The sequence below is a fragment of the Abramis brama genome (genome assembly GCF_963993115.1).
Source record: "Abramis brama genome assembly, chromosome: 20".
Classification (NCBI taxonomy): domain Eukaryota; kingdom Metazoa; phylum Chordata; class Actinopteri; order Cypriniformes; family Leuciscidae; genus Abramis; species Abramis brama.
This window is the reverse complement of record NC_139982.1, coordinates 13,130,616-13,243,944: the sequence shown is the minus strand read 5'-3', so window position 1 is coordinate 13,243,944 and position 113,329 is coordinate 13,130,616. Positions and strand designations below refer to the sequence as shown.

General features: G+C 37.9%; 4 protein-coding genes and 1 long non-coding RNA gene across 8 annotated transcripts; 3 read left to right on the top strand and 2 right to left on the bottom strand.

Moving 5' to 3' along the window:
- The first annotated feature begins 3,725 nt into the window (after nt 1-3,725).
- Nucleotides 3,726-57,438, top strand: rassf7a (Ras association domain family member 7a). Of its 3 annotated transcripts, none has more exons than XM_084095376.1 (6): nt 3,726-3,857; nt 50,048-50,206; nt 50,626-51,488; nt 52,616-52,784; nt 54,394-54,480; nt 56,915-57,437. In XM_084095376.1, exons 2-6 carry the CDS (start codon nt 50,104-50,106, stop codon nt 56,944-56,946), a joined length of 1,254 nt encoding a protein of 417 aa, XP_083951502.1. In that variant the 5' UTR covers nt 3,726-3,857; nt 50,048-50,103; the 3' UTR covers nt 56,947-57,437. The 3 variants fall into 3 exon arrangements, with proteins under 3 accessions (XP_083951502.1, XP_083951503.1, XP_083951501.1); XM_084095377.1 differs by lacking the exon at nt 3,726-3,857 and adding an exon at nt 24,011-24,145 and having other exon boundaries at nt 56,915-57,438; XM_084095375.1 differs by lacking the exon at nt 3,726-3,857 and adding an exon at nt 32,809-32,986 and having other exon boundaries at nt 56,915-57,436.
- Nucleotides 57,439-59,633: 2,195 nt separating this feature from the next.
- LOC311071132 lies at nt 59,634-60,882 on the bottom strand. The gene is made up of 2 exons (XR_014603766.1): nt 60,700-60,882; nt 59,634-60,276 (listed from the first exon to the last, which is right to left on the bottom strand). It is a non-coding gene; the product is annotated as an uncharacterized lncRNA (long non-coding RNA).
- A 4,798-nt stretch (nt 60,883-65,680) lies between these two features.
- phrf1 (PHD and ring finger domains 1) lies at nt 65,681-86,607 on the top strand. The gene is made up of 18 exons (XM_084095895.1): nt 65,681-65,777; nt 66,315-66,453; nt 66,987-67,115; nt 70,147-70,334; nt 71,610-71,693; nt 72,144-72,274; nt 73,794-73,885; nt 73,987-74,144; nt 74,482-74,614; nt 76,406-76,524; nt 76,745-76,938; nt 77,036-77,158; nt 77,303-77,448; nt 79,957-83,088; nt 83,221-83,297; nt 84,675-84,794; nt 84,901-85,029; nt 85,229-86,607. Exons 2-18 carry the CDS (start codon nt 66,360-66,362, stop codon nt 85,385-85,387), a joined length of 5,208 nt encoding a protein of 1,735 aa, XP_083952021.1. The 5' UTR covers nt 65,681-65,777; nt 66,315-66,359; the 3' UTR covers nt 85,388-86,607.
- Nucleotides 86,551-93,016, bottom strand: irf7 (interferon regulatory factor 7). Of its 2 annotated transcripts, none has more exons than XM_084095897.1 (9): nt 92,902-93,016; nt 91,866-92,022; nt 91,393-91,561; nt 91,214-91,314; nt 90,585-90,633; nt 89,406-89,540; nt 88,727-89,116; nt 87,528-87,643; nt 86,551-87,444 (listed from the first exon to the last, which is right to left on the bottom strand). In XM_084095897.1, the coding sequence occupies exons 1-9, from the start codon at nt 92,907-92,909 to the stop codon at nt 87,298-87,300; spliced, it is 1,272 nt and encodes a 423-aa protein (XP_083952023.1). In that variant the 5' UTR covers nt 92,910-93,016; the 3' UTR covers nt 86,551-87,297. The 2 variants fall into 2 exon arrangements, with proteins under 2 accessions (XP_083952023.1, XP_083952022.1); XM_084095896.1 differs by having other exon boundaries at nt 91,866-92,025; nt 92,902-92,997.
- Nucleotides 93,017-97,845: 4,829 nt separating this feature from the next.
- LOC311070525 (achaete-scute homolog 1b-like) lies at nt 97,846-99,523 on the top strand. Its single transcript, XM_084094434.1, has one exon. The coding sequence runs from the start codon at nt 98,032-98,034 to the stop codon at nt 98,575-98,577; it is 546 nt and encodes a 181-aa protein (XP_083950560.1). The 5' UTR covers nt 97,846-98,031; the 3' UTR covers nt 98,578-99,523.
- Nucleotides 99,524-113,329: the final 13,806 nt, after the last annotated feature.

Sequence of the window (113,329 nt, the reverse complement as noted above, 5' to 3'; positions counted from 1 at the left end):
ACCAAAAACTTTCAAGCTGGCTATGATTAAACCGCTTGTTAAAAAAACGCAACTTGATCCTGCAGAATTAGTCAATTACAGGCCGATCTCGAATCTACCTTTTCTGTCAAAGATACTAGAAAAGGCGGTATCCTCACAACTATGTTCCTTTTTAGAAAGAATTGCATTAGCATGATTTAAATCATACTTATCTGACCGTTATCAGTTTGTAGCAGTAAATGAAGAGATGTCTTATCGATCACAAGTTCAGTATGGTGTACCACAAGGCTCAGTACTAGGACCGTTGCTTTTCACTCTGTACATGCTACCCTTGGGAGATATCATTAGGAAGCATGGCATTAGTTTTCACTGTTATGCTGATGATACTCAGCTCTGTATTTATTCACACCCTGACGAAACTTACCAATTCACAAAATTAACGGAATGCATAGGTGATATAAAAAATTGTATGACTAGTAATTTCCTACTACTTAACTACTTAAGATATTCTAATTATTGGACAAAAACTTCCTCATGTAATAATCTAGAATACTGTCTAACACTTGATGGCTGCTCTGTCAAGTCTTCGCCGTCGGTTAGGAACCTGAGGATGCTCTTTGATACCAATCTTTCATTTGAAAGTCACGTGTCTAGTATCTGTAAAACCGCAGTTTTTCACCTTAAAAATATATCTAAATTACGTCATAAGCTCTCAATGAAAAATACAGAACAATTAGTTAATGTGTTCATGACATCAAGGCTAGATTATTGTAATGCTATTATGGGTGGTTGCCCTGCACGCTTAATAAACAAACTACAGCTGGTCCAAAACGCAGCAGCTCGAGTTCTTACCAGAACCAAGAAGTACGACCATATTAGCCCGGTTCTGTCAACACTGCACTGGCTCCCTATTAAACATTGTATAACTTTTAAAATATTGCTGATTACTTACAAAGCACTAAATGGTTTAGCTCCGCAGTACTTGAGCGAGGTCTTAACACATCTAACACATCTCTTAACACTCACGTCTATTGCGATCTCCAAATTCCTGCTAGTTGATAATACCTAGAATCAAAATCTACTGCTGGCAGTAGATCGTTTTCCTATTTAACACCAAAACTTTGGAACAATCTTCCTAACATTGTCCGGGAAGCAGACACACTCTGTCAGTTCAAATCTAGGCTAAAAACACATCTCTTTGACCTAGCTACACATAACACATAATAGACTTCATGTTAGGCTGCATAGTTTAGGTCAGCCGGAACCGGGAACACTTCCCATAAATCCTGATGTACTTGTTACATCATAAGAAGGATGGCGTCTACGCTAATATTAGTCTCTCTGTTTATCCGAGGTTTACCGAGGTCCACCAGATCCATGCCGTATCCAGATCAGATGGTGGACCTGCGCCTGGACCCATCCATGACGCATCCCTGAGGTGCCAGCCTCATCAGCCCTGTGAAGGCCTCATAGACACAACAGCCATCGGCACTGATCCTTAACAATTCATCTCCATACCGGCATGATGACTCCGATCTTCAACCAGATGGAACTGGATAAATATTCTGAATGTTCTGATCCAATATGACTTTCCAATCTGACTTCTGACCTGTAATGCTGCCTGAATCATAATTATACACTGTTCGTTGGCCAGAGGAGAACTGGCCCCCGACTGAGCCTGGTTTCTCCCAAGGTTTTTTTCTCCATTCTGTCACTGATGGAGTTTTGGTTCCTGCCACTGTTGCCTTGGCTTTTGGCTTGCTTAGTTGGGGACAATTAATATTCAACATTATTATTGATCTGCCTTAAGGTGGACGATGATGCAATCTTCTTCTAGAAACAAACTTTGTTGTATTATTTTCATGTAATCACTGTGAAGCTGCTTTGATACAATCTGTATTGTAAAAAACGCTATATAAATAAAGGTGACTTGACTTGACTTTCAGAACCACTGTAAAAATATGCTGAAGTTGTCACATACATTGCTGAATCATTAGGGGGCGCCATTTCCATTATGATAAATGCTTGTTTTTCTCTGCTTTATTTTAGATGTATTCCATGTTAGATTGACAGGAGAGAGTCTTGGTCCATATTCGTCAACTGATATTATGTGAACGCTAATACAGAGAAATAATACTGTAAGTGTCCCATTGTGGATGTTAATGTCAGACGAATCATGCTTCTCATGAAGACTATGCTTTCCTGTCGTGGATCTCCAGCAGCGCAGCATCCCCATCTGTCAGATTCTTAACATGTCTGGTCTTGCAGGTACAGTGTGCAGAGCAGACGCAGGTGCAAGACTGTTATTCCATATGTCTCTGAAATATTTTCCACTGATGATAAGTTGTTCTGAGAAGCAACATATAGTTAACCTGTCAATAATTTCAACATGGTCTAAGTTTTTTAAGCATTTTGTACAGTATTTTTATTAATTTTTTAAACATGGTTTTTCATTGTACATCCAGATATATATCGTAATGATAAAATAACTAAATAAAATAAACATAAAATGGCTAAAATACAGTAAGAAATTTGTTGGAGGGTTAGAGCTAAACATCAAAAGCTGATTGTTAAAAAAAAGGCAAATGAAGAATGAAATTGGTAATTTTTTCAGTTTCTCTACTCATCTCATTTTGAGTCCAGCATAGTGTGACAAAATGCATAAATATGGATCTATGACAAAACGTGGCAGATTTTCATTTCAGTGAATATACACCTACAATAAACAACAAATATTACAATACAATTTGTTGCATTTACAACTATTTCGACTAAAAAAACAATTGTAGAGTGGGGGAAAAACAATTAGTGGCTTTTTCTTTTTTTCTTTTTTTTTCTTTTTTTATATATGCTTTATTTGAACATTCAGTTTACAGTGTGGAACAACATAATTTGAACACAACAATAAGTATTACAAATATCAGAAGTATAAAGAATAGTAAAAGAAAACACATTCACCAAATGTAAAATCTACATAGGAAAATAATTAGATTTTTTATAAAGCAGGCATTTGAATTTGCTTTTAAAAAAAAAATCCCATAATAACAGTTTTGGGATTCATTGAGAGATTTTGCAAGATATTGCTTGAGATAAACAAACTAACATCTTTCCAAAGTTGCAGAGTATAACTACACGACCAAAACAAATGAAGAGGAGTTTCAGTGTCATTCTGACAGAAAAAAATAATAAAAAAAATGTAAGAATTTTTTGACAGGGTAAATATTATGAATGAATAAAAAATATATTTATTTGACTTTGTTTGTGAGGAAAAACCTTTGTTGTATGGACCATATATTTTATGATCAAAATGGACCAATTTAAATGATCAAAAAGTCCATTCCAATATGAGATTGCTGGAGGGCCAGAGACAATGTTCTCAAGGAATATAACTCTTACTTTATAATTTCTTCCTTTTTTCCCCCCAGTGTAACATATCTCACCAATAGGTGTGTTGACAGGTTCAGGAGCAGGTAAAGAACCTAAAGAGAGAGTTTTATTTTTGAAAAGCATGAGTATGCCATATGCAATAGCATCCATAACTGTGGCAAACTCTTTGGGAGTTACTGGTATATTATATTCCGAAAGAAACTCTGCATACCTAAAAAGTAGTCCTTCGTTATTAAAGAGCTGTTTAACATGAAATAGAGCTTCTTATTGCTATGCACGATATCGACGCGACGCACGTACAAACCTTTTTGATTGGTCGACTGGCGGCGACGTCACGATTCCATCACTCACAGCACAGACTGGTTGGGAGAGTTGTGAGTTTGTGTGTGGCGTCGTGTTCAGAGCCGTGTTGTTTGATAAGTGTACACACACACACAGTGTCCTTCAGCAGTATTGGACGAAAAAGTGCGGGAAAATGCATTGTGTCAGTGGTAAGTATATATATATGCACAGCACATTCTTAATTTGGTATAATCTATGAATGAAGTTTGTGAGTTGGAAGCAAAATGTCTTTACAAAACAAACCTCCTACAGTTAAACTTTCCAGACGCTTCTGGTTGTCATGAGTCGCATGTCCATATTGTTAAAATGATGAATTGCACCTGCTAGGAAACTGAACATCCTCTACATCCACTTCATACATCCACTAAACTCAACTTGACACCTGCTGGGTAAAAAATACTGCAAAAAGAAAGAAAAAACGAGGCTCGGTCAGTTCTGAGAAAAGATGCAGTATTTGTTTGTATCTAATGCAGTGACATTTGATTTTAATTTATTTGTTTAGGAAATTGAATTACACGTTCGTGGATTTATCTGGACTAGTAGTGTAAACTGCTCATCATCCACTTAATGCATTAAAAATGGAATATACAGCAGACTAAGTGTAAATGCTTGTAACCAGTGCTGAGGTACGCAAGAGAGGAATATTACTGTAACTGAACATGTTCTTTATGTGCATGCAGAAAACCCATCACTGTCATGGAGCTTATTTGTGGTAATGATAGCAGTGCCTTGTTGTAGTAGTGATGTGATGCTTTGTGTCATGTCAGTTGTGCAGTCATTACTTGTATGTGACAAGTGAGTCATGAGGAAATTATATCTTTGATATGATTAACACACACACAAGATGTCTCTCTAGTCATCATTTTGAAGGCACATAACCAGACTGATGCTACTAATCTTATATCTGTAATACCCCTTTTATTAGATGCATTTGGTTGCGGAATAAGTTTATGATGGGTGACAAATTCAATAAAATATGATATTTTGACAATGCTAACTATAATTGAAAACTTTTCGTTTTGCATGAAGCTTCACCCACACCGATAGATGTCAGTAGAGAGTTCAAGATAACTGTGATATAATATTACTCAAGGTAATGGTTCCAAATGATCTATTTTGAGTTGTCAATTTAGAAAGTAAAATGGGTATTAATTTTTTTTTTTTAATACAATTTGGTGTACAAAAAAAAAGTAAAGTTTTGTCAGTCTGATCAAATTATGAGCCAAAGCTAGCCTGGGTTTCCCCATGCTGCCTTGCGCGCAGCGCGATTTTATTCACGCTGCTAGGCAGCCTGGATTCCATGGACCAGATTTTCGCCTCATTGAGGGGACCAATCACAGAACGGGGAGGGAGCAGCAAGACGATGACGACGTCTATGCGACACACCGAAGCAGTTTGTTTATATCTATGGATCCAACATGGCAGCAGTGTCCATATATACCTTCTACCCTCATGTTTGTCTTGCACAAACGGCAATAGTCGCTGAACACCATCGTGTACACATAAATCTCTGACCCATCGTCTTCTTCCTTGCCGAATATTTGTCGCTCTACATACGTCATCTGGTATAATTGAAACGATTGGCTATGAGCTACGTACAGGCGCATTTGATAGACATTCGTAGCGCCCAATAAACGGCTCTGGGCATTCGTAAACCACGTCTCAAATACGAGAAAATGAACATGTGGTTCCCAGACCACGTCTCAATGAGACAAGGTCTGACGTTAGCCAGGCTAAGCCAAAGCCAGAGATGTAAAAAATCATGGTTATAAATTTCAAGTCTGACGTTTCGGGCCTTTACGGCCCTTCGGGTAGTCTGAGGAAGGGCCGTAAAGGCCCGAAACGTCACACTTGAAATAAATTTTGTGAATGGGAGCTCTCCGGTGTGCGGATCTTTACTTTGTAATTTTGCATTCCCTATGAGATCCAGCACCCGCACCTGACTGGGATGTGCGTGATTTTATTGCTCCTTATAATTCATTGTTATAATTATAATTCGCTGTGAGTTTGATTGACAGGTCTGACCGATCATAATGCTGAATCTGCATTTTGTCTGACAAACAAACCACACAGGAGAGTTAGTAGATTAATGTTTGTGGACTTGAACTTATAGTGTGTATTGACATCTTTTCGCCGTTGAAACAATGTTCATTCATGTTTATTATGTGCCATAACTAGTAGGAAGTGATGATCGGCTCACGTGCCGCTTGAACTGATGCGCTACAGCGATCTGTCACGTCACAAAACAGTATTGTTTGAATTTCTTAAAAAATTACAAAATTTGAAAGCTGAGACTAGTTTCATATCAAAAGTAACCAGCTCTGTTTTGTCTGTCAGCGCATTGTTACGGACCTCTTTGCTCTGCAATGTAGCCTATTTTTCACTGTGTGACAGCGAAATGGCTTGTCGGACGTAGCAACAGTAACTAAGGGTGGTTTTTGTTAGGCTAAAAATGGCTGCTTAGTTTGAGTGCACTGCATTGTGGGATATAGCATTCTGTTGAAGTGTGTTGTATTTTACAGATGTAGTAGGTCATCCGTGTAGTCTGTGTATACAGGAAACTCACTTACTGTGTAGAGTATTCATATATACTGCAGAAATACTGCAACAAGTATATCGAACATATTTGTTTCATAATTTCTTCACGTTAGACCAAACATTTATTCTGGCGGGTTGTAATGAAGACCTTTGAGTTTCTGTGTGTTGTAATGAAATGTAATGTTATTATTATTTAAAGAAGTACAATCTACGGTGCAATAGTTATGTATTTATTTTCTTATAATTTTTTTTCAAGTTAAACCGAACTTTTATTTTGACGGGTAGTAGGGATGTTAACCGATGACCGTTTGACCGATGGTTGACCGTATCAACGTTAACCGATCAAAGTTGTCGGTAGTCGGTTAAAAAAAAAGTGATCTCTAAAGTAGGCTATTATAGACAGCGGACTAAACGCTACTACAGTTAGCCATCTCATTCCAAGATCTTTTTGTGTGAAGTGAACAAATCCCTCACACTCAATTTTTCATAACTCGCCTGTTTGTACTTAATAAACCAATAAAAACATTTGGCGCGAGGTCACACCGTTTGGGTTCGCGTGCTCACAAGGTTTGCGAAAAGTAAAGGCTACGGGCTGAAATACTCGAGGTTAGAGCCAGGGCAGACGACAGGATGAAGCGTGCAAAGAAGTGTGTGGGACCATTTCACCAAAAAGAATGACACAGATGTAAGTTGCAACTTGTGTGATACAGTGCTTAAATACAGTAGTAACACATCATCTATGATGTATCACCTTACAACGCGACACCCGCAAGCCTCTTCGGGTGAGAAAGGTAGCCAAAGCGGGAGGCAGAGCGGCAGAGAGATGCGACAGAGTTGCGAAATTGCAGGCACGATATTGCACAATATTGGGAAAATATTACGATATTGGGGAAAAATTACATTGCGATATTTTTTTCCCAACGATATATATTGCGATATTGCGAGCCATGATCAATCCAGGCTAAAGTCAATATTACCATTCCATGATATTAATAATTTCACTAATAAGCAAGCTTCATTACAAGTGACAAAAAGGTCACTTAATATTTTATTCCAAAATTAGAACATATTTCTGTCATAATTCGGTGAACGTTCTACCCAATCCAACATGGCGGCGGTCTTAACAGATGTTTGTTTGTTCATTATTTCCTCAAAATAAGTAAAAAAAAACATTGACTTAAATCTTATTAAATCTTATTCTCTCTCTCTCTCTCTCTCTCTCTCTCTCTCTCTTCGGTGCTGATGCAGTGACGCGTTCATGTAAACGGCACCTAAAAGCTGTCACAAAGAACCAGCAAAAGTAATGATTATGAATATGTAAAATATTGCGATGAGTCATTTTAATTGTCTAAACAAGTGTGTTCTGTGTCGGCTGCAAAGATGAAGTCTGACTCGCAATCTTCGCAGTAGTGAACGCGCCGGAGAGAAATACACATTTCATACGGATAAAATCGTTTCATTTTGTTTTGAATGGTTCTGTTTAAAAGTAGAGATTTCTGTAGATAATAGATATATTTCTATTTTTTTTAGGTGTGTGAGGCGAGTAAGCTACCTTATACATTGAGTTTCGGTTCATGGATGATAGCTTAACGTTAGCTCCAGTTCAGGCGCTGGCGCCTCCGTGTCGTGATATCTATCTGCTATAGCCTATATAAAAGAGGTGTCGGGAAGGAGACCCAAACTTGTGACCTCTGAGAAGGACTGTACTTAGGGTTGATACAAAATCCTCAATCTCCCCAGGTTGTCCGGTCAGAACAATAATGAGAACGAATTTTACACTCTCATGCCACTCTTTAATGAAACAGTTTGACATAGACGATGTGAGTTTTGTTCATGGTTTCTAAAATAAAACAGAAAATAAAAATGGACTCATGAAATTGTAACATTAATTGCAATTGAGGTATGAAAGAAGATTTCTAAATCACTACAATGAATAGAATATAACAATAAACAATATATCTCAAAAGTGCAAAATACTATACAACTGGTACATATAATACTGTCTTGAATTGCACAAACATAAATGATTAAACTGCCTGGTTGGCTGGAAACCACCCAAACTCAGCGCTATAACATTTGGCTGAGAAGGGGTTAAATCGCGCCACATCCGAAACATGCAGAGAGCGCATGCTGGTGTCACGTGATCAGAGTTAAAGCCTAAAACACGGTGAAATCGCTCTAAACACCATCAAAGATATGGGAAAGTATGAAACTATCATGTAGCCTAAATCTGATTTGGTTATTTAGCTCCAGGAAAGCACACATCGATAGGCAAAGTAAAGTGTAAGGAATCGTACACATACGACTAGGGTTGCGCGATATGCTCCATTTTCATATCGTCCTATCGTCAGCCTGTGAGATCGGCGATACACGATATTATCGTGAGGGGGCGGGGCTTACTTATTTGATTATTAACTTGCTTATTTACTCATCAATTTGCTTGTTTTATTACTTCGTTTTAAATGAGAATCTTTTTTCTATTTTGCTAGCAAAGGTGGAGTGTTTATTAATAGGCTAAATCAGGTTATTTCCTGGTATAGTGAGGTAAAAAAAAGATCCTAATCATTCTTTTATCTGACTCGGAGTATTTCAACATGTCAGCGGGAAATTTACGGACACACATTATCCTCTCATGCCGTTACAGATCTGCAGCATTTTGACTGTTTGACGAGATGTGAACACGTTTTAATTTCTTGATTCAAGAAAGAGTCGGAGTCTGCGATATATGTCCTCCTACCAGTGCTCTCTCTGTCTGGATGCACTTCACATGCGCACCGCACTTCAATAACGCAGGTGTTTTAAATGCCAGGAGAAATCAGAGGCAAAAATCTAAAAGTCGATCGGTTATACGCCGACTTAAACTTATGACTTGACTCTGATAAAGGAAAACGGGTTAATCCGTTTACATGACCACATGCATTGTCAGTTTATTCAGCATAATCGAGTTAATAACGTGCATGTAAACGCGCTCAATCCCTGAAAACGAAAGCAGAAACGGACTGAGCTTTCACTGCATTAACAGCACGTTCTCTCAGAGTCGACGGTGGATAACGGTAGGCTACAGCAACTATCTTAATTTACTGGCTGAATATTTCTCTTGTGGACTTACATTATTGACAGTGAAAAAATTAGAAGAATATTTCTTGTTAAACAAGTTTGAAGTTGCTTGTGATTTTCACAGATGGCAGAGTTTCACAGATGCTTCGTGAACTAAAGACTTTTATTAGGCCTAGGCGGCCTATATCATTTTATTGATATTATTATTATAATTAATATTTTGTAATTGTATTGTTTTTAGTGTTATTCGTGTCATTAAATATTTTGTTAATGTGCTATGGAAACAAAACGAACAACGATGCCGCGTCTTCATCTAGGCTCTGTATAAAAATTATGCGTCTGTTAAAGCACTCTTGACAATTTGTGAATGGATCACCTTGCAATGAAATTTCGTTGTGGGATGTAGTTGTTTGTCTGTTTTAAAAACATTTTCTTTGAGGAGTCCTCATACGCGCGTGATATGGCGCAAGTGTGGTTATGTGGTGATGTCGTTATGAATTTAGGCAAGGCAAATATAATTGTAGTTCCTAATTAATTTAATAACTATACTAGCTTCATAATAATAATAATGATTTAATACATTAATGGAAAAACGAGCCAATTATCGTATTGATATCGTCAAAGGCATCTGCCATCGGCGATATCTCTGTCTATCGTCGATACACGATACTATCGTCTATCGGCACAACCCTACATACGACATTAATCTAAGCAAGGAACAGACAACAATATTTACATAGACTCACATTCTCATGGACGCATGAAGCAGAACTGAAGAATAAAGATATTTTCCCTAGATATACCAGATCAGGAATGGAGCGAGTGTCTCCGATGAAAGTTACATGCATACTGACAACAGTTCGGAGTTGCGCTAGTGGAGACTGTCTGATTGGTGGAGAAAAATAAGGGGGATTGCTGATTGGCCTAACTGTTGCTGGGCACGTGTAAAGTGGAAAGTGACACTACAATAAACTAGATAATAACTTATAATAACACAAACGCAAGATAAAGTCAGAACCTTATTAACAGCCGCCCCCAACTTTGGGCAGCAAAGTTGAACACGAGTCAGTCAGGAATGTCTCGAGGAAGTGCAGGCAGCTTGATGAGCTTGGCGACAGGTCTGGTGTAGGATTTGTCTTTGATCTGAATCTGAGCAATACGAATCCTGCCATCAGCTCCAGGGAAAACGTCTGTGACTTTGCCAACAAGCCACAAGGCACACGGAAGCTGCTGGTCAACTACAAGAACAATGTCATCAATACGGATGTCCTCTTTGGTCTTGTTGCCATTTGGAGCGGCTCTGGAGAGATGGTAAGTAGTTCCTGATAAAATGGATCCAAAACTGATCCGCTAAAACCTGGCAGTGTCGCCATCTGCGGCGACTGAGGAGCTCTGTACCTGAGTAAACAACCTGCAGAGTAGATGGGTCCAGCCGCCCCATCAGCAGCACATTTGGAGTGATTGGATCTGGGTCTGCCACATCAGAAGAAGTGTAACCAAGCGGTTTGGAGTTGATAATGCTCTCCACTTCTGTAAGGATGGTTCTGAGGACCTTCTCGGTGACCGTTTGTGATCCCAGTATGGCATGCAGCACTGACTTGATGGTGCGGATTTCTCGCTCCCAGGAACCCCCAAAATGAGGGGCACTAGGTGGGTTGAAGCGGAAATGGATTTGCTGGCTAGCGAGTTGTGATTGCAGAGCGGGGGCAAGGGAGTTGAAGGCCTCTTGAAGTTCTGAGCTGCCACCTTTAAAGTTTGTACCTTGATCGGACAGCAATTCGTGAGGCTTTCCCCGTCTAGAGATGAAACGGCGTAGACTCATGAGGAACGAGTCAGTGTCCATGCTGGCCAGCAGATCTAGGTACACTGCATGTGTGGTGAGGCATTTGAATATTATGCCCCATCGCTTCTCATTGCGCCTCCCTATTTTAATGAGGAAAGGACCAAAACAGTCCATGCCAGTTGAGTAGAAAGCTGGATGGTGTAACCTTAGACTGGAAGGCGGGAGGTCGGCCATTTTGGGAATAATGGGTTGGCTACGCCACTTGCGGCACTCTGGACAGTGGTGTTGCTGCTTGCGGACAGCCTCTCTGCCTCGCAAGATCCAGAACCTTCTGCGCAGCTCAGCGAAGACTCTTTCAGGGCCTGGATGTGCAAGCTTGCTGTCGTAATCAGCAATGATCAACTTTGTGATGGGATGATGAGGGTCTAAGACAAAGGGATGCAAAGTGTCTGAGCTGAGGGATTCACAGTGTCTTAGTCGGCCCCCGACACGGATTAACTGAGTCTCTGGATCGTATTCTGGGGACAAAGTGATAAGCCTACTGCTGGATGGAATGGGCTTTTGGGAGGAGATGAGAGCAAACTCCTCTGGAAAACAGTCACTTTGCACTTGTCTGAAGAGAGAGAGTTCAGCTTGTCTGAAAGACTCAGCTGTGGGTTTAGGGTCTGTGGCCGCCCCGTGACATGCTCGAACTGTGGCTTCCAGTAGCTCCTGGAAGCTGTTAAACTGGCTAGTGTCAGGTAAAGATGGATGAGGGGAAGTAGAAATGACACCACAAAACTTGGCTTTGCGCAGCTCTGCTGAATCATCAGGGCATGTAATGTCTGGACAGGAAGACCAGGTTGACTCACTTTCATGAAGGAAGGCAGGCCCAGATCTCCAGCGGCTGTGACTCTGGATCTGTGAGAGGGTCAGTCCGCGAGTTATATCGTCAGCAGGATTCTCACTGGAGTGGACATAGCGCCATGAGCTGCTCTCAGTTAATTCCTGGATATCCGCAACTCTGGCACCGACGAACACCTTGTAGCGGCAGGAAGGAGACAGCAACCAAGCCAACACGGTGGTGGAGTCGGTCCAGTAGGTGACGGAGGAGATGGAGACTGTGAGCTCTCGTTTCAGGACTGCACCAAGCTGGGCTCCGAGGTGGGCAGCGCAGAGTTCCAGCCTCGGGATGGACTGCTGGCGGACTGGAGCAACACGGGAACGGGCCGCTAGGAACGCTACCTGGACATCATCATCGGCGCTGACAGTACGCAGGTAGGCGACCGATCCATAGGCCCTCTCTGAAGCATCTGAGAAAATGTGGATGCTCTGGGAGGCCGCTGGGAGGTCGGTATCTGAGTGGACATAACAACGATTAACAGTAACGTTAGGAAGTAATGGAAGTTCACTCACCCACGCCTGCCACAGCTGGAGCAGATCCTCGGGAAGATGAGGATCGTCCCAGTCCCGTTTCTTTCCCCAGAGGCTCTGCACCAGGATTTTGGCCCGAGTGGTGTAGGGAATGAGCAGCCCTAGAGGGTCATATTGTTGAGCTAGGACTCGGTAAATGTTGCGCATTGTGGGTTCAGATTGCTTTGTGTGGCGAAGGCGATAGGTGAGAGTATCTGTTCTGCAGTGCCAGTGCAGCCCGAGGGTCCGTTCTGGGGGATCTGCACCCTCCATTGATAGCCATAGATCTCTGCTCTCGGATTTGAGTTCAGGTGGCAGATGACTGATGATGTCTGGAACGTTGATGGCCCATTGACGCAGCTCAAAGCCACCTGATTGGAGCAGAGTCTGAAGTTTGCGGATGAGCTGCTTTGCTTCTGAAATGGATGGGAAGCTTTGAAGAAGATTGTCTACATAAAAACAGTTCTCCACTGAAAGCCGAGTATCTTCATCAAGGCTGCTGTGATCAATGACGTGCTTTTGGAGGGCAAAGGTCGCGCAGCAGGGACTGCAGGTGGTGCCGAAAGGGAGCACCTGCCACTGGTAGATGTCAGGCTTGTTGCTGCGGTTCATGTCCCTCCAGAGGAAGCGGAGGAAGGGCTGATCATCAGACAGGAGGCGGACCTGATGAAACATGCCCTTAATGTCGCTGCTCACCGCAGTAGGATATTGCCGGAAACGGAGCAGGACACCGAGGAGACTGGAACCTAGGGTTGGTCCTGGAAGTAGATGTTCATTCAGGCTGGTGTTTTGGAAGGTGAATGAGCAGTTGAAGACAATGCGGCCTTTGCCATTGTGATGGACCATGTGATGTGGGATATACCATGATTGCCTGCTCTGGTCTTCAGGTGATGTGAGCCTCTTGATGTAACCCGAATCCACCAGTTTCTTGATTTCTTGGCTGTATGATGCAGCCTTGACTGGGTCTTTGGCGAGACGACTCTCTGTGCCTCGTAGGTGACTCAGGACAGCTTCCTTTGGGGCACTGAGAGGAGGAAGACCTTCCTTCCAGAGCAGTGGGGTGGCATATCTCTGCACGTTGTCAATGTTAACTCTGACTGTATTCTCCTCTAGCAGTTTGATGGCCGCCTTATCCTGTTTTGACCTGGTGATGAGCTTTTCGCTACGATAGGGAAGAATGTCCATCTCCCATAATCTGGACACGTGACTGAGAAGGTCAGTAGAGGAAGTGGGAGTGTTAATAAGGAGACACTGGGGGGTGGAGGTCTGGTGCAGCAGGACCTTGCAGAGTCCAGCCGAGACGAGTTTTCAATGCTGCGGGGCCCCCTGGTGGACCTAGGTGCACAGGCTCAACTGGAGAGAGAAGATGGGGGTAGTCTGAACCAATGAGGAGAAGTGGCTGCGCTTGGCTGATTGAATGTAGCGGGAGGCCTCTGAGATGACGATACGTTTTCCGTAGGGCCTCGACAGGATGAGAATGCTTGGAAAGGCCAAGCTCTGCTGCAGTGAAGGCTTCGTGGATGCAAAATTGTTTCTGAGGATATGGAGAATGACACTGACTTTCCTGAAACAGTCTTCACCTCTTGACGGATAGTTCTGAGCGCCAAGTCCTCACTCTGTCCCTTGAGATGCAGCTTTTGAGCGGCACTGTGAAGCAAGATGGTGCGTTCAGAGCCATCGTCGAGGATGGCATAAGTCTCTAGTCTGTGTTTGCCATTGTGGAGAAGAACTTTGACCATCTTCAGCAATACACAGCTACTCCTGAGGTCTGGATCGAGGTAGTAGGTAGCTGGTTGTCCAGTCGCTGCAGTTGGATGGGCTGATTTGGTTGCGGGAGTGTTGACCTCATGCAGTATATCAAGGTGTGTCTGATTACACTGCTGACACTTAGCCTTGAGATAGCATTGAGCAGCAAGGTGATTTCTGCCACATCTCCAGCAGCGCTTGCCAGTTTTGATCCATGACGCTCTCTGATCAGTGGAAAACTTCTTAAACTCTGGACACTGATTGAAGTAATGTTGAATGTCATCACAAAAGGGGCAATACTTCTTAGGTTTCTCAAGTTTAGCGCTGACGTGAGGTCGAACTTGTGACAGAGACTAAGGTGACTTAGGAGAAGGATCAGAGCCGAGCAAAACTGTGGTAGGGCGTGCACTGGACTTCTGCAACTTGGGCTTGAAGCCCTTCTGGTGTTCGTCTCGTGGAGACCGTGAATGGTAAGGTTGATAGTCCTCATCCTGAACACGGACCTCGTATTCAAGCCAATTATAGAAGTGCACCAAGGTAGGTATCGGAGTACGGATGGGGTCTATGTAACGCTTGAATTGTGCTCTGAGTTCATGCGGCAACTTAGACAGAAGTCGTGAGGTGTGTGACCCGCAATCCAGCTCAGTCTTGCCCTCCTTGCCCAGTTGATCTAACATACCGACCAGAGCTCTGACTTTGAGGCCGAAGAGGCGAAAACTTCTACTGTCCCCACTTCTGATTGGAGGCTCGGCCAGGACTTCATTGATGCGCTGCAGGGCTAGTTTGTGAGGTTGCCCATACATTTCAGTCAGTGAGGCCATTGTCTTCGAGTAGGGAGTTGGACTATTACTGTAGGAGTCTGCAATGAGGAGCGCGTCTTCGAACTTGAGGTGATCAACTAGTATTTGGTATTTGAACCGCTCAGTTGCATCTCTGGGCAAGAGGTTGTCAAGTGCTATCTTGAGGCGGGCATATTGACGTGGATCATCATGTGTGAAACATGGAATGTCCGGCTTTGGCCCTCTGTATGTCGCCTCCACAGAATATGTATTGTGAGGGAGAGTATACGGCTCTACATACGCTGGAGTGGACTGAATCCCTGCCTCATATGAAGGTAAATATGACACCGGAGGCGGCGGAGGAGGTAGCGGCACATCAGCTGGAGGTGGAGGCGGTAGAGGCTCGCTCCAGGGAGGAATTGGTACAGCGTCAGGCCAGGGCGGAAGATCATCCACTACTGCTTGAAGATTGCGATTAGGAGTGGATGTTCTCTCAGGAAGATGATAAGGCATATATGTGGTGGCGCTGTCCTCAAACTGAGCAGAATGCCCTGGATCGAGGTGTTGAGGCTGAGGCGCTGATCTCAGGGAGAGAGAATTGAAGAGGATTTGCATATCTCGCCTGAGCTGGTTGTTCTCGTCTTTCATCTCCTGCAAAGCTGACATGACTGCTTCGGAGCTGAGGTTCTGAGACGCAGGTCCAACTGGATCTGGAGTGATGACTGGAGCAGGAGGTTGAAAAGCTGCTCCCTCGTTGGAGTGGCCATGGAGTGTGAGAGAAGAAAGACGACGTGGCGGGATATTCACCAAGAAGTCATCGAGGTAGCGAGGCCGACGGATATCACGGCGCGGACGAGTGTGATCCATTGTAGAGCTGAGGAAACTGAAGATCCGGCTCGAAGGACCATATAAAAGAGGTGTCGTGAAGGAGACCCAAACTTGTGACCTCTGAGAAGGACTGTACTTAGGGTTGATACAAAATCCTCAATCTCCCCAGGTTGTCCGGTCAGAACAATAATGAGAACGAATTTTACACTCTCATGCCACTCTTTAATGAAACAGTTTGACATAGACGATGTGAGTTTTGTTCATGGTTTCTAAAATAAAACAGAAAATAAAAATGGACTCATGAAATATAAGTATTCATACACAATTGTAACATTAATTGCAATTGAGGTATGAAAGAAGATTTCTAAATCACTACAATGAATAGAATATAACAATAAACAATATATCTCAAAAGTGCAAAATACTATACAACTGGTACATATAATACTGTCTTGAATTGCACAAACATAAATGATTAAACTGCCTGGTTGGCTGGAAACCACCCAAACTCAGCGCTATAACATTTGGCTGAGAAGGGGTTAAATCGCGCCACATCCGAAACATGCAGAGAGCGCATGCTGGTGTCACGTGATCAGAGTTAAAGCCTACGATGCGCACAGCCAAAACACGGTGAAATCGCTCTAAACACCATCAAAGATATGGGAAAGTATGAAACTATCATGTAGCCTAAATCTGATTTGGTTATTTAGCTCCAGGAAAGCACACATCGATAGGCAAAGTAAAGTGTAAGGAATCGTACACATATGACATTAATCTAAGCAAGGAACAGACAACAATATTTACATAGACTCACATTCTCATGGACGCATGAAGCAGAACTGAAGAATAAAGATATTTTCCCTAGATATACCAGATCAGGAATGGAGCGAGTGTCTCCGATGAAAGTTACATGCATACTGACAACAGTTCGGAGTTGCGCTAGTGGAGACTGTCTGATTGGTGGAGAAAAATAAGGGGGATTGCTGATTGGCCTAACTGTTACTGTGTAAAGTGGAAAGTGACACTACAATAAACTAGATAATAACTTATAATAACACAAACGCAAGATAAAGTCAGAACCTTATTAACAGCCTATATTACTTTTTATTTATTAAATCGAGAAAATTGGATAATGAAACACTGATTAAAATTAACCCTTTCACGCATAGTGGTCACTACAGTGGACAGCTATTAAAAAAGCATTTTCTTGAATTTGCATGGGTTTTTATGGCAAAGTTGCACATCAGCCTCTTCATTGAACCCTGGTGCATCATCCTATAAATTGCAACCAAGTGGCAAGCCGTTGTGTTTCGATTTTTTCCCCCTCCAAACCAAGATGGCCAAGGGTCAGTCAGACATGCCAAGTTGCTCCGGAATATCCACCCATTCCTTCTATCCTAGGAGACTCTTGTAGGTAAAAAAAATATTGCAGCATCAAGCAATATCTAATGAGTCATATCACAGTAAAATTTTCCAAGTTTTGATTTTAGATTGAGAGAAAACTCTGATTAATCACATGTCCACTGTAGTGGACGTCATGCATCAATTGCTATATTTCAGCTACAATTCATAATTATAATGTGAATATTGTTTTTGAAATTTAAAACTTAAAAACTTAATCTGCAGTGACTTTTTTTACTGTAAATAAATGTACTTGTATTATTAGAATGTAATTTTCATTGACATCAAAAAAAGTCATGTGATTACATAATGTATGACACTTGTAATGCATTACTTGTTAGATCAAAAAGTAATCTGATTACGTAATGCATGTTATTGTAATGCGTTTTTTTACTCATAACATCAAAAAGTAATCTGATTACGTAATGCATGTTACTTGTAATGCGTTTCTTTACTCATAACATCAAAAAGTAATCTGATTACGTAATGCATGTTACTTGTAATGCGTTTCCTTACTCATAACATCAAAAAGTAATCTGATTACGTAATGTGCGTTATTGTAATGCGTTTCTTTACTCATAACATCAAAAAGTAATCTGATTACGTAATGCATGTTACTTGTAATGCGTTTCTTTACTCGTTACATCAAAAAGTAATCTGATTAGGTAATGCACATTACTTGTAGTTAATTACTTGTTAGATCAAAAAGTAATCTGATTAGGTAATGCATGTTACTTGTAACACATTACTTGTAACATCAAAAAAGTAATCTGAATGCGTTATGCATGTTACTTGTAATGCGTTATCCCCAACACTGATCATTTCAGATGAGATTGAAAAAACGTATCGCTAGGTTTTCTCAGAGAAGGGCTATGATAGAAATGTGCATGTCCAACTTGAACATAATCAGAATTATCAGCTAATAAGGGTAAATCTCCATACTCTGGTGCACTGGAGGGAGCATCTGAGTGGTTTCCACAGTTGTACCTTGACAGACTGTAGAAAATTCTGATGGAATCACGTCCTCATGTTCTGATATCAAAGATATGCGATGTGCAACTTGTATGAAGTTGTATGAAGCCTTTGCAATATTTTGCATTTATATTTTTTGTATATATTTTATAGATTTCACATGATTTTATATAATTGTATTGATTAGTTTGTTAAATTCACATACTTTATGTGTTTGATTATTGTCTTATATTTAATATAGTATATCTTAAGTTTAAACCAACTGCATGGTGTCCACTCAAGTGGACATCTGAAGATCTCTTTGAAAAATGTGTAAAAAAATAAAATAAAAATCAATTCTTGTTTTTCATGCCCTAAGAGCAATAAAAACACATAGGAAAAAAATCCTGACTGAGGTTATCATAATTCATGCATGAAAGGGTTAAGATACAATTAATACAAAACGAAATTCGTTTTAAAGAAAGGCTTTGTGCTTTCTGTTTGAGGTCTCTGTGAAAGTTTTAAAGCAGTCTTTTAGTGCCGCTTTGAGCGGTCGCGTCCGTTATGGATAACTGTCACGTAACATTGTTTTTTCCTCATAAATGCGAACACGAAAAATAAAAGACAATAGACTTTTTTAAAAAGACAACCATCCACAACTTTATAACACTCCAGTCAAAGTACCTCTTTTTGGTCAACATCCTCCTTTTTGTAGACGAAATAGTCCCAAATAGCTGATTTTGACTTTCTTTTTAGTACGAAATCATCATTCTCTTAATAGGCCTACACCATGGGTGCTACTACACTTCACATCGCATGTTCCGGCGATGTGACTATTGCTAATGCGCACAGCATATTTTAAACTAATCGGTTAACCGGTTTCAACCGGCTAATGAGGCTCGGTGGTCGGTCAAGAAAATTTTTAGTTTTCGCCATCCCTAACGGGTAGTCATGAAAACCTTTGAATTTCTGTGTGTATATGATTTGCAATAGTTTTATCAAGTGAAATGCTGGTGAGTGACTCTCAGATCAGCTCCGCAGATGAAGTTCACGTGTTCATGTCCTCATGTAGTGAGAAGGCAGACGCTGAAAACACGAGCGTCACGCGTCCTTCAGTGTGTGGCTGCATCCAAAACCGCATACTCTCTTGAGTAGGTACTGCTGTGTGTAGTATAGATGTAATCTGGACGTACTGCATTCGCCATGTTGTCATTATCATGTGACCTACCAGCTTCAGTTGCGTTGCTTCACTGCCATTCATTAATCCTCTCCTGTGGCCTCATGGGATAGTAAAGTGTCCATTGTATGCACACTTCAGAATCTCACCGGAAATAGTAGGTCATCCGGGTACTTTTTGCCTACACTTTTATGAGTACTGTGAATTTGGACATGCTTCTTTTGTCACATACTGTTTTTCACCTATCATATCGTAGTGAAGAGAGGCCCTGTCCCAAACGCCACACTTCATGTGCACTTGCAGTCTTGTGGACTTAAAATGGCTGCTGCGTGTGTCTGTTAAAGGCCCCCTGAAATCAAAATGTACGTTTTTTTAGCTTTTAGTATGAATATGTATGCCTTAAGGTTATGAATAAGCTGGTTTGTTCCAACACAATGACAGAAATCGCATTTAGGAGATATAAGCATTCAGGACTTACAGTCTCTCACTTCCGCTAAAATGGATCATGGATTTGTATGACATCACGCAGACTTCAGTTTCTCATCACATCTTCTATCCAATCAAATGCTCTCTAGAATCTAAAGCTCCGCCCCCTACGCTATAAACACCACCTGGCCAAAGCGACCGTTGACACGTCAGGATCAGTATGGGTTGGAGATGTTGTTCGGTTGCTCAAATGCTCCAGTTTTATTCTGTCTTCCAACTGTACGTTGTTTAAGAATGAAATGTCTAGAATTTATTCACACCTCTACTATTGAATCCAGCGTATCATCAGCGCTCGGATTCGCTTCGATGGAGCTGTTTCAAGTGCGACTCGCAGTCTGTGAGGTAAACTAAACGCTATTGGCTGTTTGAAAAGGGGGAGGAGCCATTGAATATGTCCGGCCTTAACTTCCTGTTTCAGTGGATATTACATCAACGCATCAAACAAAGCTGTGCGCTCCAAGACACTTCAGTGGGCCTTTAAGTTTAGAAGAACATAGGGTGTCCCATTTGTCATTTTAGTTTTCATAAGGGTGTTCGCGAGCGCCACCTTTGCGCCCTCGATGCACCGACCTCGACCGCACTGAGACTAGCTCAGACTTCTTCCCGACAGTCACAGCAGCAAACATTCATTTTCATTCCTTGAACCGTTTCTAGTCCCTGTAAAAAAGTCCTCCAACTTCTGCATGTTATTAAAGGACCAAATGAGCGTCTCATCACAGCATAAGTTCACTTAATTAAAAATGGAGATTTAACTGTCCTGAGTTTCCTTTAAAACTCATAAGGCATGTAAACTCTAGCTGCTCTAATTGCCCTGATTATCTCAATAAAATCTTATTTGCAAATATAATGTGTGCATTGATGGCTATGAATTTTATTATTTAAGTGATTTCTTCCTGTTGCATCAATAGCCACTTGTAATGGCATACAAACCTTTATTTATATAGCACTTTATACTATACAGATTGTTTCAAAGCAGCTTTACAGTGATAACAGGAAAATTAATCGATGCAAACAGAAATCATTTCGGCATTGTCATTTTCCAGTCAAAATATAATTTCAAAAAAGTTCAGTAACATAGTCATAAAGCTCAAGCATCGCTCCATTTCCGGGGGGAAGGGAAGAGCGTTTACTTGCCTCTGACACCTCATTCGCCTCGCTCATTCAAACCTATGATTCAAACAGATAGAGCAAGTCAAGTCAAGTCACCTTTATTTATATAGCGTTTTTTACAATACAGATTGTATCAAAGCAGCTTTACAGTGATAACATGAAAAAAATACAACAAAGTTTGTTTCTAGAAGAAAATCGCGTCATTGTCCACCTTAAGTAAGGCAGATCAATAATATTATTGAATATTAAATGTCCCCAACTAAGCAAGCCAAAAGCCAAGGCAACAGTAGCTAAGTTTCCATCCACTTGTCAATCGAATTATCTGAAGTTCGGTAAAAAAAACTCATGCGAATAAAGCTGGTGAAAGTGTGTTTCCATCCAAAACCTGTGCATAATGACGTCACATGCTGTTTTGCGATCAAATTGGTATATCGAATTGATTTGAGACATTTTAAGTTGTTTCCATTCATTTTCGCACTGAATCGCACAACATTTGCGAACAAAGTTTTGCTAGACAAAATGCAATTCATTATTTATTCTGCAAATAACGTTTCCATCAGCGTTTATCGCATAAGCCGTATATCGATCAAGATAAAATCCGATGAGACTGAACGTATTTCATTTGAGTCGATATTCATGAAATTCAATCGAATTTTACTGTTTCCATAAGGCATTTTTCATTCGATATCACTTAATTCGTATAAAAACGTGTGGATGGAAACATAGCTAGTGGCAAGGAACCAAAACTCCATCAGGTGACAGAATGGAGAAAAGAGAGTCTAGTTGACACAATCTCTGCTGACACTTCAGGGATGCGTTGCGGTCGTGTCTAGGCGCAGGTCCTCCATCTGATCTGGATACGGCCCGGATAACTCGAGCTGCTGCATTTTGAACTAGCTGTAGTTTGTTTATTAAGCGTGCAGGGCAACCACCCAGTAGAGCATTACAATAATATAGCCTTGATGTCATAAACACATTAACTAATTGTTTCAATGAGAGCATATGGCGTAATTTAGATATATTTTTAAGATGGAAGAATGTGGTTTTACAGATACTAGACACGTGACTTTCAAATGAAAGATTGGTATCAAAGAGCACACCCAGGTTCCTAACCGACGACGGAGACTTGACAGAGCAGCCATCAAGTGTTAGACAGTATTCTAGGTTATTACGTGTAGAGGTTTTTTGCCCAGAGATAGCCAGTGGAATAGACAGACAGATAAACATCATCACACACTAAATAACGATAAAGCAGTCATACCATTTGTCCTATGAGTGGCAACTACTAACAAGCCCAAATACACAACTGCATTCTGTAAATAGCCCCCCCCCCCCAACTCTGGACAGAGCCAGACATGGAGAACATGCAGACTTCAGACTTCAATAGCAGACTTTTTAAAGTCCCCCCTGTGGTGAAAATCAAGCTTTTAATGTTGTTTATATGTCTATGTGGTATTTTTAATATGCTTTAAGACAAACCATGTGCAATTTTTTTTCAAAGAACAAATGTTTAAATATGTCATTTTGGTGATCAAAGATGAGTTTTAAGGGATAAAATTATTGACTACAAGGGGGACTCCATATTGTGATATTATTCATTGTACAGCCCTACTTTTGATTTATTCATCTAAAAATGGGTAAAATCCATGACATTTCGCTTTATACAGTAAATCATTTGTGACTGGATTCCGTCCACATTTTCTGCATTGCAGAAATCATAGGACTCATATGGTATTTTTGGTATTTGAAACACATATCGTAAATGAATTTGAAACTGGTATACACCCCAGCACTACTACATTGCTACTAGACTATTGGCAATGGGAAATAGATCTTTTTTGCCCACAAAATGTTGCTAATGTGACCACAATTTTATTGAATGCTCTTTATGTAATTTGTTGTATTTCTGCAGTCATAATATATCTGTTGCAATAGCATTCCTCGCACGCCCTCCTCCCCAAACGTGATTTACCATGTTCTTTCTGGATGGAGTGGGCCAGTTTTTGGCGGACATGGGAATCAAATAGTGTCTGTCTCTCCTCCTGCGAAACCTCTTCAGTTCACAGTGACTCATCTGTCCAGCTGCTAGATGGATCGAGAACAAAAAGAGCTTATGTACCATCTGGAGATAGCGCATACTTCTTCACATCTCACACACATAGGCTTAACTATTCCTCATGAGTTATGCCTCCTTTTTAAGTTCCCATGAGAGAAATATGTTGGGAATTACAACTTAAAGTTCCTGAAACACAATCTTTGATTGCTGCATTGTTTTTCTGATTATGTTAAATATTATCATGATCGAAACAGGGCAGTTGAGCTATCACTTTATGAACAGGTTTAATAGTAATTGAGCTTTACCAGTCTGAATCTATCTGTCCTGTTCTGCTTGAAATCTTCAAGGTTGTGTCTGTGTCTGCGTTATTTGCATTTTTGTCTCAGTAAGATCAATTAAAGAAAAAATGGATCCCTTTTTGCAAACTGACAATTTACCCCAGAGATGAACTATTGTTCACTGGAGTTTTATGGACCGTAATATTGCTCTATGATTACATCAGAGTCACCGCAATGTTTGTAGGGCACTTATGAACATTATGAACCTCATGATATAACATCATGAACTCATTCGAAACACAATTGAACAGAAATTGTTTTATAGTTTGAGGGAGCGTTGTTATTCCTTCATGATTCTGTTTTTAACCTCTTTATCAAAGTTTGGTTTAACAGTTATTGCATTCAATGGAAAAAGAATGTTTTGACAGATTCTCAGTGATTGTTAAAGGTCACTGGTTTTGCTTGGCTGAAGGAATGGCCCCTAAACAAGCATGAAGTTGGTGCCTCACCATGGTGGGATCGCTCGCCGTTTGATTTCTTTTGTGGCTCTTCCAAGCGTCCATTCCTCCCCCAAATGCCCTGACAACTCCTGCCCACCCCAACCCCACTCATGTTTTGTGTGCTGCTCAAACACTGGTCATGTGACTTTTGTCCCAACACAATCGCAGTGCCTCGCCATTGGCCGGTGGCTTTGAAAGAGCATCAGTCTCCATGGTGACGGAATGGCGGCACCACTTCAGATTGTCTCCAGGCCCCTCCTAACGTTTCACACGGACGCTCACGTACCACATCAGGTGGCCTCAACTGTCTCGCAGTCTCAGACGAGTCTTGCACTTTCTAAAGACAGCATTATAGGTGAGTAACCAGTTTTCATGGGCATGTAGGCATATAGGGCTTAATTTTTCAATGTCTTGAAGTTTCATGCAAACTTGTGGGGTGTAAACATATGTTAGATTTGCAAGAGTTCGAAAAAATAAGCTTGATTTTAGCTGCGCTGTTCCATTTAAGAGATGTTTTATCACACAAAAGTGCTGGCTTTTCTAATTACGCAGATCTTTTGTTCTTGGTCATGGTAATTAGTAAGTTTTTTGTGTTACCATGGTAATGTAATTTAGTCAAATGTTCTTCAGGGAGAGGAGGTGAATTCAGGAAACACTTGTCAGAAAATGCTTCTTGATGGTGCTTCTCTGTAAAGTTTTCTTGTTGTATAGCCTTGAATGAGATATTACGGTAGTTTAGTATTTTTATGTTTTTTTCTTTCCTTATTGGAGGTCCTGTTGTTGCCTCCAAAATGTATGAATGTCATTGCATTAGATAAAACAAATGAAACCAAGTGGCATCTGTAAACAAATGTGGCAAGAACAGTCTCACAACAATTTTGTACAAGTTTGATTTACCCAATTCCATATGATCTCATTTGTACGGTTTGGTATGATCTGCTCTTTTCGGCGTGGATTTAGGAGATTCATACTTAGTTTTTTTTCCCTTACAAATCATAAATTTTATGTTCATAAAGTGCATGGTCCCAATGTCATTTGTAAAGAATATGATTTTAAAAATGTATGTGGAGGCACTTTTGAATCCGATGGTGTTTGTGTCATCCTGTCCCGTCATACTGAACACTAGTATATCTGTTGTATATATTAAAACCAACAAACTTCTCATTGTGAAGTGTTGTGTTTTAATATGACTCGTGTATCAACACTTTTGGGCACACAGTTTATGTGCAATGTATTATAATCATTCTTTTGTAAATTGATGACTGAGGATGTAAGTACTTGTTGAATGACATGGCATCATTTCTAAATTCAATCCTGAAATTCCTGTTGACCTGTTGCCCTCAGGAATGATTCCTTGTCTGGAATCCACCCAAAATACTGTCATTTACACAAACCGGCCTTTATTATCATCTCTCTGCCACCTAGAGCGTTCCAGAAGCCCAACAAAGCTTCATTCATACTGAAGATGTGCTGGCTACAATTCAATAACATCTGTTGGAAATGTTTTGAAATTTGTATGACATTTAGGTTTTTGGATCTACAAATGAATTCACAAGACTAATTTCTAAGAAATTGAACAAAAACATCTTTATATGTGTCTGTAGCTCTTAGATGGTGATGAAGGATGAAAGTGAAATGTTTTGAAAGCGTCATTGTTCTCTGTGTTTGGATATCTGTCAGACAGAGCTGGGGGGCTTTGAAAGACGAGTCCTTTTGTTTCTTGTGCCCCATGACCCCTCAGGCACATGACAGGTGATTTTGTTCGTACCCCTCTTCCTGAGCTTTTGAAAGCCTTTCTGACAGAAAAGAAAAACAACCGGCCCACCCAAAACCGCACCTCCAAATTTTGTACCTCTCGCTGGAGACGTGACCTTGAAGTCCTTAAAGCTGTCTTACAGTCCTAAAGAACTTCAGATGCTCACATAGTAGTTGTCTTTAACAAGACAAACATTACTGTTGTCATTGCTCTTACTTGTGGTCAGGGATTTGCTGGTCTTAGCTGGTTTAGTTGGTGTCCCAGCATGGCCAAGCTGGTGTTATCTGGTGTTTATCTGGTTGGCCAGCTGGTCTCCAAACCTTACAAATACCCAAAACCCCTCTAAACCCAGCAAACAGACTAGCTTGGCCCAGGCTTGCACACCAGCGAACTATGGAAACCTAGATCTATTTTTATTTTTAGCATTCTTCGATGAGTAGAATGCTAAAAATGAATAGATGAAAGAACATTTATTTGAAATAGAAATCTTTTGTTACATTATAAATGTCTTTAATGTCACGTTTGATCAATTTAATGCACCCTTACTTAATAAAATGATTAATTTCTTTCTAAAAACAACAACAAACTAAAAATGTAATGACCCATATGAATGGTAGTGCATAGCAAAATTAGATATATGGATGATATTCAGATGAGATCTAACTGATACACTAAAAATGTTTTCTCATTTTTACAGAAAAAACTGGCAGCTGTGGTTGCCAGAATAATTAAGTAAAAATACAGTAAAAACTTAGTTTAAAGTCCCCCTGTAGTCAATAATTTTATGCCTTAAAACTTATTTTTGATCACCAAAATGACATATTTAAAAGTTTGTTCCTTGAAAAAAATGTCTTCATGCCTTAAAATAGTTTGAATATAACTCTACACCCTTGCCTCATTTAGTATACACGGTTCTATGAATATGCAAATGAGCCCCGCCTCCACTCACTCACACCAGCTCAGAGATCCACTTGTTGACGATATGTTGATCTGATTGGTTACAAGGTAGTTTGTGACGTCAGAAACACCAGCGATTTCAAACCGTGCTTTTCAGACTGTCTTTGGTTCACTGCAGTTTTAAGGAGAAAATACTCAGCAATGGTGTTGACTTATGAATTTACACATAGTTTGTCTTAAAGTATATTAAAAACACCACATAGACATATAAACAATATTTAAAGCTTGATTTTTTTTTTTTTTTTACCACAGGGGCACTTTGAAACAACTGTAATTTACAACAACAAAAAGAATATTTTAAACTAGTAAGTCCACTAGCCCTTTTCTGCTGAATTAGCAAGGCCATGTTTTAACATCACCATAATAACTGGTGGTAAAGAGAAATCCACATGATGAATCAAAGTTCATCACAAGTAGCTTTTCCACAAGCTGATGGAAATACTATGTAGAAAGTGCATGCAGTGTAATGCACACAGCCACAAAACAAATAACACAATAAACAATAATTTAACAAAAGATGTAACATAAAATCCTAATGCACATAACCGATAACAAAAAACTAAGTAGAAATATATTTATTAAAATTAAAAAACATAAAATGTGAAGTTTCAAACAGGGATAATTCTGGTTGATAATGTAAGTATTTCCTTTTATGGCAGATTAACAGTAAATGGCCAATAGTAAAATTCTTTACAATTGTCTATATAAATTTACTAAAAAAACTAAACAAGTAAACGTCCACAAGTAAATTCATACATCACAACATTGTAATGTGCAGAATGAAAATGAATATTCATCTTGAGATTTGCCAATGACTTTTTAAATATTATATTTAAGTATAGAAGCAAAGGTAATTTAAATGTAAAAAAATAAGCATTCACAATCATATCTGGAAAAAAATCTCCCATTTTGACCGATATTGTACAGATATATTGTGCATGCCTAAAACTATCAAAGACCCGTTAGAAGTCCATTTAGATTCTGGTTTACCTTTCAGATGCAACTTTGGTCTCATGTAAAATATCTGCCAAGATACAGTAAGTCAGGAGAAAAAGTTTTTAAGGCAGAAAAATCGTCAGCAATTAAATGAGCAGCAGGTGAACATAATCACGTTTATTCTTTTCAATCTCACTGTGAATCTGACAAAATAATCAGCAAATCATCAGGGTTTTGTAACTGTATCAACTGTAACTACAGTTTTTCAGCTTTGGTTTGAGGAAGTAAACTAAATAGTGGGATGAAAGTTTTTGAATTTGTATTATCTGGGTATTATAGACATTTGTGGTTCTGAGTGTTTTAGTGCAAGCTTAACTTCTGTTGAAAGATGAATATTTCTTCAAACTCTTAGATGTTGTTGAATATAATTTGCTTTGAGTGTGCGTTTAAAATAGACCTGAAACTCAAGCCGTTTTGAATTGTCTTCAGCCTAAGGAGAAAGGAGAACACTTTTATTGTTGACAATGTGATTTGGGGCTTTTCTTTACTGAGTTATTGGAGTTTAACTGCAAAATGAGAAGTGTACGTTGCACTGCACACAAATCCCAGCAAATGACAAAGAACTATGTCATCATGCGGTGACCGTAATGACAGAGTTGGGCTATATTTAACCGCGCTCTCCTATAAACAACAGTCATGCAGTGCTACCTTGGTTTGTTTCTGCTTTCACTTCATCCTGCACTCGATGCCAAAGCTAAGCATCGCATTTTGTGGAGAAGCTTTATGCATGTGTATAAATCACAAGATTGCATTTTTAAAGCATCATATGTTGCCTCCTGACTGAAAGGTTGTTCCAAACCATTTTAGATTTTGCTTTTCTTTGCTTCAAAAGAAGTAAAAAGTTTAATAACAAAGTTCATTTCAAAAAAAATGTTTTTTACTTTTTTTTACTTTTTCAAAGTATTGTTGTGCATGTGATGGACTTGATGATGGTGAGATCAGATCTCTGTGTGGTGCTGTTGTCAGACTCCTTGTTTATACAAAAATCTTATTATAATTACAACTAATGGCAAAAGGAATGTTTGAAAATGTAAACCGTTATTTCCTACTGACACACCACAGCAAAATATATAAATAACTGGCTTAAAACTATTTTAACGTGCCTTTTGCACAGTATTGTGTGTGTGTATATGTATACACTCATGTATTTATTATGTATATATATTGGTGAATTCAGGTTGATTGGGCCACATTTTCCAAGTCTCAATTTTCCAAGACGCATTTTTTTTTCCATCTCAATGGCAAAAAGTTTCCCAATCACCCTGAATTCACCCTGAATTATATATATATATATATAGATGTTTTTCTTCGTTCCTTCTTCTTTCTTCATTATGTGAAAGAAAAAGACAGAAGACCGTACACCACAACACCGCTCATACCATTTAAAACCAAAACCTGTTCACACAATGTTGGCATGCCTGTTCCAATTATGGGCTGCTTTTTTTCTTTTCTTTTTTTGTAGCCTTCTGTCAAGGTCAGATTGTTTTGGTCAAAATGTTTCACTTCTGTCTTGAAGAATGCTTTGTCAGTTAATTGTAATAAGAAAGACACATGTAATGCAAGGTTCATAGCCTTTCCAAAGCCATTGCATATGTGCAGTTAAAGGGAATAGTTTACGCAAACAAGAAAATCTCACCATTATGTTGTTCCAAACCCGTATGACTTTCTTTCCTCCATGAAACACGAAAACAGTTTGGTTTTTCGGGTGTACTAAGGCATGTTCATCCAGATGGTCTTGACAGAAACAAAAAAAACACATGAAATTGGATTTTTTTTTTTCACAACTGATTCAGTTCACATATGGAAGTAGTTTGAAATGCGATTCCAATCAGATTTTTACAGATGTGACTCAATCTGGACACTCTGGCTGTTAAACTGTCTTTTGCAGCACTCTTAACGGAACACACAACGATAACGTCAAAGCTGGTGATAGAAATGCCAGAAGTGTTCACACAGTGTTCAAATGGTATGTCTGGATACACAAATCTTTTTTGATCACTTGCTATTAATAGTGTGGACAGTCTGCCTGAAAAGATCTGATTTGAGAAAAAAAAAAGCCTAATTCCCTTAATCATAGTGTAAAGCGTTGTATTTAGTGTGCACTGTTATGGGTGGTTAATATAGTATGCAGTGGCCTGTTTTGAGCACAGCACACCTGTCCATGTTTTGTCCACTGATCTAAAGAGACTCTAGAGTGTTTCTGTCATTGGATTCTTCAAAGTGCACCTGTGCTTTGAAAACATCTCCTGGACGAATGATGAAATCTGTTTGAGGGAAACTACTGGGTCACATCTGTTCACGTTTTATGTTGAAACAAGCTTAACCGCTGAGTGCGCTTTTCTTTATGATGGAATATTTATTCTTTTACAATGCAACAAACGGCTTTGTTTGCGAATGGAAATGCAATGACAAGATGGATTAGGCAAGGAAGTAGTCGCGTTCCTATTCAGGCCAATCCTTTTGCAGTTGAGTTGTGTTTCCTCATAAAGTAGGTCATGTGGTTATCTCAGGCATGCTTGTCCATAATATCAAATGATAAACAAACAAACTGTACTCTTGAGAAGTTGGTTTAAAATGATGAACTTTAGATACCAGTTTTATTCTACAGTTGGACCCCCTCATAGAGTTTGTGAACACATGACCAGACAAATACTGCTTGCTTGCTGTATCTCTACAACATTCTCGTTATTGGACGTTTATGCTTGTCAAATTATTTAATCTTGGGAAGAAAAAACATGGCTTTGAATAGTGCTGTTGCATTGGCAATGATATTCAAAGTGACTCTACATCCACACCAATAGGTGGCAATAGAGAGTCCAAGACAGCAAAATATTAAAAAAGTTATTTGGTGCACATTTAATTCACACATTTTGAAATGGGGTTGTAACCTGAAACTGAGGGAATGTTAAGTAACTCTGACAGGACGGCTCCAGAAAGCGTGGGGGGTCTGAGACGCCGCGGGGGGGGGGGATGGGCCGAGATTACAGGTTTGAGAAGTTGCCCTCAGGAATGCTTCAAAAGTGTCAGTGGAACGTAAAACAGATAAAACCAAGAGTTATAATCACCCTTAATCCCTTAATGTTGTCCACTAAACCTGCCTCGTTCACACTTTACTAAATTAGAAGAGGTTTTATTGATCGTATAGTGCCAGTGAACTCCACGTGTTGAGCATAGACAGCTGTTATGTGATAAAGCATTGTATGATTGTTATTGTTATCACAGTGCAGAAGGAATGTATTGCTCTTGATGGCATACAAAGTGAGAGGACGCATTAATAATTGACTGCTGGTTTTGTTGCGTGTCGTTATGTGGACAAATAAGGCCAAAGGCTCATTACATTGTCATTGTGAAATTGCTGTATAGGGCTATAGATACCAGATGTTTACATCTACAGTATTTAACTGCTCGATGTATCTGTGGTTGAATTTCGTGCAGGTCACGTTTCCCAACTTCAGAAGAAAAACAATTATACTGTTTTTGCCTGAATAAAATTAAGCTGATTTAGTCAAGTCTCAAGGCACTTTTATTTATATAGCCTAGTGCTTTTTACAATACAGATTGTTTCAAAGCAGCTTTACAGAGATAACAGGAAAATGATGCAACAAAGTTTGTTTCTAGAAGAAAATAGCGTCACAGTCCAGCTTAAGTAAGTTCAGTGATGGTTAATTTTTGTTTATTATATATATTATATAATTTTATATATATATATATATATATATATATATATATATATATATAGCCGCTCTGGAGAAAAACTTGATGTCATTGTCCAGCTCAGTTCAGTTCTCATATAATGGTATCAATGCAGGCAGATCAATAATATTGTTGAATATTAAATTAAATGTCCCCAACTAAGCAAGCCAAAAGCCAAAGGCGACAGTGGCAAAGAGGATATGCATGTATAGCCTTTTTTTTTTTTCTGACAGTAAATCACATTGGCAAAATTCTCATTACCACAATACATAAATATTGTATATTATGTGGAAGCTTTTATTCATCATGCAAGTACTTGTACTACCTTAAATTGTATAACCAAATATTAAAGAAATAAAGAAATAAATGTCTTTAAAAAATATATATAATGCATAAATAAATAAATATTTTTTATTGTTCACACATTTTAGCCCTTAATTTCTTTATTTTTATTAATTAATAAATGTATTCATTAATATCTTTTATCAATTTTATTTATTTATTCATCCATTTATTTTATTAATTTATTTAATGATAGAAAAATAAAGATAATTTATTTAAAGATTTAAAGAAAAAAAGATAGAAAAAAGAAAAAAAAAAACAGTAAGATTCATTACTGTATTTATAATAATGAGAAACTAACAAGATCATTATTGATAATGAAAATCATAAACTTGAAAGTAAAACATTTGGACACATTACAGTAATGAAAAATGATCAGGAAAATGAGCTGAATTTTCACAAACGTCTTAATGGTCCTATAAATTGGCGTAATTTTTTTTAATGCAAAAAAAATTATTTCATTTATTTGTTTTTGGGTTGTAATATGACACAGACATCTTTTCAATAGATTCACCCACATAACCATAGTGATTTGTGATTGAGCTGTTTGTCCACTTTTGTTGTATGGTTTCAATGGGAAGCTGAAGGTCCGGTTTCAGTGTATCGTATGTGTGTGTTTAAGCTCTCATCTACAACAGTGCGTATCATTATCTATTGAAAAGAAACATCACAAATGAGATCTCCTGTCTCCACTGATTCTCCAGACAGCAGTGAGATTAAATGCAGTCTTTTTTTATTTCTCCTGAGGTATTTTAGAAATAAAAACAGAAACCTCCATGAAGTCTTCTGAACTGTGAGCGATACAGCTTTCCTCTGGGTACCAAAAGTGACAGAAATCTGTTTGAATAAGCTGAACATGTGACTTCCGTCGCAAGCATCTGGTTACGCTCACACACAGATAGAAGCTGTGTGAAAAAACACCTCCAAATGCTCACTCATGCAAGTTTTGCTCATTGCACGTTGTTAGTTCATGTGATTTAATGCAATACTTAATGTTACCAACATTTCATACAAATAGTGTATTGATAATAATTAATACGTTTTTTTTTTTTTTTTCTGTTTGGGTTATGTTTGTGTTAGCAATTATTATTAGCTCTAAAAAACTAACTGGGGTCTAAGTCAAATATATCCTCATTAAGTGAACTAAATGGATGGGCGTGGGTGTGAAAGACGTCAATAGTGAGGGGACAGAAACTCAAGACAAGACACTCCTCCTACCTGGAGACGGGGGCGGAGCTTAGAGAGAGAGAGCGAGAGCGAGAGAGACAGAGAGAGAGAGAGAGAGCGCTGCAGATGTGAGTGGGAAGTGCTGTCAGACTCTTGAGGAGTGTTAAAGACCCGAACACACACACAAACACACACACCCCACCTGCACGTCTCTCTCAAAGGAGGACATTTCTGCTTTCATGTGGAAGTAGCCGGCAAAGCCAGGAGGAATTCTGTATTTATGAGGTAAGAAAACTGTCCTCCGCTTGTTTGTTTGCAGTTGTAAATCAACCTGTTGTTCCTGAGCCGCTGCTGTGACGTCTGTGAGATCTCTGGCTCGAGGATTATTTTACATCAAGCCTTGTTCAGAGGGAAACTTGCTCTTTAATAGCTCAGGAGACATCAACTCTTTTTCAGACGTTTTTCCTAAAATATACACAAATGAGAACTATAAAATGAATGTGGTTGTAGCCTAGCTCATTTCATTTGGTTTTGGATGAATCGTGGCAAATCTGAGCACTGTTTGAGACATTGTTGAGATCTATTCTGAAACCCTATAGGAGACACATCTGAGATTATTGGAGTCTTTCTTTGAAGAAAAATCTGAGCAAAAGTCTCACATTGTTCTCCATTTTAATCGTATTTCTTTATTCTCATTTCATAGAGTTGGGTTGTTAAAAAATATCTCCTTAGTGTTTTTTTAAACATATTTTGGAGAAATAAAAATTTCGACTACATTAAGTGTATAAAGGAACTATTTGAGTTTATAATCCAATTCTTAACGTTTAATAGCAAACTTTGGTAAAAAAAAGTCTTTGAGACTGTTGAGATCTCTTCTGAAACTGCAGAGACACAAGTGAGACTATTGGAGTCTTTTTCTGAAGAAAAATATGAGCAGTTCATTTAAGCAAAAGCGTGGATAACAGAAAATTAGATTTGAGAAGTATCAGATGAGATGTTTGATGTTGAATTGCAAACTTTGCTATCTTGGAAAATCTGAGCACAGTTTGAGATCTCTTCTGAAACTCCAGAAGGGAGACCTTTTAAATATGTTTACTATCTTTTCCCAAACATCTCTCAATGAAAAATGAGACATAACACCTAACATGACGAATAACTGATGATATAGCGTGGAGCCTGGATTTAATTATGTTCCCGAGTGTTCAGAGCTACATTAATCATGCTTCTTTAACAAGGCGCTTCTCACTAAGTCCTTTATGAACTTGCTGTTTGCTTTTAATCTAACCGGATTCCCCTGTCGATCTGTGTTTAACCGCATTCGCTCTGCTAATGACCAGACTGCGTGCTTTAAAGTCCAGCACAGACACAAAATCTGGTTAGTATATCATTAGGAGTCGTGTAATATCATTATCCTATTCACTCAACAAAACCTTCTCAATCATTTTTCGATGTATGCATGACTTGGCCACTCAGAACACCCTAGCAACTGCATAGCAACGCATCCAGTCAGATATTGCAGATGCCGCACCTGTGGTGTATGTGTTCACGTGAAACATTTCATGACTAATCAACTTAAATCTTGTGACGTAGAGTCGAAGGCAGCAGGTCATGTTTTGAAATGCCCAGCTCAGCTCTTTGTTAAAGTGTCAGTTCAGCACTTGTTCGTGTTAAGCTGTTTAGGTGATGCTGATGTGCTCCGTTTAGACTAGGCTACCTCATGTTACTGATGAGGAACAGCAGGTCCGAGTGCACAGCTGGACATTAGAGATGTGTGGCCATTGATCGAGAGCGAGATGGGACATGGGAAGCGTTGTACAGGAGAGTGAGTTTCAGTAATGGTTGTAGTCAAGTCGAGGCACCTTTATTTACATAGTGCTTTATACCATTGTTTCAAAGCGGCTTTACAGTAATAAACAGGATGACCGGTGACGCAAACAGAATTCAATTCTGCTGTAAACAGCTCGAAAAAGACAATTGTAAACGGTCATTATTCAGCTGAGGCCAGTTCAGTGTTGATTCAGTTCTGTTCAATAACTGTAAAGATCATCAATAATTGAATATCTTCAGTTCAGCTATAAAGCATTTCTGGCGAAAACTTGAGAGTCCAGCTCAGTTCTCATCCGATAGTGTCAGTGCAGTCAAATCAGCAATATTGTTGAATATTAAGTGTGGTTGTAGTTAATTAAGTGGTAATTGGTGGTTGAAGCTTATTTAAAAAATTGTGTCAAAGTTCAAAAGTGTTCAATATTTGTATTTAAAAGGTCAAGTCTTTGTGTACCTACTTAACTATATTTTGGGGACATATTTGTACCCAGAAGTGACCAAAACCTGACAAAATCTCCCTTTAGGGACATCCTCATTTGTAAATCTGGAATAAAAATAAAGTAATTAAAGGCTTATACTATAATATATATATAGTGCTTAATGAGAATTTGGGGAAAATGTGCTCATCTTGATCTTAAATAATTTCATTTTCTGTATCATGCAATTTTTTTCAGGTAAAATGTGACCAGGGCAAGCTCTTTTTTTAGTTTTTCACTCAAATCCCCATGGTAGTAGGAAACACATCATGGTCTTTTACTGGAAAGTGATGAACAGTGTGAGTTTCATTGACCCCTGTGGTGACCACTAAGCATCATTGGCTTTCTCTGGATCAATGTTGACTAACACATGTGAGCTTTCATTAGGGTTTGTGAAAGCTTTTGTATTTTAAGATGGACAGTTTCACCTTACATGCAAATCATTCACTTGCTTTGTAAGTATTCAGTGAAAACCTTCTCCTTGTTTCTCTCTATCGTTATCTGGATATTTCTAGTTCTCTGCAACTTACTCTTTCATGACGTGTAAGCTTCTGTCTTTCACACTCCATTGACAATCTCAGAAAGGTGTAAAAATATGTTCAAAAGTGTGAAGATTCCCAGATAACACAATAAAAAGCCTTTGGTCGCTCTCAAGGTCAGGTTAGCTTCTAGCCAAATCAAACCCATGCACTTAAATGTACTGTGTTAAGACCCAGATGATAAATGTTAGAAACATTTTCCTAATATTCCAGTTTAGAAATGGTATCAGAAACTTTAAAACACGGACAGTTTTCTTAATGCAAGTAGAGCATTGGCATAACATTTATAAAGATATTCTCCATTTCAATTAACATTTTAGTGTTTAACATTTACATTAAAATGCAATGTTCAATGGTGAATTGTGTTGCTGAATATGTACAAAATAATGCTTTGTCTAGGCAATACCATCCACAGTTATTTTGGGAAGCGGAAACTAGCAACAATTTTCTGTTGTTTCAGCATGAAAATGGTTTACAAAGCACAAAGTCACTCCAAAGAGTTATTCTCGATCAGTCCGACACTTTTATTTAACAGAATCCATTTTCCAAGAACTACAACGAACGGCTCATTTGGACTATAACACGATATTTCCAGGCTTTATGAAGTCATAATGTTCCTCATTTAAATAATGCCTCAACTTATTTGTTTGACCTTCCTAAGGCTGACGAACTTAGAATGGGTAAAATTATTAATAATCCCCAAAGAAGCCGTGGTTTACAGTGAATTTATAACAGCTAAGGGGCGTTGTTATCACGACGCGGAGCATTATTTTAAACACTGTTCCTGAACATAATAATCCTGATGTTTAACATCGTACCTATAATGTACAAGGAAACATACCACTCTCAAAAATCCTAAAATCCGTGCATGAAACTATTTCTGAATGCTCCTCTTGTTTGTTAACATTGTCAGGGTCTGAAACAGGTTTGAAATTGCCACCATCCTTTATATTTGCACTAGAGCAGAACTCGCGGTTATTGTGGGGCGGGACATTTCCCGAACACACGCTAAGCACTGCCAATCACAACACACTGGGCCAGCTAACCAATCACAGCACATTTCGTATTTCGGAAGGAGGGGCTTCATCGAAACCGGAACTAAAAGACACGTTTGGGACAGAAATATTGTAAAATATGTGAAAAATATATGTAAAACACACATTTTTTTTTTAACAATCAAGCATGAAAGTATTTTCTACTACACCCCAAAAACAAAATCAAGACTTCATAAAAGCACTTAATAGGACCCCTTTGAAACTTATTCTAGGAGACCAAAAACAAGACTTGGTAAAAAGGAATGATATTTATCATATTTAGGTTGTTGTTTCTGAAATTATTACTTAACACCATTTGTTGTAACGTTCCATAAGTGCAATCTATGAAATACTAATCATCTAGGTTGTATCCTTATTATTTAAACGTTAGAGACAATTATTGTATGATTATTATTGGGTGTTTTTTTGTGGGGGTTTTTACATACTTGGTTGGTGTAATGTTTCTAAAATCCTTTCAATCAACCTCGATTGAGTTAACATTCTTGGAGTGTTTATTTTTAATGCTCCAAAAATATTCTGAATGTAAAATACTACTTCATCTAGGCTGTCATTCACATTATTTGAATGTTCCTAACGTGTCAGGACCATTATCCTAACCATTATTGTGGGAACTTTCTAATCTAGTCAAGTAAATCATTTTCTAGTAAAACTTTGTAGTACTGTACGTTTCCACTGGCCAGTTTTTTGTTATAGTTTGACATAACATTCCAGAAAATGTTTTAATTGTAAAAACCTTAATTGTATTAACATTTTAAGCATTCTAGCTACAATGCTTTATAATGTTCCAGATGTGTGTTGTTGAATATGTCCTTACTACAAGAGCAGGTGCAGTTATTCTGCTTTTCTTGTGGTTATTGAACAGTGTGAAAGAAAGATGAACCTTTCTTCAATTTGCAAGCAATTGCATTGCTTGCAACTCCAATGCAAACAATTTATGGAAGAGACTGTAGATGTCGACCTTCCCTTCACATTGTGGTATGAGCATTCCTAGAAAGAATTAAAATGACACAATCATAATCATCATAAACATAAACATTTAAATGCTTGAATGCTCCACCTCCGAGAGTGGACCGCTTTACTCGGTGGAGAAAGTGAAAGGTGTTTGGGTTTGGCGTTTACTCATATGGCAGCTCCTGTCTGATGCAAGCAAGATGGAAAAGCAAAGCAACCACAAACACTGAGTGCTTACTCAACACACACTAACAACATACTCAAAGCATATAACTATCATCTGAAAATCTGCAAGGACTCACACATTTTTGTCATTTAAGTTAAATTAAAAGTCAAAGACATGGCGCACATATTCTGTATAGTTATATGAATGTATTTCTTAATATAAACAACATACACTGCTTTGAATACACATCTTCTATGATGAATACGTTTTTTCATTAAATTTCTGAAGGAAAATGTATTGTGATACTTTTGGGCGTTCCATAAAAAAATGTCAGGGTGGTACAAACTTGGCACATTTAGGCTATTTTAAACTAGAATTTGAAAATAATTTTATTCATCTTGGTATTTTGTAAATGTTGAATATTAGATATTCTCAGATTTGGTTGTCTGGATCTTCTCTACAATTTGAAACTTTTTCGAGTTATTTGAAACTTTGTTGAATTTTCTCTCAAAGTGAAGTGAGACTAATTAAGTTATTTTTAAGGTGCCTTAACATTTTTGAAGGCAGGTGATGCTTCTATTTTCTTCCTCGCCTTAGCAGCTGCTGTTATTTTTATTCTACAAAATCACAGTTCAGGAAAAGGTTTAGTCTGTCTCTCATTTTCTCATGTCTCATCCTGACACCCTTTACAGCTTTTCTCACAAAGCTCAGTTGTTTCATAATCTTTGATAATCTGAAAGAGCTTAGATCCCAATCCTCTGAGTTGTAACTTTGTTTCATCCTTGGTTCCCATGTCTTGACTGAAAAATCAATCTCCTATGGTACTTGGATTCACACGCATACTAATTGAAAAGCTTGTCTGGCCCAGGACACTGGCACAGACATTGTCTTTCTGCCTGATGCATTTTGGAGACTCGGAACCATGTGAACAATCCGAATGTTGATGTTTTTCATGTCCCAAGGCTGTTTAGGTAATTATTTCGCAAAGCTCACATAATGAGAGAGTGAGTACGCTATGCTTCGGCGGGATTCACCCATATAAATATCCTCCCTTGGAAACCACAAGCTGTTGGCCACTGTTGCTTAGTGCCGATACCCCAAAGTTCCCAAATGCGCCACTGCTTGACTGCAGAAGTAACAGGACAAAACGTTGATTGGCAGTTTAATGTGTTACCAAATACACTAAAAGAGCAACCTGGTCGATCTGTCAGGGAACATGTGTACTCAAAGTTTTATACTAAAATTCTTTGATGGCAAACATGAATGAGATTTTAACTTCCGGATCCTGACTGTTGTGTTCTTTTGGGTGCTGGAATTGATGACACCTCATCCACGCTCTTGGTGGGAGGTAACTCTTTATCATGTTTTTTTCAGCTTGATTGGAATAAAGCTGGCAGGGAGATATCAAGAATGCATGCACTTCGCAATGCTCCCACACCAGGAATGTGTTGTTTCGCAACACACGCATTCCTCTTACGGTTTTGTCAGTGAATCAACTGTGAGGTTTCCCGCCACAGGGACTGGATATGTCACCTAAAACTGCACATTCCAGACCTTTTGCAAACATTCCCTGAAACTTGAAAGGTCCAAATACAGACCCTTGACCTTGAGCAAAGCTGGAATGTGGAAAGGTGATGAATGCTTATGCACTATCTTGGGGAGGAGTTGAATTTAACATGGTTTTTGAGCAAACCATGGTCAGCATGCAAATCACCATGGACACTTCAAATGTTTGGTTGTTTGACAACTGGATCTGTAAGCACGCTAAAGCAAAGCACAATGCCAGTATGCTAGAAATCTCCGCGCTGAGAAATCATGTCACTAATTTCTTCCTCTTTAAAGCAGTACAATTTGTCGGTTAGTGAAGATGGTTTGAGGAATCAAGTATATACAGTAATACAATATGTGTGAAGTTTGTTTTAAAATGGTTAAGGATGAAATACTGTATATATGTAAAAATAAGTATTGCAAAAAAATTAAATTGCAGATCTAAGTTTAAAAATTAGATAATCTTCCCTATCAACCTCACTAGTTAAGTATGATATATTTGATATCAAGATTAAAAACTATTGAAATTGCATTTCTAAATTACAACACCAAATTGATTTACTTTATAACACCACCTCTAAATTGAAGAGAGAAAAAAAATCTTGATAAACTTACTAGTTAACCTCACTGACTAGACTACCCCTTGGCTAAATATTAAATAAGTTTATTTAAAAAAAATTATTAAAAAAAATTCATCCATCACTTCAACTTTAGAGCAACTTTAGAGCACCACCAAAATTATTTAAGATAAATAAAATTACAAAATTATAAAATAAAAAAAATAAACTCGCCAGAATCTCTAACTGAGGAGTTGGTTTACCTCACTAAATGACTACTAGATGGTTGAGTATATATTTAAGTATATTTAATTAAAAAATATTGAAATTTCATCAATCAGTTCATCTTTAGAGCACCACCAATTTTTATTTTTTTTCAGGATAAATAAAACTACAAAAAAGATGTATCTTTCCCATCACTAGTGAACGTTTATTATTTAAAGATTACAAAGACAAAGTTTTTTATTAAGAATAAAATGTGTTATTGGATCATGCACAATGAATCCATGAATGTACATATTAAAGGAAACTTTGATCAACTTCATGTTGACTTTAAATGAAGTTTCGCTTCAGAAGGAATTTGATGGTGGATGTACAGTTTGTGCACCTGTTCAAAAATGTCCATTTCTTTACTGTCTGACCACAAGGGAGTTTGGTCTTGTTTTAATATAGCCTCTCACAGTAGTTGCACCTGTTCTGTCTTGCATTGAAAACAGGCCATTGCCCCAGGACTTCCTTTTGTTGGCGATCTGTCTTTTACACCTCAGGCTTTGATATTCATCATTTAGATAAATCTGGAATGGAAAGCAAGTTTATATAAAGTGTGGAACTCCGTTTTGAATAATTTAGCGCAGCAGGCATGTAAAAGAGTATTAAATAACTTATGAACCAGAAGTCTCACGCTGTACACAAGTAAATTTCAAGAATAGAGATGGTAAAGTGGACACATACACTGGCTTAAATTGGAACGGCTGTTTGATGTCGGTAAACAAGTTCTTCTGATTTCATTTCCTCTATGGAAAAACACATTTAATTGGATATGACAAACTGCAAAGCTGAACACAAGAGAACATAATGTTTCAAAGCTGGTTTCTTATAGGGCTTGTCGTACAAGGCTCGTATTATTTTCTCTGCGGATTCCCTTATGGTCTGCTTACACCTGGTTGGTTCCTCTCATGAGAAGTGAAAACCACCCACCTGTCTTTATGACTTGAATTACAACCCATGCATTATGCTTATGTCTAACAGATTCTTTTCTTGTGGTCGCACACAGAATAATTTTTCCAGATGGTTTCAAACCCAAGATTGACATTAATTTACGATCTTTTTGCGAAGTTGATTCGAAAGACCAAAATGCAAGTTCCCATTGACAACCTGACAAAAATGCGTGCCCACACACTTGCAGTCTCTCTCTCTCTCTGTGTGTGTGTGTGTGTGTGTGTGTGTGTGTGTGTGTGTGTGTGCATCCCACTTGTTGAAGCCAAGATAGGGATTTCTGGGCAGTGAGCAGAGACAGCCTTGTTTGTTTTCCCAGGCTGCCTTTGTTTAGGTTAGAGGTGAAGCCTGGTCACTTTTGGTGCCCTCAACATTCCTCTGTCTAGAGGCGCTCATACCATTCATGCGGTCGGAGACATCTAGAAATCTTTATCCTTAATTTATTTTACAGTAAATCGTAAATGACTGGAAAAATCATGAGCCCTTAATTATATCGCTGTGGACTTTGAGGGACTTGTCAAAAAGTTTGAGACTATTCTGCAAATTTAGCAATTTTCTAAACTTATTTGCTAAAATGAATCTACATTTGTGAGGGAGAACATTTTACACATTTTTGTTACAATACAGTATTATGTAAAACTCAATCAGATTGCAGTTCCGTTTAGTACCACTAGTAGAGCAGAAATGACGCACTTCAGTTCAATTTGTAGTAATGCTGCTTTTAATATAAGCTACTCCTCAACACATGGGCCAAGAGCTGTAGGCTACAGGACTGTGGTAGATCATATATTATAAAATAAAGTCTTGTTTTGTGTCTGTGTCTGTGATGTTGTTCTTGTTAGCTTTTGTGTGTCCTCATTAGCTGTGTCCCTTATGGTTTGTACTGTTGGGAAACGTGTTTGGAATTTGTCTCAAAAACATATCTGCCAAAGTAATGTATTGTAAAATGTATAATTCAGCAACAGACCTGAATAGTGGTGTTTTGTCCTGTGACTATGCCGTCTCAGTCAGCCAGTTGCCCTCCTGTGGGGCTCTGCAACCGGAACTGAACAATGAGCGCGTCTCGCTAGGCTAGTCGCATCATCTAGAGCCCTTGTGTTCTTACTATCCTCAATTAAAGTTTGGATGCGTGTCTCAAATGCAGAGAAATAGTCAGGCTGACAGAGAAGATCTCAGAATTAAGCATGTGTGAAACCCTCATCGCTGACAGAGACTAAACATACACTAGACTACACTAAACATAGGCAGTGGAAGGGACAATAACAGGAGATGACATGACTCACTGTGTTTGTTGACTGATTTCGACTTACCAAAGTTGTTTTAACTCATAAAAAATGAGTGTGAGAAATAAAAATAGACGGTAAACACATATGACAAGTTAACAGGCTAGTGAAATGCTAACGCGTTGTGCTAGCGATGCCGATTTATATTAATAGCTAGCGATGTCAGATTAATGTGATAGGCAATTTTAGACAATATCAGATACATGGTGATGAGTAAGTTATATTTAGCAATGTAAACAACAAGGAATGATAGAGATTGAAAAGAAAGCTATACAGAGCTACAAACACAAACCACTCAGCAGCGAGGCATACAGGAACCGGTCTTACATGTCTGGGTAAAATATGAGCAAATCAATGGTTGAATTTATGAAAACAAACTGTTTTTGGAAGAACATTTACCAATGAATTGTTAACTATAAGACCAGTAAATTAAAAAAAAGTAAATTTTTTACTTCATGTTCCCTTTTAACATATCTGTCTGGATCAGGAAATTAGACGAATTGCAGAGTTATGGACTAGGTTCAGTTTCTGATTGTGTTTGTGCTGGCAACAAGGCAATTATGAAAGAATGTGTGTTCAGGTTATGGATGGAGACTCTCAATGCAAACTGATCCGGCTGTAACTCATGTGTGAAAGCAATGACATATTTATAGGTGCATGTTTGTTCAAAGAAGACTAATCAGTTATTCAAAGAGGAAACGAGGACAAAAATGTTAACCACCAACTGACTCATCTGTAATGTTGTTGGCGGGGGGCATGTTCAGAACTTGCCTGGAGTTGTTTGATGGTTATTTTGATGCAGAAGTGTGAGTGGGATTTCAATGAATGGATGGGACAGTACGGTTGTTACAGAATTATGCAGCCAGCCATGAATTTTTTGTGCTTATTAGTTTGTCCACAAGCCGGCCACACTGGCCCTGCAATTTTCCCTCCATTGCTGACATATTTCCCATTGAAAAAGGAAGTTTCAAAATAACCATTAGTCTTTAGTTTACTTCACAGCTATGGACAATGATTGGCTACTTATTGCTAGTCAGTTACAGATGATATTTGGGGGTGGAACATTGTCATTATTCTATAGTTGATTTTATTGGTCAAATATTGGGACATGCCTACAAATTTAAGGTGATGTCATCAATGTTTTTGGATGGAGCAAAACAAGGACGAGCAAAGTATACTTGTGGTTTCTAGTGTGCGCCTAAATGGCGAAATATATACAAAATATGTCAATGTCCATTTTGGTGAGTAGATCCATGCATTCTGTCTTAAACGTGGTTTGAAATCGCTGGTGTTTCTGACGTCACAAACCAATCAGGTCAACGTGTGATCATCAACGAGTGGATCTCTGAACTGGTGTGAGTGAGTGGAGGCGGGGCTAATTTGTATATTCATAGAACCGTGTATACTAAATGAGGCAAGGTTGTAGAGTTACATTCAAGCTATTTTAAGGCATGAAGATATTTTTTTTCAAGGTAAAAACGTTTAAATATGTAATTTTGGTGATCAAAGATGAGTTTTAAGGGATACAATTATTGACTACTGGGGGACTTTAAAGCTTAATGCAAATACCTGCTTCTGTCTGTGTCATTAATGTTAGACAAAATACAAAGATGAAACCACTCACTGCTCTTGATTGAATAACTTTAGTAGTTTTAATAAGAATCATTGTATATTTAATTCATACAGTGACGACTATGCAGTGTTTAATGACTATTTGGACAACTGATTGTTTAATGCAATACTGTGTTTTAAATTGTGCAAATGGATAAGTCCATAGTCTGGATATTCTCAATAGTACATCTCAAAATTGGGAAGATCGCGATTCAGATTGTGAATCGTGATTGTTTGTTATAAGATTGTGATGTGAAATCTCAGGAAGATCTCCCACCCCTGACTGTCGTCTGACTGTTTATTTGTTTTAATTTCTATATAAAAGACCATTATCCAGAGATGTTGCTGATGCATCACTGCTGCTGATTGGAGATGCCATCCTAATAAATCACTGATTGATCCATAATGAGTCGAGACAGTAATAATTCTTCACACACACCCATGACCCAATCCCTCTGCTTCCTCAGCACCTCATTCATTCAGTGATCGACTGCTGAGGAAACATTCAATCAGAGCCACACAACAACTGACAGTGAGAACCGTCCCACCCTCCCCTTGTATTTTACAACTGTTTTGTTTAAAGCTGCTGAAAAATTAGACATGTTTTTTGAGGTAGGGTAAAAACAGATGTTTTCTCACTCTCACAGGTATTTTGTAAGAAAGAGCAGTTGTTGTGCATAAATGGGGGCTGCAGATGAAGTGCATCATGGGATATATGCACATCAACAGCTGTAGCAGAAAACACTGGCCTTATTGCATGTGATACAAATGGCCTTTTATGTCGGTTCATATTAATAAAGGTATGAAATTAACATCCACCATGAGCCAAACACATGTAATTTTGCTCGTTTATTGCCATTATGGCAAGTGACCCGTAAACAAATTTTCATTTTGACGTTTGACAAGATACTCCATTGCTTAGACACAAAGATGTGTGCTTAAAGAAATGCATTGGATTACATAGAGAAGAACAGACAAAACAAAAGCTGTTAATTTTTGTTTAGTTGCGCAAGAGCTTTTCGAAGAACACAAAGAATTTTTCCCACAGTTATGTTTATACATATTGCGGCTAATATTTGGCTGATTACTAAGGTGTTCTGGGGAGTTGCTTGGGGGTTGCTAGGGGGTTGTTAGGGTGAGTGGTTGTTAATATGTTACTATGCTGATGCTAAAGTGTTCTGGGTAGTTGCTTAGGGTGTTGCTAGATTGTTGCTAGGGTGTTTTGGATGGTTGTTAACACATTGCTATGTGGTTGATAGGTGTTCTGGGCAGTTGCTAGGTGGTTGCTAGGGGATTTTAGGTGGTTAACAACACATTGCTATGTGGTTGATAGGATGTCTAGGTAATTGATTGGTGGTTGCTAGGCTGTTTTGGGTTGTTGTAACACATTTTTATGTAGTTGATAGGGTGTTCTGGGCAGTTACTAGGTGGTTACTAAGGTGTTTTGGTTGGTTGTTAACACATTGCTAGGTGGATGCTAGGGTGTTTTGGTCTATATGGTTGATAGGGTGTTCTGGTTAGTTGCTAGGTGGTTGATAGGGAGTTCTAGATGGTTGTTAACATGTTGCTATGTGGTTGATAGGGTGTCTAGGTAATTGATTGGTGGTTGCTATGGTGTTTGGGGTTAACACGTTTCTATGTAGTTTATAGGGTGTTTTGGGTAGTTGCTAGATGGTTGCTAGGGTGTTTTGGATTTTTCATCTGCCAGGCCTGAACTGTTTGGAAAATATCAGTGCATTCATGTCTGTAGCACAACAAGTTTAATACTTCGATAGACATAGTCTTCATGTGTAACTTCAATTTTGCCTCATGAATTATTTGCACTTTTGCGCTTTCACGTTTTGCGTATTAAACAGCTGAATTGCTAAAAGAGAGCACAGCTCTCCTCCCTTGTGGGGCAAGATGGTGTTTACGTGCTTCATTCTGCAGATGTGCTTGTGTGAATCTACTCTATCTCCCCCGAGAGCTTCACTCCTCTAACTGTCTTAATACATTTACACTGATTTATTAATGGCAACTTCACACAGTAGTGTTTGGATAAGAACAGCTGGCTAATAAACTCTGCATCTAGAGAAAGCACCACGCCTGCATAACAACAGAGCGCTTGTTCCTCAGGACATATTCCCAACAGCCCGCAAAACATTAAGAGGATGATGAGAGAGAGGAACGGGATCATTCTAGTAATCATAGCTTCTTGAGGCGGCGCTCAGAAGGGAGGAGACAGGGATGTTTTAGACTTGTCTGGGGTGGGTCTGCATTTCTGAAGCAGTGGGTCTGGACATGTGCGAGTGATTGTGCTTTAAGATGGAAGTTCCACCCAAATCTCAAATGCAAGCCTGTTGTGACTCAAATCACAATGCTAAAATATATATTTTTCTGATCTAACACTAATCCAGTGAGCATAAGACCAAACTGTCCGAGTTTGGCACCTGTTGATTCTTCTGCGCTTCATCTTTCACATTCCAGTACTCCATTGGCATGGTAACTCTAGTGGTCTGCGTTGAGGAGTTTACCCTGAGGCCACGGACCTGATTTAGTATGAGCCTTTTAGAGGTACAGGAGACAAAAGGAGATTTGTTTTACTCTCCGCTCCGCTCACGTGGCCCAACAAGGTGGCATTCCTCTGCTTCAGTGTGGATGAAAATGAACCATTTCAGAGTTTTTGAAGAACAGAAAAACAATAGATTATAGAGGCTTACAAGAGCAGGTGGAAACTGGAAAGAAAACCGATATCAAGTTTAGGACTTGAGTTTAGGAGTAACTTTTTTACCTGCACTACTTGGTTTTGAAATCTGGCTCTGTTTACACCTGGTATTAAAGTGCGTTTTGGTCGATTGGATTACAAGTGGACGACACTAAATACAGGTGTAAACAGGGTCTAAAACGTTTTGAGCTTGTCTACTTTTCGTTTCAACCACTTCCAGAGGTAGTCGAAAACACATTTGACCGGATTGCTTTTGTAGTGTAAATGTTCATGTGGCCGAATGTGTTCAAACAACCACAAAAGACCGTCTTCTCTCCGCCTACTGACCTAATGCGTAACATTATGGGAAGCGCACTAGCCAAACGGGATTTAAACTTTGTTGGCTGAAGACCCATGTTTGGTTTGAAGACGAAAAATGTACCAAGCACAATGTTCTCTCTCCATTCCTGATTTCTAACTCACACTCACAGCATTTGTTGTGGTCTTGAGTCAGAGCAGAAACTTAAGCTGCTGCTCTCCGTAAGTTTTTCTGTTTTTTCCGGTTGTGTTCATATGGAAATTGTGTGAGCTTATTTCATCCATTAGATTGAAAGATCTGAAAAAACTTGTACATTTACCCACCCATAGACCCTCCCCTCGAAGAAATCAGGACAGATGTGGACAAAAGAGTCGGATAAAAACACCAGGTGTAAACGGGATTGTGTCACCCTCGTCGTCTTGTGATCCGATCGACCAAAACGCATCTCAATACCGGGTGTAAACAGAGCCTGTGTGGTTGTTAAAACTCAGTCATTACACTGTTTGTGCCCTAAATATCAAATGACTCGTACAAGTTGGTGTGCTCTGGCTGGTTTCTAATTATTTATTTAGATGGCTCAAATGCCAAGTGGCCACTTTCAGAAACACTTTGTCACACTTGATTGTGTGTTAAATAGTTGTTAAATAGTGTGTGTGTGTGTATATGTATATGTGTATATATATATATATATATATATATATATATATATATATATATATATATATATATATATATATATATATATATATATATATATATATATATATATATATATATATATATATATATATATATTTACATACATACATACACACACACACACACACACACACACACACACACACACACACACACACACACACACACACACACACACACACACACACACACACACACACACTGCATAAGAAAAACATATTTATATACATTATATATTTAGATTTTGGGGCCAAAATATGACCCAGACATGTTCCTGTGAGTTGCTCCTCTCACCCTCATTCTCTTTATTCTCTATTAAACCTGACTTTAAGGCCTGGAGATAGAGCATCCATCATCTGGTACTTACCAGCTGCTAAATGGTCTACTCTGCTTTGTATCTCAGCACTGTTTGTTTTCATTAGTTAGAACTTATTGCAGTAGACTTTACCATAGAATTTCCTCACAAAGGGTGTACTACGTAACAGTCAAAGTGCACAGAGACAACATTCATTTTGTCTCACTCTTATTAATCTCACAATCTGGTATTCACTCAATAACTGCACGGCTAAAACGTTCAGATGCTACGCCTTACCTTAGCATTGCCATCTGTTCCTGCTGTGGGGCTTCAAAGTGGAGTCAGAAACACATGCAAGCACATGCAGTCTCTGAACAACTAAGTTCTGCCTGTCTGTTCCCTTAAGCATTCATCTGCCAAAATGCCTTTGAAAAGAGCCAGCAGTGCAGTTAATTGGAGCAGAGCTATGAGTCCATCAACCTCCTGCTAATAATAACTCTTGAAATTTGCTTACCCACTGGACCTGATGTTCAATCATGATTTCTTGTCTCATGGCTGGAAATCCTGCAGAGTTTGAGCAATCAGGTAGAAACAACTGAAGTAGATAATAGCTTGATTTTTCTTTAAGGATGTTTTTATGGATGGACCTTATTTGACAAGTTTAGACTATAGATTGGCACTTTGGTCGTTTTGTCTTCTCAAACTCCACAGATGAGGACGTAGTTTTGGTCTAAACATTGAAGAGTGAACCTTTTTAGAGGGGTCCCAGGGCTTTAGAGGGAGCTTCGTGAGATTTGTTTGTTTGTTTATTGATTTATTCTTGCAAAATGGTCTTTCGTGGTTTTTATCTATCCACACATGCAAAGTTGGTTGATAACATAACTCCAATAAAGTAATAGCCTAGTTCACAATTACTTTTTTACATAGGATATATGATTTAGCTATTTTATATTATTTAAGCATTTGGGACCTTATCAGTTTGACAGAATTTTCCACTTCAAAGTGCCATGGAAAGTCAAACTAACTTTACTTTGAAATAGTTTATTTCCTACTCCTTAACAGTTCATCAGACTTTTAATGATTTCGGCCCTGTTGGAATATCTGAAGGTCAGGTTTTCTTGTCAGTCATCCTACGAACAGAACACATTTTTACACATGGGGAAAACTGATTGTTTGGTTAATAATTCAAGAGGATCCAGACTTTAAAGCTCTTGATTCTAACTTGTACTTGCCCTTATGAAACTGTACTATAGTTATTTTAATTGTTTAGCTGTAGCATTTGTTACAATAAGGCTATAATTATCTGTAAGTCGCTTTGGATAAAAGCGTCTGCTAAATGAATAAATGTAAATGTAAATTATAGGTGAGACCGTTGATGTCTCCTTAGTAGGCCAATGTTGTCTCCTGTCTTTTTTTTATTGATCTATAGCTTTTGTTATGAAAAATAGCAACCTACACATTTAAAAACTATAGCTACAACATGCCACAGTTGTAATATAGTAGAAAAATATATTTCATTAACAGATTATTTATTATAAATTCTACAAGTTAGTCAGAATTTACCAGAATAAATACAATAAAAAAAGTGACAAATTCTAGTATGGGTGGTCATGAATGGATTAAAAAGTTTTCTAATTTATGTTGGTGCAAGATGAGTTTCTTTCCTCTTTTCATCTGTCTTTTTAATTTATGTGACTGTTTTAGATCATATTGCACGCCACGAATGCACAATTAAATAAACCCGGCTTCAGTCATATTGTGCTGATAATTCGTCCATTCAGTTCGGAGGGAAACTTAGCATGTATAAAAGCTCTGAACGTGTGATGTATATAATTAATTAATACCCTAATTCTGATTAATTCATGGATTCTTGTGCATTGTTTTGTTAGTTGTTCTATGCATATGTATATCACATGGATGTCTTCGCCCATTGTATTGCATCTTGTACCATGGTCAAGGTTGGCTCACTTTTTTTAGGATGGCAACTTAAAAATAATACTTTTTAAAAAATGTTGAATCAAACCTGCAAGGTATCACTGAAAATGACAACGGATTTTCGAAGTTTGTTTCAGACCATGAAAACAAGTTGCAATAACTTGTCACTGTTACTGTTTTGTTATTTCAGAATCCAGATATTGTCATGCATTGCTGATGTAAGCTGATCTGTGTCCTGTGTCTCTGATGGAGCTGAAAGTTTGGGTTGATGGAGTTGTACGAGTGGTTTGTGGCCTGTCGGAAGAGACGTCATGCCAAGATGTAGTCATTGCACTCGCCCAAGCCATTGGTAAGTACCTCTGAGAATGAACTTAAGGTGGTGAGGTTAGACATTCAAAGATCTGTGCTGGTAACCCAGCCTGATCTCATGAAATGTGTCTCTATAACACGCATTGTATTTATCATGCAATTTATATGCAAAAATTTGTTTTTACGTGCATTTTCGCGTATAAATTGCACGATAAACACAATGCGTGCTATAGAGACGCATTTCATTTGATCTGGGTTGGGTAACCAGTAGATTGTAGGATAGAAGCCAACAAAGTGGTGGTCAATGAGCCCTTGCCATAGTGCCCTTGAGAATGACACTTGAAGTAACCCTAGGACAGTTCCCCCAGATCCAAGAGGGTTGTCCACATAAAAAGGGTGCAGAAAAGTAAGTAGGTGTGATGCATTTTTGGACTCTAACCACCCCTGTGCTCTCTACAGGCCAGACGGGTCGTTACGTTCTCATTCAGAGATTGAGGGACACTGAGCGCCAACTTCTGGCCAATGAGCGCCCACTGGAGTCCCTGGCCAAACTGGGCCAACATAGCAGTGAGGTGCAGTTCTTCCTGCGGCGGACTGGTCCCAGCAGCAGTGAAGAGCAAAGTCTGCACAACCGCACCCTCCCTCACGCCAGGCCTTCCACGTCAGAACCCAAACGGGGACTACCGAAGAAATCCTTAACCTTCAACTTGGGCCCTTCCTGTTCTCCTCGTACAAAAACTAAAGACTCTCGTAAAACACCCTCTCCTGAACAGAGGGCATCCCCAGTTCCTCACACGGTGTACCTTCCGGCACCATCTAAAGAGGAGGTGTTTCGGCATGTTCTCCAGCAGCAGGAGCAGCTCCGTGCCCTTGAGTCCCAGCTGGTGGATCTGGACAGGGAATGCGAGACTTGGGACCAGACGTCTACAGAGGAGTCGTCCCTGCAGGCAGAGATAGAAGTCTTGGAAAATACCTTGTGGAAAAACCAGCAAGAGTTAGTGGACGAGGAGTTCTGGGAGGAGGAACTAAAGCTAGAGATCGAGAGGGAGCGTGGGATGAAGCGGCGGTTAGGAGAGCTGCATGCTAAACTGGATGACTGTGGGCAAAAGTTGCATGAATTCAACACTCGTGCAATACAACTTGAAAAGGACGTTCAGAGGGAAATGCTACAGGTGGACACCTTGCCCAATCAGCCCGATTCAAAAGACTCTTTGGGGGTAGTCAAGGCAGATGTTCAAAGTCGACAAAAGCAGGGGGAGGACTTGGAGGCAGAGCTTGTAGAGCTTGAGAAGGCTTTGGGGAGGGCGGAGACTCTGCTGAAGGTAAGCAGAGAGGGCGCGGCTCAAGAAAGAGGTTTATAGCTGTTGGCGGCAAAGGGCGTATGAGCAATGAACTGAAAATCTGAAAGTGAGCGAAGGAACTCACCTTTTGAAATTATTCAGATGTTCACTCTCAGAATGTATGCATTCAGTCTTTTAACCTACTTTTCTGTGCACAAAAACTAATGTTTTTATTTGGACACGCATACATTTATTTTATTTCCTGTGTATTTTATGCCTTGAAAGGACAAAATAAAGGTATACACCTATTAAATGAGTTTCCTTTCCTGCTAGGCGTGCATGTATTTCACACTGTAGGTAATTATGCACCAGACATTCCAATATTTCACTATTCCAGTGACTTAAATCAAAGACTTCCAGTTCTGTGAAGATGATCTGAACTACTTCATATCGCAGTGCCACTCAAAAATCTTCCTTTATGTCTTCTTCCAAAAAGCAAGAAAATCAGCCATGACTAGACGGATCTTACATAATCAAAATCTATTCCCATTAGATAAGTCTTGTGAAGTAAGACAAGTAGGCTGCTCTGCCTCCACGACCACACAGTGAATTATCATAGTTTGCGAATAGAAACTCGGGTGATTACTTGAGTCACATACTTTGTGATTACCTTTGACTTGTCTGTATTTTAGTTTGGCTTGTCTTGTTAAACACATGAAACCTACAGCCATGAAGGTCTCAAACAAACCCATAGAGGACAAATCTGAGATTACTGTAAACAGAGCCGAAGGGCACAAACTTACTGCCTTGGCTGTTGTTGCTGTTAAAACATGGCGTCCCCTTGTGATTGCTGGTGGAATTACAAGAAAGAAGCAAAAGAAAAGAATCAAAGTTTTGTATTCAGACAACATTCACGGGATTAAAAGGAAAGGTTTGCATGGATTGATTAAAGGTACTACAAAATATTATATTATAAATATAAAAAAAATAATTTAATAACTACAAAAATCTAAAATGTATCCAATCTTAGGCATCTTAACAACATACTACAGTGCAGCAACTCCAAAAATGACTGAGTTTAATAATTCATCTTCATAATGATTTAAACTGTACTTGATTTTATTTTCGTCAGCAGGCTGTTTGTGATGGTCTGTTCTCTCTGTGTGTAGGCAAAGCAGGAGGAAGTGGAGGAGTTGAATAAGGAGCTCAGACAGTGTAATTTACAACAGTTTATCCAGCAGGCTGGAGCCCTGCCCACCCACACTCAATCCCGCACAGACCTTAATGAACACCCAGAAGAACTGGACCTGACTCAACAACAGCAGGACAAACACAATGGTATGGCCTGCACATACACACACACTAATGGGCTGTTTACACGACACCATTTTCAACTTAAAACCTAAAACGTTTTATGCGTTTTGGCCGTTCGTTTACATGACAACAGTGTTTTGGGTGCCTAAAACGCAAACTTTGGAAAACGGGTTTCAAAGTGCAAGTTTTTGAAAACGATCTCCGTATAAACATCAAAAACGCGAATCTCTGAAGACGGTGATGTCATGCACATGCGTATTACGTGTTTAGTCTATAGTGTTTCATCGCCATCTAATGGCCTGGCAGCAGAATACAGCGTTTTTAGTCGTTTTCGCAGATCCGTGTGAATGGGGATCGTTTTGACAATGTACGCGGAAAACTCAAAGGAAAAACTTGTCAGTTTTAAGCATATCGTTACTGATTTCTAATGTTCAGTATACAAAATACACACTGCAGAATACTTTATCCTACAATGCAATGTGTTAATGATGTGGTAACTGGAATCACATGATCTAAATTTGGAATAGCATTCTACCATACTAATCTTCGCATTTCTAGTAGTGTGCTACAGTATAGCGTGCGACATTTTAAGATTTTTAATACAAAAATAAAAATATTTCCAACAGAATAACTAGATGATGCTCGCTAAATTAAACATGTAACATCATGCGATTGCATATTACTATTTTAAATGTTTATCCTTGCATAATGCATACTGTTTCACATATATATTTTAAATAGTATATACTGCACAGTAGACAAGTATTTCATTCAGAACTAGGGATGCACGATTTATCGCCCACCATATCGGTATCGGCTGATATATGTTAATTTTTTATGTTATCATTATCGGCCCAATAGGAAAATGATATTCGATAAGAAGGCTGATATATTAAAGCTGATAAATAATGGATTTCCGATGGAAATCGGATCATTTTTTTCCTTCAGCTGTTCGCCATGATGGTTTTGAATTGCTTGAAATATGATTGGAGTCTGTCATATAGGCTACATAAAATTATAATGAGTATGTTATAATTGTGTGCTTGGGACAAGGCTTTTTATGGTGAGACTTTTGGTTTTGTAATCAGGCTCACAAAAAATATATAAAGATTTGGATTTAGATTTATCGGCCAATATATTAGTTATCGGCTTTCAAATATAAAGAATTATTGGTTATCGGTATCAGCCAAAATATTTATATCGGTGCATCCCTATTCTGAATATGTGAATCAGTATGTAGTATGTAATAGTAAATTGTCTCACTTTGTTGTCATATTACCCAATTATGATTGTTTATGCATATTTAATTCAAAATATAGCATTCGGTCATCTTCTTGGATTTAAATATTAGAGTAATGTGAAAATTGATCGAGAAAAAAATGTTCTAAACATTTATATGAGATTCTAAACATCTCAGCTGGAAAAGGAAAGTGCGTTGCATTATGGGATACAGCATTTCTTTAATGATTTTTGGTTGTACACTGCATTTCTTTTTGTTATTACATGAATACACATAGCATACTGCACAAATAGTACAGTACTATGGTCATTAAATGGCCAACACAGATATGTGTGTTTATATGAACGTCTGATGTTGCTGTTGTATATCTGACCCCATATTTCATTGGCACAGATTCCCCCCCACGTCCCACTGCTAAGCAGTTCCTTGGTCACCCTCGAAACCTGCAGCACCCACTGGTGTCCAGCCTGAACCCTGAGGGTGTGTATGTGTGACAGACGCCCGCTGCTGCTTCCCTGCTCCTCAATCCCAGCGGGACAGTCCTGTCTGGTGCCTGCATGGTGCCCCCCCCCCCCCCCCCCCCCCCCCCCCCTTTAACCGCACTCTTTCCATCAACATGCCTGATTATTGTAGCACTTTAGCTGAAAGGCATTGCGTCAACTAATTTACACAACATTACCCATGTATCTTCAGTCTCTGTATATTAGTATTATTAATATACGCTGATTTTGTTTAACTACTTGGGTCTATAAATATGGCTGTTACATATTACATTGTCAGTATGTAGTGCCTTTCATAAAGAAGTGTTACTATGACCTGTGTTCTTCAACACTTTAGTTTAAGGGGTAGTGGGCTGGTTTCAAATTACATCTTGACAAGCTGCTAACAACTTAAGTCTAGTTGAGATATTTATGCTTATGAAGATGTAATTTGACTTAAAATTCGCAAACTAAAGTGTTTCTGCAGTGTTCCTTTGAGCTCTACACACCTCTCCTTTTTTACGCTCTTCTGTCCCAGTTTGGTGTCCTTACATTGTGTGGTTTTGAGCCCTGTTTCGCTGATTTATAGTGCCTCTCTCACTCTCTCTCTCTCTCTCTCTGTGAGTGTGTGTGTGTGTGTTATTAAAGGGATACTTCACCTTATATATAAAAATTCAGTTTTCATTTACTTGGGGTTCCAAACCTGTATAACTTTCTTCCATGTAACTGAATGTTTTCCCAGTGATGAGCTGGACTCAGCATAACCTGAATGTGTTTGGGGTTCCAATCCAAACCTGGAGCAACGTGTGTATCAGTTGAGAAGAATTTTATTTTTAAAGGGATAGTTCACCCCAAAATGAATTTACTCACCCTCATGTCGTCCCAAACCCGTAAGACTTTCATTCATCTTCGAAACACAAATGAAGATATTTTTTATGAAATCGGAGAGATTTCTGTCCCTCCATTGAAAGTCTATGCAACTACCACTTTAACGCTTCAAAAAGTTTGTATTGAGCGGTTTAGTCCAAATTTTCTGGAGACACAATCACTTTATATAATAAACAGATTTAATTTAGTCTTTTATTCACAGATAGACACTCATCAACACACACATCAGTCGTGGTAAACGGAAGCTCAAGCATGTTCACTTGACGTGCGAGAACCAATGAGGTTCATTCTCTTGTTACGCATCACGTTTGAGCTTCTGTTTACGTTTGTTGATCAATGTTTATATGTAAATAAAAGCCTAAATTCATCATAAATGCGATCGTGTCTCTTCAGAACATTTGGACTAAACCGCTCAATTCATATTGATTAGTTTTACGATCTCTTTTATGAACTTTTTGAAGCGTCAAAATGGTAGTTGCGTAGCTGTCAATGGAAGGAAATTCTCTCAGATTTCATTTTAAATATCTTCATTTGTGTTCCAGAGATGAACGAAAGTCTCACGTGTTTGGGACGAAATGAGAATAAGTAAATGATGACAGAATTTTGATTTCTGGGTGAACTGTCCCTTTAAGAATGTTTTGTGAATCTTGCCCCTGATTACGGTTTCGAATGGAAAAGCAGCAGCTTGAACATTTCGCGAAATATCTCCTTTTGTTTTCCACAGAATAAAGAAAATCATATAGGTTTGGACATCATGAGAGTGAATAAATCAAGACAAAATCTTCAATTTCGGGTGATCTATCACTTTAACACGTCTAATGATGTGACATGTTAATATCTCTTGTCTCCTTAAACAACTATTTGTCCACAAGATGTGCCGAGTGGACAATGATCCAAAACAGTAATTTTATTCATTCTGAATGTTAATACAAAGATTGTGACCAGTGTACATAAAAGAGTCATTTTGAAAGCATCACGTTTGTGGCATATGATTGTGAACGAATGGCATTTACAAGTATTCAAAAATATAAACTATTTCCACTCTCAAACAATTACAAAGCTGGGACTTTTTAAAAGTGGAACCAGTGGCTAGCTACTTATTCTAAGGAGAAACTTTCCCATGATGACATTTTCTTTGTGCAAGAACATGTAAATGACAAGAATATCATCAGTAGATGTTTTAGCAGTGATCAGTTGTTTTTTCTGGTCTGTATCTGGACTGTTGGAAAGTCTCTGTGTGTATTCGCTATTTCCAAAGAACCAATGATGTCGAATTCATCCTTCCCACACATTATCAATGCCTTGTGCTATATTACATATTCATCCATAAGACTGAGTCGGTATGTTTCTGGTTTAGCGACTGCTACATGCAGAGTGAAGTGAGACGTTTGGGCTTTTCTCTGGGTTTGAAGTTTCCCGCTGTGTTCTCTCGGCTGCTGTGTGCATGGGAATGTGTCTGAAACCTCCACAGATGAAGTATTTTTGTACCTATCATGGTTTCTAAACCCAACAGCCTCACTCAATGTACTTTTCTATGTGTCTTGCAGTCCTGACTTCCAGGGAATCGTCTTGGCGGTAATAAACCTGAAGCACAGGGCTAAGGATGTAGAATGACTTTCTGCTTAAATTCATCTTAACTGGCATCAGTATAACAGTTCATGTTATATATATATATATATATATATCCTGTATATATGAATAAATATATATATTAATGATATATTTACTACTTTTTGGTACATTTCAAAACATGTATTTACTGTAAAATATTACCAGATTTTATCTCGAGAACTTATACTTTTGTCTATGTATTTAATAAAGACTGTGCATTGTGTCTTAGATGTCGGTTTGTCGACGAGACTCACTTTCCATTACTGATTCACAAAGTTCAGATGTTAAGAGAAAGCAAACACAGGGAATGTTTTCTAACACTTACACTGGGTTAATAATATACATGTTACAGGCTAACATGAGTGTTCATATCACACAACTGCAGTCTACCATGTTATTAGTTTAGAACTAAAACCATGAAAATTGGTGATTGAAATAAAATAAACTTAAACTGAAATCAAATTTTACAATAAGGTTACATTTGGTAAGATAACATTAACTAACAATAAACAATACTTCTAAAGCATTTATCTTACTTAATGTTAATTTCAACATTTACTTATTCATTATTAAAATCAAAAGTTGTATCTGTTAATATTATCTAACGGACCTGAGCTAACACAAAACAGTTATTTTATAACATGAACAAATACAAATATATTTCTCATGCACTTTATTTAATGGATTAACTAAAGTTAAGTAATAGACCTTACAGTAGAGTTACAAAAAAAAAAACGTATTTTATTTCAGCTAATTATTCAGCTTTTCATTTTTATTGATGTACTAAAATAACTACTAAAATGGAAAAGAGTAATAAAAACTATATAGACATTTAAAAAATAAAAACTATAGAAAAAAATGAATAAAACAAACTTAATTTTTCTAAAACGACACTGAGAGTATACAGTGGGGTCCAAAGGTTCCACTTATTTATTATTATTATTACAAATTATATTAAGATAATTTGAGTAAAACAATTAACATTAATTTTCTGAATTTCTTGGTATTATGTGTTATTATACTTAAGCTGGCCTGACCTCCACAAATATATTTTTTTATTTGGTTATATTTTTTATTGTTATATTTAGGCATTATATGCTTGTATACTTATATTTTACTACAATTCATTTCACATTTAATATACATAATATTAATATATTATTTCATTTATTTAAAAATTATTAATATTTTCATTGATGTTGATTTTTTTTTATTCTAATTGGAATTGTAATATTTTTTATTTATTACGTTCTTGCATCATCACCTATTCATGTTACGTATATGGTCTGAATCTGATTTGATCAAATATAGTTCTTGGATTTAAGTTTAGGAGACACTAATCTAAACCCAGAACTGTCCTATAGTGTATAAAAATCTATAAAGACATATTTTTATAAAGGAAGTCATAATTTCATTAGTCCACTAACAGGAAAAAACTCTGCACATCTTAACTTATGATATCACAGATCTGTTCTTCCTTCACCACAAAGGTTTTAAATACCTCGCATGATTCAGTATAAAGTGTTTGTCTGAGTTGTTCTCTTTTAGCTTGGCTGTTTTGATATCATGAATATGAAAGTGGATTATATAGATAAGATCAAGGAACCGTCAGCCATGGTAAGCCTCCAATCCTCTCATGCCTGTCAGCAGGAACTATAGGATAGACACACACACACACATACACACATAAAGGCGTGGCTATATGCTCATGAATTTACATTAATGAGAATTATATTTTTTAATTCATCATTTTCACATTAATACACCAAGGGGTTTTAATCACAACAAAAAGGCAGGTTCAGAAGTGATTCAATCAAATCAAATCTCTAATCTGTGATGCATTCCCTTAAGTGGACCAGAGCCATTAACGGCACTAATGCAGTCCGAGACACACGAGACACAGTAATGATTTTTTCAGTTACTACACTTGAGTTTTTCCCCAATAATGGCCATACATTATAAAGAATTTAGGGGGCAGGATTTACATTTTATGGAGCTCAAACTCCAAAATGTAACCATTTATCACCTAAATGTAGTCAGATTTATGTAACATAAAGTGCAGTTTGTGCTTTTCAAGACAAAGCCTGGATGTATTTTTGACTAAATTTAACATTTAAAAATTAACTTGTTGACTTATGTCATACCATGTTACTCGTTTCTTTAGCACAATAAGGTTTACAAATCAAATGTCTAAAAAAGTATTAATCCCCCCTCCCAAATGTAACTTTTAAATTGTTAACAACTTGTTAACTTTGCGTTTCACCACAACGTTACCCTTAGTTAACGTTTCTTTAGTTAAAATCTTACAACATCAATATGTTGTTGCTAAAAGCATGTTTGTATACTCAACATTAGAATTTATTTATTTATATAATTTATTTACATTTATTTTTATTAAGTGTTAACAACTTGTTTGTTGTCATACTGCATTACCCATTTCTTTAGCAAAATCTTACAACCAAACTTTTGTAGCTAAAAGCACGTTTATATAAGAAAATAAATATTTTATAATTTTAGAAATATAATATATACGGAAACTTTAAGGTTTATATTTTCTATATTTTATTTGATAGCCTATATTTCCATAATATTATATAGTGTCAAATCATGAAAATCTCAAACATATTGAAAACCACATACAAAACCAAAACTAAAAAGGGTGAACAAAATGAAAGTTTAATGACAAATTAATGGAAGATTATCACACTGTTTGTTAAACGTGTGAATATGATTCAAAGTCGTTTCAATTGACAAATAGTGACACTCCCACAGCTACTGTAACTGGACTTGTATTACTGTACCTACAAGTTCAGAAGTTCAGAGCTGCTGGTTGCACGCAAAATATATTGGTAACATTATTATACATATATTTAACTTAACTACATAACTTAATATAGAGATACATGTTAAAAAACTGAGCACTGAGCACATGTGTACTGTAGATCTGTGACTGTCTGATGCCATTCAACATTTACATTTACTGTACATTGATTATTCAGGACATGTGCTCATGGGAATCCGACACGCTTGGTTTCACGCACAGGGAATTACCAGTTGAGTTACAGGAACAAAAAGACTCGTCGAGGGCCAGTGGAGCCAAAAGTGTCCCTCCAGTGACTGTATCCGTCCGGGAGTCTCCAGTGGGACAGTCCCAGTCAGGCACACATCCAAAAGCTGGTTAGCCGCTGTCACACGCACAGTGGAGTGGAGAACAGGCGCAATGTGCGTTAGTCAGTGGCTTACCTGCTTTCAGAAATCACAAGATCTGATGGAGTCCGGAGTATATCACTGCCAATGTCTGAATAAATATAATAAATATATAACTGTACAGATGGATATGCATAAACAAAATTCGTTCTCATAATTATATTACCGTACTATATGATAATTATATGAGTTATAAATAATCCAATCTATTCTTCGACCATGTGGCTTATGGATAAAACGCCTGAATTTGTTAGTACATTAGTAGCCTACATAAGGCATTTTCCAACCATGTTTTGATTCATTATAAGTCTCAATTTTTAATTTATCACTTATGGTAAAATATTGATGATAATATAATATGTCAATGTATCGCTATATATGTCTCATACAAAAACAATAAAGCTGAAATATTAAAGGATACAATTATACAAGGTTATCTGTTTATCGCATGTTCAAATAAACTGATAAAAATAATTTTGACAGACAATTAGAGCTAAAAGCCACACTTACTTACCTTAACTTCCCAATAAACCCATTAATTACTCGAAGAAGAGCAAAACCATCATTCCTTAATGGTGTCCTATCAAAACACACGCAAAGTAAATAATTTCTCAAATAAAGTATTAAATTGAGGATAGTACACTACACCAGCGGAGAAGTTCAGCTATCCCAACCCTGCCCACTCCCCTGCAACTGCAACCTGACCTGCTTATGCAAAACAGCGTTTGATTGACGTGATAGTCAGCCAATAGTCGGCCGATCCCTTCATTGAGACCCCGCCTATTAAATGGAATTATCGAATTACAGCGTCAGAGGGGCGTGTCTATGACCATCACGTCGTTTGGTGGATGTTCTGAGTGTTATAGCGGGGTGCGGCGCGTTCGGTTTTGCACGTCGTACTTTAGGAATGAACCATTTTCGGCGCACTTACTTTCCGCTTTTCTGTTATATTTCGAGTAATATCCGCATTACACTTTGCATTTTGATTTTTGCAAGTGGATTCTGATGTACTATTTCTCAGCTGATACAATTATATATTGCTTTTACGTGTTTTTGAAAAAAAGAGCTCCACCCGCGTCTTGAAAGTGGTTGGACTCTGTTCGCCTGTGTATAGTAAAGCCATGAAGCTAGTGTGGATGTGCACGTACGAAGGATGCAAAGAGAGAAGGGGGGAAGAGAGAGAGAGAGAGAGAGAGAGAGAGAGAGAGAGAGAGAGAGAGAGAGAGAGAGAGAGAGAGAGAGAACGAGAGATGGCGCGAAAAGTCATTTTGAAAACTCTATTTTAGAATTGTTTTCCATTTACATTAATTTACAAATAAACTAACGAATATGGATCCTGGGAGCCCCTAAAAATAAAGGGAAAAATTAGGAAAAAGCGGGCGCTTAAAATTGTTCTGTTCTCTTGCAAATGTATTGCTTTCCTCTTGGAGAAACTTTGCATTGAAATATATATTTTTTCTTTCCCCCACCTCAAAAGTTTTGTGAATTAAGTTTCTTGGGGTAGGCTAATGCACGGAATTTTACAAAAGAACGTAAAAGCATTTTTCATGCTCTTACTGCTTGTCTAAATAAAGTAAATAATGCAAATATTTGAATACTGTGACTAAAATGAATGAATAAATGAATAGGGACAACAATCCTATCAGAATTCACCAGTCATTTTGGAGAATGCATATTGATCAGCTGATGAAAAAAATATAGTGTAAATTTATAAATTATGTTTTATGAAATTATAGGGAAGGCTAGAGAAGTAAACAAAATTGTAAAAAACAAACAACAAACATAAACAAACTTTATGGTGTGTGTGCGCGCCTGTCACAATCTTCCACATTTGAAAGTTCAATTCATGAATATAGCTGCAATATCTTCATATCTCAGCTGCTTTTTAAGACCTTCATTCCATCTATGTTGTTAGGGTCTATAGGCCAACGCAAAATGTAGGGCTGACAGCCTGACACCATAAAATATCCATGATGGAGTATTTAGTGTTTACACTAAAACACACACAAAAGAATGAAAGGCTTAAACAATAATACTTAATACACACTAAGCATGCTTACACACACATGCACACACATTTTGTTGCAGATATAGATATTTAAAATAAATGATATGTAACAAAAGGCTTACATGTAAATCTCCTCTGTATAACAACATTTTCAGGTTTCACATTAATCATTATGTGGCACAATTGTCAAAACAGAGCTCAGTACAAATGAAGTGATAAACTGTCAAAATGTGATTTTAAGTGTTATAAGTGTTTTTAATAAGGTCTACATATGAATGCAAAAGCAAAACCTGTGAAAAGAACTTTTAGTAAGTAGAATGACAAAATTACGATTATAACCAGCAGATGGCAACAGCGGACCACTCATTGGCTCACTTTCATTTTGAAAGTGTTGGTTTCTAACAGTAATCTCAAAGCAAATAAATTTTAAAGCAGACACACACACACACACACATACACACACACAAAGACAAATATCTTTTCAATGTTATCAGGATGTGTAATTGTGAAAATATATTTTTATGGTTTATAAGTATTTCACATATTTCTTCGTGAACTAATTATATAAAACAGTATTACCAGAAAAAAAAATGTAAAAATGGTTTTAAGCATTTGTTTATCAGCCAATGCTGGAAACTCATAGAAAAATTAAATTGAAAAGATTTCCACTCCTGCGGGTCCCTCTAGTGGACAACAGTAGCATTACAGCCTCATTTTTCAGTTGAAATAATTGAGCATCAGAATTCCTTCAAAATGACCTGTTCTCCAGTTTATACTTTGTGCACACAAAATGTTACTCACAATGGGCAATACCAGATATATATAACATTTTTATCTACTAAACAGTTTAATCGATCATTAAACCATGAGGGTCCCTAGATGATGCATGTCAAGTTTCGAACAAATTGGACAAACGGCTTACGAGGAGTTTGAAAGAGTAAATTTTAAGTAATTGCAAATATTTAATGAACAATTTTATTGACAGGTTCTTGAGGCAGAATGAGGAGATTCAACATGATATGAATATTGTGTATGTTATATGTTGCATGATATATAGAGTGTAAAACACAATAGCGCCACCCGGTGGCCATTTTCTTTCAAACTTCGCACAGACCTCTGTGGCAGCCATGTTTTTGGACAAAGACACTGCATGGCAATTTTTTAAGTCAATCAGACTAACTTGCGTAGTTTTTATGTATTTTTCGTATTATAGCGCCACCAAGTGGTGAATCGCCGCAGATTTTTTTTGTGTCACCACAGAATGACGTCATACATGAGCATAACAAGTTTGTTGAAAATATCTCATTGCGTTAAAGAGTAATAGCCATTTTAGTGAAATGCAGCACCAGGAACGACACAAGTGTTTTTTGATAGTTTCAGCCCAACGCAGTTATCATTTTCACGTCCTGCGCCACGTTGTTTAAATAGCAAATGCATTTGCGCCCATCTGTGCGCCCATGGGCTGCTGGTCTGAAAACCAGCTGTGTTCTGGTGCATTGTTGGCGCGTTGCTATTTTGAGGCAACTGAAATAGACTGAGGCATTGACCAACAAAAACCTGGTCTAAAGTCAATGGCGCGATATTTGTTTTGTTATTTAAAGTGTGCATTAGTAATGCGCCTATAGGCGGGTGCACTTTGTCCCGTAGATGGTCTGCTTGGGCACTTTAACCTCACGCATGAGCAGATCCGTTTCCTCACTGGAGAAGCGTTCAGTTTTTCCACTTGCAAATTCCGCCATGTAAATAGTGAATCCGCCATGGTGTGAGCGCAACTGGCTTTTAAAGGGAATGGGAGATGAGACTCTGATTGGTTTATTGCACGTTACGCCCAAAACACACCCATTACTCATTAAGAGAATAGGAACAACCCTTTTAGACCATGCGCCGGGCGCGCAGACCATTTTTCCCATCATTAAACTAGCAAAAGTGGATTCGGACACGCCCAAAGTGCACCCGGACACGCCCAAATTGCACCGTGCGCTTTAGGCCATGACCTTAGATCGTTAAAATAGGGCCCTACGAGTTAGGAGCATTTTTTTGCGGTTTTGATTGATGTAGCGCCTCCTGTTGGCCAATTGAGGTCATAACTTGCCAATGTCTCCCCAAATTGAGACCTACCATCTGGCCAGGTTTTAAGTCTCTAGGCCTTACGATTTGGTCTGTATGATCAGTTTTACGACAGAATAATACTTTCTTTTTTATTATTATTATTATTATTATTAACAAGACATAGCTGCTTATACAAAGTAAGAGACCAATGACATGTATAAACACAAAAGTACACATAAAAGAGACCCAGACAGCTTATAGAGTGTATAAATTATGTGTCTATATCTAATGTTTTGGAATTGGATTTTATAAGGAAGGGGAGAGGAAAGGAGGACACATTTTTCTGTAATAATATTAATATCAATACTGCTACCTCTACTACCACCACTAACAATCATAATAGCAATAACAAATTTGTTATTATTGACATAGGCCTACATAGAAAAGAAATGAAAGTATAGCATAAAGAACATTATAATATATAAATGACATCAATCTAAAGATAATTGTAGAACAGTATATTAAGTAATACTTAATTATCTATTATAGAAATAGTCTGTTGTAATTTATACCAAATACAAAATACTAATGCCAAATACTGACACACTGGAAAGACAACAAAGAAAAAAGTGTAAAAGAAGACAACAAATTTAAGGGCAGTAGAATTTAAATTATGATAAGAAAAGTAATCGACACAAGCTGACAGGATATAAGCTACATATGTTATATAAAGCGGCACAAAATGTTCCTTATGAGTTTCTTATGGTTTATGACAAAGAGGAATCAGTTCTTCTATTTAGGTATTGAAAAAGGGGACCAGGTTTGTTTGAATGATTCTATATTATGTCCAAATGCAGTTAATTACTCCAAGTTTGAGTGTACTTATAATAATTGAGCCAATGATTTATTGAGAGTTCTGTTCTGTCTTTCCAATTAAGTAGAATCTGTTTCTTTGCCATGGACAGTAAGTTTAATAAAAATCGGTAATGTAGACATATCTCCTAGTAAAGCTATTATGGGACAAACTGGGATGCTGAGCCCAAGGATGTCTGACAGCTCATGACCTCTGATCAGAATGACTGAACAAGTGTTTTGGTATTGCAAGACATAGAATAATTACAATTTACAATCCATGTGGAAAAATGAAAAGTTGTATTATTAATTAAAAACATTGGGTTAGGCTATTGTGTGTTGGCTGATGGTTCCAAATTGCAATTGCAAATAATAATAATAATAATAAAAAACCTAACAATTAAAATTGGGTTTCTTGAACCTCTAAATATGAATCTAGTCGTGCTGAATTTGCTCGGTAAACTTGCTAATTAATATTTATAAGCCAAAACCGTTATCCAAGTAGAATTAATTGTTAAATTTGCTAAAATAAAGCCTATTGGGCGGACCTCACGAAACTTGTATTAATATTCATGAGCAATTCCTTGCCATAGTAGGATTCGTAATTTCTCCAACCGGTACCGTCAAAGACAAACGCCGAGTGGACTTCAAAACACAAATAATGTCTTACACAACCTTACAGGGTAGGTACAAATACTCAATATTATAACCTCCCAGATGAATGCAATAAATGAGGCATTTACCGCCTATAAAATCTGCTCTATACGGCCTGGATAGTACATATAACAAAAACAGCTGATGAGTTAAATTTAGACTAAGGACAAGAAACACTGATAGCGTGTTAGCTTTAGCATTAGCTATGGTGCAAGTGCACAAGGCTCACTTTCACTAAATAAAATGACTTTTGGTGTTTTGCATTGAATGTTCTTCATGTTTACAACCTCATTATAAGTGTCCTGGAATGTATAGGTAAAATGAAGCAGGCTAGTGTTTTTATTAGCTGGCTTGATGTTAGCTGTTAGCATCGAGTCAATAACATGTCCGTACAATAGAAGCATTGAGAGTTATGTGCAATGAACCATCTGACTCAAACTACAAAATCAAAAGGACATTTAAGCCTGACGTGAAAAAAATAAACTAATAGTTTGTGTGACACTATTTCAATTTTGGTCACATTTGGAGTGGATGTTCACATTAGATAATGCTTATGTGCCCTACAGGTTGTTCAGTGCTGAAAAATATCTAGATTAAATCAGTGCATAACCATGGATGAGGAGGACAGCCAGGATGAGCTGATCAACAGGAACGTCTCCCATGGGAAAGGAAAAAGACCTGCCATGTCCATCATCTCTGATGACGGTTAGTGGTCTTGTGTCAGCAAATGGAACAACACAGAGAAGCCTAATGTGTTGTGGGCCTTAAATAATGTGGCCCCTATTTAACCCTGTTAAGTCTGACATGTGAAAAAATAGTCAAACCGTTTATTGAACCTTTATGTTTTGTATCATACTAGATATATGGATAAATCAAGTAAAGTTGCTTCAGTTCAGTTACAGAAAGTGTTCATCTTGAAATATTACTAACAATATAAAGAAATATATTCACATTAAAAGACATGTGCCATGACTTCCAGGGAGACATTTTTATTATTATACTAGAAGACCTTTTACTTGCTAAAAATATATATGAATTATCAATCAGACGACAGAAAGCATGTAGTAGATTGTCTACAACAGGTGTTACAGCAAAGTCATCATGTTGATAATTTAGAGGCCTTAGAAATATGTGAAATTTGATACAGTAGGCTTTATTGCATTTGATATAAAAAAAAATGATTCAGTTTCTTCTTTCACTCTACACGACTTCTCTTCCTGCATGTCATTCCAATTCAGAGGACAACTCGGAAGATGAGGGGGAATCAGAGGAAAGAGAAACAGGCAGTGAGGAAGATGATGATGACGAAGAGGAGGATGTCCTTGATGGAGAGGAGGAGGAGGAGGAAGATGAGGGTGAAAGTGAAAGTAAGATTTAACTTCAACATGCTTGTATTGACTTTTTTTATGCTTGTCAATTTAACAAGTTAATTATATTGAACGAATTGAAATGTAAAAAACTGAATATTGACTTCTAAAGCCACTTGTAATATTTATTTAATGATTTAATCACCTGCCAGAGTAATGTCTTTGATTTAATTACCTTTAAGTGCTAAAGTCACCATAAAACCAAAATTTACCATTCTTATTTTTTATGGAATATTGGAATAAACACCAATCAGTGTTTATTACAAATGATTTGTCTATGCACATCAGAGTTGGAAATTAAAGGGGGCTTGCAGGGCTCCAGACTGCGACCAAATGGTCGCATGTTGCGACCAAAATTTGAGTGTGTGCGACTGAATTTTACATCCAGTCGCACATGTGCGACCAGTAATTTTTTTTTACGTTAAACGTGGAAGGGGCGCGTCAATGAATCCGGAATGTGTAGTAGGCCAATAATGACGAGTGTGAGAAGAATAGGGAATGGCCACTGTAACTGGCTAATGTGTGGAGGGGGAGGGTCCTAGAGATAATCGAGTGCGCGACCGCGCGTAATATTTAAATGTTATTTTTAATGTGTTGACCAAATATTTTTTTGTTCATCCTTTAAAGATTGTCCCTATTTATAAAACTAAAAGTTTCAAGAAGTAGGAAAACTCACACTTATAAAAAAAATAAAAAAAGATTAAATTACCATTGTAAACATAGAGGACGCTAATTGGCTATTTTCACTCCCTAATAGCTATTTTGTCACTCATTTTGCTTTTGAATTAATATTAAGACATTATGAATGATAATAATTAAAGTTAACTTTATCTATACACCTCAAATTAAGCTCAGTGCTTTGTCATCCCACAGTGCTACCAAATACTTTCTGTAGAACTAGTGCTTCTGCCCTCAAATGTTAGTCTGGAGCCCTGCGAACTTAAAATAAAACTGCACATTGTAATTTCTGTACGTTAAATCTATTTATTATCAAAGCATTTGTCAGTAATACAGTTATGTGGGGGGAAAATATGAATAATTGCATTGCAAGGTGATTTAAGGTGTGCCCCTAAATTTTCTGCTTGCGCTCCTAAAATTTTAAGTCAGGGGCTACAGCGCTCCTAATAAAAAAAGTTAGTCTGGAGCCCTGGCTTGGGGCAAAAATGCCCCTGCACAATTGAGCTAGATCGTGATTAAAGTGCAATGTAAAATGAATGAAAAGTATCGATTGCGGCATTACATTTACAGTAGATTTGCTCATGTTGCATCGTATTTCATATGCAGTGTTGCTTTATAACCAAGCACACACATTTCTGTTCAACTTATGAATGCAATGTCCAGTCAGATTCAGAGTTGTTCAGTGTGCGCTTACTGACTGAATTCTGAATCTGCATTCGCACAAATTCTCTCATCATAAACAACAAGTGCAGAAAAAATGCAAATAAGAGATTAATTTTACAGTGTACCTTCGCTTCAGTTATTGTAACGTCCGTTTTTGTGAAAGTGCATAACTTGACTCGCTTTGGTATTCTTTGCTTGCTTGCTTTGTATAATTTATTCCCAATTTGAATAACTGTTTTGTTTTTCATGCTTTTGAAATAACCAATGTGAAGTTTTGATTTTCTAATCCGTAGAAAGCAATGAACACTTGTATATAAATGGTTCTTGGCTTGTTTTGTCTGTAGACAAAATATGATGTGCTTTTTTCCCCAAAAAACGTTCTGTTAATCAACATTAATAATCATTATTCTAATATCAAGTGAAATAATCATACATATATTTACATTAAACAGCATTATAGGGCCCACTGAAGTGCCTTGGAACGCACAGCTTTGTTTGATGCGTTGACGTAATTTCCACTGAAACAGGAAGTTAAGGCGGGACATATTGAATGGCTCCTCCCCCTTTCCAAGCAGCTAATAGCGTTTAGTTTACCTCACAGACTGCAAGTCGCACTTGACAGCTCCCTGGAAGCGAATCCGAGCGCTGATGATACGTTTGATTCAATAGTAGAGGTGTGAATAAATTCTAGACATTTCATTCTTAACCAACGTACAGTTGGAAGACAGAATAAAACTCGAGCGTTTGAGCAACCGAACAACATCTCCAACCCATACTGATCCTGACGTGTCAACAGTCGCTTTAGCCAGGTGGTGTTTATAGCGTAGGGGGCGGAGCTTTAGATTCTAGAGAGCATTTGATTGGACAAGATGTGATGAGAAGCTGAAGTCCACGGTGCGAATTATGCAAATTTTGTCGTTGTTTTGGAACAAACCAGCTTATTCATAACCTTAAGGCTAACATATTCATACTAAAAGCTAAAAATATATATATTTTGGTTTCAGGGAGCCTTTAAACATGCTGTGTAAATAAACACAAATGCATTATCAGATGCAGCTTCTGTTCCACCTTTGCAATATAAAGATGTTGAAAAACATTTGATTGGTTACAGTCTATAGCATTGTGATTGATTGTAACTGGTTAAATTTAAATATTTCACATAAAAAAAAAAACACCACAGATACATTTAATAAGGGAATTATAAAAATTGCCCTTACAAAGGTAAAAAAAAAAGGGCCCTTAATTGACCCTTATGCACATCAATATATTAATCCTCCCCTTGACAGTGACAACTTGTGAGAGCAATTAGCAAACGACAACAATCAATCAATTCCGGATGGACAAAATCGAGTCCTACACTACTTTTTTTTTTTTTCTCTTTCGAGAAGCCATTTCATTTGGATAAACGTCACAATACAGAAGAAAAGATGATTGCATCTTCCGTTTCTTATTGACTAAATTTCATTATAAATGCAAGCTAAAATAAAACTAATCTAACCAAAAGCATATCTATCTATCTATCAAATATGATATCAGTCGTATAAAAGTGCTTTCCAGCAGATATCAGATCATGTGGACCTTTAATCGTTGGGAGTGATGTGTTTGCATTTTGCCTTAAAATATGCATAATCATAAGACCTGCCACACAATCTTCAAACAAACACGGGAGGACTGTATCCTGTATCCTCAGATGAGGACTCTGGGAACGTCCTGGAAGGAGCTGCAGGGAACGCTCCTGTGGACGCAGCTGACCTGAGCTCAGACGAGGACTCGGAGAAATGCCCCATCTGCCTGAACTCCTTCCACGAGCAGCCCGTGGCCACACCGGAGTCTTGCGAACACTACTTCTGTCTCGACTGCATTCTGGAATGGTCAAGGGTAAGATTGACAAGCTTAAACCCTTTACGTAACTCATACATTAAGATCTCGTCCATATTTGGTGATTCTCTACAGTTATTCAGCATTATTCATAATATGCAAATACTGGGGAAACAACTTTATGGTTGATGCAATATTATTCATAACACTGTTATTTTATTAGGGGTCCAAGCACCGAAGTGCTGGAACACTATTGTGTTTGTACTGATGTTCTTATTTTTCCTCCCTAAAAGTGTATGGGCGTCAAAGACCGTAAATTGTAGAGACCCCAAAATTGGCAGAATGGTCCCAATTGAGCACTGCAACTCGGACGCACACACACACATATCCAACACTATTTGGCACTATAAGGTGGCAGTTTGGATTTTTGAACCCTAAGGGCTAGAAACATATCCTATAATATGACTTGGATACCTAAACCCCCCCCAATTTCTTGTGTGCGTGTTCGGGAAACTGCAGTGACATACAGCAATGGAGCAGCAATGAACATTTGTTGCGAATAATAAAATGAATAATAAAACAAACACTGATGTGTTAAACTGCAAGCATACGTTTATGAGGTAACGGATATAGAAATAAATTATAAAAATGAAAAGAGCCTTAAGATAAAAGATTTAGATAAATGTTTTGAGCTGCAAATGATATCTTCACATTCATTTGAATTTGTCCTGTGACATCCTATGACGTGATTCTTCTAAATTTAAATGTTGAAGTCCACACATTTTATGATCACATTTAATAAGTCCACACATTTTATGATCAAACCTTAACTTTCAGTGAAGATTCAAGATGGACTTTGCTATAAAAACAACATCGTAAAATCCATTTGAGTTGGGTCACTAATCATCCAAATTAGCCAAGATTAGTGCTTGGACCCCGATGATCATTGACGTACTATCAGAGTTATTATTATTTTTTCATTTTATGAATTAATTAATTTGGATTTGTTTGTATTTATATATATATATATATATTGTTACATTTTTAATAATTTTGTTGTTTGTTTTTGTCATTTTTATTAGTGTTTCTTTTAATGCCTATATAATTTTTATTTCAGTTTTAATACAATGAATTATTTGTATTAGTTCATTTTAGTACATCATTAAAAAAATAGCTGAAATAAAATAAGTTGTTTTTAAAGAAGTTGTTTTCTTTAGGTCAGTTAACGTTTATTTTCTTTCAAGTAACAAAAATGTTTTTAACTGTTTTAGTTAACTATAATAACCCTAGTTCATAAACAATAATGCCAGTTTTTATTTTTATTATTTTTTTCAGAATGCCAACTCCTGTCCTGTGGACCGAATAGTCTTTGAGAACATTTTCCTGAGAAAGTGCCATGGCGGGAAAGTTAAAAAAACAGTGAGTCACATACCAGATCTGTCCATCAGGATTATTATTACCACGACATTGTGTTATACAGTAAAGAAATGTAAAAGTAAAGAAATGTATTGTGAATAATAAACCCAAATAACTACATCTGAATTCAAAATGTTGAAAAATATTGATTTCTATCACTTATTTATACATGATATCACAACATGGTTTCACAAATGTGAAAGTTGAGTGATTATTAGACCCGCTCACTGATCTCTGTAGATTTATAGATCAGTGTTTCAAATCGCTTATAATGTAAAACTTGTGTATTATGAGTTTTCCCCCTTTCTAAATATAACTTTTCTCTGTCATTCATGTGCTTGGGCATCGTAATTACGATTTTTCCGACTCCACTTGAAGGGCACAATGAACATACCATAATATCAGCCTCAGTTAAGCAGATGGGAGAGTATTAGTTTGTTTGTGTGTGCTTAGATTGCAGTTAAGAAGCCTGTGAAACCTGGCGAGGAACAGCTGGAACTGGACTTGGATCAGACCAGCTGTGAGGTTTGCGGGGGTCGAGACCGTGAAGATCGCCTCCTGCTGTGTGATGGCTGTGATGCTGGGTAAGAAATGAATGGCAAACCAGGGTTGTGGACTTGAGTCGCATGACTTGGACATAAGTCCCTAATTTGATGACTTGCGACTCGATGGTAATGGTACCAAACTTGGTACTGTATAGTACTTTGAATATTAAAATAAAAGATGAATATAAAATAAATATATAAATTCACTATAGTAATACATACTGAGACACTAATTTGGGCAAAGAGCACCAATGACTTGTGGACTTTTGGTGTTTTGCCTTGGTTATTTTTCATGTCCATAATCAACTTTATAGCCTTCCTGGAATATAGCCTAATGTAAATGAAGCAGGTTAAGTGTTTTTATTTGACTTGATGATAAAAACATTCAGTAACATTGGTTTAGGTCTAGTACAGCGGTGGGCAAATGTGGCCTTTAAGATCCACTGTCCTGCAGAGTTTAGCTCCAGCCCTAATCACACACACCTGAACGAGCTAATTAAGGGTTTCAGGAACACTAGCTATAAGCAGGTGAAGTTTTTGCCTTTTGTAAATGAGACGTATAAGAGTTTTTAATCTATTAATTCAAAAGATTGTTTCTGATTTACCAAAGGATCAGTTTGCCCCAGTAATCTCTATAAAATGATTAAATAATCTCCTTATCCATTGATCACAAATGACTGATTGGACCTCTTGACCAGTGCAGAGGTACATGTGCTAACTGCTTATTTGTTACTTAAGCAGCGTTTTGGATTTGAATAATGACACTGACAAACATTTTATAGACGATGAATTGAAAATATACTGTCTCGTTTTAAAATCAGGGAAAAGGATTTAAGTTTTCAGGAATAGTCAAAAAATTGTATCATTAAAGGCATACAATGAAAAGTCACCCTATTTTCCAAATGCTTGTTATTGATCTTATTGTGAATAATTAATTTGTGCATGTTTCATTCTTCAAACCTTTTTATTTTACCTCGAAATTCAAAACATGTGTAACTCGCTCTTCCATGTCAGGCTTCTCTGTGGTGATGTATGCCCGGCTGCTCCAGTCATGTGGTCCACTTAAACTCCACCCCTTTCTTACAATCAGATCTGCCTTCATCCAATCAACAACCAACATTTTTTCTTTTCCGAAAATCTGTTTTACTCTGAAATACGTCACAATACAGAAGAAAAGAAAGTTTCATTAAAATTACTTCTGATTTTAAAAGGATCAATTAATTAACCATTAATGTTAAATACTGCAAGACACTCAAAATATCATGCGCATATAACTACATATTATTATTGTCATTTGTATCAATAATGATGATGATTATAATGGTAGTAATATATAATATGCTCAAGAATGGCAAATATAGGTGTTTTCCTCTTTATACATTTTCATTCCACTATATTTGAATACATTTAGGGTGTTTGACTGGATGAACTTGTGTTTGTTTAGTACTTTAACATACGGTCATATATATTAGCCCTGCCTATTTACGGGGACGCCGGTTTTATTGGTTAATTTCCATTTGACTACTTATTCTGTATTATTATCCCTTTTTTATGGAAGGTACCACATGGAATGTCTCACGCCGCCTCTGGACGCTGTACCTGTAGAGGAGTGGTTCTGCCCAGAGTGCATCGCCACCAACCGCACATCAGGTCATCTTTCATTTCTCACAACCACTTCTTACATTAGCATTACATTTATGATTTGTTACATATTTGTAGTAATAACCATAATTTTCATCTAATTGTTTTAGGTTCTGAACAAATTAGTGAGGAGGAGAGCAGCTCTCTCCCCACCACCAGCCGTTCCCGGGCCAGACCGACCCGAGCGATCGCACGGACCCAGCAGAGCGAAAGAGTTCGGGCCAACGTCAACAGACATCGGATCACACAGGCACGCACGGCAGCGCAGGTTTGCATGATGCTTTTGCTTTGCTCTCTAACCACAAGTGTGTAACATGGCTGAGATGTGTATGTCACTGGGATGATGAATCAGGTCTAACTGGTTTGTAGCAACTGGATACTTTGGATGTTTATGTTGTTTTGTTCAAATACAAGTGAATGGGATACTTAAATACTGGAACAAGCATGAACAACAACAACAAAAAATAATTCACTTACTTTTGCTCATATGGTTGGGTTTAGAGGTTGAACAAACTCTATTAAACTTTGGGAATGTTTTGTGCAGTGCTGTACTATTGTTGTTGTGAGCTAAGCGAGTGCTTGATTTGTGTGGTATTGTGTTTTAGCTTACTCCCAGATATATGATGCAGTCCACATGGTTGGATGAGACCATCAATGCTGTAGTGGCTGGACTCAGCACAGCCGTGTATGTGCGAGACTTGACCCCTCGTTCCAGAACCCGCCGGAGGCGAAAGACAGGTGAGACAAATAGACCCACCGTATGGACCTGGTATTAAGATTTGTTTAGGTAAATGTGTCAAATCTGAAACAAAATACTCAAACAATCTGAAGAAAAAAAAGTTATATTGTGTGTGTGTGTATATATATATATATATATATATATATATATATATATATATATATATATTTATTTATTTATTTAAGTTTTTTTGTACTTTTTATGCAGCAACACATAGTGATGTGGTGATTGTTGTACAAAAATGTTCTGGCATGGTATAGATTTGTTAAATGCTTTTGGAAAGAAGTCTCTTATGCTCACCGAGGCAGCATTTATTGGATCAAATACAGTAATATTGTGAAATTTTATATAAATTCAAATAACTGTTCTCTATTGTAATATTATTTTAAAATGTAATTCATTCCTGTGATCAAAGCTGAATTTTCAGCATCATTACTCCAGTCTTCAGCGTCACATGATCCTTCAGAAATCATTCTAATATGATAATTTAGTGTTCAAGAAAAAATTCTTATCAATGTTGAAAAAAGTTGTGCTGCTTATAGCCCCCCTGTAGTTAACAATTGTATCCCTTAAAACTCATCTTTGATCACCAAAATTACATATTTAAAAAAAAATTCCTGTGGAAAATTCTTGTTCATGCCTTAAAATAGCTTGAATGTACTGTAACTCTACACCGTTGCTTCATTTAGTATACGCGGATCCATTAATATGCATATTAGCCCCGCCTCCACTCACTCACACCAGCTCAGAGATCCACTCGCTCAGTCCATTTACTGAGGTAAACGCTGCACAATGGTATCGCTCTTTACAATGTAGGACACATAATGGTAATTAATATTATTAGCCTTTTGCATGACTATGTTATCAAACAGCTAATAGTGTGTTGCTAATGTTACACAAACCATGTTCCTGTTCGCCATCTCAGAGTCAGGCAGCTGCCTTCTAACAATCAGTCTCATGAACAACTCAAAACGTCAGTGGAGAAAGGCATTTAGTTCATCATAAAATCGTAATATACATCATACACCCACTATATTGCTAAGTGTACCCGCTTTTTCATATCAACAGAAAAATATACCGGGATAACCTGGCATCTCTCGAGACTCCACTGCTTCAGAGCGGTCATAGTTAATGATATGCTAAAGCCCGCCGGCACGTTGATGTGATTGGTTACAAGGTAGTTTGTAAAGTTAGAAACAATAGCGATTTCAAACCGCGGCTTTTTTTTCACTGCAGTTTTAAGGAGAAAATACAAACAATGGTGCTGACTTATAAATTTACACATGGTTTGTCTTAAAGCATATTAAAAACACCACATAGACATATAAACAACATTTAAAAACTTGATTTTCACCACAGGGGGGACTTTTAATATTTTTGTGGAAGCATTTTATTTAATCAATGTTTTTTGATGAATGAAAAGTTCAAAAGAACAGCATTTATTTGAAATAGAAATATTTTATAACATTATAAAGGTCTTTACTGTCACTTTTGATCAATTTAATGCATCCTAGCTGAATAATGTATTTCTTTCAAAGAAAAATAATTACCACAAACTTTTGAACAGTAGTGTTGAAATCAGAGACCCTACTCTAAAATAACACATGGTTTACAGAAGACTCTTTTGAGATTGTGTGTTACTACCTACTTACTGTTTCCCCTGACCATTTGTCATTGGTTAACCTGAAATGGATCATAATACCATGTGTAATCAGACGTTTTAGTTTTCATTAAACTGGATGTTTAGTTCGGTGTGATTCTGTCTGATCTAAATGGGATTCTCTTTCCAGTTAGAAGAAGGAAAACCAAAAGCAAATCCTCAGCAATATCTGGGGGGAAAACAACAAAAAGCATGGGAGTGAAGAGACGGAAACGCAGAGGGAGGAAGACAAAATTTAGAAGAAAACTGGTGAGTTGTTGGCAGATGTAGAGCCACAAAATTTCAACAGTTTTTGTTCTTTATTTTTGGGTTGTTGAAAGGTTGCTGTTATGGGTTTTTGAAAGCTCAAATATAAATGTTTTGCTGATTAAAAGTATTGCTTTACCTCTTCTATGCAAGAACGCGTGAAAGTTTACAATTATATGTCTGGCAAAAAAGTGATAAAACCACAAATGTTTTGCCGCTTCAGGTCAAAAAGAAGGAAACTAATTCGAGAGGTCGTATTGCACGGAGTTTAGGGATTAAGAAGCCCAAGGCTGGTTCCATTATTCCCTCAGTTTATCGGCCTTCAGAGTACAGTTTAGGAAGTATGCGGGCAGAAATCGGCGCAGCCTCCCTCTCTGTGTACGGAGATCCCTTTGACCTAGACCCCTTTGATGATAGGTGAAGTTCAGTTGGTTTTATATTTTATATTTGTCAACAATTTTTAAGTAGTGAGTGCTTGAGTGTCTTAAGTTAATCTTCCAATTTATCTTGTTAGGGAGGATGAGAATCAAGTTCCAACACCATCCTCTGTTCTGGAAGCTAAACGCCGTGGCCTCTCCCGTTCTGCCTTGCGGTCCCATCAGCCTGTGGCCAGACCCATATCTGCCGGCCTCTCCAGGTAACTACTAGAGGGGGGGAATCACTCTTTATGGTCACGATGGAGGAAACAGATGATTTCTACTTCAAGGTGATGAAAATCACAATGAAAATATGTTTGAGGATTAAATGGGTGTTTAAATCCTGGTTGTGTGGTGGTTTCCAGACAAGGTGTGAGTGTCCCACAGGAGGAAGATGTTGCCCCTGTATCAGACCTGCTGGGGAGTATCCTCAGTGGTCAGAGCATGCTCCTCATGGACAGTTCTGATGTGGTCATCAACAGAGATGGTTCCCTCAAAGCAACCAAACCTGGTAAGTCATGCTTTGGAGACATTGGGTGCTTTCACACTGGCAGTTTAGTTTGAAACGGGAGACTGTTCGCGTGAAAAATTGGTAATGTGAAAGCTGTTATGCGTACCCGGGAGCGCACCAGGGTACCGAACCCGAGACGACCTGTCGGAGGTGGTCTGAGTTCAGATGCACTGGAACTGTGGTGCGATTTCGCTTGAAATACGTCAATAAAACAGCTTGAGAACAACGTCATGTAATGTTATATTTACTTCAAAGTAGGGCTGTGACAATAACGCGTTAATTTCGATTAATTAATCTGAGAAAAAATAACACGTTAAAAAAAATAACGCAGATTAATCCATTCCGTATTGACCTTTGAACCTGGAGCCGTTCTAGCCACCATTCGACTGTAAAATGAAGGAGGGAGACGAGAACGCGCTGGCGCTGCCTGGATCATTGATTGAAACATTTACTTATAAAAAAACAGCCGGCATTTCAACGTTGATTCACCGGTGAACGTAAGGGACCAAGGTCGAATCAATGTTGGATTATGTTTCGATTGTGCAAAACGAATCAACGTTGAAATCGTGACGTTGTTTCACTGTTGATGTCGTGACGTTGTTTCATTGTTGATTTCGTGACGTTGTTTCACCGTCTCTTCTTTCAATATGGGTGAATAAAGATTGTATGTCGACGTTGAACCAATGTTGAATTATGCTTCGGTTTTGCAAATTGAATCAACGTTGATATCGTGACGTTGTTTCACCGTCTTACCTTTCATCATGGGATAATACAATTGTACATTCAATTACAACCTAGTTTGCAGTTGGAACATGAGTCATGACAATGCTGACTGAATTTGTGATTAACTGTACACTAAAATATTGTTAACTGTCAAATGACTTGCAGCAATGGCTTAATTAAACACATTTAATAAAAATATAACACATGCTCAAGATTGTAAAACAAGTTTTATTCTGAAAAAACAAAAGTCTAAAAATACTTTCTAAAACAGATGAAAAACATCTCAAACTTTAAATTGCAGCATTTTCGAAGTAATGTTAAAAACCTGTAAAGCAAGTGTAAATAATGTTTATAATTTAATGTTTAATATTAAATGTATAATTTAATAATGTTCAATAATTTAATAATGTTCAATTGTATTGTATTGATTATTTGCTAGGCACAATTATTTCAGTGCTCACCCTTTGAACATTTGAACATTATTTCAATAACATGTTCAACACAATTATTTTTAATTGATTGACAGCCCTAATTTATATGCAATTAAAATGCGATTAATTTTGATTAATTAATTACAAAGCCTCTAATTAATTAGATTAATTTTTTTAATCGAGTCCCGGCCCTACTTCAAAGCCATTCATTGTCCAAAAACTCGTTAGTCAGCTAGAAAACTAAACTTAGGAGCATTCTGATAAATATATGAACTCTACTGCATATTCATTGTATTTTTACTTCACCTGTTCTACAATATTTAAGGTTTATATTAGTGTTGGGCCGATAGACGATACTATTGTCCATCGCGATGGCTGACAGACATCACGATGTTGAGCCGGCATCGCCATTTATTATTATTTATTATTATTTATTAAGCACTGAATTTATTACAGAACGTGAATTCATCAGTTTCTCCCGAAATACATGAAAGTAAGTGGCTGGTGAACTGGGCGAAGAATAGTTAACTTTATAGTTACTTACAGTGTCTATCTGATATGAATAAAATGCGTCGGCAAATATATTTTAATGGATTGTTATTGCTGCTTCCATAGATACCATTATGTGTTTTACAAACTATAAATGTATTGTTTTGCTATAAATTATATGTATTTAAATGTCTGAAACCTAAAATAAACATTATGTGGTTAAACACTGAATAGTTGTGATATATGACAAGCTCTGAACGCGTCCGTCTTTGGCTCAGCGCCAGCCATAGCTGTTGGCAATATGGCAGTTATGTCACGTCACTGTACATTCGCTCCTTAGTGGTCAGCTGCTGCAGAGCATGCCAAAATTGAAATTGCTGATGAGATGTAGAGGAAAATATCTAGTGGAAAATAAGAATGTTACACAAATGTAATAATGTAAGTAGCTAATTAACTAGCAGTTAATTTTAACCTTTAATATTATAGTAATGTACCAACTGGGTTCCCTGTATAGTTTACAGCATTATATTAGCCTTTGGGCTAACTTGGGTATATTTACATCTATCTGAATGTTGATTAATTTACACTGTCCCTTTGAAAAAAAAAAAAAAAAAAAATCCTTGAGGAAATTAGCCATGTACTGTACCTGATAGGCCCCAATTACCGGTAATCTATTGAATCGAAAGTTAATCGCAAGCTTGTGAATTGAATCGTGAAATTTGTTGATGTCCAGCCACACATATATACATATATCATCTTTTTTGTACTTCCTAAATGCACCTGTATAGATGGTTCAGCAATAATTGACTTGATGTTGCATGACTGTCATCCTTTCAAAAGTCAAATGTTTGTTCGTTCCTTTCAGTGTCCCTGTCCTTGCCAATGAACACTACCCCTGGAGAATCAGGCTCAGTGGAACCAGGAAACACACCAAACACAGAAACAAGTCTCATCCACCCCTCTGAACAGGCTGGTCCTTCCTCCAGCCCATTGAGGAGGCCTCCACCAGTACACAATTCTCATGGGTCCTGTTCCACACCACAGAATCCCACATCTCCACCCATACACACTCCGCATCATCCTCACTCTCACCCATCTCCCTTGGGTCATCCCAATCTGCATCCATGTGCTCTTCACAGGCCGATCACCTTAAATCCACCAAGACCTGGAAATGGTCACTTGAGCACTAATGGGATTAGAGGTCAACCCCTCTCAAGGGTGTCAAATAGCTCTTCTGACTCTCCCCATCAAGACCAGGAGGGAACTGCCCGACAAACGTCTGTCAGAAAGCCCCCTCCAAAGCCTGTATGGGTGGATGTTTCTGTATTGCCAAGGATACCAAAAATTAAAAGGGACAGTACCTCCAGTGCAAATAGTAGCAGTGACAGCAGTAGCAGTACTTTGCCTGGGTCTTCAGTGACCAGCTTAGCAGGCAATACAGGTAGGGAACGTACCGTTGACCAGCAAGGAATGGGTACAAGTCAGCAAAACAGGACAGTGGATGCTCAGAGGCAAAGATCAGACAGAACTGGTGCTGCTTCTTCATTTTCTAGCTCTTTCACCTCCAGTACATCATCTCTCAGTGCCTCTTCAAACTCGTGCCCGTCCTCTTCTTCCGTCAGTTTCCGTATAAACTCTAGCAGAAACCCATGGCAAGCTCGGCGACTTTCTGCATCAGGAGGGACTCTGCCTGGGAATGAGGAGGAATCAACAAAGAAGAGTAATAAAAGTAAACAGATGTTGTCATTAAAAACAAAGGCCGAAGAGGAAAAGAACAAAGAGGAGAAGTGTGAGGTCTATGACCCCTTTAACCCTACGGGGTCTGATTCATCTGATAATGAGCCAGAAGGTGAAGGTCTTGATGTTAGCACCCAAAATACTGAGTCTCGGGTGCCAGTTGGAGTCAATCAGGATGCCTGTCATCAAATCAAATCTGAGTCTGTGAATGCGGACTCCGATATGGAGAGAGACTCGGAAATGTGTGCAGAAGTTAAAACGGAGCCAGATCCTTGCAGAGACAAACCGTGCAAACAATCACCACATCATTCAGACGCAATCCACAGTTGGGTTACCTCAGGATCTTCAGATAATTCTACTATATGCAAGGCTAGCATAGATCCTGGAAGTCGTGAAATTCCAGAAAGTCCATTTCGGAAAGCTCAGGAGCACTCCAGATCAAGCTCGTCATGCAGTGACAAAAATGTTAAGCTGGAGGTGAAGTCTGAGCCTGAGGCTGAACCTCAACCCATCAGGCCCCAATCAAAGTCCCTTGAAGAGTCTTTTGCAATCCAAGCATCCAAAGGAAATGGGGTGTGTAAAGAGCTACCTTCAGTCAGTGGTACCTTTAATGCTACTAACATAAAAATGGAAAGACCTCACCAGTCCCGGTGCATGGATAGGAAGCCATCACCATCAAACTCGCAAAGCCTTTCATCTAAAGAATCCCATAAAAAGAAACACTCAAGGTCAAAAGAAAAGAGGAGGTCACGCTCAAGGTCAAGGGATCGGCGGCGATCCCGTTCGAAATCAAAAGAGAGGCAGCGCTCAAGATCGAAAGAGAGGAGATATCCACGGTCAAGAGACAGGAGGGGTTCCTCGAGTTCCAGCAGTAGAGAGAGGAAGACAAGTGGGAGAAGAGGGAGTCGTGAGAGGAATGACAACCGAGGGAGAGAAAGACGAAAGAAGAGATCAAAAGAAAGAAGGCGCTCTCGATCTCGTTCGTTTTCTAGATCTAGATCCAGAGAAAGGAGGAAAACATCAAAGGATCAGGGTGAGAATAGGTTAAAGAGACAGAAGTCAAAATCAAGATCAACGTCTAGAGAGCGAAAAAGGCAAGAGGATCGATCAGAGACCTCTCGACGCACAGAAAGGAGCTCCCATAAGTCTGCAGAGCTCTGCATGTCCACTGAGTTGCATGAGTCCGCTGTTGGTTCAGTCAGGTCTACAACAAAGGTGAAGACAGAGAGGGATGCAAGGGCACATAAACATGAGACTACTTCAGTTAAACCATCAATTAAACAAGAGACTCAGTTGGTTGACATCACAACTCGTGGTCTTGGGTCATCAAGACATGGTGACCAGACTAGAAGAGTTAAAGAAAGCAAGGAAGATGTTTCGCTTGAGCTGCTTAAGTCCGAAAAAATTAAACAAGAGGAACCTTGGCCCATTAGTGCTGTCAAGGAGTTGAAAGATTTCAAAAAGGAGGAGGAACTGTGTGGAGAGTTAGATGGTGTTAAAGAGATGAAAAATGAAGAGATGTCTTTTAACATCTTCAGCAAGGAATCACCAAATCTTAATGAAATTAATTTGAAAAGTGCGGATTTAGAAAAGAGACATGCTGGCTTTCAGGATGAAATGAAAGTGCAAGAAATGGTTGAGCCAAAAAGGATTAAAATCGAGCAAATATGGCCTGATGAAGATGATTCCCCAATCTGCAGTAACAACCCTCTCATCATCAGTTCAGGCACACCTGACATAGACGCTGAGAACTGTAAAAAGGAAATTAAATTGCAAGAAATGGTTGAGCCACAAAAAAAGATAATCGAGCAAATATGGCTTGATGAAGATGAAGATTCACCAAGCTGCAGTGACAACCCTCTTGTCATCAGTTTGGATACACCTGACATAGATCCGGCCAACTGTAAAAAGGAGCCCATTGAGTCCTATCAGTCGCCGCTTTTAGAGGAGGACATGGAGGTGTCACCTCTCCAACCACCAGACCCCCCAATAAAACAAGAACCTGTCATGTCATCCGATGAAGATATTAGCATTGATTACTTGATTGATAACTTGGACTTCATTAAGAAAGAAATGAGTGAGAGCTCTGTGGCCGACTCAACAGAAGCTGTCGACTCCAAGCCTGCCGTTCCAGAGGCTCCAGCTGGGAATGAGCAAATGACTGAACCCGCTACAGCTGGTGCGAAGCCTAAGCCGCAGGGAAAGCGAGTTACTTGGAATTTGCAGGAACCAGCAGAACCCCAGTCTGAGAAATTAAGCAGTGAGTAAAAATGTTTGATGCACTACACATTTAGTCACATCAGGCTTGGTCTGAAGCATTCAGGCTACATAAAACTAAAATATTTAGAAAATTAGTAAAATTGTTTTGATTGTTTTCCCATGGCTTTTTTAGAACTTGCACTCTTCAAACTAAAACTCAAGCAAGAAGGGTCGCGAAGGTCTGCTACATCCCAACAAACCTCCAGTCAGGTACAAACTCGTCTTATACTTTATTTCTTCCAGTGTTTTAAAGGGATAGATTCCACCCAAAATTAAAATTGTCATAATTTACTCACCCTTGTTATTTCACACTTATGACTTTAGTCTTTGGAAGAAAAAACAGACATTTTTTAAAAAACTTTCTTTTGTGTTCCACATACTACAGTATCATGCTTGTTTGGAGTGATGAAATGTTTTACTTATCCTATAGAAAACAATTGTAGATGTGCTGGATGTTGCTAAAACGTTGGGAGAAACCCTATTATTCTATAAAACATCTATAATTGTAGATGTTTCCTATTAATTTCCTAGTATCAATGTAAAGCCGCTTTGGAACAATCTACATTGTTAAAAGCGCTATATAAATGAAGATGACGTAATCTGAATACTATAAAAACCAGATGTGTTTTGAAGGCCTCATGGCCTTACATGACTGAGAGAAATGGGATTTTACCTAAAGTTGTTTGCGGTTGGCATCTGCACTGTTGAAGGCCATGTGAACCAAAAGAGCAGCATCAATGTTCTCTTGATAAAAAATAATGAGGCAAAAACACTGAATAATTATTTTGTGGGACAATCAAAATATGTTTTTGACTGGTTGGCAGTCAGCCACCCACCCTTATAAAGAGAAGAAGATAGCCCAGTAATGAAGTAACTGTGGCAAAAGTGTTGGGGAGATTTCAGGAAGAGAAAAGGGAGGAGAGCACCTGCAAATGAGATCATTGGTTAAAGCTATTAAAGTGTGAGTTGCGAGTGAGGAGGTCAGATGTCCTGCAGGTGTCTCGGCTTTGCCCAATAAAGTCTTATTTTGATTTCTGGAACTCTACATCTTGAGCATTACTTTTGCAAGATTGAGAAGACTTTTCTCCATGACAGGAGCAACTCTAGTAAACAGAGTTTTACTGAAGAAACCTTTTAAGAGCTCTTAGAACAGGTTTTTGTGTATACCAGTGCATGTCATAATTGTTGCACCTCATATGTAGTTGCTCTAAGAAACCAGAGGGTGTCATCATGTCACCGTTCACATTCACAATTTGCAACTTGCTCTCTCATGATGGTGAAAACAACGATGATGCAATTCCTATTGTACCCATGTGACAGAAACTGAAAGCAGCCTTATAAGGCTTCACTTCAGAAGAAATGAAAGTTAACGTTACGCTTGGAAATTGTTGCATCCTTCATTCCCAAGGAGTGACCTTGAATACAAGTTTATCAAGATTTATGATGGTCATTTTGGTCATTCACAGGAAGTTGAGATCTTTGAAGCGGTTAATGGGAATTTTTATTATTGTGGGCAGTTTCGAGCTTGAGTGATGTTATGGGTACTTCAGTACTACAATAATCCCATGAATCTATTTCATATTAAAGGATAAAGCTTCATCTAAGGCTGATACAAAACTCACAGCAACAGTCTCCAGCCTTCCTCCCCAAGAGGAATCCAGCAAACCAAAATCCCACAAAGAAGGGGATCCCGATCCGAAAGAGAAGGTCAATAAAGCGTCACTGCACAATTTCACATCGAAAATCACATCGATGACTCATTTATCATGTCATTCATGTCATGAATTTTTAAATATTATTTCACTTTCTGTAGTACATGAAGAAACTTCATATGCAAGAGCGAGCAATAGAGGAGGTCAAGCTTGCAATAAAGCCCTTCTATCAGAAGAGGGACATCACAAAGGAAGAGTACAAAGAGATTTTGCGTAAGGCCGTTCAGAAGGTAACTGATGTTGTCTTTTGCTGCTGTTTTTCATATTCACTTTCTTTTACCACCCAAGTAAACCCAAACACATTTGCATATGCGAATACTATTTTGTTTTCCTTCTCTTCAGTAGGCAATTTCTTGAATGAATTATGAAAGAATTGTGTTATTATGTGGAAATTATCCCATTCATGTCTTGTTTTCCCTCATTAACTAGGTGTGTCATAGCAAGAGCGGTGAGATCAACCCGGTGAAAGTAGTTAACTTGGTCAAAGCCTACGTGGATAAGTATAAACATGCAAGAAAACACAGGAAAGAGGAAACTGGGGAAAACCAACAGGCAGACGTCCCTCAAGACTTCCAAACTTCAGTGTGAAGTCAATGGTAAAACGGCTACGTCCTTTTCAGACAGTATCATTAGCAATCAACTGTAGATTTGATTGTTTTTAAATCTGTGCATTTCTACAATGACGTAGGAAACTCTTAAGGGCTCAACGTCGTGTTTCCAGTAATCAAATGAACCTTTTTGAACGTTTGTTTGTTTTCTTTTGAATGTAAAGATCATTTGAAAGTATCTGGGTGTGTCTAGACAAGATATGTTAAAAATCTTTACGTTGCCATTGTTTAAAACGAGTCTTCAAGAGGGTGTTGTGTTTCTTTGCTATTTTAAGCTTATCCAACTGGAAGTTTAAGTCATTAGTCAGGCATCATCAGAATCATCAGACTAAAATATAAATCATTTATACACACACACACAATACTTGGTGAACATCAAAGTTCCATCATAAACAAAAGAGATTGGAGAGCACATACATTTTTTGTTGGTATGTCACATATTTCGTAAATGCATAAGATCCTCTGGGACATTATGTGATCTCTCCGAAAACTTACAAAGAGCATTTATTTGAGTTAAAATATTGTTCTGATATCTAGTCTTTATGAGACTCTGAAATCTATTTGGTTGACATATTTCTTTAAAATCTTTTAGTTTACTAATATAAGTAAAACAGGAAAACTGAAGTAGACCTCACCCTCATTGAATGGTTTTGTTGTAATAGAAAAACGATAAGGTTCATTCATGATAGATCTTTTCTGTTCAGTTGAAAAGTGACTGTTTAGCAGATTTCCTGATAAATCCTGCCAGATGAATGGGTTTGCCAATTATTTTTTTTCTAATTGCTGTTGGTTTTTGTTCTGTTAGTGAATGACAGCTTTTACAAATGACTTTCAGCCTAGAAAATAACCATTTATTTATGCATTACTAAAGGTTCAATGAAAAGTTCAATGAAAAAAGATGATGGCTGAAGAGTGTAATTCAAAAGGTTGGGATTTTCTGAACCCTTTTCATTAATTATGTCATTTTAATTGCTTGAGAAATGTTGAATTGATCTCATGTAACTTCAGTTGTATCAGACTGCGAAGCGTGCAGAAATGTGGCAAACCGTTGGTCTTTTCCTGACAGAGAGGATTCTGTTCTCTTAACCCGAGTGAACTTTATCATGTGAATCCAAGCAGTCACAGAATACATGATTCGTGATCCACTGTTTGTGTAAATATTTTTATTAGATCCTTTATTTAATAAAAAGAAAAATCTTTGGCATGCTTCCTGTTTTTTTTTACAGTCGTAAAATGTGCTGATATTTAAGGATTCATGCACACTCAAGTGAACAATGTTTAGACACTTTCAAAATTCCTCCTATTTGTGAAATGCACTGCTGTATAATTTAGTTATAGATTGGTGAATTTTCAATTTTGAGTACATCTTATTCACTATCTTAAATGTAAATAAATAAAAATAAAACTATCACATTTTATATATATATACATGTTTATTAGACTTTATATGTATGATATTTTTACATGTTGTCTCATCAGCCACACAGATATTGGTATCAGCATTATCTAATAAACACACCCATAACGGTCAACCACTACTTTTTAAAATGACTCCATTTAATGATGTCACACTTTCTAAACATCGCATTCATAAACAAGGCAACAGACAAGAAGCAAATTAAGCCCTTTGGGCAAAGTGTGAAAGATTCTTCACTAGAAGACAATATATTAAAACGAGGCTGAATCCCTCATTAGAAAATGTTAACAAGAAAAGGTTTCTGAGCATTTGAATAATAGTTTCATTGAGATTAAACACCCTCAGAATAGCCCATGGAAATTACCTCTGAAAAATTCTCTCGGTTTGCGTTGTGCTATGAGTGTAACAGTAGCAAAGAGAATATATGTAAAAATGAATGATGGCTAAGTAATTTCATGCTGAAAACAGAAACTTTAGTCCATTGAAGGCAGACCCAAAGAATTGATAAGGTCATAAAGGCTGTTGTGGGAGATCTGCAAGCTAACGTTATCATTTTGAAGAGAGGACGCTCCCTCCATCTGAGCTCTTTCGTGAAATTCACGGCATATCAGAGGTACAACCTGTGGAGATGGAAAAAAGATACGTTATAACACTTAAAATGCAGACAAAAAGACTAAATGTGTTTCTCTTTTGAGATACTTACTTTGACTGTAATAAGTTTTTTCTCCAGTGGTTTTCCATCAGGGAGCTTCTCCCCAAAGCACAGGTAGATGGTATAATCCGGAGACCCACGTCTGTTCTCTTTAAAATCCATCAGATCTGAAAAACAATCGTGATATTCCAATCAGAATGGAAAAACACAATTGCTGTAATACAATACAGGTTGTTCTGGTCTATTTTTGGCTGAATATCTATCTAAAGGAAGCATTTGTAACACTGTCAGTTACAACAGAAACTTGTCCATCAGTTTGTAAAAACAGGAAAAACACTTACAATGGAAGTCAATGGGGGCGAGTTTCCAGGAGGGTTTAAAAGCATGAATGTGAAGCTGTCATTTTGTTAAGCGTTTGGTAAATGAATCTGTCACTACTAATGCTAGCATGTGTAATATTAAAGTCATAGGTTAAACTTTCTAAATTGTGTTAAAGTAGCATATTTTAAAATATTATCCGCTGTGCTGTAAGTGGTGTCTTCCATAATAGGATACAAAATAGGACCTGAATTATTATTTTTTCAACAATTGGTCAGTGAAAGGTGTTTAAATCTTTCTTTTTTTTAATTAATTGTCTATAAGTATTACATTTAATAACATTTATGCTATTTTTAAAAGAGTCCCAAAATGAGTAAAGGCCCGTTCACACCAAGGATGATAACTATAGATATAACGATAAAGATATAGTCATAAAAATCGTTCTCAATATTAAAGAATAGCAGAGAAACAATATCGTTGGAATCACTTTCAGAGTGATTTTATCCAGCTGATTAATGATACAAATATTTATTACACATAATCTGTCACTCAGTAGCCAGTTTGGGACCAAATACTGATTTATAGTTTGTGATAAACTCTATGCTGCACTATAAGCATGAGGGTACTACAGGTTTGAAGGTTGAGCTTCATGCATGCAGTCAATTCTGCAATTTGAGGGGGAAAAAAACATTTTACATATGTTCCTTCCATGCTGCAATAAGGGCCCTATGATGACGTCACTTCCTGTATGCCACAATTTTAAGGAATATTTCATTGGAACAGTCATGGTAACCGGGTTGCAAATGGTGGAACCAGCTATAAATTATGTTTTTGGTCATTTTAAAGTAGTTTACAAATGAATTGGATATTAATTCAACATATTATAGAGATCATTCAGTATGCTGTAAATATTCCTTTCTCGTCGCTTATACCTCTTACGAACTTGTCAAAACTGAGCAGTAGCTCCTTGTTGTTCTGATGCAGTTTTCTGGGCTCTGGGTTGTGGATCTCGGACGGGTCACTGGTGCTGACGAAGACTTTACACTTGTCCTGACGGAAGCCGTAGATGCCGGACTGGTTGACCTCCAGCTGCAGGCCTCTCTGAATGCTGTCGAGGATGCGTTTCGTGAAGTGAATCTGTACGTGGTCGAACAGACCCTCGGTGGTCGGGAAGCGTATTGGCGCTCCTTTCAGCTCAGATGGGTCACACTGGTAGTGAAACTGAACGAGTGGCGAAGACAGGCGAGTTTTCAAAACTTCTGTTCTTCTGTAGTTGATCGAGATCTCCAGGTCCCAGAGAGCAGGAATGTTTCCTTGGTGCACTAGAAGTAACAATATATAACACAATTTAGAGATACACTACTATGTATGCAATGTTCTAGATATGAACAGTCAATGGTTCAAATAAAGCTAACGCAGTCTCATGGCATTTCATAACTATTTTACGTTTTGGCAAATTTGTGGCAAGTTCAGATGAATTTGTAATCTTAATCATACGTTTTTGCCCCACTTACAGATAGGTTTGGGGTGGACCTTAAAGGGGTGGTATAATTCTCATGGAATTGGGTTGAATGAAACTGTTTTGGCATCTGCAACAGCTTGTTGTGTTACCATTAGTGTCAGGTTGCTGGACTGGGGCCGGTGTGTTGTTCTGCATGCATGGATCATCTGAGTAGGGCGTCTCAAAGTTGTTCCTCGAGGGAGTCTGTATGTTTTGTTGGGATGAGGTGTCCCATGGAAGGGGTTCTGTGGATAGAAAGGGTATATTATGAATCTGCCAAAGTAAGAGCCTCATCTACCTCACTTCCTCCTGCCATGGAGCAAAACTTATTTAATGTAATGTTTATAATGAGTCAAGTGAAATCAAGTCCCCTTTATTTATATAGCGCTTTATATACAGATTGTTTCAAAGCAGCTTTACAGTGATAAACAGGAAAATAATGATTCAATGATGCAAACAGAATTAAATTCTGCTGCTCTAAAAAGAAAACAGTGTCATTGTTCAGCTGAGGTCAGTTTAAAGTTGATTCAGTTCTGTTCAATAACTTCATAAAGATCATCAATTATGAAATGAGTTCAATTCAACTATTAAGGCACTCTGTAGAAAACAATGATGTCATCATTCAGCTCAGCTCAGTTCACAGTTGTTGACTATTAAGTGTCCCCAAATAAGCAAGCCAAAAGACGACAGTGACAAGGAACCCAAACTCCATCATGTGACACATGGAGGGGAAAAAAGTGTGGATTCTAAAGGTGCGGTAACATTTGCAAAATTTGTAGTCAAAGTGGGTGGGATTATAGACTGATCGTTACAGTCGCGCCACCATCTCGTCTACTGTCCACGATTCTTTTTTCAAGTTTCGTGCGATGGTCGAAAGCAAGTTGTTTAAAAAAAGTTGTGCGAACAAATGATACTGCAGTGGCTGTTGCTTACTATAAAATCTAGCGGGTTTGGTGTCGCAAATCCAGTGATGCTGGCAGTGACTATTCTCTCTGACCAATCAGTGATCTGCAGTGTTTACACATCACATTTTAGTATCGCTACGGCTCGCTTAACTGAGAACCTTAACTGAGGTGGTACTAAAAAAAGTACCAGGTACCCCCCCCCCCCAATCATGGTTTGTTTAAATCACTAAAACTACTAAATGTAGTAAAGATAGTGCCCAGACACCAAAAAAGTGTCGGCCCAGATCTGGGCCACATCTGGTTCATGTGGATTCAACGCGTACCAGACGTGGGCCGGATCTGGGCCGACGATGATTAGATAAATGTAGATGGTCAATTTTTTACCTGCATGTTGATTTAGATGCATTGTCTCCACTTGGCTGAGCAATTCCTGCTGTATCAGACATAATATAATATATATTTATTATTTATTTTAAATATATAATTCAATCATTTTATTTATATACACTACCGGTCAATGTGTAATAATTATGATTTCTTTTCTTTTTTACCCTTTATCAGCATAATTACTCCAGTCTTCAGTGTCACATGATGCTTCTGAAAAATCATTTGCTGCTCAATCATTTACAATTACTAATGGGGCTGAATTATTAATAATGTTTCTTTTTGTTGAAAATATGTTGCTTTTGATCAATTTAATGTATCCTTGCTGAATTAAAGTATCTCTCAAAAAAAATTTTGAATTTCCACAAAAATATTAAGCAGCAAAAACTGCTTTCAACATTGACAATAATAATAAAAGTTTCTTGAGCAGCAAATCAACATATTAGAATGATTTCCGAAGGACAATGTGACACTGAAGACTGGAGTAATGATGCTCAAACTTTTGGCCAGTAGTGTATAATTTATAATTCATGTAATATTTAAAAATATTTCATATTTAAAAAATAATGAATTCCATTTATTATGTACATATTATTATGTCTACTGCCAGTGATAAATCTGGGCCTTACCTCCATGACTTCAGATATGTAATCATGCGCTTCGCTGTAGATGTCAGCAATGAATGGTAGCTGAAGTTGAACTGGCTCTGCCCTCTGTATCTCTAGCCAATCTGAAGAACAAGGTTAACCAGAGCTTTAAAATCAACTCATTTTCCCATGACAAGAGCAGATTAAGCAATTAAACTCACTTTGAGGACGGATAATGCGATACACTTTGTGTTGGTCCTCCGCATCTTTGGAGTGATCCTCTAACATCTCAAAGTTTTTTAGACTACGAAGCGCACAACGGAAATTTGTCTTCCATTTCGCTTTGTCGTAAGGGTTCTCCTTGATCTTCCCGCTGACCACAGCCCACTCCTGAACAGACCAAAAATACAACACGTTACATTTATTTCAAGTTAGTGTAATTACAATTCAAATGATGTTTCAAATGAGTTTAATAACTTTTAGGATGAATTCCACTTAATGGTTAGGAAATCCCGCCCCCTTTTTAAAAAAAACCGCCCCCTTTTTAAAAAAAACCACCCCCTTTTTTTTAAAAAAACGCCCCTTTTTAAAACCACGCCCCTTTTAAAACCCCACCCCCTTTGAAAATCTTCAGACTGCAGCTATATGCCTCGTTCATGCAGAAGTGAAATGTGAGATGAAAGGAGGAAGTTACCTTAAATATTTTAACATCCTCGTCCCCAAGGTCTCTTCTAGAGTTGTGTTTCCAAGGGATCCGAAATGTATCGTTGCCTATCATGCGCAATCCCTCATACTTCCCACTTTCCACCTGCTCTATAAGCCACGGGCCGAACTGAGGTTTGCCCATCATGCTGCTTAAAAAAAAATCAATGGGGAGATCAAAAAGAGATGTGCTTAGTGACGTCATTGTATGTCAGACAGCTGAATGTACTTAATTTTGTTAGCTAAAGTTTACATTGATAAGCAATTATTTACAGGTTGAACTCTTTTTTAATTAATAAATATTCAAATTTATTTACTTATAAACTCAAATACAATCTGTATGCAACACTGCAGTGTTTATTATATTCTGTAATAAAATGTAAATATAAGGATTTTGGTTGAATTTGAACAGTATTAACTACTTTATTTTGATTTTATTGAAAATTCTAAAAATAAAACGTCCAAAATAATAGCCAACAATAGCTATTTCTTTTTTAGAATTTCATATTACCTTTCACTTTTTAAACAGCATGCAAATATGAGCATATAAAAAAAGATCTATAATTTTAATATGCAAATCTGTAACCCAAAAACTGTACCCACTTCATATCTGCAGCTCAAAACGAGGCTATTGCATGTTTCCTGGAACAACATTCCTATCCGAAAATTTAGTCCTGGCCCAATCCCGATCCCTAATCCTAACCCTACCCTTAAATGATCTCTAAAATCAGAGGGAAATGACAGATGAATAACACTGATGTAGAAGCAAAGTGTAAACTTGTTTACGCTCATGTAAACTTGGCATAAACTTTAAACTAGTCCCTCAAATCTGATTGGTTGATGGAAATGTAGCTCCAGGATCCAGGAACGTGTTCACTGACACATACATGAACACATGCGTCAAACGCGAGCGACGCTCAGGTTTAAACGCTAGTGAAAGCCGAAACGCGTATTGGGTCGTGCTCGTGCACTAGGTTTTGAGACACAGCCTATATTTCATAATAATGATCATAATATCATCATCTTACCTCTGCATCGCTGCTATGTTTAGGTCCTGACGAAGTTTTTCTACCACGTAGTTTACATCGGTTTGGTGTGTGTGTTGTGTTTTATACCGTGTCCGTGAAGCGTCACACAGGCACACCCCCTTGCAGACAGGAGGAGTTTCAAGAGAAAGCGAGATATAACTGAAAATAAAACTGACTTGGCAATAATTCGTTTTCTTGCATCATCATTTCCGTTTAAGGTGAAGGCTGATGATGATGATGACACCTATTGGCTTTACAAATAAATGAGCATGTTTGTGATACCGGGTTTTCCATCACTTTCATTTATTATAATCATAAAGACTCAGGGGTATTCAAACTTTTTTGATGCCAAGGACACCAAAATATGATGACACTAGTAAGTAAGTGTGATATTATAAAGACAAAGCGATGTTTAAAAATAAAATAGGCCTAACTGGCATTTATTATGCTATTGTAGTACAAAATAATTCAAATATTGTCTAGATAATATTCAAAATACTTTGTGAAAAATAATACGCAGCACAACCGTGATAATAAGAATAATGAATGACACTGAAGACTGGAAAATTTCGACTTTGCCATCACAGGAATACATTTTATTTTAAAATATATTAAAATTAGAAAACAGTTCTTGTAATTTTATATGATAGTATTACTGTTGAAGTTTTCCGTGACCCCTAGACCCCTACATGTCATTGCTTTTTAGTGTTCGAGTTTTACGGATGTGATAGAAACTGAACACTATTTTTGAATTTGTATGTACTTGTATGCCAATTTAACATTCAAAACAACTTCTTTTGTGATTGCTCAACGCTGCATATTGTCAAATGATATTTTGACACAAAGGCCTTGTTTATTATGATTGTAATGTCTTATCAACATGTAGGCCTACTTAAGCTATTGTGTACATAGAACTGTAAGTACAGAGTTCAAAAAGATCCTGCATCATGTTTATGATGGGAAAGCACTTATGAACTTTAAACAGTTTGATGTATCATATATAACTAGCACTATTCAGATTACAATGGAATGTCTTTTGTTACACGCACCCCTCTCTGACGTGTGAATCAGACAATACAGTGATTTACCAGAAAACATCCGCTTAAGGCCTTGACTTATCTTAGTTTTACCCTTGTCAGTCCTTTTTTTTTTTTTTTTTACACCTATTTAGTTGAGATTAACTTTACTGTTACCCCATAATATGTGTTAAATAATAATACAGTCACAATTTCAATATAACAAATCTATTACATTTGCTCTGTTTACTGTTGTTTGGGCCATTTTGACCACAAAGTCAGTGTGGTCCAAATTTGGACCCCATTGAATTTCATTGTATGGACAAAACCAGACATTTTTCAAAAGATCTTCTTGTGTTCCACTGAAAAAAAGAAAAGAAAAGAGTCATGTTTGGACGAATGACATAATGGAGAATAAATTATGACTAATAATTTTTATCCCTTTAAGTATATTTTCAGTGCTATTTCTAAATCCTTTGGGACAGAGGGTTAATGCTAAAGTCTGATTACTTCCATATTGGTCCAATATACATCTAAATACAATATTCTGTTTTATTTTATTGAATACAGTGATTCAGTTGCAACCTTTTGTCAAGAGGGACTGATGTCATGAGAGCACAGTTTCAGTGATGCGTGCAGTGTCTTGAACAGGTGTGTTTCTGCACACTGTCCTCATGTATTTGGCAGGGCAGCTGTAAGAGAGGAACCTGAGAGAACTATGATAGTGCTGTTATTAATATTGCACGTTCACGGCACTTTCTCTTGAAGTTTGGAGTGCATGTGTGTGTTGTTTAGCAGTGGAAAAAGGAAATGAATCTCAGAGTAAGGGTGCACTTCTCTCTACAGACTCCTAGGAAGAGCTTTCCTCCGGTGTTTGGTGGTTTCCCCAGTACTAAAGTCTCTTGACCACAGTCAGCTGACAGGGTGCTCCTAGCCTACATCAAGCAATATAGTGTTTTCATATCCCGTTTTTGGTGATTTCATGAAAAATAGAGAGAAAGTGTCAGACACCTGTGACTGCATGGAAATAAAAACCTATTTATTCAGAACACCATTGCTGAAATCTCAGCTGGACAAAACTGTGTGATCTTTCACCAACAAAGTAGTTGTATACCACTTTTTATCCCATTATTCTAAAACTGCTTGACTATTTTTGTGAATGTACATTTTAACAGGTAAACATATATAATATGATAACAACAGACAGTGTAACTACTAGTTTTGGATTTTAGCAAGTTATGGTAATTGTTGCATTAATGGACTGGTAACTGAAGGTCTACTAATGATCAACGGTTGTTGTCATCTTGTCCAATTCTGCCCTCTGCTGGTGATAAAACCCGTACACAATAGAAATGGAAGTTTCATAATTATTTAGTAACCAGAAATAATAATTATCTATCTATCTATCTATCTATCTATCTATCTATCTATCTATCTATCTATCTATCTATCTATCTATCTATCTATCTATCTATCTATCTATCTATCTATCTATCTATCTATCTATCTATCTTGTGAAAAGTGCCTTTACATGCACATGAACTTTAATGACATCCCATTCTTAATCCGTAGGGTTTAATATAGAGTTAGCCCACCCTTTGCAGCTGTAACAGCTTCAACTCTTCTGGGGAGGCTTTCCACAAGGTTAAGGAGTGTGTTTATGGGATTTTTTGACCATTCTTCTAGAAGTGCATTTGTGAGGTCAGGCACTGATGTTGGACGAGAAGGCCTGGCTCTCAGTCTCCGCTCTAATTCATCCCAAAGCTGTTCTGTCGGGTTGAGGTCAGGACTCTGTGCAGGACAGTCAAGTTCCTCCACACCAAACTCGCTCATCCATGTCTTTATGGACCTTGCTTTGTGCACTATCCATCCATCCATCCATCCATCCATCCATCCATCCATCCATCCATCCATCCATCCATCCATCCATCAGTTAGTTAATGTCTATTAGTTAATGCTTCAGGTATCATGATATAATGATTAACAACACTTTTTACAGCACTTAATACAATGTTAACTTCTACATATTAATAGACTTTAGCATTTAGTGTTGTATGGATTAGTTAATTAGTCAATTACCTAATGTTAGTTCATTGTAACCAGAAGAGATCTGGTGGCTTGATGATTTGATGATTTGAGTTTTGTGACATGGTGTGTTATACTGCTGGAAGCAGCCGTTTAAAGACGGGAAACCTGTGGTCATAAAGGGACTGACATGGTCAGCAACAGGTTGTGGCGATTAAATGATGCTCAATTGGTACAAAGGGGCCCAAAGTGATGCTCAGTTTGAACTTCAGCAGATCATTTTGACCATGTCTAAATGCCATGCATTGAGTTACGAGTATGTGTGTGTGTGTGTGTGTGTGTGCCTACTTAACTATATTTTGGAGACAAATTTGTACCCAGAAGTGACCAAAACCTGACAAAATCTCCAAAAATCTCCCTTTAGGGACGTCCTCATTTGTAAATAAAAATAAAGTAATTAAATGTTTTTTTTAAAAATGTAAAAATGCTGAAAGTTTTCTGTGTGTGTGTGTGTGTGTGTGTATGAACCATATTATTCAGTTAACATTAATTAACATTAAACTAAATGAACAAAAACAGTAACATTGCTAAGTCCATTGTTAGTTAAACTAATGCATCAAAAAAGGTATTATATGTTTTAGCGATTAATTTTATTGTTCATAAATTATCAGGATGTGGAGCAAAATACAATCCTAGCAAGACTTTTAAAGCAATATTTTGGGTAGCAATGCCTCTTTTTACCACTAGAGGGAGTCAGCTTTCTGCAAACACACCAATATTTAACTATATGCTTCTACTACTGCAACTACCATGAGCAACAGTAATAAATAACAGGAGGTATTAGTTGAGCAAAGAAAACAACAAACTGTCAGGTCTGCAGCACAGCCTGTCTTCATTTGTTATGACTTTAGGCTGTTATTAAAATGTATAGGCTTATGCATTTAATTTACTTTCAAAAGTATATGGGTATATTTTTAAAAATAGAATAAAAATAGCGAGACCTGTGCTAAAGAATCAGATAAACAACAAAAGTCCACAAATGACTTTTCATTCAGAAAGACACTTGCAGGGGTTAGATGACATTTCAGTATTTCAATATCATGCCCGTTTGTATGTCACAAATAAATATTTTATCACATAACATTATATAATATATAAATAATATGTACAGCAGTAAGTTCCAAAGGTCTGAGACCACATTGTGAAAATTATTTATTTTTTATTCTGTAAAAGATTGGATTTTGAAAAAAGTAAATCAAAGAAAAGTTATTATATAAAATAAATAGGATTTACGATTCCTAAGCTTTTGCAAGGTCAATATTTAAAGGTAAGCAAATTTGTCAGACTTGCTTTCTCTTTGGACCTCAAATCAAGAAACTAGCGCAATCACCAGGTTCCAGCTTGAGTGGCTACTGTGCCATTAAATATAAGGGCTGGATTTTAAAATTATGCTGTTTTTTCTTTCCGCTGATAATCACAATCAATGCATTTTACATGCAGCCCAATTCATAGTCTATATTTTATTACATTTCTGTATGTTGGTATTTTTGTAAGTGAATTTGTATTGGATGTAACAGACCACAAGAGGACAAATCTAAACTGAACGCTTTCAAAGAATTTTAGTTTCTTTTCAAAAGCATCTATAAAGCCATTCACCTTTTATTCAGCACATTTTGTGGTCTCTGTCATTCAGTTTAAAAGCGTTTGAATCCACCAATAGGCTTTGAGGCTGCAGATATTGGGATGTAAATGAACACACAGCGCGTGCTGGCGCAGTGAAAGCGTCCGATTGTTTATTGAGCTCGCGGAGCCACGCGCCCGGCTCGCGGAGCGTCACCCGGCGGGGGCGGAGTCTTGCGCAAGAAGCGTGCGTCTTCAAAGGGGGTGGGGTGTCGGACGCGTGTTGAAAAAGCAGAGGGCTGCCAAAGTTTGTATCAGATACGAGAGACAGCGAGACTCGGACCACAATACTCCCGAACGACCACGCGAAAGGCACGAGAGTCGTGCGTCGCCACTTTGTGTGTGTGTGTGTGTGTGTGTGTGTGACAGTGATAGTGGATTTCTTGTTACACTAGACTTACCAAAAGAGATGAATACTGCAACGCAACTGGCGCAAAGTGCATGCAACGCGTCCATCACCCTGCAAGAGTGCGCGCTCCCGAGTCAAACCAAGTTGAAGGTGCTGAAAAGACAGCGCTCGAGCTCACCGGAACTCCTGCGCTGCAAGCGGAGACTCACGTTCAACGGGCTGGGATACACCATCCCGCAGCAGCAGCCCGTCGCAGTGGCGCGACGCAACGAACGCGAGAGGAACCGCGTCAAACAGGTCAACATGGGATTCCAGACGTTGCGTCAACACGTCCCTAACGGCGCGGCCAATAAGAAGATGAGTAAAGTGGAAACGCTGCGCTCGGCGGTGGAGTACATCCGCGCGTTGCAGCAGCTGCTAGACGAGCACGACGCGATCTCTGCCGCTTTCCAGTGCGGCGTTCCGTCGCCGACGCTCTCGAACTCGTACTCCGCAGATCCAGAGTCGCCGCACTCGTCCTATTCGTCCGATGAAGGGAGTTACGAGCACCTCAGCTCTGAAGACCAAGAGCTGCTGGACTTCACCACTTGGTTTGATCGCTACTGATGAGATTTTACTCTCCTGCACCCAAACTTTCCAAGGGAACTTCTTCTCGTGACTGCTGGAAAACCCAGTTTAGGCAATCTACATGTATTTTGGAACATGGCTGCTAGTTTCTTGCTGGTCTGTTGACCACCTTAAGCTATTATGGTGGTTTGTTGCTGGTCCGAGATGATCTTAGACCAGATTGAAACCAACCACTGTGTTTCAAAATAGCCTAAACTTCACAGATCGCTGGATCAGCAGGCAGTGCCGTGGCTTAGTGGTTAAGCTGGAATAGGCTGTAGGTTCAAACCCCAGTGGGGTCCTTGAGCTTCTACAAAACAATACAAAAAGACTGCTGAATGAACACATTTCATAAGTGCAATTGTGGGCATGATATGCCGAGGCATATGTTCTTTATGTCCTGTTATGTTATTTTGATAAAACAAACTCCCCAAGTCAATTCCAAGAATGTCAAGTTAATGGGAATATTGATTATTCCCAGACAGCAACATAGAGTCGGCCCACATCTGGGCTGTGTGGAATCCATGTGTACCAGATATGGGCCGGATCTGGGCCAAAACTATGTTGCTGTCTGGGTTACCTACAACCAACTACCAGGTCTGCTTAAGGACCTACGTTGAAATTTGTACAATAACTTTTTTGTATTGTTAAAGATGAAGATATATTTTTTTGTAAGCCTCTTTGTGACAATGAACACTGTTAGTTTGTTGTAATAATAACCATTCCGTTATAGGTCAAAATTGTTTTTAACACTGGAGAAGATTTGATCTGTCGATCTGTATTTATTAAAATTGTATTGTTTAGATGTAGTTCTTCCTGTGAAACCATACATGGCAGATTTTTTTCAAATGCACTTGTCAATTTTTTTTAGTAGTGTACATAAGTGATTTAACAAATATATTTTGTGGAAATGTTTTTATAAATAAATCTGCTCTATTTATGCATACGTCAGTGTTTCTGGTTGATTTTCAGCTTGGGAAGACAGTATGTTTTCCCTGCTTGACAGGTGATAAAACATAAAGACACTACTTATTGTTAATAATTGAAATAATGACTTGGATTTCACCTAAAGGCTGATACATTTCAAATGGGGACAATAAAAACACAAAGACCCCATTTAATGATCCCTCAGTAAGAGTTTTAATAAGTGCAGCTCATGCATAACAACTTAGATTAGTTGGTAACACTTTATTTTACAGTGTTACATGTACTTACCATAGTAATAACAGTAAATTATGCATAATTACATGCAACTAACCCTCAACCAAATCCTAATCCACCCTAACCCTATAGTAAGTGCATGTAGTTGCTTAATATTACTCAGTACTTAAATATATAATCCCCCCCCCCCCTCCCCTCCCCTTTTAAGCAGGTGTGAGGCACGTGCCTGTGTTTGGTGGGACACATCTGCTCCACCCCATTGGCTGGCTGATGAACCCTCTCGGCTGGAGTTTTATAAATAAGGGAGTGATTTATGACAGCAATTATTCATCTCTTTATGGATTCTTCTATATCTTTTAGGGCACCAAAAGAAAAATATACTCAGCATAAATCACCTACTGGTGGGCTATTGTTTTATTTTGAAATGTAGTTAGTCTTTGCTGACCTTCATGGGGTCCAAAATGACACGTCACTGTGTTTAATACCGGGTCGACTCTAGTTTATAAGAGAATGAACTCATGAAGTGTGATATTAAATGCAAGTGCTGCTATATTCAACTGCACCCCCAGCAATTTTGAAAACGTCCATCAACATGAATTGTCAAAAGAAAATAATTTGATCCAGAGTCCAGACTAATAATACAATAAAAAAGAATGGAGGAAAAGAAAAAGAAATCTAAATCTGTAATTTATTCCTGCGATCAAAGCTGAATTTTCAGCATCTTTACTCCAGTCCTCAGTGCTGATCCATCAGAAATCATTCTAATGATTTGATACTCAAGAAACATTTCTGATTATTATCAATGTTGAAAACAGTTGTGCTGTTTTTTTTTTTTTTCTTTGATGAATAGACATGAAAAAACAACAACAACAAAAAAACAGGATTTAATTGAAAAATAAATCTTTTGTAATATTATAAATGTCTTTTCGGTTACTTTTGATTTTGAATTAAATGTATCCTTTCTAAATAAAACTATTAATTCCCTTAAAAAATCGTACTTTTAATGGAATTGTATATTTTAAATATGTATTTTTTGTTGTTGTTGCTGTATTTATCAGCCTATTAAAGGGCCCATAGCTGAGTGATGCTTCCAGCAAACACCTGAAGCACATGTGGGCGGAGCCTGACCATAAACTACACTAACTGTGGATGAGAATCCAGCCACTGTTGCTTGTAAAGTGATGAAAGTGGACTTTGTCTTGGCATGTAGTGGCTTTCTTCAGAAGGTAATCCCACCTGGGTCTATTTTTATGGCCTGTTGAGCAATATTTGATTTCAAAGCCTGAAGAAAAAAAAAAGAAAAAAAAAAAACATTTTTTGAATGTTTGAGCAAAAAAAAAAAAAATGCTGCCTTTAAAAATCAGACGAAGGTATCTCAGTAGACAGGATGTGACACGATCATTGGATTCAGACGTGCCTCGTTTCCTTCCTACCACCGTATGCTGCCCGTGGAGGCACTGAGGCAGCATTTTTCAGCTTTCGGACGCAGCCTAATATTGTAACCCTGTTACTTGCAACTCTGTTGTCCATTCTGCTGTAGTCTCAGCCTCATATGTCATTGTGGTGTCTGTCAGGATTAGTAAGCAACAAATCACACGAGACGGGATTAGAAAACTTTTACTCATTCACTTCCATTCTCACACATGTCAGAACACAACACTTCAAAATAGTAGTCACAATGTAGTTGGAGTTTTGGTTCCTAGCCACTGTCGTCTCTGCTTTTGGCTTGCTTAGTTGGGTACATTTAATATTCAACAATATTATTGATCTGCCTGCATTGACACCATTATATGAGAACTGAACTGAGCTGGACGATGACATCACTGTTTTCTCCAGAGCGGCTATATATATATAAATTAACTAAATTAATAACTGTTTTACAACAAAAATGAAACATCACTGAACATACTTAAGCTGGACTATGACGCTATTTTCTTCTAGAAACAAACTTTGTTGCATTATTTTCCTGTTACCTCTGTAAAGCTGCTTTGAAACAATCTGTATTGTAAAAAGCACTATATAAATAAAGGTGACTTGACTTGAATTGACAATATAATTCACTTCCGAACACAACAGTCATGCTGAACGTGCTGAAGCATAAGTTACACAAAATGGGAAACACTTCGGGAGTTTTGAAGTCATCATCTGATTTGCTGGATTCTGGGAGAGTATTCTGGATTCAGCATTCACGAGTGTCGTGTTCTTCAACCGTCCACCTGGAAACAAAGCTGTCATGACGCCAAACCCCCTTATAAAAGGAGAAGCTGTTGTCATGTTTACAACGGTTACAATGAGTGCTTCTCAGGATCAACTAAAGGCTGGATTTTCAAAGGTTTGTGAAGTTCATGGCATAGACTGAAAAGACATTCAAGAGTTTTAAAACGTTTTTTGTCTACTGAGATTTCTTGGAAAGATATTTCATCAGCAGAATAATCCAAAAGCACATTAAATAACCCACAGAAGAGATGTATGTTTACCCTCATTCCCGTTAAAAAATCAAAGATGGCGTTACTGTAAATAAGGTTTAGGGGAGACCGGGGATGAAAGTAACACCTTTTGCTTGAGCAGCGGTAACGCAGCGGTCGTTTGTGCTATATCTCTAAAAATGTTATACATCATACCCACGTTTGTCTGCTACAAATATAACTCACTTGGACATGTTCAGTAGATGTAATAGTGGGGTATTCGTGACCTATCGTAACCATCGCTAGCTTCAGTCTAAATCGTTATTGCTAGCACAACACGCTAGTAATTCGCTAGCCTGTTAGCGTGCCATCCGTGTGCTCTTTATTTTTTTTTATTTATTTTTTTTTTCTCGTGCACTTGCGCTTTTTACGAGTTCATCAAACAACTTAGGTGAGTAGGATCAGTCAACAAACACGGTGAGTCATGTCATCTTCTCCTCTTATTGTCACTTGCACTTCATATAGCATAGCCTTCTCTGTCAGCACAGGATAAATGCAAGGAGTTAGTCAGGCTGACGGAGAAGATTTCAGAATTAGAGACAAGCATCCAAACTTTAATCAAGGTTAATTGTAAGAGTGCAAGGGCTTTAGATACTGCTTTGGAAGCGACTAGCTGAGTGAACTCTGTACATTGTTGGGTTCCGGCTGTAGAGCCCGTGCAGCAGGGCAACTGGGTGACGGTGAGACGCTGTAGTCGCGGGACAAAACACCGCTCTTCCGTTCCGATTACCATAACAAATAGATTCTCCCCTCTCAGTGAAACACCCACTGAGAATTCTGTTGAATGTGCCCTAGTTATTGGTGATTCTATTACACGGAACGTTAAAATATAGAGACACCAGCCACCATAGTCACATGTTTGCCGGGAGCCAGAGCGCCTGACATCAAAGCAAATTTAAAAGTGCTGGCTAATGCTAATTGTAAATTCTCTAAGATTATTATTCACTTCGGCACTAATGATGTTTGACTCCGCCAGTTGGAGATCACTAAAATTAGTGTTAAAGAGGGTGTGTGAACTCGCAAGTACGATGTCAGGCACTGTAATTTGCTCTGGCCCCCTTCCTGTTCGCAGGAGTGATGAGATACTTAGAAGATTGTCCTCACTCAATGGCTGGCTGTCTAAGTGGTCTCCGCAAAATAATATAGAATTCATAGACAATTGGAAAAGTTTTTGGTGCAGACCTGACCTGTTGAAAAGAGATGGTATTCATCCCTCCTGGGATGGTGCTGCTCTTCTCTCTAGTAATATGGACATAGTCTTAGAGCTCAAACATGAATTAGGGCTCAGGTCAGGAAGCAGACAGACTGGCTAAACCGACCGTCTGCTGTCTCACGTCAGGTCAGATAAATCACATCACATAGAGCCTCTTTCACCTACTGTAGATATCATCATATAGAGACTGTGTCTGTTCCCCGAATTAGGATATACAAAAAACTTCCAAACCCATCTAAGGGTAAAAATTGTATTGATGTTCAACAAATAAAAAACAGATATAATACAAAAGAGCAAATGATAAAGCTTAGGCTACTGAAAATGAGATCCCTTACTTCAAAAGCACTTATTGTTAATGATATGATTACAGACTATAACGTAGATGTGCTGTGTTTGACAGAAACCTGGCTAAAACCAAATGATTACATTACTTTAAATGAGTCCACCCCCCAAGATTACTGTTATAAACATGAACCTCGTCTGAAAGGTAAAATTGATTTGAAACAGTGGCTAAACTAACGAAAAATAAAGCTTCAAGCCCTGAAGTTTCCAAGCAGCACAGCAGTAATGACTTTATGAACTTCTTCTCTCATAGGATTGATAATATCAGGGAGAAAATTATAACTATGCAACCGTCTACTACAGTATCACATCAGGGAGCGCATTGTGGAATATCAAAATCGACTGCTGGCGGTAGATCCTTTTCCTATTTAGCACCAAAACTTTGGAACAATGTTCCTAACATTGTCCGGGAAGCAGACACACTCTGTCAGTTCATATCTAGACTAAAAAAACATCTCTTTGGTCTAACACACTATAATTCAATGTTAGGCTGCATAGTTTAGGTCAGCCGGAACCGGGAACACTCCCCATAAATCCTGATGTCCTTGTTACATCATAAGAAGGATGGCGTCTACGCTAATATTAGTGTCTCTGTTTATCCGAGGTTTACCGCAGTCCACCAGACCAATCTGACTTCTGACCTGTAATGCTGCCTGGATCATAATCATACACTGATCGCTCGTTGGCCAGAGGAGAACTGGCCCCGACTGAGCCTGGGTTCTCACAAGGTTTTTTTCTCCATTCTGTCACTGATGGAGTTTTGGTTCCTTGCCACTGTTGCCTTGGCTTTTGGCTTGCTTAGTTGGGGACATTTCATATTCAACAATATTATTGATCTGCCTTACTTAAGGTGGACGATCACGCAATTTTCTTCTAGAAACAAACTTTGTTGGATTATTTTCATGTTATCACTGTGAAGCTGCTTTGATTCAGTCTGTATTGTAAAAAGCGCTATATAAATAAAGGTGACTTGACTTGACTTGACTATTGTATTTTTTTAAGGACTTTAAATTTAGCATGCGTTTGTGTGAGTGATCATGTGTGTGTACTCAATTCCTGTCACATAACAGTTCAGCGAGTGTATGATATTGATGACATCACCACAGCTCTTTTCTGATGCGTCAAAGTGTTACAACACTGTCCCCTATCGTAGAGACTGGATTGCATGCGTCCCAATTCAGAGGCTGCATCCAAGACCAATTGCGTCACCGCGGCGTGAAGAAGGCCGTCCCAGTTCGAAGGCTCCTTCAAATTTGTCCTCCAAATGCGTCCTTGGTATCCTGTGAAATGAAGGATACGGCAGATGGATCCTTCGCAGCCTTATCGACCCCAGAATTCATTGCGCACCTGTGATGACAGGTTTTTTTTTTACAGAAATTGCAAATCAGTATTATAAACAAATCAGAATCAGTATTATAAAATCAGTATTATAAACTTTATTTAGATGTGCCCTGAATTTTAGTAACTGTGCTGAAAATAACTTAATAGAAAACAAATGAAAATGATTTAAAATTTCTAAAGGTTTCTAAAGGTATCTTTTTTAAATAAATAAATGAATGAATAAAATTGAATTCACTAAATTATAAGTTTAACTATATTGTTCGACCAATGAATTTTTAAGTGTTACATTTTCACCTTTACATTTAACAGTGTTTTTGTGTATTTGTACTGCAAATTCCAAAAAAATTCTGTCTTCCCTTATCTTGCATGTTAACATCAGGGGCTCACAAGAGCATCCCGCCCTTCCATCTACGGATAAAATTCTTCTGCTTTCTCTAAAAACCTCAGGATGTCTATAAATCCTGACAAAAATAAATCACAAGACGCATGTCTTTAAGGAGGAGGGAGATAAAACTTGCTTTTCACTCAAAAGATAGAAAGAAGAAAGTTTGAAAATGCAGAGCCTAACACTTTGACAGCACTAAGCTGTCTAAACTTCAGACGACCTAACCGTGTCTCACAGAGTTGAGGACAGGGGGTTTGAAGTCATTTGCATGAACCATTGTACCACACAAGTTTGGCTTCTCTTTTTTTTTTCTGATGAGAGCCTTTTGGCCATTTACTTCCACCCTGGCTGGCTGTTTGGAGCTGTGAATGGCCTTCACTCCAGGCCCACACAAAGGAGCCTTTGTGCCACGGCTGCACCATATTCATCATGTAATGCCTGTTAGACAAATCTGATTGGACGCTCCTGTCACTTTGATGTGTGTTCAGGGGGCGAGCGGTTTGGTAGTGGTGAATTTCACTCTCTTGCTCGCTCTCTCTTGACCTTTAGGCCTAATATAGATGGGAGGTTCGGGTGCTGTGCCGGGGATGGAGACCCTCATTATGTGTGAAAGCAATTTCATAACAATTTCTTAAGTCGCACAAAAACCGGGTTGAGATGATTGACGTTACTTTACTCCGGCCTGAACAAAACCCAGATTTGAATCAGAATAACAGATGAATGTGCAGAGTGTGGACTCAATTCAAACAATTTTAATCCCCCCCCCCCCCACGCACACTTTATTCACCCCTCGAACCCTCTTTTTCCCCCTCTTTGTGGCTCTTTCACTCTTTTCAGCTTTCTCTCCTTTTTTATGCCCAGCATTCCTGATTTTCAGGGTAATTCCACACAGACAGAGCTGCTAATTAAGTTCATTAAAGCAGGGGGCTGCTAGACTTCTGATAGTGAGCTTATATCTGTCTAATGACTGTTGGAGCTGGAATTGGACCCATGTTGGGTTTGTTGTTCACTGAATAGGCTAAAAGATGAACCAGGGGGTCTGGTTGGTCTGGCTGTTTTTGCACTAGGTGCTGCTTTCGAGTGGAATCTTTATGCTACTGAATCCAAACTGAGTTTTTAGATGTCCTTCACATAAAAACTATAATATTTAGCTGTATACTTTCTATACATATCTGTGTAGTTCTTTGTCATAAATGCAGTTTACATATTATGGTGTGGGAACAATTCAAGATGCTTTCCCGTTTTTTTCTAAATGTCATGAGACTTTGTGACTTTTCCTACTCTTGCTATACTTTTCAGTGCAATAAAATTGCTAAAATTTGTTATAATGTTCATTTGATAATAAATCCAAAAGCAAAACACAACAATAGAACTGTAAAAGGGAGTGGAAATGGCAAATGAACTAATGAGTGGTCCTTTGCTGTCATCTACGGGTTATAGTGGTAATTTCATGTCATTTTCATGTTAAAAGTGTTTGTTTTCCACCAGTTGACAGAAATCCTCCCCTAAAGCATGGCACATTTTCCATGTTATCTCCATGAATGAAAATGAGAAATGTAGATCTTCTTTAAAGTTAATTTTACTGCACAAATGTAGAGTTAAAAAATTGTTGAAAACAATACATGTTGAAAACAACAACAACAACACCCTCTTACAATGCAGTAATATAAAGTTTGTCTATATTCTTAATATTAATTAATATTAGCTGGTTATTTAAAAATAAATCAATTCAATATTCAGGGATTGACTTGATAGTGTTGAACCTGCTGTATTTTTCAAGTCTACACTAGTACACTTCACTAGTATACAAACAATATATTATTTATTTTTTTAAATCATACCCTCATTGGGTGCTGAGCCCCCCTAATATTGAAATCCTAGAATCGCCTTAGTGGTATTTACTAGTAGTACTACTATAGTTTTCCAAACATGGTAATATGATGGTACTATAGATGGCAGCTTACTGGCCCATCAAAAAAGCTTAGAAAGTTTCCGGATCAATTAATCCATGCAAACGTGTATTAAAAATGCACTTTTTTTTTTTTACTTGACCCAATGACTTGAATACACTTCTCTTGTTTTTAATTTCTGAAATAAAACATGAGGTCAACAATGTCAGGGTGGTACAACTATCCTGATTTCATAATCAAGAAAAAAAGCCTCATTAAAATAATTAAATTATTATAGAACTCATTTGGCATGTTTTTTTTTTGTGACGATTGGTGTAAAATGGTGTAAAAGTTTTCACTGGCTGTCAAAGTCACCCAAAACCAACGTGAACACAAAGAGTACATTTCTGGAAACTTGGTGCATGTGTTTAACATTTTCCTTTTCTTTATCGTGAACACTCGAGTATTTTATGGGAGCCCATTTCTGCCACAAAATAAAAATATATGCTTTTGTAAATCATAATTATGACATAAAAAGATACTAAGAGACTCTAAGTTATAATTATAGGATAAAAAGTCAAAATTATGAGATATAAAGACAATTATGACAAAAAATAACTTAGTATCTTGCAATTTTACTTTTTATGTCATAATTACAAAACTTTAATTGATCAGTTTTTCTAAATTGCTAACACACTATAACTGATTTAATTGGCTTGGCACAGTTTCCAAAACATAGACAGTTCTCAAAACAGACATTTTTGTCACGTTCACCGTCTGTCTCTGCACTACATTACCCAGGATCCTCTTTGGCACACCTGCATTCACTCTCTCCAGATTACTAATCACCTGCACCTGTTCACCATCAGCAACCTCGTCATCACGCACTATAAAACACTCACCATAGCCCCAGTTCTTGGTCAAGCCTCTAACAGGAACAGACCATGATCCATTGTCTCCTGAGTCTCTGATGCATCAAGATTCTGAGAAGTAACGTATACTCACCTGTGAAACACTAACCTCTGTATCATTGTTCTGTTGTCTCCAGAAATCCTGTTCGATTCCATGTTACCTGTGATCCTGCTTCCTCTCGAGATTCCTGTGTTTCCTCCAGGCTTGCTTGCTTGCTATCAACTGCATCTGAAAGAGAAAAGACAAGGTGTTGAAGGTGAAGTCTGCAGTGTAAAGGGTGAAAAGGAATGGTGCCAATACTGTTCCTTGTGGTACCCCCGTGCTGCAGACCGCTGTGTCAGACTGACAGTCCTTAATCCTCACGAACTGTGGTCTGCTGGTGAGGTAGTCCAGGATCCAGGCTGAGAGGTGAAGGTCTACTCCAGCGTCCCCCAGCTTGTCTCTCAGCAGTGCAGGCTGGATGGTATTGGGATGCATTTTCTAAAAATTAGAATAATTAGAATTAGAATGTTAGGATGCATTTTCTAAAAATTATGTGCTTTAGAAAATGCATCCTAACATCTATGTTTTAAAGTTTTTCACAATTACTAAGACACGAAACCCCATTCTATGAAACAAATTCTCAAAGGCCTAAACACGTTTTTTGAATAAATCACTTTTTCTGCATAAAGGTCAGTTCAAATCTCGTTCACTATTTTTGCAAAGCCCTAAACACATTCTCACTCTCTAAAACACATTTCACACTGTGATGCACTTATGTTTCAAAACGGTAAAGGCAGGCAAAAGTTAAACACAACTACAACACAGTTGTCATTGTTTACACAAAATTGTTCACACTTATTTCTAATGATGTGACCAAACCAACTATACATAATACAGGTCAGTTCAGAGTGCCAAAATTGACTCAAAATGTTGCACTGAATGTTGACTACAATGGATGGAAACAATATAAGAGGAAGAGGAGAAAGAGTATGTGTGTAAGAAGTGGTGAACAAGGAGGAAGAGGATGAGGATGAGAAAGAGCAAGGTGTGGACAGTGTTGTCCAGGCTGGATCCGGCACACCAGAGGGTTTTTAAAAAAAAAAAAAAAAATTCTGTCATTAATTACTCGCCCAATGAGGTTCGTTCTCATGTTACGCAGCACGTTTGAGCTTCTGCAAGAACCAATGAGGTTCATTCTCGTGTTACGCAGCACGTTTGAGCTTCTGCAAGAACCAATGAGGTTCATTCTCATGTTACGCAGCACGTTTGAGCTTCTGCAAGAACCAATGAAGTTCATTCTCATGTTACGCAGTACGTTTGAGATTTTGCAAGAACAATGAGGTTCATTCTCGTGTTACGCAGTGCGTTTGAGCTTCTGCAAGAACCGATGAGGTTCATTCTCGTGTTACGCAGCACGTTTGAGCTTCTGCAAGAACCAATGAGGTTCATTCTCGTGTTACGCAGCACGTTTGAGCTTCTGCAAGAACCAATGAAGGTTCATTCTTGTGTTATGCAGCATGTTTGAGTTTTGCAAGAACCAATTAGGTTCATTCTCGTTTGTTATTCAACACGTTTGAGCTTCTGCAAGAACCAATGAGGTTCATTCTCGTGGTACGCAGTACATTTGAGCATCTACGAAAAAGAATAAGGTTTATTCTCGTGTTACGCAGCACGTTTCAGCTTCTGCAAGAACCAATGAGGTTCATTTATGTGTTACGCAGCACGTTTTACCTTCTGCAAGAACCAATGAAGGTTCATTCTCATGTCTTCCGCAGCCCGTTTGAGTTTTGTAAGAACCAATAAGGTTCATTCTTGTGTGTTCTGTAGCACGTTTCAGCTTCCACAAAAACCAATGAGGTTCATTCTCGTGTTATGCAGCATGTTGGAGCTTCCACAAGAGCCAATGAGGTTCATTCTCGTGTTAAGCAGCACGTTTGAGCTTCCGTACGAACCAATGATGTTCATCCGCATATGTAACTCAGCTCATCTGAGCTTCTGCATAACCACTTTTTTTTTTGCTACATGTAATGATATGCTGTGTAAATGTCAAAGTATTCCACATCTTGTTTCACTGGAAGTCATCTTATTGTGCCTATCCCTGCTGAAGAGCCACATAATAAATGTCTAAATAAATTTCCTCACATGTCCGAGCATGCCCAAAATTATTCACAAGTGAACCTGCTTATTAACATGGCTAATTATTAGCATGGCTAAAACACTATTCAGTAGTTACATCCAACAATTTGTCAGTAGTGTGCATCCCTGCATAGCTACTTAAATAAATATATATTCTCTATTGTATCTATACAGAAACACAAACAAACTACATTCAAAGTGTATCGTTTATCTGTATTATATAAAAACAAACTGTTGAGATGTGAGCTCAGAGATGTGAGGTCACACAGTCGGATAAATGTGGTTATATTCTTAAAATACTATTCCTTCTTACTGATAGTGCCCCACATTGCTCTTTTCCTTTTTCCATTCTTGGCTTTTTGAATAATGTCCCAGCAAATAGGATTAGTGAGCACCATTTTGTGGGACTCTTTTCATTTCATTAGTTTGTGACCTCTCCAGTTAATTATCTTGATCTGGCCAAAGACTGGGCATACTTTAACCGCCCTGAGTGACACACTGCCCAGAAACACACACACGCACGCACAAACAAATACACACAATAGTTAATGCACCCAGGGTGAATGAATGAAAAGGCCAGAGAAGGCAGAGAATGAGAGAGAGAGATTGAGTGTGGCATTGATCGCTATAAGAACCAGGTTGAATTGATGTGGAATCTTTTTTGGAAGGAAGTGAAATGCCTTAATAAGCCTTTTGTTGAAATATGCAATTGTTGCAGATTGATGGAGTGCTCTTATTGACAAGGCAAAATGGCATTAAGCTGATTTCAGTGTAAAGAAAGAGAAAGGAATTAATGGTACCTCTTTTGAAAAGGTAGAAAATAGCATTAAGTCACATGTTACCTGAATTCAGGAAGCCCCTTTTGTTCACTTTCACATTTTTCTGGTTAAACTGAATACTTACAAAGATAGCCTGATGTCTGCACTTTTATACGGTCTCCTTTAAATTAGGTTTAATTTTAGAGTTAGCTATAGTTTAAGCTCAGTTTTGGATTTAGCTATAACTTTTGTTTTAGCTTTAGTCTATGTTTTAATATTCATTTTACCTTTTTGTTTTAACTCTAGTTTACAGTAAGCTTAGTTTTGTCTTTAGTTTTAGATTTAACTTTTTTAGCTTTAATCTGCCTTTTAGCATTTATTTTAGCTTTAGTTTGAGTGTTTGCTTTAGTTTAAGCTTAGTTCTGGCTTCAGTTTTAGATATAACTTTAGTTTAGCTTTACTTTAAGCTTTATCCTCAGTTTGGGTTGTTTTAGCTTTTTTTTATTTTAGACTTTATTTTTAAAAAGATTTTTAGCTTTAGTGTTTAAATTGTAGCTTCCCATCCACAGACAAACAAAACAACAAAAACAAAACATTAAATGTTCCCAGATATGTTGAGAAATAATCTTTATTTACTGTACATATAGGCAAATGTATAACTTCTAAAACTAAATTACTGTTACTAACACCTGATGCTATTATATTTTACTTTTGACTGATGTACGGCTTAATAGGTGTTGTAATTTGTCAGCCAAGACTGAACGCTGGTCCAGAGCGCCTCACCTGATGGGCCTCTCTCGGTCTCTCTCTCTTCTGCACCTGTCTCTCCAATACTTAGCTATACAAATCCCCTCTTATTTGTTCACTCTGTTGATGTTTGCAGAGACGGCTTCAGTTTGCTGTCTGCTTCATATGCAATATTGAAAACAAATGCAATCAAATCCAGCCAGTTTGCATAGTCCATTTCTATTGTTTGACCAATAAATAAAGAGGAATGAAAATCCTTTAAAATGTTTTGGGAGAAAATACTAAAAAGGCCTGTATTTTTCAACTTTTTTTTTCTTTTCTGAAAGCCAGAATAGTCTAGTCTGTCTGGCTATGCATGTAAAGAGAGTCCTCCTTTTTGTTCCAACAGTGGCTGTGAGCCAAGGTCTTCAAACATACCCACTCACCACCCTCCACAAACCAACAGCACCAACCTCCACCCCTCACCCCGTCCAACCAGACCACCTCGCTGGAAAAGTGCTTCAACACAGGAGACGGTGATCATTTAAAAAGCAGGTGTTTGGAGTTTTAAAGAAAACTCGAAATGGACATCCTTTCACCCGTGAGTTAAAGTAGCCAGTCGGCCAATCAGCACCATTTAACAATGGCACAGGATCTCTCTCTCAGACGGACTGGCAGAATAATGCTGGCCATTCTGATTGATTGGTGCCTCATTTAAACTTGAAGTGTGGATAAGCCTTCTTTTAGACTACGGTCAGGCCTCATAATTGTTAATCTGTGAAAAGTATTCATTAAATATGACAGCAAGAGATGACAAAGACAGAAGTACACCTATTAGTACTCTAAGCATTGAGGAAATGTAGACTCAGCACTTTTCACATTCAAATGTTGCAAATAAAGTAATAACATATTTTCCTTACACTTTGAAATGAATAGACCAAAACGTTTTTTTAAAGTATTTATTTAACAAATGTTATGAATCATTCATTCATAAATGACATTACATTTGTGGAGAGTCACACCACACCTGAAATAGCTAACCTTGCCGGATATTTAAGAGACTTATTGACCTTGGTTTAGATTATATTTTTAACGGAATGTAGTCTCAGACACAGAGAAATGCTGATAACAATGAGGTTTATTTACAGCAGAATGGTGAATATGGGTGAGTATGCAGATCAAATGGTGACAGAATAACTTTGTAATAAAGACTTTCCTTGTATTACAGGTGCACTGCAGGAGATCGTGGATGGATAAATGCACACACCTCGTCGCGTTTGGCGAGTATGATGGTAATGGTCTTTGCAGATATCTGACAGCAGAACAGGTAAGTAGTCCAACATGGTCTGAACAAGAACGAACCATGATGTGAGACGAGGTGTGTGCTTGATGACAGGCCAGATGGGTTGCAGGTGCGGGTGATTTGTGAGGTGTGTGCAGGT

What these genes read in the sequence shown, in the direction of transcription:
- phrf1 (XM_084095895.1), top strand. Translation starts at nt 66,360, where the DNA reads ATGGATGAGGAGGACAGCCAGGATGAGCTGATCAACAGGAACGTCTCC. An exon ending in AGATGAGGGTGAAAGTGAAA is followed by an intron (nt 67,116 to 70,146) that starts GTAAGATTTAAC and finishes CTGTATCCTCAG; the next exon opens with ATGAGGACTCTGGGAACGTC. An exon ending in CCGCCGGAGGCGAAAGACAG is followed by an intron (nt 74,615 to 76,405) that starts GTGAGACAAATA and finishes TTCTCTTTCCAG; the next exon opens with TTAGAAGAAGGAAAACCAAA.
- LOC311070525 (XM_084094434.1), top strand. Translation starts at nt 98,032, where the DNA reads ATGAATACTGCAACGCAACTGGCGCAAAGTGCATGCAACGCGTCCATC.
- rassf7a (XM_084095377.1), top strand. Translation starts at nt 50,104, where the DNA reads ATGGAGCTGAAAGTTTGGGTTGATGGAGTTGTACGAGTGGTTTGTGGC. An exon ending in TGCACTCGCCCAAGCCATTG is followed by an intron (nt 50,207 to 50,625) that starts GTAAGTACCTCT and finishes TGCTCTCTACAG; the next exon opens with GCCAGACGGGTCGTTACGTT. An exon ending in ACAGCAGGACAAACACAATG is followed by an intron (nt 52,785 to 54,393) that starts GTATGGCCTGCA and finishes TCATTGGCACAG; the next exon opens with ATTCCCCCCCACGTCCCACT.
- irf7 (XM_084095896.1), bottom strand. An exon ending in TCGCATTATCCGTCCTCAAA is followed by an intron (nt 91,315 to 91,392) that starts GTGAGTTTAATT and finishes CTTGTTCTTCAG; the next exon opens with ATTGGCTAGAGATACAGAGG. An exon ending in CCAGCAACCTGACACTAATG is followed by an intron (nt 89,117 to 89,405) that starts GTAACACAACAA and finishes TGTTACTTCTAG; the next exon opens with TGCACCAAGGAAACATTCCT.